Source organism: Anguilla anguilla, chromosome 3, assembly GCF_013347855.1.
Source record: "Anguilla anguilla isolate fAngAng1 chromosome 3, fAngAng1.pri, whole genome shotgun sequence".
NCBI lineage: Eukaryota > Metazoa > Chordata > Actinopteri > Anguilliformes > Anguillidae > Anguilla > Anguilla anguilla.
The window spans coordinates 54,396,448-54,507,658 of NC_049203.1; the positions used below are offsets into that span (position 1 = coordinate 54,396,448).

General features: G+C 42.6%; 3 protein-coding genes and 1 long non-coding RNA gene across 4 annotated transcripts; 2 read left to right on the forward strand and 2 right to left on the reverse strand.

Annotated features, from left to right (window-relative positions):
- Nucleotides 1–1,204: 1,204 nt before the first annotated feature.
- On the reverse strand, nucleotides 1,205–40,597 carry abcb7 (ATP-binding cassette, sub-family B (MDR/TAP), member 7). The gene is made up of 16 exons (XM_035409822.1): nucleotides 40,419–40,597; nucleotides 36,244–36,324; nucleotides 36,051–36,137; nucleotides 33,989–34,108; nucleotides 27,508–27,640; nucleotides 20,657–20,925; nucleotides 18,250–18,338; nucleotides 17,733–17,820; nucleotides 16,044–16,218; nucleotides 14,533–14,690; nucleotides 12,280–12,443; nucleotides 11,049–11,178; nucleotides 9,290–9,461; nucleotides 8,907–9,010; nucleotides 5,483–5,590; nucleotides 1,205–3,023 (listed from the first exon to the last, which is right to left on the reverse strand). The coding sequence occupies exons 1-16, from the start codon at nucleotides 40,569–40,571 to the stop codon at nucleotides 2,808–2,810; spliced, it is 2,247 nt and encodes a 748-aa protein (XP_035265713.1). The 5' UTR covers nucleotides 40,572–40,597; the 3' UTR covers nucleotides 1,205–2,807.
- Nucleotides 40,598–41,978: 1,381 nt separating this feature from the next.
- uprt (uracil phosphoribosyltransferase (FUR1) homolog (S. cerevisiae)) lies at nucleotides 41,979–49,385 on the forward strand. The gene is made up of 7 exons (XM_035409686.1): nucleotides 41,979–42,421; nucleotides 43,791–43,833; nucleotides 44,331–44,400; nucleotides 44,507–44,569; nucleotides 45,787–45,948; nucleotides 48,528–48,626; nucleotides 48,908–49,385. The coding sequence occupies exons 1-7, from the start codon at nucleotides 42,141–42,143 to the stop codon at nucleotides 49,012–49,014; spliced, it is 825 nt and encodes a 274-aa protein (XP_035265577.1). The 5' UTR covers nucleotides 41,979–42,140; the 3' UTR covers nucleotides 49,015–49,385.
- Nucleotides 49,386–49,796: 411 nt separating this feature from the next.
- zdhhc15b (zinc finger DHHC-type palmitoyltransferase 15b) lies at nucleotides 49,797–62,980 on the reverse strand. The gene is made up of 12 exons (XM_035409685.1): nucleotides 62,797–62,980; nucleotides 62,119–62,145; nucleotides 61,682–61,776; nucleotides 61,245–61,365; nucleotides 58,296–58,365; nucleotides 56,900–56,932; nucleotides 56,609–56,729; nucleotides 56,179–56,311; nucleotides 55,031–55,157; nucleotides 54,367–54,479; nucleotides 52,670–52,737; nucleotides 49,797–52,172 (listed from the first exon to the last, which is right to left on the reverse strand). Exons 1-11 carry the CDS (start codon nucleotides 62,912–62,914, stop codon nucleotides 52,694–52,696), a joined length of 1,002 nt encoding a protein of 333 aa, XP_035265576.1. The 5' UTR covers nucleotides 62,915–62,980; the 3' UTR covers nucleotides 49,797–52,172; nucleotides 52,670–52,693.
- Nucleotides 62,981–69,795: 6,815 nt separating this feature from the next.
- On the forward strand, nucleotides 69,796–74,637 carry LOC118224032. The gene is made up of 3 exons (XR_004764553.1): nucleotides 69,796–70,136; nucleotides 72,297–72,560; nucleotides 73,128–74,637. It is a non-coding gene; the product is annotated as an uncharacterized LOC118224032 (long non-coding RNA).
- The last annotated feature ends 36,574 nt before the right edge of the window (nucleotides 74,638–111,211 follow it).

Consider the following 111,211-nt stretch of genomic DNA (forward strand, 5'->3'; position numbering starts at 1 on the left):
ACGTTGTTGCATGTGACAAACCCACGGTTTACCCAGTGCTTCCTTATGGATATTTATGATGTAGGTCTGAGTTCTGTTAGGGAAATAACCTTGCCGGATTGAATAACTTGACCATTTTGATCATTCTGCCGCATTTCCGTACATGACTGAGAAATAGACTGGGTACACAGCTAGCTTGCTTTCAAGCTAGCTTTCAAGATCATTTCACTCAACAACAGTGTTCTGCATGAATATTCACATTGGTTTGTTTGGAGTCACACATGTCTAATAAGAGCCCCTGGCCTATGGACTACAGTGTGACTACAAGATACCCTTCTCCATTGACTTACATTATAGCACATGTATCGCATTAGTTACCTCCACCAATTTGGGCAGACCTCTGTGCAGCAGGTGTGTAGTCACAGATGACATGAAGCAGAATTTTATCCAAGTGCTTGCAAGAAGGGAACACTATTAATTGTGGACTTCCTCCACCAACAAATCTATTAGCCACTCAACACAGCTGTACTGGTGGATATAAAGATCTTTGTGTATCTTTACAGTGATTTTTCAAAACTACTTTGTGAGTACATACTTTGCCTGGCAAGAGCCCATCAGTTTTCACATTTTGTTTTTAAGAACTTGAAAAGCTGACAACAAAACTATTTAAGTTTAAAATACTTTTGCAAGTGACTGTTTGCATTTTACTTTGTTCTTTTCCACTTCCATAAGAATGGGAAGGGAGCCCATCTTTTGCGACAGTATACAAGATGTCATAAAAAATACTGTACACTAGGAAAATTCTCAGCATCCATCTTATCTCAGGAAATACACTTCTCTTTGTGATGGCTCATGACAGATGTCACAGTACGCTCTCCATGAACAGTACATTTTCTGTCCGTTCCACTCTGGAGGGGAAAGTGTGCAATTCAAGCCTTTAACTTTCATCCACGGAAAACGAAAAAAGCTTGACATGTAATGTAAAACCAGTAACTACAAACATGACCATTACTTGGAGTGCAGTTAAATGTGAGGTACTACGGTACAAAAACAAAATGCAATTGTGTTAAGGAGCTGGACACATAACCCTCGAGAAAAACAGATGCATGGCTTGTGTGTGTTGTATGTTGTGTGCGTTTGGGTGTGTGAGGGGGAGGGGTGCACTCCACCAGCTGCCCCGCATCTCAACATGTGTCTCCGACAAAGGTGGATCCAGAACATTAACTCTGACAAAGTCCAACATACTTTAATTCCGTACACGGCAGACACAGCATGACAGGCTGATAGAGGACCGCCATTTCGGCTCTCTCAAAGAAACAGTGTGTCCAAATGCACAATGCCCTATGACAAACAGCATTCACAAACTGCAGTCAGGATGAGTCTGCAAAACCAGCACTGTGGGACTCTGCGTTCATCAGGTCTTTGGCAGAAACACCAACTTTCTTGCTCCAGCGCAGTCATATATACATACATCATAGTCCTGTTGCTCGACAGCCCCACACTACAATCAGCACAGTCGGCTCTGTTGTACCTCAGGTTTCAGGCTACGCAATTTCCACCCAACACAATGGTGTTAAGGAAAACAAACGTGTGCTCAGTGCATGCATAGTGCCTTCCACCACAGTGCTTTGTTTAACCAGGGACCTGAGTACATATGACATATCTCATCCCAAAAATGGATCACATGGTACTTTAGTTCAGAACTACAATACTCTGTACCTTACTGATGTCTTTATGTGCCTAGTTTTTTTCCCCTGAAGTACAATCACTGCCTTCATATTGTTCCTAAATGTCTAAATGCAACGGATGACAGAACAGTCTTGTAGAACTTTTCTGGCTGCATTGTTCTATTACGTTTCATTGCTTAAAAAATTAATTGCTATAGTTATGTTAATTTTCAATCGTTTGGAAGGTCACAAGTAAATCTATACTGCAACCACACTTAGAAAACATATCTTTCCCCTCTTCTTGGCACTTGTTTGTCTTGGAGCTTCTCGATACAGAATGATCCCATGGGTAACCACACTTTATGAAGCATTTTATCATCTTAAAAACTAGACGATACAAGAAACACAGCAAGGTAAAGCGTTTGTTATTTTTTGGAGAAAAATACCATATGACCTTTTTAATAAAAGCCACAGACATAATTAATAGCCTTATCAAATGCAAATTTGCACAAACAATTATAATTGGACACGATGCTTGAGCATTTTCATCAAGAATCAACCAGTCTTATTACATTGCTATGTACACATCCATAATAAAAACAACTACCTACTGTGAAGAGTTCCCAATTACATGGAAAAAAAATAATTTAAAAATAAGTTGAATTAACTTATGCGATATGTCTATATGAAGGCATGTAACTTTACGGTCTTTAGCTTCAGGGGTCTTCCGTCTCCTATGGTAAAAGAAAAAAATGAAACCCTTCATTATTTTTGACCAAAAGAACCACTGTGGAAGAAGGAAATAGTGTATGAGCTTGGTTTCACCTTGATTCCGCCAAACTATGCATAAAACAACCCTCATTTATCCCCGGTCCCCGAATGTGGAGATCATTCAGATACTGAAAAACAATTCAGCCTCCACCGTTGTGACTGGAAATTGCCCGTCCTGAGGGGGGCGCTGCAGAGGGGAGGGGGGGAAAGTGGGTGGGGCTGTCAGTAGGAGTGGTGAGAGTGGGAAACGTGGGACGGCCCAGCTGGAATGAGGCGCTGGGCCATGTTAATATGGGAGGGGCCCCGACTAGTCTGCGGGGCGGGGCAATGACGGCGGGCGTGGCGGGGGGCCCGGCCGGGGACGTTCGGCCCGCGACCCGAGGGCCGGGTTCAGCAGGAGCAGTTCCCGCAGCCCTTCACGCCGTTCAGGATCTCCTCCTGCAGCTTCTTCCGCTCCTCCTCCTTCTGGGAGAGCCGCTCGGGCTCCGTGTCGGCCGAGGGCTTGCGGTTGAGGATCTTGCTGTTCTGCGTGTTCCACAGGTCCGAGTACAGGCTGCCGGGCATGGCCAGGAGGTCGTGGTGGCTCCCCCGCTCCGCTATCTTCCCCTGAAACGCACAGAGCCCCGGGGGGTGGGGGGCGGTCAACCATGGCAACAGCCACAGCCTGAACATTCACATCTCATGTACAGACTAAAGAAATGAAACCAACAAGGCCTTCTTTCGCCACAATCTTTCTAAAGTTTTGGGATCGATCTTTCTAAAGTTTTAATTTTTTTTTATTTTTGTGTAAGCGATTACATGCAGATACATATTCCAAAGTTCCAAAGGTGCTTGGCGAGTATTGCATTAATTAATGTGTCCCTTGAGACCTAAGCTACCAGTCAAAGATGAGTCAGACTATTATTCCTGGCAGGCGAGAGACACCAGCAGCACAGCTACAGTTACAACATGACAACGGACCCCACACCCTTATCTAGCCCATCTGTTCTCAGACAAGAGGCAGACAGATGAAGATCAGGGAGTCCCTCCTGGGCAACATATGGGGTTCTCTGGAGCATCTACTGTGCTGACCCTCTTGGGCAAAACACCGTGGAGGGTAAACATGAAGAGAGACAGAGGGAGGGATAGGTCGTATAGCTTTAAAGAGAAAGTGAGAGAGAGAATAACACGGCTAACGTGAGATTGAAGAAGAAGAAGAAGAATCCTAAATGGCCACACCAGCAGTAAGTGGGCAGCAGTCCCAGTACCAGGACTTACAGACCACTTAACTTTGACTTACTTCTACCCACCCACCCCCACCCACAGCAGAGTCAGCAGGGGACTCACTACTGCATGGACCATGGGGCTTATGCCACAGGGGCAGTGTCTGTGTATGGTTCTCTTTTCACTATCAGGAGTTGTCAACTGGGGGGGAGACGGTCTTCAGAGACCATACACAGCTGACTGGAAGCAGCAAGGGGGAAGGGACGTGACAGGGGACCAGATGCACAAACACTCCTTGCCGTCGTCCCTACACTGTACCTCAACCCCCCCCCATTCCTCACCTTCTCCAAGATGGAGGTTAAAACCTTACCGGGAAAACTACAATCCCCACCCCCCCCTCCTCCTCCTCCCCACACCACACCACACCGCACCGCACCACACCACACCGCTGCCTCTCCCTGCGTGCGGGCCGCCCGGCCTTCCGCCCCGGCTGCCCACGCGGTGGCGGGGAGGCGCGGGAGGTAAACAGAGGGGTCTCCGACGCAGGCATGCGCCCGGCACCTCCACTCATTATTTTAATGAGCACCCTGGAGCGCTCGGCAAACTCCTGACACCAGAGAGTCCCCCGGCGCCGCGCGCAAACATGCCTCCCTTTTCCCGGGGACCTTTTTGATCCCAGCCATCTGACGCGAGGAGCGGCTATTTTTCAGCTGCGAACGAGAAACAATCGCAAACCGGGGGGGTTGGGGGGGGGGCAAACGTTGCTTTCTGCTGTCTCTGCCAACTTACATGCAGCCTGCGTTTCTTTTTTTTCCCTATATTATTTCTCGTATGACTATGATTACCGTGATTGGAAATAATAATGATAGTCATCCTAATGATACAAAGTAAGGATAACCGCAATTACACGGAAAACGCGCGTCAGTGTTCGTTTCTCTGAGCTTCAGATGTCAAACTCCCCCTCCCCCCTCCACCGCCACTTACACTTAGACACCCGCCTGTCCTGACAAACAACAACCACACATACTTGCCCACACACGTACACAAAAGCTCGCACACATACACAAGCATATCCACACAGAAACACACACACACACACTCACGCGCGCGCGCACGCACACACCCGTACAGGAACATCGTTCAAGAGCGAATCGCTTCGCGCAGATTTCCGCCGCCGCGGATGCCACTCTCGCCGCACGCGCATCACGCTCGTCTTCGGAACGGGACCGGAGGACAAACCGTGCATTTCCTCAATGACAGCGCTGGAAACAGATGGCCGACAAGGGCTGGGAGCGCGAGAGCGATTCTGACGGCAATCGCAAGTTGGGAAGCGCAGCGGAAAAGTGTACATATCCCTCCCACGCGCGAGACTCTGACCTCTAAAAATGCATTCATTACCTTCTGCGAACCCAAAAGAATAAAGATTGGCAGCTTTTTTTTTTTGTTTTGTTTCTCTCTTTTTTTTTTCCTTTTTATACGGATAAGAACAGCGGCGTCGCTCTCTCTAAATTCAGCCAATTAATTCAGACTTAACTGGTCAAATAAATCAGCCAAACACTCCTTGAGTCAAATGTTTAATTGCATAAAAATAAACATTTTTATGCAATTACTGACATTATGACATATCTTATTCTTCACAAGTTCTAATCCATTTAATTTTTTTCTGCATGTGACAAGTGTATTAAAATATCAAGTACTAAAAATTTGAAGCATACCACAGTCTGATGCCCAACAATTAACAAAAACAATACTGCAATAATAAGATTTTTGGATGAAATTGAGTATACCAACACAGAATTTGTTAGACTAGTGAACTATGTCAGTGGACATAAAATTACAAATTAAACGGTCATTTCACTTACCTCATTCAACACAATAATCTCATCGGCGTCCACCACAGTGGACAGTCTGTGGGCAATGAAGATTGAAGTCCTGTACTTCACCATCTCTTTCATGGCGGTCAAGATATTCTGGAATGACAAGGAGTAACGGTCAGCTCAATGTAGGAAAACATACAGATGCTGCCATTACATGTGAAATCAAGTCATCAGCTCAACATTTAGCATTGGCACAGTCTTACAGCCTATTTTTACATAATGTGTCAAGCATTTTTGCAAAAGAGAGAAAACATACTTCTCATAAACATCATATAAACTGTAGATCCAATTATTTTATTTACAAACATATGGTGGTTTAGTTACATTGGGTTTTTAAAAACACCTCTGCCCATTGTTATGAGAAATGTACAGGACATGGAAATTTTTAAGTGGGTGTGAGTACGAAGGGGTAAATTTACATACAAGCAAGATTTAGTTATGCGTCAAATGATAACTTTCTGTTCAGTTGAAGCTTCGCCATGTTTCTAGATTCTATCGTTCACTCTAGCATTGTAGACATGGTCATTAGCTTGCCTCAGCAAGCTCACCAAGTAACAGATCAAAAGTGAGCAACTGAGCATGCAAGCCGTTGATGGCATTACATGGGGTTTTACATGACGGCTTGTGGGAAGGCCTGTTTGATAAAGGCCGTTCATTACTACTGTTAGCTGAGCAATATGAAAGCCAAGCTCACTGCACTGACAGTGCCACATTGCCACCGTGTTGCAATAGCGCAGGGCAGCAGCGCTGGGTGCTAGCATGCTCATTTAGTACCGCACACAGGCATATCTGCAAACTTGCTTTCCTCATTGTTATAAATGTCTACAACACAACAGTGCAGCAGTAGACAATACAAGCAAAATTGACTGATGATTGAATTGGAAAACTGAACTGGGTTCATTTTATTGCGCTGGGTCAAACGGTTGAATTTGGAAAATGGCATCTCCTCTCGCTGTGCACAAGGTGCCATCCATTTTGCATTTTATCTGCCTGAACAGATACTCATTCAACAGGAGTCTGATGCAGACTTAAGAGGGGGGTTATCCTGGCCCTACCTGTATACTGAATAATCAGTAAACTTGGCTAGCTCAGCTTAGCTTTGTGCACTATTGATTACTGAAATATTATGGGTTAAAGATCATGAAATATAACAAGATTACAAACATGACCACTATTTTTTAGGCTGCTCTTCTATAAGGCTGCATTGTCCTTCGAAATATATCAGATAATCCACTATGTTGAATGTCGTATTATTTCCATAAAAAAAAAAAACAGCATTTCCAGTATACACACCAGGCACAAATGGTCAAATTGTAGAACGAGTACTGAGGTGCTCCAAGCGCTAGCTTAATGTCTTATTAATATCTTGTGAGAGCCGGTATGGATCTGCGGTATCAGACCCCTGTGTTCACACAAAGCGCCTGGCCACTGAAGGCTGCAGTGAGAGGCTCCATTTCTAAGGAATGCTAATTCTTTTTTTTTCTTTCCCCTCACAGGCAGAAACCTGCAGTCCGACTGCAGAGGAAAAGCAAATATTTCCCTTCCGTTTTTATCTGGACACAGAGTCCGTCGAAGCTGTTAGGGAGATCAATCCCTTTTTGCTGCGCTGACTGCTTTCAAATCATTATCCGAGGTGCGCAGTACATACCCTGTCACCTTGAATCACAAAAAGGCTGTCCTGCAGAAAGACAATTGCACTGAAGTGCTTAGAAATGTGTTTGTGCTTTGAGGTGCAGTCGCCCCGGCCACGAGGAAGCAACCAGCAGATTATTAATAATCTATTAAAATGGCCCCCGGACTGAACTTTTGATCTCTGAAGGCCAAAGCATTGTAAAACATGCAAACAATTTTGTGCCCAGCTTCAGAATTAGGCTAATGTGGGGCAAACTCCAGCAAAAATTCCCTCTCCAGCTCAGAAGGGGTCCAACTCCAGGTTTCCACAGGGAACGCCAGCATAATAATGGTTTTCTCCCAGAGAGGAGCTCTAGGTTCACTGTCGGCATGTTTACCCATAAATTAGTCACAGCAGCAGGTGATGTCACTTTAATCTCAACAGTAAGCCGTGTAATTGGCGATGGTTAAACATCAACCGGCTCTCAAACCCCCCACCATTTTCTCTATATATTCAGCATTTACTGAACAGATCTCTTCCCAACATGAACACCTTGAAGATGAATGGCCAAGATACAGGAATTTCCAAATAAAACTGCCTTGAGGTTAAACATCCATACCGAAAAATAAGCTATTTCTTCAGCTCTCATTTTTCATTAATTCAAATACAGCATACTCTACCAACCTGCAAACTATAAAAGGCAAAATGACAACACACAACCCTCAACCTACAGACACACACACACACACACACACACACACACAAAAACAAACATTACCAGCAGTTTACTGATTTATACTAGACTGACATTAATGTTTGCTGTGACTGAATTCAAATCCAGCCTACACAAGAATAGAAAGTGCAGAAATGCAGCCTATTATCTGAATTATAATTAATCAATATTTTCATCAGATACTGTTTTTTTCCAAGCATGATGTAACCTGATTATCTTTCTTATTAAATGAATTCCAACATAGCAGCATTTAATATGGAATCACACCGACTTCACTGCTCAGAACGCAGCACGCATTTGCTCAAATCTGAACCTTTGACAAAATAAAAATGTGCTTTTTTAATTAAAGAAGGAAAGATTTGAATGAATCACTCGGGAGCACAATGGCCACATGCTGATACTCTCTCCTTTTGCATTATCTGTTTCGCCAGTTTGCTTGCTTAACTTGAACACCAAGTTAATAAGTGACAGCTCGTACTTGCCACGCTGTCGTTGTATGAAATTAAGCTCTCCTCACAATGATAGCTTTGTCACATTGCCTGTTTTTTTTTCTTATTTTTTTATCTTAATACCAAAGTCAACATGCCGCTTCCCCTGAGGTCTGTGCAAATGCGCTGCTGATACCTTATCGTGCCTTTGTACTATTTATTTATTATAAATAGCCTTTTCTTATTATAATAAAGTTTTCTTACGGTTATTCTCATTTTTCTTTCAACAAATGCATTGGGTTGATTAATTGCACCAGATAATGTGTTCATTCTCAAAGCCCAGCCCTTATATGTAGAATAAATATACTTGTGTGTGTTTTTCAACACGTTTGAGCAGTATAATTTTGGGGTGTGTGTGCATGTGTGCGTGCGTGCGTGCGTGCGTGCGTGCGTGTGCATGGGTGCGTGTGTGTGTGCGTGCATATCAACATAAATGCCAGTCAGGTTTTGAATACTAGTGAACACCAATTGGCTGAAGTAGCCTAATGCAGCACATCTTCAGACTGTGGCCCTTAGAGGGGCCCACTGATGTATGGCGGAGTAAGCCTTGCACGCGCCCCCCTTAAATCCACCCACCTCCTCCGTAATGGAGTCCAGGGAGGACGTGGCCTCATCGTACAGCAGGATGGGAGGGTTCTTCAGGACGGCCCGGGCGATGGCCACACGCTGCTTCTCTCCCCCTGTAACCAACACACTTGCAATGTCAATCGGTCTCCTGACATTCATGGCATCACTGCCTTAAGAACTACATCACCCAAACTGCACTGCTTCAAAATCTACAGCACCCAAACCCCACGGCATTAAAAACTACATCACCCAAACCCCAATGCTTTAAAACCACATCACCCAAACCCAACTGCTGTAAAACTACATCACCCAAATCCCACTGTGACACTTGACTGCCGTAAGGCACTTGCTGAGAAGATAAAAAAGCCTCTCTTGACGAAAGCTTGACCAACCTGACAACTTGAGGCCTCTCTCTCCCACCTGGGTCTCGTACCCATGAGGCATTCTGAGAATGGCGTCGTGAATGCCCGCCAGCTGGGCCGTTTTATATACCTCCTCGGGCGTGGCGTGAATGTTCCCGTACTGCAGGTTGTAGTAGATGGTGTTGTGGAACAGCACCGCATCCTGTGAAATACCGTGACATGGAAGCACAACCAAAGTCGCATGCCAGGCCTAATATACCAGGCATTACAGATACTTCAGGGAAGTGTTCTAACAGTTTGGGGCCAAAAATGCATTTGTGTTTACCACTATGTGGAGAAGGCAGGTCTTTAAGCTCTGTAAAAATGACATTACAGCACATTCAATGACAAGCCTAAACACCTTGGAGAGTTAAATTAAATGGCACACTACAGGGCACAGTGTACCCTTCATGGAAGGCACTATACAAGTGGGCAATAAAAAAGGATAAGGGGGGAAGAGTTGGAGACCTACAGTGTATAATTTTATCTACAAATGCCTCACTGACACAACAACTTGGCACAATAGATGCATTTGTCTAGAGATGTAATTATTTTTTTCCACTGCTTTATTTTCTGTCACAGGACGAAACCTCTCAACATTTTTTTCAAAGCATGTTTAAGGATTTGTGCTGTGTTTTTCTGAAACCTTTTATTTTTGGTGCATAGCACTTCAAGGTGAGAAGGCACAAATGTACACTTGCTCAGCCAAGTTAAATTGGCCATTCTGAAGAACTGCAAATATTCCACGTCACAAAGGGCAGAGTGTGGCGTTGTAATAATGTTTGAAGCTTTCATTTGAGCTGTATTTGGGCTTTTGTTTGTCATTGTGTTTTTAGTTAAAATTGGAGTTCACATATAACAAGATAACATGTCAGCTTAAGACTTCTGCAATTGTGTGGAGCATTGCAGGTACTGTGTTAACTGTTTGAGGAAGAATCGCAAATTCGGTGGTTAAGACAAGACAACTACTAGAGATGGGTGAAATTGGATGCTTTTGTTCAGAATTTTTTTTACCTGTAATTTTTGACCCTGTGGGTTTTTGAAAGTGGGACTACTCATTAAAGTATGGCATTGGTGTGAAACATTTTGTTCTTTTTCTTGAAGCTGTTAATGTGGCAGACAGAGTGTACTGTACGAAGGGCTGGAATGAACCAAGGGATCCATGTCCTGTGAGTATGTATGGGCACTATGAAGTATACTGAACATTTCTCAGAGTTTTGCATAAACCAAAGATACAAAGGTTGTGAATGAAACCAAGTGACAGCTTTCATTACAAACAAAATGCTACTCTTAAGATTCTTCAAATAAAAACCTACCTTAAAAGTACATTTAATGACCTTTCGATCAAACTATTCATCCAACCATCGATTTATCTATAGATCTATCGACCTGTCTTTTTTCAATCACTTACTCAATCAGCTAGGTAAATTATAGACTGTTTTAGGATGAAACTAATGACATGATTTACTTTGGGACAAGGAAAAAATGTTAATGATAGTGAAGATACGGGTCCTTTGAGGTCCGGTAACTGTTAAACCTGTTAACCCAACTACTTTACTGGTACAGAAAGTGCTAACCTGTTTAACAACACAAGGATAAAACGAGTTTCCCTGCGCATGGCCATCGGCAGGTAGGTAAGACGCCGTCTGTGATCTCCATACAGGACACAGCACAGGGATGCTAGTAGCCCGGTCGCCAGTCATTTAAAAGCCCCGCTCGAACCTGGGATGTAAATCGCTCTCTCACCCACCTGTGGTACGACACCCACTGCCTTCCTCAGGCTGTCCAGGCTCACGTCCCGAATGTTCTGCCCGCCGATGTAGATATTTCCCTTCTGTGGCTCGTAGAAGCGGAACAGCAATCTCACAATGGTGCTCTTACTGAAACGAGAGGGGCGAAACCCATCACACCTAACTCTGGGGGGGGGGGGATTAATGGATGTAATGAGAGCAGACAGCATGCACCCCGCACAATGGAGGTTATAGAAGAGGGCCGCTGACCCCAGGCAGGGGGTAAGAGAGGCTCGGAACACGGGGCGTATTTTAGAGATAATGGAGGAATAGCTCTGCAGCAACAGGCTTGTTTACCCTATGGCGCTGCACAGAACCTGCACAAGTGGTTACCATGGGGTGGACTGGATGGAAAATATCAAAAGCACCGGGTGACAACTGTGCATCTAGCTGGATGGGAGAAAACCGCTCAACGAACAAGACCCTTCCTGCGACACAGCGTTAACCCTTTACACGTGCCCACACCCAACCCCCCAACCCCCAACACCCCCGCATACATACACACGCAAGCCCCAAAATCATACTGCTGAGCCTGAAATATCGATCGCTAATTTAACAATGCAAAATTAATGGGATAAAAAACAAAACAATAAATAAAACCTCATATGTTGAGGAGGGTGGGGTGGAGGGTTTATAGAGGGACTAAAAAATATATGTATTTTCTCAGTTGTACCTACAAAGTGTTAATAAAACAATTGTTCACAAAAAAAATGTAAGGCAACACATGTGTACGGTTATAAATTTAATTAGTGTGCTGTAGGAATTGGCCATCAATGATCACAGGCTTTTAATCACAAACCATTACATCATCTCGCTCTAGGAGGTGGGTATATGCTGGGGGGGGGGCTGGTGGGTGGGTGCAGTGGATGAGTGCACAGACTCGTTCGTCAGGCTCTGGATTCACGTGTGAGGCTTCAAGGCCTGTTCTCTGTTCCGCCCTCAGACCGCCAGTCATCACAGAGAAGCACAACGCACTTTGCACTTGAATTATTCACACAGAAAAAAAGAGGACCCGATCAAAAATCCCCCTCTAAAGCTTCTTTGTAAGCTTGGTCCCCATGGTGAACAGTTACAATTTGATGACAATGAAACCGTTTTTCGACCTGGTTGCCCTTGGTTGATGACTACCTCATAAAACGCAAAACCCCTCCTGGGGGCCTGGAAGAGGAACAAGTTGTGGAGGACACCTACCCGGACCCACTGCCACCGACAATGGCCACCTTCTTGCCGGCAGGCACTTCGAAGGACAACCCATTGAGCACCTTCTGTCCCTCCAGGTACTCAAAGTACACGTCCTCAAACCTGATGGTGGCTTCCTGGGGTGTGACCAAGAGGGGCGGGGCCAACTCTTTCTCCTATGGGGACAAAAGGCACATGGCTAAAGAACCTGACAGCATGGGCTGCTGGGTAGTGCATTCTGTTAACAAATTTAATTGTGCTAAACAATGCTTTGACCTCAACTTGTATCAGATGATGACCGCTATAGGTCCAAAATGTTTCACACCATTAAATTTGTTACATGTATAATACAGCATATTGGTAACTAACAAAAATAAATAAATAAATGAATACACAAAATACAATGGTAATAATCTGACTGCGCAAGTCACAGACCAGCCTCACAAAATATATCAGTGAACTGCTGAATTTAGTTCTGCAGAATATTAGAATTCCAGCATTGGGGGGGGGGGGGGGGGGGGGGGGGGGGGGGGGCGGGGAGTGAGGAGAGTGGAGAGAAGCAGAGCGTTATTAGAATTTATACTCATTATTCATCCACATTCATTCAAAATCATATTAGCGGGTCAGTAATTGCTTGATGTGCTGTGCCACCACACAGAGAGCCACAATGAGCCGCCATTACCGATCGGCGGAAACAAGCGGACAAATTTTCAGCGCGGTAATTACAGGGCTGCATACAAACAAGCTCGGCGAAAAAATAAGCCCCATCACACGGCACTTTTTACCACCCCCTGACGCCGCCACCATTTTATTTTTAGCTCCTTTCTTTTTTTTTGGCAAAACAATAAAGATTTGCCAGATCACAGCCTTGCTCAAACAGCAGATATTTACAGTGGAGAATTTCATCTCGCCTGCGTGGAGAATATTTATCGTACCCGCATTCCGCAAGAGCAGTGACATCCAGTTTCAGAATACGGCGCCTTATTGACTTTAAACAATTAACTGAAAGAGAAACAGATAATTGGCCCGTGTGGACGTCACTCTTGGAAGGTGCTATATGAAGGGTTCAGCCATATCTGGAATCTGGAAACTTATTACGCCATCTGTGCTCTCGAGGACCTAAAGACTTTTCACGACATCCAAGACAGATTTTCCTCATCTTTTAATGGTGCTAATGTGCTGAAATCGTAATGGAACGGGAGAAAATCACTAATGACGAATCAAGGCACAAGTTCAAATGTCCACATGTCTGAGAATAAATCTGAACAGTACTGTACTTACATTAGGTTTGCAGACTTATATTCATAAAAATATTAACTATGACGGCTATCAATTTTGTTTCTGTCACACATCCCGCGTGATAAACAATAACTGTCAAATATTTTTTGAGTGGAATAATTGCTGCTGTTGGATATATCAGATTTTTTGTCTTTTTTTCTGTCATCATACTAGCTGTAATAGTGAACCTCCAAACTGCACAAGTCACATGAAATGCTTCTGGTGGGGGACATCACTATTGGTACCCATTAGTGGTGGGAATGACAGCTAATTATCAGCAAGGCCATTCGGCTTCCATGTGATCATGTGATGCGTTTTGATCACATGGACCCTGCATGGGCGTACTTCCGACAGGCTGTCACATCAACGCCCAAACGACAGGAGTGATTTTTTTTTTTTCCCCTCCAGAAGCATGTCACATTACCTCTGAAGTTTGGAGGTTCACAAGTGCACAGGGTATAATTACAGGGGGGAAAAAAGGACGAGAAGAAGCCAACATGCCGCATGGCGCCAATGATTATTGCGCTCCAAAATATTTGATAATTGTTGTTACGGTTTATCGTCCAGCCCTGACACCCCGTCATTTCGTTCACGTTGCTACACCAAATACAACGGTTCTTGACAGTATATATTTTTTTTGTATTGTGGAAACAACCTTGATTATAGGTTCAGAAATATTTGACAAATGCAACGGCAATGGAAAAGAGGGTCACGAAGAAGCTTTTTTTTTTAATTTTTTTTTTTTTTAGAAGACTGTCACTCAATCAATCAACCTGTATAACTGACTCTTCTTGACATTTGAGTAAGAAATAAAACACTGTTAAAGATCCAAAGAGTCATTTCCACCCGGTCTGATGAGGAGGCCCTTTCGTCTACGCTGCTCTCGGTGGCTAGTGAAGACAGACCCTACGGCCGGCTCTGCTCAGTAACACACAGGTAGCCTGTCACCAGGCTGGAGAGCCAGGGAAATGGGAGGGCTGGCCGTACCTTGATCTTGGTGTCGACGCTGAGCAGGGTGAAGAGGGTGTTCATGTCGATGAGGGCCTGCCTGGTCTCCCTGTACACTGTGCCCAGGAAATTGAGAGGGAGGGAGAGCTGGAATAGCAGCCCATTCACCATCACCAGGTCCCCCACTGTCATTGTGCCTGCAGACAGCAGCGTCAAAAAACCATTAACGTCCCCCTAGACAAAAGGCCCTCCCCTTTCAGTCTACATTAAGCCAACTGGCTTCTTCTGCTTCCAGCAAACCAGTAATAACAATGTGAATACACAGATTTTTATACATTGTGAACATAATACAGTAGAACCACAGATATGCAACTCACAACCAAACTTGGAATAAACCTGCAATTAGCATAACAAAATTACTCCTTTTAGCCCTTCTCATTATAAAATACATACTAATATTATCCACATTATACAATACGTATATTATTATGATGTAAAAAAGGCACATATTAAATGAAGGTCACACTGTCCAATGATTAAAAGACTGGAAATACACTCTTCCTACTATAATTTTGTGTTTGGTCAAACTGAAATCTGTGAGTTTGGATATTTTGGATTTTTGACTTTGGAAAGTTTCTGAGGGAACAACATAATGGAACAAAAACAAAGATACCCTTCTCACGGACAATGAAACATGTCTTAATGAGCACCCTGACACATAAACACAGGCATTTATCAACAGTGCTAGAAGCGTTTTAACCTGAGCTGGGTGAAGTCATAAGGCCTGCCTGTCCCAAGGCCGCTGCTCCCCTTTAAATACTCCCTCACTAGAATCCTACCACTAGATTGTTGTATCCTCATGCTTTTCTTGGTCAATAGCTTCCAGTTTCTCTTTAATGAACACAAACAGACTAAATTCCTCATAACATTATCTTGCATTTTGTATATTGCTTCTGTTTATGAAAAAGCAGGATTTTGCAAGCATTTTTTCAGCTATTAACAAACAAATCCTATTCCCAAAGAACACGTATCACCGAGGTTCTACTGCACATCCATTCCAGTGTGGAGAACAAAACAGGTCCATCACATTCACAGAGCTGAAAGTGGTTGGAAACCATCTTCATACCCTCTGGTCACTACTAAGACTGATTTGTTTGTATTTAAAATGTTTGTTGGCTGCCTGCATACATTTAGAGCACATTGGTATGTGTTGCCAACCAATGGTTTCTTAAACCTGAAGTGTTTACAATACTGTGAAAATGAAACCCAAAAGTGTACAAGAGCATATGGAATTGAAGCATACACCTAAGCACTCTGTAGTATGTTGCCTACGTATGGCCAGTTTGTTCATACTGCAGGAGCCATATGTACTTAAATCACCCCGGTACCAGTAAGTGCCATTCTCCACCTTGTCACACTGCACCTTCCATTACTGCAGCCAAGCAGGTGCCTTTCCCATCCTATTACCCACAAGGCTTAGCTGCTAAATCGCTTTGGTGACAGAACTAATGCCTCCCTTGCTGGCGCAATCGGATAAAGAAGGGTCTTACCGGCCATGATGCCATTGCTGGCCAGCACCATGATGGAGGTGAGGCCTATGCTGAAGATGGCGCTCTGACCGAAGTTCAACATGGCCAGTGTAGACGTGGTCTTCAGGGACGACGACTCATAGACCTTAAGGTACCCATCGTACTTCTCTGCCTCGTACTTCTCGTTGTTGAAATACTTGAAACAAAACAGAAAGAAAATGTCTGCATTTTTTCCCAGAGAAAGGAGACAAGGCTGTATGAAGAGACACTGTAGCTAAAGCCTTAAATCTGCAGACACAGCTCCAAGCTGGCTGGGGGGTGGGGCTGGGGTTCAGTGACAGAAATACTAAATTTGAACTTGCGGACTAACACGGACATTGCCTGCTTTAGTTATTATAAAGCGCGTACAGCAAAGAGAAGGCCTCTGTATAATACTCCGGCTCATAAATTTATAAGAGTAAAAGATTTTCCTTACAGGGCATCAGTTTCTCCAAAATGCTATAATGGTTTATGCAAACCATGCAGCAGGAGCAGCACAATCTTAATTTTCCATTATCTGAAATCTACAGTGAGCTCCATAATGTTGTAATTAAACAAATCGCATGCAGTTAAAGTGCAGATTCGCAGCTTTTATTAAAGGGTATTTTTATACATTTAGACATTTATGGCACTTTCATTACATAGCCCCCCAAATTTCAGGGTACCATAATGTTGGGACAAATGGCTTCACAGGTGTGTCTGATTAGTCAGGGGTGTTCAACTGCTTCTATAGTGCCTGAAAAGAGGTATCATTTAAAGTGCTGTAATTTCTACATGGTGAAACCAAAGTGTACAAAAACATCCTTAAATAAAAGCTGAGAATGTGCAACACTGAATGTGTTCAAATGAAAAGAAAAGAAAGAAAGGAAAAAAAAAAAAGTCTTTGTCCCAAACATTATGGAGCTCAACTTCATCTGTAGACAGGAGTGAGAGAGGAAAGCAGCCACATCAATATAAAAAAAATCCAAAGGAGAAATGATTATTATTCATCAGAAACATTTTTAGCCGTTATAACCCAGAGTTGCTATGTGGAACAGATGCACAGTGAGCACGTAGGAGCGAGCGTTCAGAGTGTGCTACGCGCGCTGTAGCGCGGCTGAGGTAGGGTTTCAGCCGAGGCTCTGTGCTGGGATGACGGATGCAGCTCACGGGGAGAACAAGGAGAATGCGCAGAGGAGACGAGAGGAAGGTTTTCGTGCTGGCGGAACGGATTTTGAGTGGGCGGGAGATCCAATTAAACATGCACACCGGCTTACAGCGATGCTAAAACCTGCCGCGCCGACAGCAAACAACACCGGTGACACAGAACCAAATGGCGCACGAAATACATCCGGCTGAATGAGGGAGAGACGCTCGCTAATAACCTAGATTGGGTAACAAAAGTGGCCTAAGATGTTGGGGGGGGGGGTAGGGGGAACTGCTCCGTATCCAATGTACAAGCTAAGCGGTGGAAGGAAACACAACCAATCAGCTTTCAGTCTGAGACAAATGACAAATGACGGCTTAAGCCAGGTGCTAAAAACTCCCCATGCAAACGCGCCCCACGGCGCATGCTGTGGCGTAACAGATAGCAGTTACGGGAGAGGTTAATATTTACACGGGCCCACGTGCGGTTCAGGGAGGTGACGCTGCGGAGGAGGAGGGGGGGGGGGGAGGGGGAAACGGCCTCACCTTCACGGTCTCGTAATTGAGCAGCGAGTCGATGGCGGCGTTTCCGGCCTCGTTGTCTGCTTTGTTCATCTCTATCCTGAAGCGGGTCCTGAACACAAGACGCACAGGGGGATGAGGGGGTGGACCCGCGCACGCACACGTACATATGGACAGAGGGTACACAACTGTGCACAAGCACACACACTAACACAGGCACACGTACATATGGACAGAGGGTATACAACTGTGCACAAGCACACACACTAACACAGGCACACGTACATATGGACAGAGGGTACACAACTGTACACAAGCACATGTACATGCACATTCACATACAATAGCACAAGCACACATACAGTGCACAAGGACATGAGCACAAACACACACACTTCTCGCGCATGTGCAATGCACACAGACTCAAGCGCACACGCTCGTACGCACGCACGCACGCACGCACACACACACGCGCACGCACACACACAGATGCGCAAGCACCATAAAAATTTTTAAAAGTCAAAGGACAGGGCCTCCATACCTCCACTGAGTGACTGCTATGGTGAATGCTGTGTACGCAGACAGGGTCCCCACAGCGACTAAAGCATACTGGCCTCCGCACTTATAGTACTGCAAAAGGAAACACAGTCCTTACAAACACTGCACGTGCAGACACACAGGGCAATGCATATTCAACAAAACATAGAAGACCACATCATCAACCTTCAGTAAAACAGAAATGCTCCATTATGTAGGCTAACTCAATATGTAAGATTTAAGTGTCTAATGTGCCTCAACACAGGTGAAATTCAGATCGGATGTTTGGGTTGCTTTTGTTATGTAGTCTAGGAAAACCAGAGGGGGGGAGGGGTGCATGTAAACAGGCCAATCCTCCTCCCAAGCAACAGGAATAGAAGGCTGAAAAATCCGCTATACACCATCTTGTTGATCCTACACGGGCGGCCATGCCTTTTCAGCGGAGATCGCCGCTCCCCCTTCCCCCCACCGCCAAGCGCCCCCGGTGACACCTGGCGTGGGCGGGACGGAGGGTCCACCCGCCGCTCGGACCGCAGGCCCTGCTAAAGGGCTTCTCTTCTCCACGAAGCGATTAGCTCGCTCCCCATTACACTCACCATAGCCTCCGCCTCGCTCTACTTCATTAGCCCGACTGTCACTAATGAAGAGAAAAACAAAAAAAAAAAAAAACCCAGAGACGGAGCAAACTGCGCTAAAGTTGCAGCTGTTTGGGCGATGAGACTGGAGCTCATTAAGGAACGAAACGGCGCGGCTTCCCTCAAAGACACGTCGCTCACGGCGAGGGGGGGCGTGGGGGGGGGGGGTTTGGGGGTTCATCAAAATAAACGTTCAGGGCAACTGTGATGAGGATGCATCACTTTAGCGATGTTTCAACAGTACACCAAATCATGCAATCAGGCTCTGGCTGTATGGGTTTCTAACTCTGTGTGTGTGTGTGTGTGTGTGTGTGTGCGTGCGTGTGTGTGTGCCAGTGTATGTAGGGCTACACAGTACAGCACTGGTCATGACACCACGGTAGGCCGCAGGGGGTGAGTGGTGATCACTGAGAAGATTTCGAGCCTTCGGTTCCTCCAAGAGATTGCCACATTTACGCGGCGTAGCCTCGAGCGAACGGAACAGAACCGCCGCCAGATCGCCTTCCGCGCGCGGCCAGCGGGACCCTCGCGCGAGCGGCGCAACGAGCCCTGCGCCTCCACAAAGGCCAATCGCTTTAAAACCTGCTGGGAGCGCTCGGGCCGCACGGGTCTCTCCTGGAGCCGGGCAGCCCCACACTAAAGCGCCGCGCTCCAGACGGCCGGCTCTTCACTGGCTAGCGTTCCTTTAAACCGCCGGCGGCAGCGAGCGCTAAAAACAGGGCCTCTTTTTTTTTTAGGTACGCGGGAATACGGCGGCAAAGGCCTCGTCCAGGCGGGGTTCTAATCAGCTCACTCAAAGGCAGCCGCCGAAGGAAGGCCCGAGCGATTTGGAGCCCCGTTTCCATTTTACCACAAAGGGGGCTCGCTATTACGGACCCGCCCTCGTGAATCAATGACACGATAATCGCCGCATTTGGTTAAGCAGGGAAAGAAATGTCCTCGTACACCTCTGGAGGGAAGTGATTACGACCAGCTGAGGTTGTAAAAGGACCAGAGCGCGTACGCAAGAGTGGAGTATGCAAGGAATGTTCTAGAAACGATGTGCTTCTTGGAGTTTTTCATGTGTTATGCAACAGAGGTGAGTTAGAGAATGCCTGTTCCTGCAGTAAAAATCTTTTTTAAAAGTCTAATTTGCATTTACCTGAAGAGGTCCTGTAATGTCATATTTTACTCTTTACTGCCCTGTAGGGTAACTGCATGGAGGTGGACCATTCATATAGGATTAAAATCACAGGTGGAAAAGGTAATGAACACAATAACAGGATGTCTTTTCGGTAAAACTAGCCCTGTCCATATAGGGCTTTTGTGAAAAATCCATGGCTTGTGTGTTTTTTTTTTCTTGCACTTTTCTAAATCAGTTTCATAAAAGACCAAGAAAACAGAAGAAAAACAGAGGGTGAGATATGCGGAAAATGTGGCCTCTCCAATCATGAAACCAATTTGATTAAAATACAGTAAGTGCAACTGAACTGAGCCACTTAGCATCAAGAGCAGGTTAAGATATCTATGCAGAATCATATTGTGGATAGCGTGCCTATCTTCTACAATGTTGTCTGCATTAAGTATAGGCCTATTAGTTGGTACTTGATGGAACTGGAATTGTACATTTTTATGAATTGATTTTGCTGTATGAAAAACCGCTTGGATACTATTGACCCACAACGGAGCCAACTGTGGTGCGGTATTGCATTACTCCTGTTGGGCTTAAGTGTTCCGTCAGGACAAACAGAACAGCCCCTTGCCCTCATGAGGTCTTCCTGAACGGCTTCTACTCACCAGGATCGCACTGACGAGGCCCATCTCGAACACGGTGGGCCCCAGGTTGAAGACCAGGGCGCTGAGCACGAAGCTGATGCCCCGGGTCCCCCTGTCGATGGCCTTGGACAGCGCCCCCGTCTGGCGGCTCAGGTGGAAGCCCAGGTCCAGGTTGTGCAGGTGCAGGAAGACGTTCTTGGCGATCCTCCTGATGGAGTTCTGGGCCACCTTCCCAAAGACCGCGTTCCTCAGCTCGTTGAAGAGGGCGGAGCCAGCCCTCGACACGCCGTCTGATGAACAGATCAGGGAAAAGAAGACCGGTTGTCTTTTTGCAATGCTGGACAGAGCACGTGTGACACCCCACCTCACACATACCTAGGCCACAGACCAGTAACAAGCTTGTTTTTAACATCATCCTAACAAATCAACAGTGCGCAAGAGAAAAATGGAAGGTTCTGTTCTGTCCTTTTTTCAACCAATCCCAAGCTGTCTTCAGGTAATTATTCTGGAGAAACTGTTGAAGTCCCATCCTTATTCCAAAATTAGCAGACGGCTGATGCTCACGGGCTGTTCTTATTTCCTTCATTCTGAGAAACTAAATCAGGGAGAATGGCTAGAGAGTACTTTACTCCCTGGATGCTGCTGGGGGAAATTTGTTGCTAATGGTCTGCCACCGAAGCCGGGTCTCGCTCGAAAAAGAAAAAGTCGATTTCGGCGAGACGTCCCGGTAAAACGAAGGTAACAAAAACAGTTACAGAAACACAGGAATTCTCTGAGGACATCTATTTGGAAAACAGATTTAGCAACAAGGCTTCAGTTATGCACTTTGTGCTTTGCTCCCTCAAACGCGGAACAAAAAAAAAAAAAAAAAGATAAAAAACCTCTTTCATTGCGCAACACTTCAACAAGACAACAGAACCCAGAAGTTTCGCAGTATGGGGCCGGAGGTGGGGAATATTCATCTTAGCCAGACTGAGAGGCTGACTTGTGGGTGGTGGGGGTGATCTAAGCACCCAATTTTCACCAACCCTTCCCCCACCCCACCCCCACCTCTAGAAGTCACGAGTAGTAATGAGGGTTAATCAGCTATAGAATGGGAGACAAAAAGAGCCCCACAGAGTGACAGAATGGGCACTGTGAAGGCAGAAGCTTTCAAGAGACTTTGATGTGCAATTACCATTACTGATGCAGGCCCCCTGTCCATGCACAGCTTTATGGGGGTGGAATGAAAGTGATGAAGGGATACAGTAGCCTGAACAGGGCTGGACCGTCAAACCATCAAAAAAAAAAAAGAAGAATCTGGAAAACTGTAGACTTTTTAAACGGGTCAGAAATGTTAAATCGTGGGAAAGAAAGTTCACGGAAAGGCTGCAGAACGATGTGCAATCATCACGTTAAAATAATACGCATTTTAATCAGAGGAAAGTACTCCAAGTGGAAATTACAAATGGCCTTTTAAACACTCTAACACTCTCTTGTCCTCCTAACTGGCAGGTTAATATTTTGAAGATTGGACCGGGGTGGAAAATAGGTATGGACTGAACTGGATTTTTTTGGTGTCGATACTGATACTGTGCCATGTAAACAGTATCAGCTTACAGAGATCTACAGAGCAGTGAGGATTTCGTTTTTTTTTTAAACTGTCTGGGACTGGTTCTATAATGTGGCTGTGAAGATGCAGACTCAATTGCATTTTACATGTCATTTGCTTACCTGGAGGGAATTAGGCTATTGACAACTGACTATAAGCAGGTCTGCTCAACACAATCGTCACAATTAATTCCTGTAAGAAAATAATAAGGATTCTATGATGACTGGAGTTACACAAGTATGCTGCCTGTCACTGTAACAGCTTGCCACTGGCTGGCTATGAACTAGGAGGAAGTTATGCTCTCCATGTCGAGTCTGTCGCATGTGCATGGCAGGTCCCATTGGCTCTACTGAGGGACTGCATGGTCAGTACTGGTCAGAGAACCCTGTAGGTGGGCTCATCTTATCCAGAGTATAAACTGTGATTTGTGCAGTCTGTGTATTTCCAATACTTACAGAAGGTGAAGACCCCTAAAAGCCTGTTTTGCCTCCCCAAATATAACAAAATAAGGAACACATTGTCCATAAAACATTTGCATTGTCAAACAGTACATAGAGATAAAACAGTGAGTTTTAACACTTTCATATGGTATATTGTGTGACCTGATTTATTAAACATTTCCCCATAAAAAAACAGAATGAATGCAAATAAACACAGACTGGCCCAAATACAGGCCTGTGCAATTTAAGGGGTTAAGAGAGTGGTGGCTATTTTCGTTAAGAGTATACTTACTGATTAAAATGGATTTTTCTAAATTGAATTTATTGTTTAATGTCCCTAACACGATGTGAAGAAAGACGCTGAGCATTTACCTGCCAATGGATTATTCAGATCATTGGCACGCTCGTTAGGCCTAATCAAGGAAAATTAATTTAAAAAGATTCAGGCCAATGATCAGGTTAAAGGAATGTTTTCCAACCTGTCTATTTCCAGCTCAATCCAACCACCACTGATTGTAAGCCATTTTAAGACCGTCTATTATCTTTGGTTGGGTCACAACCATTATTTAAATACCTATTTTAGTGTGACTAAAATTGTATGAATTAGTGCTGAGCACCGCTCTACCCACACCTCAAGTGATGGTCATGTTTTTTTTATTTTTTTTTATTGTGTCATTGCATCTGCTGTTCAGATTGGCCAAATTAGAGATCACCAATCCCACACTTTTGCATGAGTATCGGCTGCAGAACCATGGCAGCATACCTAGCGGAAAATGCTGCATATACTAAATCTGTCAATAATTCACAATTAAAATATTTAGAATTCAGTTAAACACAGCCACATGCACACTTTTAAACATGCATACAAATTCAAACAATGGTACATGCATCATATGGAATGGAATGGAACAGGTCTTGCAATAACACTTCAAGTTTTATGCAACTGGCAGCTAAGTATTTCCACAAATCTCATATTTTGCAGTACAATCAGACAGAAAGTGAATGTACACAGCACACCTGTGGAATTTACATTACACCAATCCCTGAATGAAACGGTCCTGGTGAGGATTTCACCACTGATGGGAATCTTCACGAGAACATTGTTTTAATGGAGCAGAGTACACATATCCTTTGCTTCCACTTCAAGCTACGGCTACCTGAGCCACCACTAGAAGAAGCAAAGCAGAGGTCATGTGACCACACCGGTGTGTCTGTCCATCAGTTTGTCTGTAGGCCATGCCACTTCGGCAGATTGTATGTACGCCGTCCAGCCTTGCTCCGTCTTAAAACACAGGCCACAAAATGGTGGACAGCACATTCCCTACAGCCTGCAGCAAGATTAATTTTGCCAGTGAAAGATGTCAACCGACCACTGCAACAAAGGGGGCTGGGGACATGGTGACATAACTCGACATTTCTTTTCATAAATGCTGCTGAGTCATGTGAGCGACACAATACGTTCACAAGACTTTGCAGCACTTCTTTCAAAGCCTAAGAAATAAGCAGCTTATACAAATTGTGCTTGGAGAATTCTACTTGGTTTGATGTCTATAATTTGACAAAAAATAAGAGCGCCCCCCGCTCTGTTTTTTTGCGAGAATTTTCCTTCCACTGCACCAACACCTCCTGCAGCAGGCTAGTGCGCAGCAGACTTAAACGGTCTCATTAAAACACACCGCTGCAGGGAGCTCATACGCAAGTCAGCTTTTTTTTTTTCTTAAAAAGGACGCCTGAATTACAACACATGCCAAAATGAATTGCTCACATTATTCATTTACCGACACTTTTTTTTTTTTTTTTTTAAATCCTGTTTTTCTGAGTCACCGCTGAACCTTTTTGATTTATTTATTTATTTATTTATTTTTGTTAAAATCGAGCCAGGCTTGATTCGTATTCATGCGTAAACCGCGCCTGCTCTTCGCTGACACCTATTCCCCGAACGTGGAAGCGGCCGTGGGCAAAGAGACGAGGCAGGCGGCGCTGCCTGGGAGGCAGGCGCCCCGATGCCTGACACGCTCTTCAGAAGGTGCGGTTTATCAACGGCAGGCACGCCCAACCCAAACGCCTGGGCTCCCCGGCGGCTCGGCCGGGCCCCGCGGCCGCGGGTTTGATCCTCCTCGTCGGCTAGGTTACGGGCCCGCTCCGGCCCCCTGCAGCGCTTGGCCCCACCCACCCAAAGACAGGGCGCGTTTAAGTCAGCTGGGGTACCTTAGGGTACCGATGCTAGCCCCTCCCAACAGCGTGCCAGACACCCACGCGGTACGAGACGCCATCAGTGAGAGATATGCTAATTTCCTACGTTTGATTTTCTTTCTGCTCCGAATGTGTTCCTCCAGCGGTCCTGGAGGGCGGAGACGATCCCTTCTAGAAAAGCAGTCTTTTTCCAGAACGCCGCGGCCAGACGCTGCCTCTTTTCACCACGGGAGCCCGCTGGCTGAGCTATGCGGCGACCGAATAAGAAACTGGACTTCAGCTATGCATGGCGCAGGCAGGCTGCAGGTACCCTAGTGACCAGAGGTTTCTCCCACACAATGAGACAATCGACCAGGGTCCAAAATTTAAATCCACCAAATGCGGGTAATCTGTTGGCTGGGACTGCTAAATCTGTCAAGACACTCACCACAGGTTTTTTGTATTATTTCGACAAATATTTTTAAATAAAACATGTTGAATTCCTATGAGTGGATGTGGTTACAAATTAGAATTTTGCACATACTACCTAAAGTTAGTGCCACTGACCATAGGAGCTCACCCTGGTGTTAGTATTAGCCAATTATCAAGAGTGTTAATCAAAAAAAGCACACAAACATTCCCACCTGCTCTTTTCACTCAGTACTGCTTGCTCTTGTCAGGCTAGCATGGCAACATTTTCATGGAATAATTGAGCCTCTGGAAAAAAAGAGCCAAGAAGCTGGGGATGCAGGGAAGAGCAAGAGGTACTTCAGTGAAAAATTGAGAGTTTTGGAAAAATGGAACAACACGGACTGGTTTGGTTATTAGGGCACAGGCAATGTTTTTCTCCGTGTGCCGATAGCTAGCCTCTGACAACAGCAAGCCCCTGTCCCTGATATAAGGGTCTGTGTTTGTAGTTCTAAAGCTTTCACAAGTGGCAGGTAAAAATTCTGAGTGACAGGTAGAAATTTTCATCAATCTGCCACAGCACCTGGTGGAGAAACAAAAGTTAATTTCCGACCCTGCAATCCACCCAACCAATGCTGTACAGGCAGTGAACAGAAATGGTTGCGGATTCACAAATGAAATTTAACGGTGTTTTTGTTGCCACCTATGACCAGTATGGCTTGTATTCGCCGTGGCAGTGTTTACCAGCATCTGGAATTCTACAAGAGAACTACAAAGCCCCACTTCTGTGAGTAAGTCAATCAACTCACATTGTGTCGACTGTCATCCACTTCTACTTCAAAGGGTAAGAGTACACCTAAACTATTCCAATACCACTACACAACCACCAGAACCCTTCAAGACTAACCACTCCTGTCTTTCCTTTCCTTTGGTGCCTACTAGTTAGGGCTGCCAGACTGAGTTTCTATATGTTCACTTCCGTGCTTTTCAGTTTTATTCTTGCTGAACATGTCCCCTCGCCCTTTCACGCAATCTCATAGCTGCGATTGTTTTCTTCTTGTTTAGAAGCAAAATAATCCAACCTACACTAAAGCTGCAGTATCATGGCCAAAACTTTGTTCCAACTGTCACTAAAAAACATTGTCTCTCCTAAACATCTAAGAAGAACTGTTAGGAAAGGATTTTATTTCCAAGCAGCTCAGGGGAAGATTCAAAGGAAGGACATAATAGTTAGCAGAATATGCACAATGGAGCCAAGACAAAAAGGAATCTGAGGACCCGCTTGCAAAAATAGCTGGAGGCACTCGCACCTTAAGAGCCACACATGGGCGCGATTTCATCTTAAATCTTTAAGGAAAGAACATTCAAAGGGTACATTTGGGTACGACTGACAGATCTGCAACCTGTGCCTCCCTGGGCGAAACTACAGCAAGTTTTATACCATCATGGGGGGCTGCCAGGCATAGCAAGCGAAGGCTGGATTCCATACCAGACAATGGAGTGCCACAGAATGAAACCCCGTTCATTAGCAGGACAAGCCACCCGGCAATCTCCATACAAACCCCATAATTAGCAGACACTCGTATCTTGGACAATGGACAAGAATTTCTATTTCAAATTCACCGCTTTAAACTGCTGAGTAGTTACAGGGGCTACAGATCACAAGAACAAAAAAATCCCCGCAGAGGCACTGAACCCAGGATCTGAGCCCATAACCTTGCGGCGCTAATTACAGGCAAAAATCAATCCGTCACATCCTGCCCTTTCAATCCACCAATCAATCCCATCTCGAACGGGCTTTCGCTATGAAAGCATTTCGAAGTGTTTTCGACGAAGCAACGCTAATTATATGCAGATGCGGCTCCAAAGGAAGAGCTGCCGTGGAATCGTCCGCGGCTCACACAGAGAGGAGAGAGGAGAGTCACAATGGCGGAGTCGCTAATCTGCTCCTGGCTGGCAGGTTTCACATGCCGGCTCGGCGCCCGTCAACATCCCAGTCGGAAATGAACCGAGTTAATGAATAAACAATCGTCGGGAAGGCCAGACCAAATCTGCGGAGGGCAGGCGGGGGGGGGGGGGGGGGGGGGGGGGTAAGGGGGGTTAGAGGGCGAAAAATAACAACAGTGAAAATGAAAAAAAGAGGGTGAAAGGTTGACATTAAAACGAATCCCTTCGGAAAGGTCATCCGCTACATAATACGCGGCAACCTTCCCCAGCCGAGGGCGTCGACACCTGCCGGGAGACAAAGGCACGGGACTCACAGCCAATCAGGACGGCCGTTGCCATGGTCGCCACGGTGTTTGGCGCGTCGCTGAGGTTCAGCATGTTTCCGGACATCTGGTTCAGGCCGTCCACCGCATACTTAAACATGAAAGGCACCATGACATTCGTCGCCTGGGGAAAGGAAAGGGGGAGAAGAAAAAAATAAAAAAACACTGAGGTTGTTTACATTTCGATTTTGACTACATTGTACTTCATTATTAGTTCTAGAGTGCTGTGTACGCCAGAACTGATTATATTGCGTGTAGGCCTATGTTTACTCTGCATATTTATATTGCTGCAAAGTCTGTCCAAGAGTGGGGCGATAAAGACAGATATTTTATCTGCGCGTTACTGCTCGTGGCCATGGTGTTACAGCGGCAGGCGGAGGAGAGCAGCGTGGGGGGGGTGTGTCCTGCTGTCCGCACTTCTCCTGGCGCTCTGGGAGACAGAGTGGACGACAGCGCCATGCGATAGTCAGCGGAGCAGGAACAGCCGTCATCGGCCATTAACGATGCGGGAGGCGCCGCCTGGCCGGGTCCGAGGGGGCCGGGGGGGTTTACAGCGCGACCGCGAAGGACGCGCTGTCAATCACATTCCGGCCCCCAACGCCCTGTAAGCGTTTGGCGGGCGGCATGTGTAATGTCCCCGCCCCTGGGCGTTCGTGGGAACGACGCGGGACTCTCCGCGGGTCCTCGTTTCTGAATCGTTTCTCACACGAGCTGGAATGCCCGTGCGCATAAGCCTGCCTCGCCGCCGCTGCCCGACGCAGTTTCTGAGGAGCGCAGGCAGGGACCACCGTCTCCACAGCAGCACAGGCAGCCAGCCGCTGCTTCTTTTCAGCTGTACTGTGCAGTCAACGCGCTGGATAAGTGCAGCTCATGCACAGGTGAAGCACCCTTCATGCACAGTCAGGTGTAGGCAGGCTACAGGTAATACTACAGCTAACAGCGTGCTGCAGGCACCCCTCGGCACTGGTACCGGCACACAGGGTAGCTCATCCGCTAACACCAGACCCCGGTGTCTTTAACAGAACAAGGTACCTGGCAGCCTGCAACTCAAACCACAATCAACTCAGGAAGAACAAGCTACAGTCCTGTAGAAACTCATAAGGTCTCAAACTTATGACTTGCTCTTCTCATTTCCATCTCTCCCTGGGAAAAGCTCTCGGTGCACAGACGAGCCTTTCCGGGCTGAGACAGGGCGCCTACGCGTGCCTCAGACATGCCTCGCGACCGGAATCGGATCTGTTCGCTACGGGCAGAGATCGGCGCGGCCAGGAAGGTGCGCGTTCCGGCTTTCCTCTCCAGCTGCTCGAGAAGGGAGGGACTTGTTTTGATAGCAAAAAGAAGGAAAAGCTAATTAAAGGAAGACACCTCACACAGTGTCATTTGCTTGTACCCTTCAAAGCCAATCGGCAGAAGCAGGGTGTCGCTGCTTTGTGATGTGACCTTTACGGAATGAACGCGAGACGGCGCCGAGGAAGGAACGATTCTTCCAAGTCCACTTCAGATATCCCTTAATAAGCAATTACCGTGATCAAGCTCGGGTCGACAGACAAGAGTGCGATCGTCCAACACCTCACCTGGGCTTTCATTTTCACAAGCCCCTTTCTCTCGCTGCTGGGAGCCCCAGCGGCTGGGACTCTCCCGAGTTCTCTCAGCCGAAAGCCCAAGGAGACGAACCCAACGCCCACTGAGGCCGCCGCTCTCAGGCTGACTGCTAATTTTAAACTTGGCGGAGAAGAAAGGACCGAACGCCATTCCCCATAGCCACAAAACCCATCAGAGCTTCGGCAGGCACTGTTCATTCAGCTATCTGTTTGTTTATTTCGTCGTTTGTAATGGTGCTATGTTACTGTTCCGAAGTTTCTTCCCCCCCCCCCCCCCCCAACATTTTATTCATTTCCAATCGGTAACGCCAAGTCTTAATTATACGCCTCCCGCACCACTGCGATGCACGACATCAACTCTGGAGGACGCCCGGCTGTGTGCGTCCTCCCGGAGGCGGTTCTGCCGCTGCCTTTCACCCTGTGGACCGGCAGCGGGTGCACCGGGAGAACGCCCGTCTAACACAACTGGTGCAGGCAGACCACAGATGCCCAATCGGACAGAAGAGCGAAACCCCGCCTCCTCGTGCGACGCTATACAGCCAATTTGTCCCGTTTCGCAATGAAGTCCACTAATTAAAATGCTGCACGTTCTGGTCTCGGCATGAAGGCAAACTAACTCTCCAACTTAACATGCTGAAAATGCTGACCAGAATGCCATGCCGGGTGACTTGTCAAGCAGGACAAACTGAGATCAATGCAACAAGATTGTAACAACAATCAGTCAGGCCACTTGTTCAGCAACTAACTTTTAGTTTCTGTTTCTAACTTCTGCACATGACACTGAGCTTCTACACTGCCAGGTTAATGGCAACGTTACTGCAAAAATAATTAGTAATAAAAATCACAAATTATGCACTGTCTAGCTATATATAATTCAGTGGCTACTGCTCTTCTGCAAATAGTTGGGATGTCGTCTGCACATCCAGCACATCTACCAGAGGCCCGGCGTTTGCCGTTTTTGATCAAACTAATTACCGTGGTTAAATGAGCCAAACTGTTGCATGCACCGAACACAGAATAAGATCACGGAAAAATATTTCAGACAATGATACATGCATGCTTGCATAGTGTAGAGCGTTCATTCTTTCTTTAATCAACAACGCTGTCCAAAATGTCAAATCAAGTAAATTACTGAAAAATGAAATGAATAAGAGCATGACTCCGGTCATGACTCCAGAAACAGACTGGCACTTAGCCCATGTCTGCGTCAGGGTGGCAGAGCGGTCAGGTTAAGATAATTCAAAAAGGACCATATCTGCCCGTTTTCATCTTGTAACGAAAGCACAAAAGAATGCTTACTAATAAGAACAGGCCAGTCAGCCCATCTAGGTAATTTCATCTTCAATCTAAAGCGTAACTTGCATACTAACTTGCTTTATTCTGACAATGTTAAGAAAACACTCCTTTTCAGCAATAGCACTGTAATACCGTACGCAGTCTGTAATGTATGCTACAGCTCCACAGAGCCAGTGGCGAGGGGGAAAAAGATCAGTAAATCCAGAATAGCAGTTAGCTGCTAAGCCATATGGGTCATTCCGCGCTCTTGTGCTTTTTTGCACAAATCTTCCATGAAGTAACCCAACTACGGCGCCGTGAGCAACAGAAAAGGAAACATGCCAACTTAAGAGACATCAATGGAGTTTAAGATTACAGTAATTAACCTCACATATGGCTGATGCAGAACGGCTGGTTTGCGTTGCCCGGAGCAACCGCAGACAACGCCACTGTCATAAATTTGACTACCGTCAGCATGTTATTTTGAGCTTAATTATATTTCTGCTGCATAAAATTGAAGTTTCCAAACTAGTTGTCTAGAAGACAAAGTTACCAAACTAGTTGACTAGAAGACAAAGTTACCAAACTAGTTGTCTAGAAGACAAAGTTACCAAACTAGTTGACTAGAAGACAAAGTTACCAAACTAGTTGTCGAGAAGACAAAGTTACCAGACCAGTTGTCTACAGGATTTTTACTCTTTTACTTGTGTCAGTGACATTGGCCTCCAGTATCTTACAGGACATCAAACACAAGAAATCCAGGACCTTCATGTAAAAAATGGTTTCAAGGGCTCACCTACATAAGTCAGGCTTTAGTTTCTGTGACCTGTGTACTTTAAAAAGCGTCTGTGGCAATGATGAATTATCACCTTGTCTGAACTTAATAAAATTGTATTACTTACCACTAAGTCAAGGACTGTAAGGGGCAGTGCAGTATGTGAGATATTTGGCCCCACTTATGTCTACAGCACAGCAACAGTACAGTCTAATTATTCCAGTCACGTCTGACCTGTGACCACACAAGAGGGTGAATTGCTATTTGGACGAGCATACGCATCACCACTGGCTGTTTGTTTCCATAAGAACCGCATCGAGGCTTAGTGTTTTACTTTGAGAACTGACTGCGATTCACTGGGGCAGTACATGCAAGAACAATAATGTACATTGAAGTTCCAGGATCTATATTATTCAGGTGGTAGAAGTTACATCTTATTTGCAACAATTTGGCAAGATTGGCAGAAGAAATAAAAGCTATTAAAATAAGACTATTTCTTGCAACAACAGAACTCATTTTAGGTGGACTTTGATGAGGGTTATAAGCAATTTTGATCATTTAAACATTCACATGCAATTTGACATATATAAAGAGGATGAAAATCTTATATAGGGCAGCATTAAGTAAAATATTATCAAATATGAACAATTTTAGTAATAATGGTTAAAATGAATGATGGTAAAAGATTGTCGTAATGATGACAAAGCATGACAGTAATGATCATTAACAGCTAATGGTAATATTGAATGGTTTTCCAGAACTCATGGCAGGTCTACTTTTAGATCAGTGCATTTAAGCCTTTGACAAGAATCTGGCTCCAGGACATTGCACTTGTCAGAGCTACAAGTCATTTGACTATACACACGTCAGACATAACATAAATTTCAAACAATGGTATTTTAATATTTTTGTTAAAGTCTGGGAGAGCAGACGGGGTCACACAGAAAGATGGGATGTGGCCAGTCAAGACTACAAATGAAGAGAAAACAGGAAGCAGGCCACTGGCAGAAAATCTGGATGATATTTAAAAGGCAGGCACAAGGTGTCCTCTTCCACCAGCATTGTTTTGCTGGTCTGGCCAATTGACACTGACAGGTCGACAAGATGGAGGTGCTTTGATTAAATGATAAAACTGGAGTTTATCTTTTCCCTGTTCACCGCTGCCATGCCAATCTTATCTTAATCCTGCAGATATGGGATTTAATAAAATACATGAAGAAATAAGCCCCCGGACTGCTGCAAATCCCTGCACCCCTGAGATAATCTGAAAATAAAGATGGGAGTCCAGCACTTTGTGAAAACCAAGCCACAAAAACCAATTAATAAGAGGAAAGCCTGCCTTGATCGCCCGCACGATTTTAGAAAACATGCGTTTTTATAAACTTTGGACGTTCCCCTGTTCATTTTCTCCCTTCCCTCAGTGGCTATCAGTGGGTATCAGCTACACCCAATTTTTGTGTTAGTGTGACAGAATACTGTGTGCGCAAGCAAATGGTTTTCAGGTGAAAACACAAACTACCCACAAGGCACCTGCACTCTTAAGAGCTTGGGTGATGACATACAGAATGACATGGTTGCCATGGCGCAGGGACACTCGTGATGGGAATGTTCACACTCTGACACACTTTAGCTCCTCTTGCTGCAGGACAAACTATCACAGCTGGATCTGAAAGCACCAACGCGGGCAGGTGTCTCCCCACGACCCGGTTCACACTCCAGAGCGACGCCTAATTACATCACGTCTCACTTCACCAAACAGATGGCTTGCCTCAGCTATCAGGTCGAAATCAATTGGCTTCCACAAAAGCACGACCTCAAGGTCGTCAATTTCAGGCCGAGGTCAGAGCCTTTTTCAAAAGATGATTTAGAGTGAGGTTGAGTAACAAGCCCAGCACCGCATGTTTAACAAAGAGAAAGAGCACTGTTATCGATCGACCTCGCTGAGAGTTGGAGGGACTTGGTATGTATTAATTGGTGAGATCCTGTTTATTAGACGATGTTAAGGCGAAATTAGCGAGGTGACTGTGGGGCGTCGGCAAGGACAGTTAGGTCATTTAAGAGGCAAGTGCACAATTTGGGGGGGGGGGGAGGGATTCTGCAGAGAATGTGACTTTGTAAATGTTTAACACAGAAGCCTGAATAAAATTGAGGATCAGTTCTGTGCAAGTGATGGTATGATTGTGAGGTGAAGTCAATAGTGGCACAGACATACGCAAAACAGATGAACAAAGATATTAACAATGGCATCACACTCAACCTGCAGTCCATCACTGGCTGTAACAGAATCCTCTAGATAATGAAGGCCAAGTGTGTCTGTTGTCAGTTTTGAATGGGAATTTAATGTAGAGAACAAAAAGTGCTTCACAAATTAGTGATGCAGCTAGTTTCATTTTACCCAAATATACACTCCGTGACGACTTTATTAAGTACATCAGCTCGTTAATGCAAATAGCCTGCTCCTCCAAACAGGGAATCATGAGCCTCAAACTCTGCATGCAATATATAATGCATGCAGATTTGGTGAAGAGGTTTAGTTGCTTTTCGATCATAACTTAGAATGTGCAAGACCCGTGACCTAAGCGACTTTGACAGTGGCGCGATTTTTGGTGCCAGACGCAGTGGTTCCAGCATCTAAGAAACTGGGGGTAAAAGGGGGTCCTACCCGGTACTAGACTGGCGTACCTAATGAAGTGACCTTTGCAGCATTCTTTGCAGCATTCTGTGTAAAAACAGGGAGTGGTTGCAGGGAATGCCCGCTGCAGTGGACTTGGGCGGCACTTCAGCGTTCATTCGTCAGTAGTGTGAGTGCGCCTTGGCCTACCTTTGCTCCAGCCAGCAGCCCCAGGGAGATGGCGACCCGGGCCCGCAGGTCCGGCCGGTCCTTGGGCCACACGTACGACAGCATGGCTGCCAGGATTTTCCCAGAATTCACCTCCTTCAGCTGATCAACACATGGAAAAAAATAGCGGTAGATGAGTTCATAGGACATTTCCAAGGACAGATCTGCAATATTTTAATTCAGGAAAGTAAAACGACATCGATTGCTAAAGTTTAAGGGCATTGCATTCTTTATTGTTCATGTAAATGGAAGCAACTCTGCAGAAATCAATTTCTTTAGAAACCAAGCAAAAGAGAAAAACACATCACATACAAAGTTGATGTTTTGTAAAAGTCAAATGTCAATAAACTCCCCCTTTTTCTGTTGTAATGTTACAGAATTGGCATAGCCATCTCCCAGTCACGACCAAAATGTATTTAAGACTTACAGCTTGAAGATCATGTAAATTTTTTTTCCCCAAATAAATACTGTCATCAGCTCCACAAAAGCGCAGTTTGAAGTCTGTCTCAAAAGCTCCAAAGACACACAACGCAAGGAGCGACAACAGTCCCTGGAAGCGCTATGGCACAGTAGCCAGTACAGGAGGCACCAGTTCCATAGTGTTGCTGACTGGTGCCAGCAACCTCCAATGGGACCACAGTGATCCCTCCTGTCACTCTGCCACAACTGGTTCCCCGTGAGATCTCCCCCAGTGCCATGATGAGTGAGGGCTGACAGGCTGGCACGGTACAATGCCAGTGTGGCTATTTACCTTGAGCGCTGCCTGGTGCCACCTGCCTCAGGGAGATGCTAGTCTCAGAGGCATGTGCAAATTCCTCTAATCCCAACAATATGGTACCCTAAGTCTGCAATATGGTGCACAAATACAAACTTGACTAAATTAAAAACTGAAGAATTTCAGAACTAGCCCAACCCACCCCCAAACACTTGCCAATATCTGCCCTTTACCATCCTCAGACCTGAGCACAAATAATATCTGTTAAGACATTTCTACACCATGACCGTGTCACAAAATTCATTCTTGTACTATCCAAAACATGAAGTCGTTGGATATGGGGAAAAAAAATCATTCAAATAATAAATGACCAAAAAATGACCTTCTTATAATAAAAGACATAATGCCTGGAACTGAAGTGTCGGGAAATAAACAGGAATTGTTCATCAATAAGGTGATTTTTTTTTTCAAGAAGTTTTCTCAAGCAGCCTATTGTACAGATGCCATTTGACAAATAACTCTCATACAATGAACCTGCAATTCTGCAAGTGATATTCAGCTCAAATGGCTTTTTTATGTGTCCATGCACATTTCCCCTTTGCCATGTTTGCCAGCAGTACAAACACATTCTCATTTCATTCAGGCCTCTTAATTAATTAGCATAATTGATCTAATCACTCAATACTGATCTAGGTCCATCTGCCGATATATACTGGGTGTCCTTTGTAAAAGTCAGATGCTGTTTTGCAGGTGAAAACAAGAACTTAAAGGTTGAAAACCAGAACCTGTATTAGGAAACACTGAATCAGACAATCTCACGCAGACTTATTCTATAGCTGTGAGTAATTAGTTAACAACATTTCTGTAATTATGCCAACATTATTGAACAAACCAGAAGAGTTAAAGTCACCTGAAGGAACTGTCCAAACACTGGAAGACTACAGATTAACAATGAAAGGGATAGTCACGTTAGATATACACCACACTAGAGATATAGACACTTTGTGCAAATAGCAAGACTTTCCAACCTTTTTCCGACCTGCAAATAACTAGAATTCCAGCTCAAACTAAAAAAAGATCCGTTTCGATTTTGTGAACTTAGAAATGGGAGGTATTTTCTAAATAATGTGTCTCTTTTCTTCAATCAAATACATAATTGGCGATTCTCACACTGCCCTGTATTTGTGTCTGTTAAATTAAACAGAACATTTCTTTAATACCATTTTTTCAATGTGCTCATTAAAGTCAAGCCACTTTGGTATGACACAGGATGATTCAATGGAATACAATGGCTGAAAAACACACTGCAGAGCAAGGAGGCCATCTTACCACATTCTTGGGATCTGCACTTAGACCCCCACCAGCATGACCGTGCCAACATGTTCGGGTGTCCAACACCTGCCATAACTGTGTACCCTGGAACACACAAATACACATTCGCATAGAACTCTTACTGAATCTGAACTGAGAAGCATTGCGTAGTACACACCCTACAAGTTACCTTGACAGATATTAATCTTACCTTCGCAGATTCCAATATCTGCCTGCAATGATCCCCTCTACTGTTTGTCCATGCTCCTGTCCTCACGCCGGGGTTAAATACCTAGGAGAGAGAATTCAGGTAGACTTTAGGAGCTCTGTTGATGTAAGCAAAGGAACAAGGGGCATCTTGTTTATCCACATAAGCCACAATTTTGCAGATGCTGTACAAAGCAAAAATTCCATAGAAAAGGTAGAATATTCCAGTGGACAGCAGTATAACTTGCTTAGCCTCAGCGGTTGCAAATCATAAACAACATGACCCGCTATGGATCAAATGACCGTGGTACAACACATGGGTACTCAACATTGGCGACTGTGCACATATATGAAGAGCTAAATTATGAATTAGATTATCAATAAATTAATTCTGAATACATTCATTCTTTAGGGGCAGAGATATATTCATTCTTTAGGGCAAAGAAATGTAGATTGACAAAAGCAGTAATTCAGATAACTTTTTTCTGACATGGCCACAGTGAACTCTCACAGCCACCAACAGAGTAATTTGCAGAAATGGTTCCGTCATGGGTTGAAAAGTTTTGGCATACTGTCTCATTTAGTTCAATACACAATAATGCCCCTCCTTTTTGTGGTTGTCACAATAACAGGGTGTCTCTGTGATCTATCATTATTGGTGTAATCTTGGCAAGAATTTTAAGTGTAACTCATTAAATCCCTATATTTACCTGAAGAATTGGCATCAACAACACGTACTTCAGGCCAAACGACACCTAGAAACGCACTGGTACGCTGACAAATACACTGGTGACAAGTGTAACCAATCAAACATATTTTAATAAGAAATAAATACTCATGAAAGGCGGGACATTCAAATGTGACAAAAAGCCAAAATGGTTTTTGCAGACATTTAAATGAAACGTTATCATGACGACGTACTTGTACCCTTCTTTAGTTCAAAACCAAAAATGTCATGTCTAGTCCATTTTAAAAGGGAAGCAGCAGTGTTGCATGATTTAAAATGTTCATCAAATGCCTAGACGCTATAGTAAAGTCATGTACTATCGTGACGACATCACACATATTACTATAACCATATCTGTTGTGGTACCTGGTTCATATGAGGAAATGCAATGTCATTCCTTGCGACTTGCCCGCATTCTTGGGCTATTCACATTCTGGTATACTACATCTGGTAACTGTCACCGGATATTTAATCAGAATTAATTGGCGTTCCAGTAACACTAGCGCAATTATTCAAGTGACGTTAGAGGCCTGGTTATATAAAACCACCTGTATGAAAACGGATGAACAGTATACAGAAATAAAATATCTGGCAGTAACCCAAAGTATCGGTGGTAACATTAGCTCACGTACACACAGAGGCATCACAGCAGTTTGAACAATACGAGGCAACTACGGATGCAACCACTATCGTCTACCGTTGGCTAGTATGGCTACTTAATTGTGCCACAACTGATTCCTGGTTGCGTGCGATGTCGGTGACAGCGATAAAGACAACATTCCTAAATTCTCTTTGAATACAAAAGCATACTCATGACTCGTTTAGGTGGGGCTACATGGCAATGGCAGATCACCCAGTCCAAGAGTGCTCAAGTAGCTTATCTCAAAAGCACAACTTGCAAAATGTGACTTCGCTAAGAATCTATTCTGTTGCAGTTTATCATGTGACTCTGGCCCTGGTCTCTCATTTAAAAGGTAGCATCGTTTGAATCAAACTGATCGTTAAAAACGAGACTTAAAAGTTAATGAAACAGACTACATTCATTCTTACTATCAAAAGAACTGCACGCATATGATGTTTAACGTAGGTTGTAGTTTAATATTTCTAGACTAGCAAAAACTACCGTTTCCTGTTCAGACAACATAACGATAGCCAAGAAAATACAATTTACAAGGCACTCAGGATAACTAAGCTAGTCTACCGAACTCGCAAGCGAAGTAGACTAGTTCGGAAATATTTCACAGATCCATGCTAGCTCTATGGGATGAAGGTTTATTTCCATTATAAGTTAGTGTTAACTTAAAAGGCCTTGATTATATGTTGATTATCTTGTCTAACATTAGCTTGCTAGTAACGTTAGACGAGCTAAGTCACACTTGTAGTCTACTAGTTGTAGGCGACAAGCTGACGTTACAAATGGCAGAAAACCGACAGGGTTCGTTAGCCAACTAGTTTCTCGCCATTTACATGGGAACCCTTTCTGCTTTATAGTTTAAAATCTAGACGGTTTAACTAACGTTAACAATCACCAGTCTGTACCACAGGTTATATAGGTCTAGTTTATGTAAATTGGCGAGGTATAGTTGCTAACTAACTCGAACATTAGTTGCCAGCGTTTTCCAGTTTGATCTCCAAAGCCGCGTTTCCACCAAAATTACCCGGAACTTTCAGTCCCAGGAACTACTTTACCAGGAACTAAAAGGTTCCTTCAGCCAATGGTTGTCTGCGTTTCCACCGGGGTCTAAAGTACCGCGAAGATTAGGCAAATTAGCCCACTGACGTTGTCGTCGGTCCATCTGTCATATGATTTCTTCTGTAACCCCATACTATCACCGAAGTAGCCTACATTATTTTCTAATAACCGGGACAGCCCGGAGGGGTTTATTCCACTTATATACAACGGGTTAGCAACAATGACTATATATGGTTACTTTTGTATTTATTGATTTTCATATATCCTCTCAAACACATTCATTAACAGCAGAAAACATGCACACGTTGTAAACAATTTGCTGTTTTATTACTTTCTCGTTGTCAATTCCATATAGGCTAATCGCAAAATGACAAGAATAGAACGAAAACTCGGACTTGCGTGAAAATGTAAATTAGTAGTGGTACAGCCACCGTTTGCTTTCCTTCGAAGTTACTGCTAGCCGAGCAGCGAAGTGTGCCCTCCAGATGCGAACCATGCACCATAAATGAGTCCATAGTCTTCCTGGTCTTTTCGTGGAATTGAAAAATAGCAGTAAAATTGAGTAAAATTACGGCAGTCTGAAAAAGCTAAAGCGAAGATTACTAGAATTAACCTGTTATTTTACCCGGATAAAAAGTGCGGAAGGTGATTTCCAGTTTGCTTGTACTGTATCACCAATGTTAATTATGCAGAACTACCGCATACCTCACATAACTGTATCAAACGTTTTGAGTCAATTACAACGGGCTAACAAAGAAAACCCGGAAGAAAATATTCAGCAACCGAATTAATCCGTTTGAATGTTTTGGTAGCCTACGTAATATGCTGTCCCAGCACGAATGCTTAGCATTTTATAAAACGAATACTAAAGCAAGAAAAGAACAGAAGAGCACACGTTATAATTCCAAGACGTTGACAGGCTATAACCAAAAGTAGGCTACTGCGCCGCATAACATACAAGTTTGATTTGAAGTTATTATGAAAATAAATTGGTTTGCCGCTGCGTATTTTCAAACATTGCGGGTAATGGCGGAAAATAAATACAACACAAAATGCTACGAGTACTCGACCAATCAGAAATGTTCAGCGCTGCAAGCTCCACCCAAAAGGTTCCTGTACTTTCGGAAAGTACTACCCCTCGAGCAGGAACGTTTTGGGGGGTAAAACAAAGCCCCCAGAACTAAATTTAGACCCTAGTTCCTGCGGTGGAAACGCACTGAGTTCCTCAAAAGGTTCCTAGTTCCGGGGTATAGTTCCTGCGGTGGAAACGCGGCTTTAGCTACCTATACTCATTTCATCATTTTAACCAGTCAGTGGTAGCTAATTTCACAAGAATGTTCTAGCGACACAACTCTCAAGCTCACTGTTAGCGAAGCTACGCTATCTTGGTTAATGTTTAAGAGTACCTCACATTAGTTAATTGGGTAAGTTAGCCATGGTTATACAGCCAGCGAGTTAGACCTAGTCTACTACTGTAGCGTAAACTAGACTACTACAACAGTTAGCTACTGCAGTCACTTAGCCAGCAAGTCAGTTCTAACACTAACAGTAACAACAGTAAACCAGTGGTCGGTGGCATTTTAAGCTGACATTCGCAAGAGCTCTTGCGTCCAAAGGTTAGTCCAGCCGACCCAGCTAAGAACAGCAATATGTCCTTGTGACATATACCTTGCCCTAGCTAGCTATCAACAACATTCCGTAATGTAGTAATCAAATTTGTAACTTAGCTAGCTAGCTAGCCGGCTTGTAACCTTGTTACCTGGAATGTCTTGTTTTGTTTGTGATAGGCTCGGCTTCTCCTGTCATCGCCATGTCTGAATATGTGATATGAGCTTGTCTGTTGAAGTAAAAGTGCAAGTTTTCGTCTTTGAAAGTAAAATCCACATTGCAGGGGAACTATCAGCGGCGCCATGTTGAATCAAAAGGGGGCTGTCCGGAAACAAGGGCAGAAGTATTGTGGGATGTAGGTGTCTCTACACAGACCACGGGGCCCGAGCAGCCACAAACTGTTGGTAGCAGTTGTTAGCGTAAAGATAGTCCGTGTGAGGTTTCATAAAAGCAAAAATGGGCTGAACTACCAAAAGTTATCTGTAATTCAGTGATTCAGGCCAATCGACACAAAGTAACAAATAAAAAACTTGTTCCAAAAAATCACTGGTTGACAGCTTCTCCCATTATGGGGTTTATTATGAGACATGACCCTCCTATCACTAGCAGCTGTATGATGCTGTAGTTAACAAGAGTTAATTTACTTTTAACTTATTCGTTCTGATCAGTCAATGTCAGTCTACCTAGACTCATATGTCAAAACCTATAAAAAAGTTATACTAATAATGAAATTTACAAAGAATTGAATTATAACAAAATGGTTTATTAATGGAAAAGAACAGCACAAACACATGCAGACAAATTAACGGAAAATCCAAGTGTTTCAGTGTTGGGCCACCACGAGCTGCCAGAACAGCTTCAATGCGCCTTAGCGTAGATTCTACAAGTCTCCGGAACTCTACTGGAGGGATGGGACACCATTCTTCCAAAAGATATTCCCTCATTTGGTGTTTTGATGATGATGGTGGAGAGCACTGTCTGACACGTCGGTCCAAAATTTCACATAGGTGTTCAATTGGATTTGCACTTACACCCCCACCAGCATGACCGTGCCAACATGTTTGGGTGTCCGACACCTATCATAACTGTGTACTCTGGAGCAGACAAATACACATTCACATAGAACTCTAATTGAATCTTTGAGGTGAAGCATTGCATAGTGTAAAACCGTGCAAGTTAGCACATTCATATGAATATCGTTTTATGATTTGAAAATAATGTGAATGGATGAAGTGGAAGACAATTTGCTCATTCAAAGAAGATACATTTACTGACACTGCATTTCTCAGAAAATGAAAATACAAGCACTGTCATGCCGCTGAGCTAATGATTTGGAATTTAAAATGCATAGACTAAGTAAAAAATTTCCATGCAAAAATATGTAAGGAACAAATAATACATGCAAAGCATTAAAAAGCATTTTCTCCGGGCGCAACATAGAACTCCAGTTCCAAGACTAAACACAACGGCAGATGAGGGATGATCACCTGAATGATGATACCAGGATGATGGATGATACTGACAAACGTACAAAAATACTAAGCTTTTAAACTACACTTCCCGAAGTGCTCTTTTGGCTCTATACGTCACTAAGCCTTGTACGTCAGCAGCTGTCGTAAAATGCGCGGGCACGATGGGGCCGGTCTTTTGATTGACTATGCTTCTGTCCATTCAGGCGCCAGATATTGGCTGATGATTACATATCCTGTTACTGTTTTTTCTTCCAGGACAGACTGAGGTCTTGATTTCCACCAGGGAAAGTAGCGAGGGCATTTACAGTACATGGCTAGGGGGCAGCTATTTTCATTTTTTATACTTAAAAATAGGAATTAGAAAGTTAAAGATATCAATTCTAAACAGTCGTTTCTGTTATATGGAAACGTATTTCGAGGACAGTATCGTTATAGAGAATAACATGCCTTGCCACAACCAGCAGACAAATAATGTCAACCAAGACCACGCTATCATGAAGCAGGTTAGGTTTGCGAATAGCAACGCCAGCATCTCCGCGGTTTCGGCCAGCGGACTTCAGGAAGTGAAGGAAACAAATGAAAACGGGCTCAACACTGAAGCGCAAGTTCAACTCGACCCGCAGCTGAAACTGTTACCACTGAATGACCAAATACGAGAATTGCAGACTATCATAAGAGACATGTGAGTCGTGCCCCGCGGTATTGTGACGTGAGTGACAGCGATCATCCAGATGTTTGATCGAGAAAGAATTATCAGTAGCGGGTAGCGTGAACTATGCCTGTAAATTTGAATATTGTAGCAACATACTGTGATATTTAATCCAGGTTTTAAAAAGTATGGCTGGCAAAGCCTACCAATTCACACAGCATGCGCAAGATAAGGTAGTATCCAAAATATTGGTATGTCGGTAGCCAAGGCCATTCTCGTAAACTAGCAATTTAGATAGAAGCTAAAGAGTGCCTGCAACTCAAGACATTGGCTGTATATTTTTGCTTTCAACGCAGGAATTGCTGTGGGGTCTGAATAGGATGATGAGGATAAGGTTTCGCACCGTTTGTGGAGTAAGGCAGTAAGGAGAGCCTGTAAGAAACTGACCAATTTAAAGAAAAATCGAATTCATTTTAATTTACAAAAGGCAAAATTTTAAAAGGTATGAGAATATCAGACAATTTATGGCCTATTAAAACTACGATATGATCAGAGTCCTGCCTTTAAATGCAAGACTAATTTCACAAATAATTAATGGCTGACTGAAATACATTGTAATACATGTTGTATAAAACAGAGCATAAGTGCAAATAAACTTTTAGAAGTATGAAGATGAAGGTACTAAATCAAATAACTAGCATTTTCAAGGAATTGAGGAGTATAACATTTTATTTGACAGTAGCCATCATGACATGGAAATGACAGTGCCATTACCATGACATAATACCTGTCATGAAGTGTGCATTCATAACTATGACATAACGTTGTTAAGATACAATCTGCAGTTTGTGTTATGACATAACTGACATAATCTATATAGAAAGCTCACTATGACAGGTGTCATAACACTGATGCACCATGACATTGAAAATAACTGAGTCGATTATTATTTGAAAGCTGCGTCACTTTGCCAAGTAGTGATACTTCATGCAAAAAGACCTTGCCATGAGTTCATGTTCTTTGAAATCTAAGTTGGAATGAGTTCGTATTGATGAATAATGTACTAATGTTCATTTGCTATTAAACATACTTTTATATCAATAACATATTCTTGAATAAGAAGTGTAATGTGAGCATCATATTGCATTATTCCTTGATAAGTGACTTGGTTGTGTCCTCAGATTTTTGGTCCCCACTGTCCGTAAAAAATAAATAAATAAAAAATCGGTAAACAAATTAATGTTACAGTACAATGGTGTAATGCCATCTGTTTGTTCCCCGTCTTTTCCCCTTTGAGATCTATTGACAGGTGCAGTAAGTCACCAGGCTGTCAGGTTCACAGGGGATGACTGGTTTCCTGTCCAATTAGTTATGAGTTTTTTGTTGTTGTTTTTTTTGACAGGAAAACCAGCAGGGGTGATTTTGTGTTTTGCGCGGACCGGCTGGTAAGATTATATGGCTTTGTAGTTGTGTGCGTTTGTAAGAGCATGTTGATGTTTATATATGTTCACACACACAATCCCTAGTTTTGGGATTTGTCACTGTTTACTGATCAGTTGCATTGCAATGAGCGGTTTTCTCGTCAGTTTTGTCACACATCATTTACAAATCAATATTCTATCTTTTTTCATAGACTGTTGGGCCTCTAGGCCATCATGCATTTAAGTGCTGCAATCGTGCAGTTCCCACAAGTTTTTTGTCTCTGCAAATGGTAAAACACAGTGTGCTTAGAGCATAATTATTAACTTTATGTTCACTTACCTGTAAGGCCCAAAAAATACTAACATGTTAAATGTAAGCTTTTCAAGTTGACCTTTGCATAGCCACCAGGTTATTTTGTGAGCTGTCACTGTCCACATTCAGCTAAGATTAACACTGGCTGGTTTGATTAGATTAATACCATTAACACTTTGATTAACACTTTGACTGGTTTGGTCCACAGATCAGACTCGTGGTTGAACAAGGACTCAATCAGCTGCCCTATTCTGAGTGCACCGTAACCACTCCCACAGGTGAGCCAATCATGTTCAAGTTTAAGATATATTTTGTTCCCGAAGACATCAGTCAAACTGGGTGGGGTGCTTAGCTTTTTGACCTCTTTTTTGTTTCTTCCTCCAGGGCACAAGTACGACGGTGTCAAGTTTGAGAAGGGTAACTGTGGGGTCAGCATTATGAGAAGTGGTGAGTCACTGGTGGGGACAGATGGCAGTCATGAGTCCAGTTGTTTTTCACACAAGTTGAAGTGGCTACAGGGCAGTAGACGTGGCTAAGTGCTTTACACATCACTCAGGTTATATATAATTTTTTATTCTGTGCCTACAAGTGTCCTATATGTACAGGACTACTTTGTGTTGCAAATTGAGAGCAGAATAGTGCATTCAGACTGAGAGTTCTCCTCTGAGTGGTCCAGCGTTTCCTGCTACTCTGTGGGAGACCGCTATTTAGAGTGTTCTGCTTTCCCCAGTCTTGCTTACCAGATGCATTTCAGGCCTTTAAGGCTGACTGAACAAGGCAAGCCTGACACATGGCTGGTTGGTGGATATAGCTTCATCCGACATGCAGGTGTGTAGAGCCTCAGGCTTCTTCCTGACCGGTGGTTATGTAGCATCCCAGTTCCCATAAGCAGGCAAACGCATGATTGCAGACAGACAAGGACTGCGTTCTGTTGCGCATACTTGAGTTCTGTGTACTTTCCTACTTGCTATTACATTCTTCCAAGCATAGTACAGCTAGATTGCATTTCACAGTATGTAGGAGCACAAGTTGCTTCATTTTGTTACATTTTGAGCACCCTTGATAACGTCATCACTAGTATCAGAACGCCTCTGGTCAGACAGGAAAAACAAATGTACTGTACTCCTACAAGTACTGAGCGGTTGCTTGCATCAATGTGAATGTGCTTATTAGCCAGGTTCCACCAGCTACCAAGTGAAATAACTCATTATAATTAACTATATAATTACAGCTGATGAACAAGTCAATGTTTCAGTACATCAATGTTGTTAGCTAACTTTTAACTAGCTATGATAGAGAACAGATTATAGCTAATCTGTGGCTGTTTTGTCTTAGTTATTGCCACTGTCACTTAAGGTTCAATCCAATATTTCATGTTGTATATCAGAAATAGAAAATAATTTGCTATCGAAAATTAATTTCATAATGGTACTTTCATTAACAAATTTCTGCATTTCACTGGTGGTTGCTATGTTTAGCGCGGTAATCTCTGGGAAGGAACGGCACGCACAGGTATGCATTATATGCATACTCAGAATTTGTACTCAAGTGTACATCCAGGGATTATAGTATAGGACACAGTGCTTCCTACTTCCCTCTGAGAGGCAGACACACTATATGACATCCTTAACCACCCTGCTTTCCTTCTGCTCTTATGTAAATAGGCGAGGCCATGGAACAGGGCCTGAGAGACTGCTGCAGATCAATCCGCATCGGTAAGATCCTCATTCAGAGCGACGAGGACACCCAGAAGGCCAAAGTCTTCTACGCCAAGTTCCCGCCCGATATATACAGGAGGAAGGTGCTGCTCATGTACCCCATTCTGAGTGAGTATGGGTCACGGTGAAGGACAGTATATGGGGATGGAGGATGCAATGGGACTATGGGGACACTGGAAGTTGCGTTTTGAACACAGGGAAAGTACAATAACAACATTTGGATCTACTTAATGACAGCAACTGTTACCAATTGAAGGGTGCAAAGACCAAAAATATGGGGCGGCACAGTGTTTTTTTTTTCAAAGGGTGTTTTAAAAAAAGACCAGAGTTGTGTCAATAAAAGTCAAGGAAGCCATTATGAGGCTGACAAATAAAACAAACACAGTCAGAGACATAGGCCACACCTTGCGCGTACCAAAATCAACAGTTTGGAACATCATAAAGAAGAAAGAGCACTGGTGGGCTCAGTAATCACATAGGGCCTGGTAGGCCAAGGAAGACCTCTACTGTTGATGACTGAAGAATTCTAACTCCAAACACCTGTCTGACAAATCAGGCAGTCATGGATGTGTCAGTAACTACTGTATGCAGAAGGCTTCACAAACTGAACTACAGAGGCTACACTGCAAGATGCACACTACTAGTCAGCTGCAAAAATAGGAGGGCCAGATTAGAGTTTGCTAAGAACCGAAATCAGTCTGCATAGGTCTGGAAAGGGCTTGTGGACAGATGAGACCAAGGTTCACTTGTATCGGAATGATGGCTTGAGCAAAGTGTGGAGGCCTGAAGGAAATGCCCAAGATACAAGGCCTCATCTGTGAAACATGGTGGTGAGGGTGTTACGGTTTGGGCATGTTGCCACAGGTATTGGCTCACTTGTCTTTGATGTTGTAGCTGCTGATAACAGCAGCAGAATGAATTCTGAAGTGTCCAGATGCATCTTATCTGCTCAGATTCAACCAAATGCCTCCAAACTCATTGGACGGCGCTTCAACCTACAGGAAGACAATGATCCCAAACATACTGTGACAAATGAGATTTTCAAAGCCAGAAACTGAAAAATTATTGAGTCATTCTTCCGATCTGAATCCAACTGAACATGTTTCATTTTCTGGAGAGAAAACCGCAAATAGCCCCCAAATCAAGCAGGAGCTGAAGATTACTGCAGTACATGCCTGGCAGAGCACCAACAGAGAAGATAGCTGGGGATGTCTATGGGTCACAGACTTCAAGCAGCCATTGCATGCAAAGGATATGCTGCAAAGTACAAAACATGACTACTTTCATCTACAGTGTATTAATATGTCCCAAACATTATGGTGCTCAGTTTTTTATGTCAGCAAATTAGACCTGTCCAAAAACTTTGGAGGATGACTGGATGGCTACCTAGCTGCTTGTTTAAGTAGCTTCCTGGTTAGGCTTCATATGTTTCATTAAGACCTACACACTCACTAGCTTCCTAGGGGTATAAAAATCCATAGCTAGTTGTTTCCACTCCCCTCCCACTAAGATCAGGTAGGTTGCAGTGAATGTAACTTTGTAATTTGCGCTCCTCAGAGATGACCCAGTGTATGTTCAATAATAGATACAATAATAAAAATAAAACAACCCCCACAACACGAGATGATTTAAACTAAAGCAGGCTTAGAAGGCTGTGATGAGTATTCAGAATGTAGTGCCAACAGTAGGTTCCCATTATGAATGCAAATTAGGTGATGCTTTATTAACAGGGGGAAAAAAACAGAAAAAATAATGGAACCATATATTTCTCATTCCGGCATGGCTTCCAGCAGCGATCTTTTGTTTTGTTCCCTAGCCATCTAACACGGAAGTTACCGTCTGATTCTTTTCGAACCGACTCCTGCAGCTCACTGCATGCCTTCATAACATTCGGCATCGCTAACCCGCAGCGGATAATTACAGCCTTCTGAGAGAGATTATACGTAGCCGGCAGGATGGCCAGGAGGGTGATGAATGGTATAATGAAGGCCCCCAGGAATAGCGCTGTAATGGCTATCGTTTACTCCTCTGTCTCGAGAACGCCGTTCGATTTACTTTCCCCCCAGTCGTAAAATCTGCCTTGGAAACTGAACGGAACATGTTCTGGTACTGAAGCCGTGGTAGCTCCTTACGAGGAGAAATGAGTCTGCTGTAGAGGAAGCCTTTACCCAGGGTTAATTGTGTACCATATATTTTACATAGCATCCATTTATACAGCTTCATGTTGTATTGTCATATACTGCAGTCATTGGTAAACTGAGGCAGTTCAGCTTAAGTATATTGTTCAACAGAAGTCCCTGATCTGGGATCTGAACCTTACTGTTTCCAAGAATACACTTGCCTCTGCCCTAATCTTTGTTCTTATCATGTCTGCGTGGAAGTTTTGCCTTCATTCTGGTAAGAATTGTATGCTGTCAGCACCTACGTATAAGGAAACGTGACATGTAAAGCAAAGTTACTGAGCATGCGCACTCAGGTTGGGGGATTCACAGGGTAATGGAACATAAATATCAATGAAAAAATTATTAATAAAACTAATTTGAGTAAAGAAGTGTGCTCCTTTCCTTTTTTCACTGAGATAAACAGTAATAAATAGTCATGTTTAAGCCCGAACATTCATAATGTGCTATGAGTGGTTTCATGCAAACTAAACTGTGGGATCTTTTCCTTTGCTGGTGTCCTTGCAGGCACAGGTAACACGGTGATCGAGGCTGTCAGGGTGCTTATCGAACATGGCCTCCAGCCCAAACACATCATCCTCCTCAGCCTCTTCTCCACCCCTCATGGTAAGTGGCCCTGTCCCCTGAGTCCTCCCACTCCCACACCAGAGCCAATAGGAACTTGGGAATTTTACTCTTCACCAGTGGTGAGAGAATGAGGCTCGTGACCTCATAATGGAGGTGTCATATGCGTCAGTCTTGTTCAGTTGGATGGTAGGCTCAGTTCAGTGACTCACACAGAACACATGGTGGCTCCTCTGTCGTGACTCTGTCATGGCAGGATTCCCCCTCTCGCCCTGTCTGAATAATTCTGCATTAATTCGGTTAAATGTTTGTACCGTTTTCAGGCGCTAAGTCAATCATCCAGGAATTTCCAGACATCACCATTTTGACGACCGAGGTGCACCCTGTGGCCCCGACACACTTTGGACAAAAGTACTTTGGGACTGACTAGCCTGCCTTCAGGGAACCCCACAATCGATGCCATACCGTGACAAACCGTAAACAGTGTGATTTGTCTTTTCCGCTTTTTTATGAAGAGCAGCTTTTGAGGACCCCTGCCGTAGACTCCTGCGCTTGTTTCTGCACATCTTACCTAGTGTCCCACTCCGAGGCATTTCTCCCCGAAACGAAAACGCAGAAAAAAAGCACATTCCCTTCAGGTGTATTAGGAAATGGTATGCTCGCTTATATTGAAGACTTGTGCTCCAAGTCTTCAATTTTTAAAAAAGAAGCAATACTTTAACTCTTTTATTTATTTGTTCAACGTAGTCCGTTTGTAGTGGTTTGCATTCAAATTTGAGAAAAATAAAATTTTTCACTCTGCGTCCTCCTTCACGTCTCATGGGTTTCTGCCTTCATCACGAAGGAGAGAAAGCAAGGGTTTTTAAGAATATTTTTTCTAAATATTTCATAACCAACCTTGGAACAGACTTTAAGAGTTGCTGAGTGCCTCAGTTCCTCAAAGGCATGAAAAGAATTATAGGACCTGCAGGCTGCCTTATCCACCCCCATACACTCAATCACTTTGATACATATCCAGTCTCACCCCTCTGCTGAAGTGCAAGTGGTATACTCCACAAGAGGCAGGGCATTTCTCTCCAGTGTCATAGCATCACTACAGTAATTAAGAGAGGTGGAATACTGTCATTCTACCTGTTTTATATGAGATGGTTGTTTTTCATAAAATCTTTACCTGGAAAGTACAACTCAAAGGAAATGACTGAATTCTACAGACATGATTCAGTGGTTTTATTGGTTTTAAAACAAGTTTTACATCAGTAAGGAACAGCTTTTATTGTAACAAAGATCATGAAATTGGCTGTCTATTCACACCCTATGTGTAGAAATGAAAGTGTATTGGAAATAATCTGCTCTGCTAAGAAACAGTTCTTGCATAAAAATGGTTAATTTCACCAGCCAAAATGCACACTTAGCTTTGTATCGGGACACAAGGAGGATTTTCACATAAATATTTATCTGCTCGAGTGATGGTACAGTTTCAGATAAACTGGCCTATTCAAAGATTCCAGACACAAAAATGTTGCACATCAGCAGTTACCTGAAATAAAATCCACTGATGGAATCTCCATAATGAACAACAGGGACATAAAAAAGCTAAAATGCTAAAAACCAACGCCCAATCACCCTTTTCCAAATTTCTCAGATTTCCAAGTCAAATGCAAAAATTGCCTGTAAACAAGTTTTACCATTGTTGATAGGTATGCACTTTAACTGCAGGTACTGCTGACACACTAAACTTTGCCACTCACAAGAGAGCAGGCCTATTTTTATCCAATGGAAGTCACCTGATGACAGCCAATTGAAGATCTCTCACTGTGAATGGGGCCTGAGCCCTACATTTCCTGAAACTCTTGCATTTTTAAATTCAACTTGCAGTTCCTTGAAATACTTTTCACAGTAAACACATAAGGAATAGGGTTTGAGAATTTTAATGCACCTCAAAACACAACAGCAAAACGACTTCAATCAGAATACTTTTTGGAGGAACTACACTGGTTTTGACTGCACTAGAGACAGTGTCTCGGGATCACATAGGTAGACACTAGACATATGCAGTGATTGGTACCATTAAGTTTCCATTGGTAAGCAGGGAAAACATGATTTTGAATAAATATTGGCTGCTCCAGTTGGCTTACGTGCATAGCTTAGATATGCATGTTCGGTGACTGGTTTTCCATAATACCTGTGTACAATTGCGTACATAATACACTTCCATACAATCGTTGGAGATAGTTTTCTGTGTGAATACTGAATTTTGAGTAAATGAAATATGACAAAAGCAAATGAATGAAAACACCACTTTCCCATCTTCTGAAGAAAAAATATGACAGATTAAGCACAATAACCACAGGAAAAACCGAATTTAAAGTTCAACCAAATACAAGTTCTTTTAAGAAAAACTATTTCCAAATAAATAGCTCTGCATTTTCAGTCTTAGCACGGTTAGTTCATACAGTATATGTAAGTCATTTAACATGGGCAGCAGACCACCCATCAGTGCACTGCACCACCAAACATGAGGTTCTCACAACTACAGTACGTATACTTCTAAAAACTAAAATTTGGTCTTTAAAAATAATTGTTAAAATATTCATAAATATTGGTTAAAAACAAATAGAAACCGTTGACACTGAGGACCATTAAAAGTGCTTTTACTCATCAACGGCCAAAAGGGGAGAACAGGAATACTGAGCCACAGACAATAGCCATTTCATTAGAACAATCTTTGGAATAATCAATAATGCTAAGAATTACTCACAAGCCACCCAAATGAAAACTGAACAGACGGTAAGACTCTTAACAAGGTACTGCGCTCTGTCGTAACCGCGCCTCTCTAGGGGAGGCCCCGCCTCCAATCGCACAGTACCCCGTCACGGTGCGCTGGCAGCAGGAATGCGCAGAGGTGGTCATGCATCAGTGGCGCGCTGCCCCTGGGAACAATGGCCGCTGCTGAGGGGCCTGGCTCTGGGCCTCGGGCAGCCTGGCGCCCTGGCGCCCTGGGTCAGTAATGGGCTGGCATTAGGGAAACGGAGCCCCACCATCCCGGATGCTGAAACAACCTGGGGCGCCGCGCCGAGACTCAGACCGGGGACTTGGAACATCACACAGAAGGACCGCAGGCGCTCTGCCCAAAGCGAAAGAGAGATGCTTGGGAGAAGCGAGCCGGAAAAGGTAGGGTTACATCACAGTAGAGTAGATTTATGGTCCAATCATGGCAAATTACCCAACTGATGTCACCTTATTTTCAAGGAGCAGATCTGTACTGAAAGAAAAGAATCTCCTATTTTTATTCCATCAATCGTCGATTATATTTTTCCTCATAAATAAATACACGTATATTTACAGATGTAAAAAAAATAATAATGAAATAAAAAGGAACAAAAACCAAAACAAAAAAAACCCACTACACCAGAACACCTGCAAGGCTCCTCAGGCTGTTTGGATATTTGGTGCCTGCTTGGTTCTTTTTTTGTGTCGGCATGAAATTCTTCAGGGCTTGGAATGCGTCATCGGCTTCAAGCTAAGAGCAGTGCTGTTTCCAGTGAGCCACATCCTTTGTGGTTGATGTCTGGGGTCTTTAGATGTCTTCTGTAGCCAGGAGAAGAAAAACGAGAAACTCAATTCAAAGGATCATTGAATACTTGAGACCTGGCCCAAACTACCTTTTCTTTTTTTTTGGCTTTCACACGTTTAACGTGTTTCACCTCATAAATGCCACAGAGTCCTTCAATGCTAACGGGTTAGTGTGAAGACAAAATAAGACCATTTACTCCAACTCATAAGTTGGCAGTTAAGGTTTGACTCTAGTTAAGCTTGCACCCCTGTAACAAAAGAAGAGTGCAGTTATGGACCCTTCCAGGAAGATGAAAAATAAAACGGAAGTCTAGACGCCTGCAGTAAGGGTATGCCCCTTTCCATCCTGTTCTAAAGCCTTTTATGTTATAAGGAAGGTGTCTGCCATCAGTACAAATGACGTCACACTATCTCCAGGACTTAGCAAGGTCATGGCGACCCCGTAAAGCAAGATTACTTTTCAACACATTGCCTGCATGTGTATTGGCTGGGTGTTACGATTGAACACTCACTGTGTTCTGGAATATTCCTCTGTACTATGACTCAATCTCCACAGTGACTGAAGGGTCTCTTTGCAAACCTGAAACAGACATACAGTGACATTTAATTAGATAAACAAACCAGATTCAAGGACTTATTTCAAGTCAAAATACACCCACTTTTTCAAAGAAGCAAACACAAAGGTCAGCTGATGTAGCTTCAAAGATTCAAAATGATTTGTTTCAAATCATCATGGAATTGCAATTAATGAGACAGGATCGGTTATTAAATATCTGCCCACTAGAGGGCAGAAGAAGTCTACACCACTTAAACCCTCAAAATGAATTGTATTTATTTGATTTGTGAAAGTTTTCTGACAGACATGGACTCCCACAACATAATCATCCCCCTCTCTGCAATACTTCTGTTCTCATCATGCCTTTTGTTACCAGTATTTTTATTTTTCCCTTATTTACATTTATAATACTTTTTTGCTGTGAAACTATTTTCTGACCTGAGAATAATAAAGGTTCTAGATGTTTATAAGCTGACACTGATTAACGTAATGCATTTAAAATAATATTAGCCTAACAATATTAAACACAGGAAACAGCAGAGGTATCCTTCCTGTTCATTTGTCCACAGTCCACACTCACAGGTGACTTAATGTAGTCCCCAAACAAGTAATCAGACCTTAGTGTCCATTCCCAAAAGAGGCGGAAGGCGATACGCTTTCAATTTGTAGCAGATACATTATACAGGACAGCTGAAACCCAGCTGCGCTATCGAATTGAATGTTCGTGCCACGCCAGTGCGACACCCATGCTGTTGCAGGTTCATCTTCAAATTACAGAAGCTCTAGTGAGTGTGAGAAACATCCGGGAGAGAACTTTAGAACTAGAACTTCAGAAAATGACAGAAAAAATTACAATGGGTGCATGACGACAGAGCTATGTCATTTATAGATCATTAAGGATGATTCTGAATCTGTAGGCAAGAAACTTCACACCTCCTCTACACCCTGCTGCCTGAAAAACTATGCAAATGTGAACAAGCATTGCTCGTGCCACTAGAAATCAGAAGTGGGAGTTTCCATATTGCTAATGACACCGAGGCCAATGAGGAGGGACCATTTCCCAAACCACATCACCAATCCAGCGGCTATATGACAACTAACAGGTTCTCATGGAATCCAAGTACAAGTTTCAAACCACAGGCCTGCTGAGACCAACCAGAGCCCTTCACTCTGTTCTCTTCCATAGCAGAAAAAGGATTTGAGAGGAGATGGCAGTTTTCACACGGAAGGTTGGACAGGGCCTTCTCACTTGCAAGGGTGTTATGTACATGGCGTCCACAGATAAAGTCAGCGACGGGGTGATGGGGTGTGGCTGTAGGGCATGTGATCCCTCTGGGCTAGGCCCAGCCTTCCCATGTGAACTTGCAACTGGTTTTCATCCCTCCCTCACCTTACAGGTGGGTGTTATACATCTGTGGTGGCCAAAGTGAGTTCTACTTTTGCTCACCCACAATCTCCAAAAAGACCTTTGAGCATATTATTATTATTATTATTATTATTGTCTGAATAAGTGAGTAGGTATTTGAAAGTATTTTAAATACTTGGCCAATGGGTCCCATTCATAGCATGATGTGTAAGCTCTGTAAAGTAGCTGCTTTATTTCAGTGGCTCTGGCAGGGCCTGGGCTTCCCCTGGCTGGCAGATCCCACTCACCCGCGCTCTCCTCATCCGATCCGCCGTCCTCTTCCCACTGCTCCTCACTGGCCAGGAGGGGGTTCCGGGATTCATTCCGGCTCCGCATGGGGTAGAAGTGCCCGTCTCCCAGGCTAGTTTAAAAAAATTAACTGAGACCGTCAGCATGTGGAAATGTACCAGAGGAAAGGGCCGGGAAAAGGATTCAACTCACATCGACCCCATCTCCGGTATACAGCTAACGGCAGCTCGACTCATTCTATACCATACCTACTGTACAGCCGGAAACCAGACTGGCACACTATACACCTTTCCCCATCGTAGAGCTAGCTAATTACACCCTTCTCCCCTGTAAAGCTGGAACCGGGGTGGCTCATTACACCCAATTTCCACTGCGGATCTAGAAACAGGGCGGCTCATAATGCCCTTCCCCCACACGCATTTACCATTGCAGGGCTGGAACCAGGCTGGCTCATACTATCCCTTTTCTGACATCACACAATTGCATTTACAGTCACAGCAAGCAACACCCCTTCTAGGGCTAGAGGCACCCGTAAAAAGGGAGTTGAGGTGAAATCCTGTCGAGCCTACAGTGGATCCTGCGGAGCCCTGCGGATGTGGCTCTTTTCGAGTGACGGCGCGCGGTGGAGCTGCGGTCGGAATTCGGGACCGGAGACAGACGCACCTCGTGAACACAGGAACGAGCCACAGCTTCCTGTCCTCCCCGAAGACCTGCCGCAGATTCCTGCGGAATCCAACGTTGAAGCCGTTCCTGTCGGGCCCGTTCTGGAACACGGGGGCAGAAAAGGCCTCTGGGAAATACAGAAACATTGGGTGGGCCGTGTTACCATGGATACAGATATTTTTTTTTAAAAACTAAAAATGCTCAGATTCCGTATAAATGACGCACAGGATTCAGTCCCAGCACAGGCAGTAGTTCTAAGACTGTAACTCTTAAGGTTCTACAATTTAGAAATGGAATGGACTTCCTTGGGCTCTACAGTTACAGACTGCAACCCTTCAGGGGCTATGAATTAAATAAAGACTGAAACTTTCAGGGTTTATGCTTTAAATGGGAACTCATTAGGGTCTACAATGTAAATAGAGACAAGAGCTCTTTGGCTTCTACAATTAAAAAAAAAGAACGGGCAGGCCTGAGGAAACAAAATAAAAAAAATGCAACTCTGAAGCTCTGAAGCTCTGAAGCTCTGAAACTGAGGCTAGACCTTGTTAGGTCATACCGGGAAGGAACAGAGACTGCAATGTCCCATTAGAAATCAAACACTTTCTGGTGTAACAGCTAATCACATGTCACATGATACAGGCAGGTAACTAGGTTGTTGGAAGATGAACAAATGAGCCTTCCCTGGGTGCACAGCGCTGATATCAGTGTACTGGATCTTTCCTCTAATCCCCCCGCAGGGGGCTGCGTTTTCAGAACAAGGTGGGAGAGGCAACTGTGAGGCTGATGGAAAATTAAGCCAATTTCAGTACACTGCTAATGGCAATCATCTAAGGCACTTCCCAGGAAGCCACTCAATGCTGAGAGACATCACACCAGGGTATGAGGACTCTGATCAGTCAAAGTGCAGACACATTAGGACTTCAGCGTGTGACATTTACACACAGGACAAAACTGATTTATTGCGTGGAGCACGTCACAATCAGCATCCACACCTGAGCCACATTTAGACACTGAGGGCAACAACACTGATACTGTACGTGACTTACAAAGAATAACACATTAGCTAGCACCAATAAACCCATTGCCTAATCCGAAGCTGCAACAAAAAAAAAACCCCACTATGCAGTGAATGTGTGAAGTGCCCTTACCCAGAGTGGACCTGTTCTTAGAGACCAGCCAGCAGTGATACCCAAAGAGGAACATGAGACTGACGAAGAACATCAGCGCCACAAACATGAGGAACAGGACGTGGAACTTAGCCGGCCCGTTGCGCAGCTCCCCCTGCCAGAGAGAAAGAGAGCGTGGGGAGGGTGGGGGGAGGGCAGGAGCAGCAGAGAAGAGAAACAGAGGAAGGGGGAAATAGAGGAGAAAGACAGGAGAGGGATGAAGGGGGAGAATTTTTTTTTATTTTTTTTTTTATACCAAGCCCCTCACACCCCTTTAAAACAATGAAACTAAAAAGGTCAAGATAAAACCCCCACAGCATCCAGGTAAGGATATGTTCTAGTGTCTGGACCAGGTGCTGGCAAGATGGGCAAGGAATGGACCCAGCCGGCAGAGATGCGGACCCAAACTCACCACCCAGAACTTGATGAAATACTGAAGGACAGTGGTGCCGATGAAGACGCAGTACAGCATGGAGTACACCAGGAAGAGCAAGAAGAACTTGTAGTTGGAGAATCCTACGCAGTTGTTCACCCTGGAGAGGAGGGAACCATTCGCTCAGATTTATGGGAAATCTCAGCCCTGTGCTTGAGATAACCAAAATACACCAACAGCTGTATCTAACATTGCAACATACAGTTGGGCGCGGGAGCCATGATAATGCAAGATTAAAAAGAATTACTAAGATGAAGAAAGAAGACCTACCATGGACAATGATGGTCCATTTTCAGGACACACCTACAATAAAGCAAAAAAAAAAAAAAAAAAAAACAGTACTTTATGCAAGTAAATTTTGTTCGTTCTTTCTTAGAATATCAGCATCTTAATTTATAATTCACAATTTAAATAGTTCAGAATTTAAACTCGCATAATAATTCCCTTCTTCTCAACCTCAGCTCACCTGTGGCGAGCACTATGGTGCAAAATGGTGGCCGTGCATTACAAAACACTCTTCCTTCAAAAATAACTTTTTTGTTCAAGCACACCCGCCGAAAGAGACACACATTGTTTTGGCTCATGTGAAATCACTGCACAGCAAGCACCCCCATCCCAAAAAGGTTGCCAGCAGAGGACGCTACAATGCAGAGGGAGTGTCCCAATGGCTGGATTTACTAGGAGCGCGCCCAAAAGACAGAGCCAACAGGCTCAGGGAACAAGAAGCCCATTATTAATTGAGCTATCATATGACAAATGAGTTTCTGTGCCCTTTTGTTCATGGCTCTACAAGCATCTTTGGGCCTAAATCTCCCCATGCCAGAGGTACAAAGACTGAGTCTAGAATGGGCCAAACTCAGGCATTACTGAGAGGACAGAACTCGATAAAAAAGCGACTGAGACCTCACAGAGGTGAAACGAATAACAAAGAACTGCTGTTCCTCTTAATGACCGTCCTATGGAGCCGGAGAAATAGAGATTCCAACAGCAGGTTCCAGGACTGTCAACAATTATGACCAAATTATGACCAGATAATACTGGTAATGACCGCATTATGACCAAACAATACTGATTATGACTAAATTATGACCTAACAACACTGATGTGGCATAATTTTGGTCAGGTAGTTTATTTTCAATTACTTGATTGACAGTTTCCGGGTGCTTTTTGAAGGGATACTCAGCTTCTCAAATGTTTTCATAAAATGGCTCTCTGTCTTTAAAATGATGAGCTATTAAGGATTTAAAAGGAAGAAATACACAATCAGTAAGGAGGCAAAGGTCATCAGCAGAAGCAAATGGGAGAAATTAGGAGAAAGGCACCCACTCTTATTAACTCAAACACATTCATAAGTGCAAAAATTGGCTAAATTAAACCCTCTAATCAATTTTTCTGTAATTATTTACCTGGCCACACTTCTCCAGACTCAACCTAGCGTAACCGAAAACGGATTTAACAGAAAGTGGCCAACCGTGCGCTGCTGGCCTGAGTGCCTCGCCTTGATTTCTCATGCTTTGTTCCACTAGAAACGTCGTGTTCCTGCCCAACCGCGCAATCTAATTACCAAACGCGAGGAGCTGGGGCAGATATCCGCTTTCCAGACCCCTTTCCGGAGGGAGGGCCAGCTGAGAAGGGGAGCTGGAGAGCGAGGGAGGGGGGGACTCACGTTTCGCAGACGGAGCAGTGGTGGCAGCGGTCCGGCTTTATCACCTGGCAGCGATCGCAGAACCTGATAGCTGGAGACAGAGGGGCGGTCAGCTGCCAAAGGAGGGCCGCGCCATCCTCCACTCATCACTCATCCGCTGCTCTCTTCCCGCTGCTCACAGAGGAGCCTCAGGACTCAGCACTCAACACGCATGAAGTGTACACAATGGTGGTACATATGCATACAACAGACACACACACACCCAGTGATATACAGAGAGCTCCATAATGTTCGGGACAAAGACTTTGTTGTTTTGTTTTTTTTACTTGATGTGGCTGTGTACTCCACAATTTTAGGCTTGTAATCAAACAATTCACATTCACATGGTTAAATTGCAGATTCTCAGCTTTTATTAAACAGTACTTTTCAAAATACATTTTGGTTTCACCATGTAGAAATTACAGCACTTTTATACATAGTCCCCCATTTCAAGGCACCATAATGTTTGGGACAAATGGCTTCACGTGTATCCTTGATTAGTCAGGAGTGTTCAATTCCTTCCTTAGTGCAGGTATAAGACAGATTTCAGTATCTAGTCTTGACTCCTGGCTTTTGGTTGCCTTTGGAGTCCATTATTGGCATTTGTCAACATGAGGCTGAGTTGTGCCAACGAGAGAGAGAGAGACATAGGCTTAGGCTCACCAAAATCAACATCATTAAGAAGAAAGAGAGCATTGGTGAGCTCAGTAATTGCAAAGAGCCTTGTAGGCCTAGGAATACCTTGACAGTTGATGATCGAAAAATTCTCATCATAATGAAGAATAATTCCCAAACCCCTGTGTGAGAGAATCCGAAACAGTTTTTCAGGAGGCAGGAGTGGATGTGTCAGTGACAACTGTCTGCAGAAGACGTCAGGAACAGAACTACAGAAGCTACACGGCAAGATGCAAACCACTAGTCAGCCACAAAAACAGGATGGCCAGGTTACAGTTTACAAATAAGTACCTAAAAGAGTTCTGGAAAAAAGATCTTGTGGACAGATGAGACCAAGATTCACTTATTTAAGAGCACACCCCCCCCCCTTATCTGTGAAGCATGTTGGTGGGGGTGATATGATTTGGGCATGTATGGCTGCCACAGGTACTGCTCACTTGTCTACAGTGATGATACTGATATCTGCAGCAGAATGAATTCTGAAGAATTCCAAAGTAAGAAGCTGAGAATATGCAATAAAATGTGCAAATAAAATCTGAGAATGTGCAGGTTAACCACATGTGAATTATTTGATCACAAATCAAAGATTTGGGTACAAGGGGGGGCTGGCTAAATAGTGATATTTTATCCAGATATTGCCAGAAGCTGATCCAGAGGGAAAACTCGTTTATGACAAGTCAACAATCACCTACATACTGAGTATGTCGATTGTAATAGCAAGACCACAGCTAAATCTGTTATCATTTGTACGACTTGCCAGAACAATATGAAACCAACTGACCCAAATACACTCAGTGGCCACATTATTTGGTACACCTGCTTGTTAATGCAAATAACCTCCTCTTCTAAACAGTGAATCATGTGGCTGCAATTCAATACATAAACATTGCAGACATTGTGAAGAGGCTTCGTTGTTGTTCGACCAAATATTAGAATGGGCAAGATGTTTGATGTAGGCAACTCCGACAATGGTATGATTGTTAGTGCCAGACATGGTGGTTCCAGCATCTCAGAAACTGCTGCCATCCTGGCATTTCTCTACAGCCTCTAGAGTTTACAGTGAACAAACAAAAAAAAACCCACTGAGTGGCAGTTCTGTGAGTGAAAACACCTTGTTATTCAGAGAAGTCAGAGGAGAATGAGAGACTTGTTAAAGCTAACAGAGAAGCCACAAATGTTCAAATAACAGGTTTCATAACAGTGGTGTGCAATAGGGCATCTCTGAATGCACATTGCATTGAATCTTGAAGCGGATGGGTTACTGCAGCAGAAGACCACAACAGGTTCCACTCATGTCAGCTAAGAACAGGAAGATGTGGCTATTCAAATGGATACTTCCGGAAAAATAATGTGCCATGTCACAAAGCACGCATCACTTCAAGCTGGTTCCACAAACATGACAGTGACTTCATTTTACTCAAATGGCCTGCACTGTCCCCATATCTCATTCCAATAGAGCACATTTGGGATGAGGTGGAACAAGAGGTTCATAGCATAAATATGCGGCCAAAAAATCTGCAGGAATAGCGTGATGCTATGAAGTCAGCATGGACCAAAATCCCTAAGGAATGTTTCCAGCAGCTTGTTGAATCTGTGCCACAAAGAATTAAGGCTGTTCTGGGGTAAAAGGGCATCTACCCAATTCTAGATAGGTCTGCCTAAAAATGTGGCCGTTGAGTGTATATCATAACATCAGGTCTAGGTAATGAGTATGCGTAATAATATAGCACGCAGTGTAGTTGGTATTATTGTTCAACTGAAAACACAAACAGCAAATAATGCACAGTACCTCTAAAAATCAAAGAATGGAACATCAAACAGTTTCTCAGTAAAATTTCAGTAATAGGGAAAGTGAGATAAAATACCATCTTTATGGAATCACGTGGTCTCAACAGGCCAAACCACGAGATGCCAGTAAAGTGATTTTGAATTCAGATGGTGCCTGCATTTCCAGTTGACTGGGTCCAAGCTATGCCAGTTATTTGTGAGCAGTAAGTAAGGGCATAAAGCCAGGCAAAGCCACTTACCAAATGCTACCTCGCATTTGTGGGGTTCCTAAAAACAATGCAACTTCCAGCAATTCTGCTTCGCAATTCGGAGCTCCTCAGGAGCAGCTATTTTTGCCCAGAGAAATCTGAAATGACCTGCATTGGGCCCTACCAGCCATCTGTCAGTCGTACAGGCCAACGGAATGAGCCGGTTAGTGAAACAGCGTGGTGTGGGTTTCATTTAAGAGGGTCTTCCTGCGTGGCTTACCTCCAGACGCAGCACGGGTGAAGATGGGAAGCTTCTTGGCTATCTCCACGAGGATCTGTTTCTGCGCGTCCGGCCTCTCCTCCATCTCATACCGCTCTTTGTCCGTGTAGGAAAGCTGAAACTAGGACAACAGGGCGAACAGACCCGGTTAATCAGCAACAGACAGGACACACAGTCTGATAAACAGCAATACGAGAGGTGGAAATACAAGATGGTGCTTTCACTTAAGCTAACAGCAAAATGTCTCATTTTGCCACGTCTGAGCGTCTCGAACACACAGGATGTCCCTTCAAATAAAGATGACAAGGGCCTGGCAGCGTTATGCATTAATCCTGATACTTGTTCACAGACCTTGTTTTGGTTAAATTCTATGTACACTGAAAGTCTCCACATTTGATTTGAACACAAAAAGACATGATGCTCAGCCCCTTTCCTACCTTCTTGCAGGGTGAGGAGGGTGGTGTGAAAATTGATTTCCAGTAGGTCCAGGAGAACATCACAAAGCAAACATGGAACACCAGAAGATAGGCCACTGCAGACACAACCCAACAGATAATAAACTGAGGTGTTACCAACAGAAAGACAAGAATACTTTTTTTATTATTATTGTCATTAAAACAACAATTAGAGATTTCATCACCTTATTTTACAGAATTTACACAGCGTTCCCAGAAGACTAGAGGTATCAATAGCAGGAGTGTAACAACATACAACATACTCTGCTGTCCATTGCATGGATAGCACTTCAATTTTATTTATTATTAAAGTAAAAGTACTCGATAACTCTGACAGTTGATTAAGCTGACAGTAACATCAAACAAGGAGTGGATAAGCTCAGACTTTTTCCATTTAATTCAGATGGCCAGTAGCTCACCTTTTTCCAATGTGTTGCTGAGAGTAACTAAAAAAAATGTTAAAAAAAAATAAACACATACATTAGAAGCGCTTTTTGAAAACTGTCTTCAGTTGGCGTATAACATTATCTACCAACTAGCTAATTTCAGCGTAAATCAAGAAATAACTACTTAACCTACGCTTAACAACCGCCAGATAAATGATAGATAGCTAGATAAAATCAACCATGACGCAAATGTCCAACTTTACACAATAGTTTAAAATCAACCGATAACAAGCCAGTGCTAATATCCAGTAATCGAATATCCAGTTATTCTCGCCATTTATCGATATGAAACTAAGCTCAGCAGTGAAGTTACGCACCGCAGTATTTAGCTACCACAAGTAGCAAGCTAACGATAGCTATGTATTTTTAGGCAGCCAAAGCATTTTCAAACTGCATACAGCTAACAAGTTAAATAAGCTAACAATAATAACAATAATTAAATATAGCTAACAATAACCAGCACAGCCAAACTGGCTTTCTAGCTAACGTTAGCTAGTTAGCAAAATACAATCAAACACTTCCTGTTTTGCTTTTCTTGGATAGCCTAGATGCCTCCAAATGTTAATAGGCTAGCTAGTCTGATACCACCAACATTGTCACTCTAACAAAATACAAAACCAACTATCATTAACACATTATCAGACTACTTACACAAACATAGCTCAAAGACATAAGCGTAATACGACCACAGCACCACAGATGTAATTATAACGACAGGTATCCAGGAGAAAACCCTTTGGCAGCATCTTAGCCCTCCCGACAGAGCCATATTCAACAAACAATCACTATGATCATGTTCTCTACAATAGATTAAAGATCCTGACTCAAACCTGTATCAGTTCTGCAATTGATTTATGAAACTGAAAGGACAAAGACTGCAGTCTGAAACTGTTTTACGAACACATCACCCTCTTGTGGTGATTGAAGGCAACACTTCTCAAATGCTTTAAACCAAGAGAATATTGGGCCTTACTCACGAAACGTCTACGATCACATTTGATCGTAAGCGGCGTGTTAGAATGTTTCCAAGAACATTTCAGCATTTATCTTTTTTTTTCTTATCTGAATTTGTTTATGCTGTTTCCTGATGTAAATACTTGAACAGAATTGCTCATGAAATTTACAGACAGCATTCATCATCTCATAAACCCCGGATATGCCCAAAGACAAAGGTATGTAGGCTACATGTGTCATAAATCTCTTTTTTTTTTGTAGGAACATTTTTAAGAATAAAAGTAAGAATAATTTTGTTTTGTGAATGAGACCCATTGTCTGCTTCAGTTCCCTGAGATGACCGTTCTTTGGTCTTTCTCACTTGGAAGAACACAAAATTCGCTCCAGGCTGCAGACAGATCAATCAGAAAAGATACTGTCATTCAAGCAACCTTTATATAAAATTACAAATGATTTTTTAATTGTTCATGTTTTATTTTTCCAGCTTCCTTTTTTTAGTGTATGCCTCAGTAGCACAAGTTCTACAAGCTTGGCTTGGCCTTAAAATGTATTACCTTGCTTTACACCAGAAACCACCAGTACCCTATAGCCTACAAGCTATTGTAAAGCAGCAGGTCATCAGAAACTTGTGTGCATGTCTGATATACCCTTCATCGCACATACACAAAGTTTGACAGTACATACACTGAAACTAAATAACCTGAATAATTTTTCACAACTGTAAGCAAACTATCCCTTTGAACTATCCCTTTATGACATTTAGGTAGCTGAAAGGATGCAGTTTGGCAATGTGACAGGCAGACCTTATTATAAATGTTTTATGGCTCCCCTATAAATTTTAAAACGTAAGTTACAATACAGAACCATTAAGATCAACAGAGATATATATGGGACTGTACTACAAGAGATATGCTTTTAAAATACCACAAATTGTGTTTAACAAAATAGCCAATAGGTGCCACTACAATACCATGAAAATAATTGAAAAACACCCGGGTCATTTTGAACAAAATCAGCTTGCAGTGACGGTTTTACCTGTTACTGTTCAACACATTGTATGTTTTATCATTTTAGAGGAGGCAGGAGGGTGATAATTATTCTTTCTTTTATGGTAATTCAGCATTAGTCTTTCTCCTGCTCTTCTTTGTTACTGTTGTTTCATTCTGTGTCTTTCTAATCTTGTTCAATTGCACATCATTTTTGTTTTGAGTTTGCTGTTGTTATACTTATAAATAGTACATTTAACCCATCTTTCTAGTCACCTCTCAATTTTTATTTAAAGGGAGGTGCACCACAAGTGAAAAGGTGTGGTTTTGGCTGCATAAATAAATTTTGAGATATTGGGCTCTATTTTGCAGAATCAATGTCACACTGCGAATGGGCATAGTCAATGGCGTGGAATGTGGGCATACTGGGTGTGGATAGTGAATGTTAGTATATGTTTGTGACAAGAGGCAAGGAGTGTACAGCTGGAAAATGGGCTGGTTTATACTGAATACATTATCAGTGGTTGTGGTGCAGCTGGGTTCATTAAAAGCCAATCCAATTATCTAAGAGCCATGCACATTGCACAGGACGTACTGCCAATTTCAATATGTCTATGAATGCAATGGAAAACGAGGATAGGTATGTACTAATCAGATGATTTTCACAAGATGTTCTTTTGCTGGAGGTGCTGAGTTGGTCTATCCCTTTTTCAAAAATTGAGTTTGAATGAAGAAAAATACATTTGAATTTTAGGCACTAAAAAAATAGTAACAGGCCTTCTAATCAAACCATTTGGCCCCCCATTCCCCCAAAATAAAATGAAAAAAGTAATTAAGATCAACAGGTTAGAACTGTTAGGCTTGTCGAGCTGCAAACAGAAATGCTATGCCGAACGATGGTCTGTCCATTTGGATGTTATACATGGTCAGTAAGTGGGTAGGATGGCTAATGATGACGCTTCTGACCAATCTCTTATCTGACGTAAAACCAGAGATCCCATCACACTATGTAGTTTAAATGGAGTGCCACTGGCAGTGAAAGTTCTCATTGGATCATATGAACTGTTCACATTACAACTACTGCACAGTTTGTAGGGAATCATGTAAGACTTCAAACAGTGGATGATGTTTTTAAATTGTTGCTTGTCCTAAACTAAGAGGTTTAGCATTCTGCTGACCAACTGTGTGGCTATAATTAATGTAATTAGCTTGCCTGCAAGCTTCCTTGACGGCTTGACGTCAATTGGCTAGTTTTTTATTTTTTCTTCATCAATCACAATCAATTTACCTCTCATCATCATAAGACTGGTGTTATTCATCTTCACATGAATTGTTACTTTCAATCAAATCCCTAATTAATTCATGTATTTTCAGCTTTCTTCCTCTGGAACTGTAAGTCATCTCCGTGAGATCATGTTCAAAATCACTTCACAAGTAAAAACATCTGATTCATTTCTTAGTTTGACATTTTGTGATTTAGTTCTGTTTTAATGCAGATAGAACCCTGTAATTCGAACACAGTTATGGACATTTAAAATTTTAAATATCTGGGATATTCAATCTGACTACATTTATTAGGTGTTTAATGCCATCCTCGTGTGGAGGGGATGATATAAAGAGCACAAATATGTGTAAAACTCATTTTTTATTTAAAAAAAAAGAATTCACGTAGAAACTGGTTATTCTCAGGTCTCAAAATTTGCTCAAGCTCAGTCATATTGTTTGGGTATTATCAATGGACATCAATTTTTAAGTCTAGACACCAATTTTGATTTAAAATTCTAAAGTTTGACATGCCCATTCTTGACTTGTCCCTCTAATGTAGATTTGAGCTTATGCTTTGGGTTATTGTCATGTTGAAGAGTACATTTTTTTGTGCCAGTCTCAAGACTTTAGTAGACAGAAATAGATGTTTCCTTCTTGGACAGGATCCAAAAAGTCTGTAATTGCAATTTCTGTAATTGCAATAACTCTCCACACAAACCAAATGCCAGGCAACATACAAATTTCTTTGACATTCCAAAGATTCCTCTTGTGGTGCAACCTGGCTGCACCTATAGTAAAACCCAGAGACAATAGCAATATATAAAGGAGAAGATGGAATAATAAACCATATACAAATCAATTTCCTAAAGATTCCAAGGAAAATGCTGAGGTCAAACTCCTATTTATTCCAAAAGGACTTACAGTATTTAATTTATGCACCCAAGCTTTTGGTCTAAGAGATTTAACTCTTGATTTAACTGGGACCTCAGACACTTTATCATGGCCACGCACTGTTGCCTGCTTAACGGGTGAGAGCATTCTGTGAAGCCGGGGTGCACAACTCTGTGTGTTGATATTTGTTCCAACCAATTACCTTAGCTTTCATTTTCTGACAGCTTTATAAACTATGCTGGTTCATTCCTGCACTAGAGCACAGTAAAATCTTTAGGATACACTTGCGGTCTGCAGCGGTTGCAGGTGCTTAATACAGTACAAATATTAGATCAAGATATGATTTAGCGAATTAAATATTCAAGAGCAGAAATTGGCACAAAATTCTGAAACAGATCAGCCCTTGGTGTGTGGCCCTGCTGTAAAGTCTCTTGCAACTGATGAGCTCTTATCATGTCTCCAGATGGCGCTCTTAGGTTCACTGATTCTAGTTTTAATGAGCTAGATCTGTTTTTTTGGATGCTAACCTGTTCTTGGATGCTAACAGCTCTCCTCCTATTGCATTGCACTGCATGCATTGTGTACATCAGAAAAAATATGTTCCTCATTTCACTGATATATTACATATCTCATCACAGTCTTGACAAGCTTCCCAGTCCATGTTGCTGCAAAGCATCCCCTTAATATTGTGCACAGACACATAAAATACTTATTTAACTATTTTGTTTTATAATGTTTTATTGTCTGAAGCACTTCGAAACGGTGGCCTGGAAAGTGCTCTACAAACAAAATGTATTATTGCTATCATTATATCACCACCAGTTGGTCCTACTGTATGCTTGAAAGTAAGGATACTGTTGAGAAGGGAGATGCTCTGTGTTGGGTTTGCACCAGAGGTAAACATTTAAGCATAAAAGTTCCAATTTTGTCTCATCCGACAAATATGAATCTAATACAAATACATCTAATAATATTGAATGGTTCAGGTTCAACCAGGTTTTTGGCAATAACGTCCTTGATGGATTTGCCATTGATCTTAACAACAGGTCCTGGCCCACTGATCGTAGAACACCCAAAAGACCCTGCAAAACATAAAAAGATCAAAAAACATATTAACGCAAATAAGCACAATCAAAAATTTGAAGGTGAGGGAGGTGATCATTTTGACAACGGGATTTTACACGTATAACACAATGATGCATAGCTCAATAAAAATGCTATTAAGATGGAAGTAGGTCATTTTCCCATAAGTTTGAGCATACACTACTGCACTGTGTTGTTTATTTTGTACAAATGAACCTTTTTCAAGGGTGCCAATAATAAATAAGTGAATTCTAATAGTGTCCTTTTAAATGTCTCAGATGTTTTAAATGTTTTTATTTGAAAATAAAATTTTAAATGTAAATACAGAGCTGAATTGACAGTGAGTGAGAGAGAGAGAGAGAGAGAGAGAGAGAGAGAGAGAGAGAGAGAGAGACTGCATTCCCAGACTTTCTATTTCTGTCTGCTTGAACTTGTCTCCTCCTGGTCCCTTGGCAGGCTTTTCAACCTGAGTCTTTTTTAAATCATCTTTGAAAAAGGGCTATGCCTTTTGGTAGCACCACTACTTTGTCCCCTCACATTTTGAAAGCCTGGGCTTTGAATTTGAATGGACAATTTGAGTATTTCAAGGTTGAATCAGAATTGGGACATTTGCGTTCATTTTTGTACATAGTGTATATGGACAGGTGATCAAAGAAAAGCTCTGCTTAATCTTCTGTTCCATTAAAGTTCTGGTCTCATGAAAGGTAGTCCTGTGTGAGTGCATTAAACACAAAACTGAGTGGCACAAGTAAAAGGAGCTATGGCTTATAGCAGGCAGAAACATGCACACCCACACACATTCACACAGACACGCACGTACACACACACACGCTATTTGAAAATTGAACATTCAAAATGACACAGGAAGAAAAGCTTTATTAAACAAACTATGATGAGTGTCTTATCCTGATTAATCACAGGTGTCATCATCAGGGCCACCATTGGGGGGAGGGGGGGGGGAGGGAGGGGCAGTATGTTGTGCAGGGCTCTGGAGGAGGAGGAGGAGGAGGAGGAGGTGGGGGGGAGAGGAGGGGGTAATGCAATGGTCTGTGAACTTGTGGTAAATATTATTGAATGATACACACAGACAAAATTTTGTCCCGGACACAGGAATTTCACCCGCTGGCCCTGGGTGTCGTGGTTGGCAGGTTTAATTCTGTGAAGCATGTTAGCCCATTAGCCCTACACAACAGATGGACAGAAACCAGGCCTCCATTCACTTCTGAGGCATACAAAGAAAGAATGTTGACTGCTTACATTCTTAAGTCAACAAACATGCTCAGAAGAAGCTTGTCACAGTTTTTCCACTCAAAGGGCATGTAATGAGCACCATGACTGACAAACAACAAAAATGCAGCATCAGTTATGCACAATAAAAACAGAATAATCAGATCCAGATTTTGGGCAGTGTAATATTTTAGGGCTGTTTCTTCAGCGGGGCTGAGAGTTGTACTGCTTGTTTCAGTGATTGTTTCAAAGAAGAATGTTAGACTAAACAAAGTTATTAAGAAAATGATATTTTCCATTTCAAAATATTTTCAGACACGCAATTTGCAATGCTTCGTTTCGTTAGTGAGCTTCAAAAGAATGTGACGCTTATTTAGCCCTTGCTAGTGATTGCCGGTTGCTAATGGACACAAAGCCTCATTGTCGGTCTGGAAAATTGCGGCTCTTGTGCTATGATCAAGCCGAACTCATTTAGACCCAGTGAAGGGCTCTGAAACCGGGACCTGTTTTACACGGTCTCTGCTCAGATTCACACGGCGCGGAAGAATAAACAATGGCAGGGTGGGGAGGGATTACAGACACCTCTTCCAGCATGTGTGAAAATAAATCTCCTCCAGGGTGGAGTGTGTCTTCAGCAATCGTGGAAATTTCAAATGGCTCTGACACTTGGAGAGCAATATATATCAGAGTAAAAGCAGCAAATTAGATGTATTGTGCGTGTCAGAGAGGTTACATCTATTGATCGGTATTTGGCAACTAAGGTCCTTATGGTAACCGTTCTCTGTTGCCTTGTCTATGACAGTTCCAAACGATTTATTGGCCAGGTAAAACACATTAGTATTTCAACCAAAGAGGAGTTACTCTCCTGACATTGCCCGGACGTCTCCTCGGGGTGTTATAAATTTACATTCAGGAAAGTGCGCGGTTCAGCTATGTGCTCAAATCGTGTCTGCACCACGCCAGCAATCCTCCGCGTTATTTGCTTCCCCCCAGTTCAACATCGAAGCCCTTGGCAACTGGAACGCGCATGCAGTAGACACAAGCTCTGTATCCACAATAAAAAGCAGACCTAGTATCTGCCTCGTCATTTATTAACGTGTCACACGCAAGCTGCTCCCGTGCAAACATTTATAAAAGGCATTTTGGAAGCAGCAAAAAAGCACACGTTGCGCATGATCAAAGAACATGCTCTCTCTAATCCTGGTGTCTAGCGAGCCTTTTCCTAGATGGAAATTTTAATTGTATTGTTGTGTAAATTTAATCCACCCCTTTGCACCCGAGAATAACAGCCGGAAAATATGAACTATAAATAACCTCTTGCCTGGTAGGGGGACAAAACACAATCCTCTCGCGTTTGTTGCTGTTTCATCAGCGCCGCTCAAGTTTCCATAAATACTACACGGTAGCAGTGATACCTTTTATTGTGACGACTGACAAGGAACTGCTTGTCAAGTAATAATTAAGGCTTGCCTGACTCATGCCTCAGAAATACGAGTGAACATTCAAAGCAACTGAAAGAAGGGGGAAAAATGTAGCAGCAAGAAACTCAATGATTCCAAGGACTGCGAATGCTTGCTTTCTATGGTGAGCGAGTTGCTATTTTGCTCCTGCAGCGTCATTAAATATATTGATTAGAGCTTTGCAGTAGCACACTGATGTTCCCCTGTGCGCCTAAAATAAATCAGGGTATATTTATTTTTAAATAAACACACACATTGATTCAAACTGTATCAAAAAATTGTTTTGTTCTTCAAACAATAATATACTGTCTGCGTACACATGAATCATAAAGGTGTTTAGCCACAGACTATGAGACTTCCTTTGTTGAACATGATACATTTGTCATGCTATAGCGTTAGACAGAAATTGTACTGTAATTAAGTTAAAATGTGATTAACTCATTTGATATGTGTCGTGAGATAGCCAACTAATTGGAGCTGTTGCATGTTCAGATTCAGAGGGAGGTACCTTCATTGTGTCAGTAAATATTCAGCTGTATAAACGGCTACAAATATGAAAACTATGTTGCCTGGACTAATTGCACCAAATAACGTAATTTGTCACCTCAGACCTGGTTACTGTAGGTTTTACAGCTCCACTTCAATGATAATATGACTTTCACCTGCAGTACAATACGAATTCAGTTGACTTCCTGTCCAAACAATGACATTAGTTCCACAATGGCACATTGTGTGGAATGAACTTGGAGCCCTTCCCTCTCTGGAGAACTATAGAGCTTCCCCAACTAGAAATAATTGAAAAAACACTGATAAATTTCAGTTTCAACAAGAGATATATAGTGTATAGATATATAAGTGTTGCAGGATATACTTGGAACATCAGCGGTAGAAGACCATTTGAATCAGAAAATGTTGGGGTACAGGTGGAGGGTGCATTATAAACTCACAATGCCAATGAGGACAGGAGGCTTACAGCAAAGAATTCTACATAAGAAACTGGCAACCAAGCCATGGCTGGCCTAAATTAATACTTGGGTATCTGTTGTACGGTAGTCTTGAAATTTTTTTGTGTGGCTGGGTGTACGTTTTTGTTTTGGAGAGTGCAGGATCTACAGGAGGTACAGTTTTCATCAGTGGTACAGGGTTTCATCAGTCATACAGTGGAACTTTCTTTACAGTTTGGTGTAACTCAGCGCATGAATCACAAAAAAAAAGAATTTTGGATGTAGGTGCAGGTTTTTTGGGGGGCATGGCTCTGTGTGCCTAAGGGTGGAGTTTTTAAGATAATGATGGAGGTTTTAATGTGTTCAATAAAGAAACATCGACCGTCAAAGTCTCTCTCTTTTGCCCTCTTCTCTCTCTTTGTTTTGCTATTCATTGTGAAGTGAACAAAGAAAGCTTTATAGTTTTTTCAGATAACCAATTGTGGTTTCTTTGAAGAAGAGAAATATGCTTTCTCATGAAGGAAGGCAGATTTCAGAGCACCGCCAGCTGAACTCCCAGGCCACTATTTTGCAAGTTACTGACAGCACCTTCTGGACCGAAGAGGTGTAACACTTAATACACCCCTCCCAGCCAGCAGGGGTCAGAATTCCTTCCTATCATGTCTTATTTTGGGAGCAAGAGATGTGGGTGTTCTCAGCTACTGTACATAGACAAGGGGTATCAACGATTTGGCTGGGCGATTAGCCAACCTTGGGGGTAGATGGACGCTATATGTGCGGTATGGGAGAGCTCCTTGGTGTGCCGGCAAGGCGACTTGTTATGTCAATACATTACTCTATGGCCATGGAGTCCATTTCAAATGAAGCGGGAAGGGGTCGTCTTTCAGGGCACAGCTCAATTATAAACCACAGTATTGTTCCCCAGTCTGTCAGAAGAGTGAAGACGGCCCCTGGTGGGAATACAAAGTCGCTCCAGTGGTAGCACACAGGACAAAGTTAACACGAGATCATCCCATCCATCTCACACAATTATGCCGTGCCGCAATTTATGACTATCCCATGTGAATCCCGATCAGAAGGAGGCCTTCTCAGATTATATGCTCATAAATATTCCCAAAATCCTGAAGTGCGACTGACATGCTGTCTTTATTAATAACAATATACATTACAAAAACCACACACCCTTAATGGTTGCTGATGTTCTCCACCAAACTGGGTGGTCAGTGACAGATGACCCAGCTCAGCATGGAGTTATGATTATGAGGAGGCGAGAGAAGGCCATATTCGGAAAGTCTTAAAGTAATCCTGAATATCAGTGTCCATTTGAATCACTTTCTCAGGGAATCATCGGCTGTCAGAGATGAAGCAGATAGGAGCAGATGTGAGGCAAGAGACAAAGGGACAAGAATGCAATGACCTCATCAGCCAAACCACACCTGGCAAGGGCCTGCACGCCATCCAATGGGAACTGCACGCCATCCAATGGGAACAGCAGGCTGCAGAAAGCAGAGGACGGCACACCATTAAGAAACGGGCATGACGGTGAACCCACCGCAATTGAGCAAACAGCAATCACCAAGCTGAGAGGGAGAAGCCAGCCAAAGGTAGTGGAGTCAAAGAGTTGTAAACCACATGTAAAAAACTTTCTTCACATTAAAGCCTTCTTTTAGACGCTAAGTGTATTTTTATGCTCTGGGTTACTAAAATAATGTGGTTTCTGTGTTGTGTTTTCTTGGCTGAAGAATTCAACAGACGCACCGGCATCCACAAGGGGAGGCATCTGGGCAACAGTGTGCACAATGTTTTGACCTTGCAGTCCCCTCCAATTGGCAATCCTTTTGACCATTGCTCCAAAGGTTTTGCAGTCGGTCTGAACATAGATATCCCCTACAAATTCCACATGTCAAAATGAGACAAAAAAAATTGATTAGCAGGTCTGGTCATGGGAATTTCTTTGGGGCAGAATAGACAGCTCTCTGAAGTGCATTCATTTCTTATTCATTGCCACAGACGTCTGTTCTGTTTTTCCATTTCTCACTGTGGCCTGGACCAATTTTGGTATTTGTTCTGTTGTCATGGCACTCAAGTGAAACCCTGTGCCCGCCTTCATTTTATGCATGGCCACGGGTGTGACTCCTCCCTGATTGAATCTGTTCTTTCTCTCTTGGCAGGGGTGGTGACCTTCTGGCCTGATTTACAGCTCCTGTGACAGGGCCAATGCTGCAGCCACATCTTCATTAGTGACTTCCACCTGAGAGCTGAGCTGCCAGGAGCCAACCAACTTCCAGCCTGGGCTTGATGGGCCTCCCCATGGATTGCCCAGCCCTGCCCAGACCAACAGCACAAGATCCAGTCTTTCCAGTGCACAGTGAACTCTCCCTTCACCCTCCCCCAGCCTTGCTTCCCAACCTCCCTCACCAAACCAAACTCCTATCCTTACAACCACCCAGAGGAATCTTGGCTTTGTCCAGAAGGCGCTATAAATCTATTGAGTGATGTCAGTGTCATTTTGGGGAACATACAACCTAAACACAAATATTTTACATTGTGTGTGTGTGTGTGTGTGTGTGTATGTGTGCACGCTCGTGTGTGTGTGCAAATTATTGATAGAAGCCAGTGTTAAAGATGAACTTCATCCTTTTTTTCACTGGTAGAAATGTGTTTCTGTTGGACTGTCTCAGACGCTTAACAGTATAAACAACTGTCACCACTGCTCCTACCTCCCAAGCTGAGATCGATGGCATTTCAAATGGCACTGCTCTCTTCTGCACCCTGTGTGGCATATAGGGTTCCTCTCAGTATATTAGTGTCATGCAGGGGAAAAAAGAAGAATGCTTTGTTGAATTTTCAGAAAGCTACTGCTCTCCTTTTTCCTATGCTGACTCCTATGTTCACTTTATCAACCCTGCCTAGTAAGACTGAAACAAAACAGACAAACATTAATTATTATTTAATAAAATACAAATACCTCATTCTACAATTTTATTTAATGTCTTTTAATACAAAGCCATTTTATTGCAAGGATCGCACATACAAATTTGGTAGGCTGTGAAGTCTACTGTAGGGTAGCAATGCGATGATGGAAGAACAACTAATATAAACATGTTACAGGGCTTGTGTTCCATAGAATGGATTGTTATGAAATAACTACACAAACAAACTGTTTTAGTCAGTAGTTAGAATAGGAGTAGTAGAGCCCATTTTCGAAGGTTTTAAACCAGTAGAATCAATCCGAGAGGCATGTCGCTGAAATAATCTGCATATTTCAAAACATTAAGCAACCCATAGTTCAACTTTGATATGGAGGCCTCAGTACCATAGGGTAAAGCATAAGGAACTGGTCTTGTAACCAAGAAATTACAGGTCTTATTCCCTGGTAGTAAACTGCTTTTGTTCACTTGAGCAAGGTGCTTAACCTGCATTGCTTCAGCAGATGTCTGGCTATATAAAGATATACAATGCAAGTGCGATGTAATAAGTTGTGTAAATTGCTCTGTATAAGAGCATCTGCTAAATGCCTGTAATGTCTTTAGAACTTAATTTAGGTAAATATTTAATGTTCCGTTTTCCACTGTACCGTGCATTTGTATCGTACATATATAGTTGTACATGGAATTTCAGGTTTTATATCTGAATCATGTTTTTGTTTTCACAAAGCAAATTATAAAGTGCAAAAAATTGCATTCTGTGAATTGTTATAATGTCACACATTATTGAACATGTCTGTTAGCTCAATTTGTTATGATTTTTTTTTTTTTAAACTATTAATTAACACCTTCTAGGTGGGTCATAAATAGTGTATGTGTAATGTATTTTTTATGGATGAAAGCCCCTACAAGACGTCAGACAGACAAATTAATTACAACAATATTTATTTTTTGAAGATTGCTTTAAATAAAAAGTGAGAAATAACAACAGATTACCAATACAAGATACATAATAATGTTTAAATACCATAGAAGAGACCACAGACATAAAGGCAAAGCATAATTTTTCCAAGGGACCAAAATGAATTTGGAGGGATGGAGGATATTACGCTTTGATATAACAGCGCTGTGCTGAGTTTTGGATTTGGGGAATTAGAGAGTATGTGTCCTGTTTAAAATCTCCCATCGATCCTTCAGGCAAAGAGAGCATTAAAAAAGAAATAAAATAGAATAAAAACTAAACAGAAACCCGTGTACTTGGGCAGTGATGAGAACTTGGTTACATTGTATTTTCCACTTGGTTGGCAAAGCCAAGAAAAATATCACATCTGCAAGCGCCACTTCAAAGCCGGGCCGCCTGGTCTCTATGCTCCTGTGCACACGTCTGCTGCCAAAGCACACAGCTAGCCTACCCCGGGCCCAACAGCTGCTCTCACTGCGCCTGACACATCTACAACACCCCAGCACACATTCTCCCCACATCCACCCCCCCATACCCTAGCACACATTCCCCCCACATCCACCTCACCCCCACACCCTAGCATACATTCCTATCCACATCCATCCCACCCCCACCCCCTAGCACACATTCCCCCTACATCCACCCCCCCATACCCTAGCACACATTCCCCCCACATCCACCCCCCCATACCCTCGCACACATTCTCCTCCACATCCATCCCACCCCCACACCCTAGCACACATTCCCCTTCACCCCAGCCTCCAATCTATTATTGCATTTGCGTAAGAATTTTCCACTTGAGGTAGTTCTTTAACATTTATCACATTTTATAACCCCTTTTTTTAAAAATTCCCAGACACAATTGTTTGAGTCTCTTGTAAGTTATATGTTAGTTAAAAAGATGTAAAGAAGGCTTGCGTACTCTTTATAAATGCAAGATTTTACATTAAGTAATTATGTTATTTTTATCAAAGTCTTTAAGAGCAGCTCTGCGGCTTGTATGTTATGTGGACCAGTGTGCTCTCATCATTCATAACGAAGCCCAGTTCTGGTTTTAACAATTCTTCTGTTCAACCCAGATTTTCTTTTTATTATGATGAACATAACCGCAATACTGACATGACCTTAACTGTTTTAACCACATAAAATGAGCCAATGTGCTAATGTGCTCAGTGGCTAAGGAATCTCATCTGTAAATTCTTCCCAGAATGGCATTATGGGAAGGTGTCAAATTACTTTTCAAAGTAGCTGTAACGAAGAAAACTACAATTGAGATATTGCAAAAATGAAAAAGAAAGAACAAATGTGTGGGAGCATACCTAGGTTACCTAAAGAATTCTAATGTGCAAGAACGCCTACACCAGACATAAGTCTGATAAACCCTCGCACTCATCAGTCATCCAAAGTCAATGTTATTGTCTCTTTCGCAGAATGGATTTGGAAGTTCCCCGTCCACACGCCACACCCAGGACAGTGGCAGCGCAGGTGTTGCTCACCGGAAACTTGTCAGTGTCTCAACCTGGTAGGCTTATGAAATATTACCAGCAGTCCTGCCAGGTTGCAGCTGCACATACAGGTAGCTGTAGACACATCCACCCCCATGCTGTGGGCCACATTGACGGACTCAGGCTAATTATGGTTTGATTTGTTGAAGCGCAGAGCTGTGAAGCCTGGGATCTGGGGCCAGATCAGGTCAGTGGGTTGCAGTTCCCGACCATGACCTTGCCCTGCACATGTCTGGTCAGCTGTAATGGGAAGCAGACTCAATTAATACAAGCATCCTGTGCTTGATTAATGATATTGATTAAATTTTCCGATCCTGTTTCCCCCTGTGCAGATCCCCCCCCCCAAATCTTCTGTAATGTTTCATCAGTGTTGCCATGGCCAATTAGAGTGATTGCTTTCTGCTGGAATCAAAGGGTGTCTGGAATAATGGAAATGAATCTTGCATTTTTTATTTTTTTTTACCAGTGTTTTTACACTGAAAAGCAGGTCAGCCTGGAGGTTTGTTATTAGCTTCCTTCACACGTAATCTGAAGACATGTAGGGAACATTTCAGCTTTTGAAATAACGTTTTAGCATTTACCCACATGAACCAGACCTGCAGTGAAAAACTACAGCTGTATTTTAGGCTATTCTTTTAGCCGTGCTTTTGAAAGCCATAAATCAAACAAAAAAGGCTTCAAAGAACATTGGAGTCTGTGCTACCGTTCTGACCTCAGGTGACACCTCTCCAATCTCATGGATATTACAATACTAATCCATTGAGTCATTGTCCAGATACTTTTGTACAGTGGCCATGCATAACTTGTATAACTTGTTTAAGACCTACTTAAGATAACGTTATTACAAAAACAGATGTTTTGTGCTTGTGTTGATTTTTCTATGTATTACTATTTTTTAATCCATGATTAAATCTACCATCACTATTTCGTAAAATTATTCAAGGTTCACCTCTGTGCCACTTCATTTATTTTTTCCGGGGACAGTTCCCAGAATTAAAAATGTCTATTTCCACAGCTGTATACATGTATAAACATGTCATATGTGGAGACCGGGAAGTTTCCACATTTAACATGTGGAGGCCAGGAAGTTTCCAAGAGTCAGAGGGACAAGTGGATCACCAGGTAAAGACGTGTGATGTTATCTTATTTTCTAATATAATGCATACGTATAATTTATATGAATATGTATTTAAAATGCAGATTATGCTAAATTTGAACAGCATTTTGTATAAATATTCACATGATGAAATTCCAAAAATCTCACACTGCCATGTAAATTTCAGTGCATCGTACATGCACTCCTCATCTCTTGCAGTACAATAAACTTAGCCACGCAGCATACATTCTGAAGAACAGAAAGGTGCCCCATCAGCTTTATTCTAGACTGTTGCTGGCATATTGCTTCACAGTCCTACCTCAGACCACACATAGCTTAACTAAGAGTTTATATCATTATAATTTTCTTCATAACATGCTGGTGATTGGAGTCGGTTAGTGCTGCAGACACTGGCCCCGTGCGGGGAGCCTGTTTCCCTTGGCTTGCTTCTGCAGAGGCCCTGAGCTCAAACATGGGTGAGATGTACCGTAACTCAACCCCCTGCTACGGTGGGGGTGAGCACTATTGGAGTTGAGGGGAGGGGAGGGGAGGGGATGGGGGGTGCAGGGGTGTCAGCAGTAGCCTGATGTAGTCGCAAAACAAAGGACGCCCATGATTGCTTCATCCCTGCCAAAAACGTTCTGTTCTTTATTGCCCGAGTGGCGCTGGAGAGCACTTTAATGACGCTGAAATGTGTGCAACAAGAGGTTCACTAGTCACATAGCGGCAACAGAAGCAAGAAGGAGGGGCTCCGAAGCCACAAACCGCACGCTCGACGGGGGTGCTGTGCCAGAAGTTGCCATGCAGGACCGCAGCCAAACACAGGTTTGTGTGTAAAACCTCACAGCTTCGTCTGTCATGTGCGTCTGAACATGTTAATAGAGCTTGATCTGCTTTGTAATGACATTCGCCTTCACTTTTCATGCCTCCTCTGGGTGCCCCACCCTAACTAGAACCAGATGAGGTGTATCATGTCATAGTTGGAGGAAAACCAATCACACATGACAGAAGTGGGTGGGTATTTCTATACTTCTGATAAAAAAGAAAGAAAGAGGAAAAAATTAAAAGGAAAAAAATTTCGAAGGCGACATTCTTGTAAAAAAAAAATGCACAAAGCCTTTCCCACAGCTGGTTTTCACATCGACAAAGATGTGATGTTGGTCGTAGAATGGCAGACAGGGTGGATATGGTCTTGTTTTGTATTACTTGTGTGTTCACAAAGGGTGCCACAAAATGAAATGCATACACACACATACATATATCACATATATGTAAATACTGTAAATGAAGACCAAGAGGTGCCTATGCATTTAACCACAGGGAATCTGAAAGGGAGAAACATTAAACCTCCTGTTAAACATAACAAATTAGCAATGTTTCTCTCTTGTATTAGTAACTGTATTACGTCGTGGAGAAATCTGAGTTTTAATTTTATATGCAAGAACAACTCTGCTCAGAAGTTATGCGTTGGTGTGTCACACCAATACCAGTGTATCACTGAGAGTTTGGCACTTTTCAGGGTATCAGCACAAACAGAATATACACAAAGACACAGTATTTAATGTCTTGTAATCATTATTCTCTGATTACAAGATTCTGATTACAAAGGTTCACTGAGCAGTACTGGCCAAGCAGTCCCTCAGTATATCCAATGGGACCTGCTGTGTGCAAGCAACAACTCGACATGAAGAGCATAACTTCTTCCCAGTACACAGCCAGCCAATGGCAAGCTACTATAGTATGACTGAGAAGCATTTTAGCCAATGGAATTATATTTATAATGGTGTATAGGTCGTTAGGCTTGGATAAAAGAACAGGCATTGATCTTCCTGTGCAAACAAACCATAACATTTTCCATACACATGCTAAGAATGTAATGCACGAGGGGATGTGGGGAGGGAGGGGGAGAGGGAGGGTGACAGGCAGGTGGAAAGTGAACTCATTTCAGTTCACTTCTTCCACATGCCTATAGTCTCCAAAATGGCCTTTTTGGAAAGATGTCTAGACCTAGCTCAGAAAAAAAACAATGCATAATGTTCATTTTTGGTAGTATTGTCATCAAATTTGAACCAGGATTTGTCCAGTGTTGTGGCTGTGGTCCCATGTTGTTTTTTAAGCTGAGGGGGGTTGTGAGTAATTGATGGAGCTAATTGCCAGAGGCTGGGGACCAAACCCTAGTCTCTCACTCAGTACCACATTACCACATCTCTAAACAGCTGGGCCTCTTCTCAAAGCTGGAAAGTAACACCTCTTTGTAATAACAAGAATGAGTTTTGAAAATATAATTTCAGACAATCTCAGGACTGACAGACTTCTGTAAATTTAGAACAATGGATATTCTCACTGTCAGGAAGCTGTTTTCCTGCTCTGTAAATGTAACCTATCATTAGGGAAGTGCATTTTTGTACGCACACAAAACACAATTATGACTGCAGTTCTTATACTTAATGGATTCTCTTGAACATAAAATGGTCAAGCATTGAATTCTGGGAGCACACAATGCTGTAATCCATTATGGGAAATGATGAAGTGAGTCTGGATTGGAAAACACCCGCGGCAAGCCAAAAGAAAAGAACCCAATAATTTGTAGAGAATACACAAAGAAAATAAACTGATGACAAAATGGTGCCCGTTAAAACCTGAAAGTAAAAATAGCCAACCATGGCAGGTGTAGAACAGCCGGAATTACAAGCAGATGAAAATGATTTTAGAAGGTGGTGCCAGCCTCTTAATACAAAGTATATGATGTTATGGTTTACAAGCCAGCTGCTAAATTCATTGTTTTGAAACTGCAATTGGAACGTCTTGTGACTTTGGTTACTTTTCCTTGACCCGACCAATATGAATCGAAAAGACCTGTGATTCTGATGACTTGATTGGCCTTGGGGACCTAGTCTTTCACCAGTTCCAACAGTCTAAGAGCCTGGCGTGTGAGAAAACTCATTACAGTCGTGTACACTTCAAAGGTCATTTGGATTCCCATGCTTCCAGCATGCATATTGGCTCATTGGTATATTAGTGTCATGTGCAATACTAAAACAGGCCGTAAAATTCAAATGCGGTTGTAATGTTTTATACATATTCTTTGCTGTTTGCTCCTCGGTGTAAGGCTTAATATTTCCTTCCACACCTGCCAAGCCTTATTCTACCAGCCAGTTATATCTCAGTAAATGCTCTATATTTATGGTGAGCACAACATTGCCTTTCAACACTTACAATAGAATTTAGAGAGTCTAGTCCTTGTATTTTAAATGATTTGCCCTTAGTTTATCAAAGATTTCTTTCTAATTTTGGATTTCATTGGACTATTTCTTACCGTTAAAAATAGTTAATTATACTACTTTGCTTTTGTCTGACATATCCAATTATATACTATACAATCTATATGCTATACAATATGAATGTAAGTTTGTTATACCAATCAAGCAAATTCCATTTAAGATTCAATTGAAATAGAGATATATAGAGAGAGAACAGGCAAAAAGTAAAAGGAGTGTATGTGTGCGCATGTGATGTCTCTGTGTGTATGTGTTTGTGTGGGAATGTGTGTGTGTGTGTGTGGTAAATGGACTGCATTTATATAGCGCTTTTATCCAAAGCGCTTTACAATTGATGCCTCTCATTCGCCAGAGCAGTTGGGGGTTAGGTGTCTTGCTCAAGGACACTTCTACACGCCCAGGGCGGGGTTTTGAACCGGCAACCCTCCGACTGCCAGACAATCGGTCTTACCTCCTGAGCTATGTCGTGTGTGTGTATGTGTGTATGCGCCTGTCAGTCTGTCACAGGGGAAGAGAGAAATAGCCTTCACGCGTTTTCATGTTGCTGATCAAATGGAAGAGGAATTAGGAGACCCTGTCATGAAGCAGCAGGGATGGAAAAGGTAAGGGAGGACCAACAAAATGAGAAGAAACTCTAACAATTCATCCAGTATCCAGAGACAACCCCCAAGGAGCAATCCCTTTCCGACGCTACAACAAATAAAGACAGGGTTCGGAGTATTGCCGTGCATTCGTAAAACCTCCTGTGGCTCACAAAGGCTAAACCTCTACTCCCCAGTACTCAACATTTTCTGCCCTCACTCTCTTCCTCTATCTCTGTCTCTTGTGTGATCTCAGCACAGCAGTAGATGAAACTAAAGAAAATTAAAGGCCAAACCCTTGCTTGAATTTCATAGCCAACCCCCAACTGCTCTATTATAACAAGGACTCCTAATAAATCTGGATTTTAAAAAGGGGTGAAATTTGAGGAGGAGGGGTGGTTGTCTTCAACTTAATTTCTCCCCCAGTGGCCTCTGACTGTGGAAAAAGCTGGGGGGCCTGAAGTCACACTGCTAAGATATAGGGATAACATGGACACAGCCTGCTGCCCAGAAACCCACCTGTTCTCCATACTTGCCAGTCCAGTTATGATTATATTTCTTTGCGTGATAGTCAGTCCCATGGTCATTTCCTGGTGTTATTGCATTCTTTCCATTATTTTCACTCATTGTTACAGGTCTCACAAGTTGACTTACCTCATTGCTTAGCCAGCAGCAAACGCCATTTGAAAAATATATTTAAGTAAACGTAATCAAACTCCAGACAAACTGTCGTTTCACGTGGGAGATGCCATAAAGAGTTATCATTCACCTCTTCATCACGTGCAATTTGGGACCCAGATGTCCATAATATGTCACACGAGACAAATGATCCACGTTATACCATATTTATCACATCAAGGACAAAGAGCCCCTTGCATTTTTGGACTTGACTATGACTACATTTAAATGTTGATCCAGCAGCTAAAGGCAAATATCATTGCATAGATTGGCCCTGCAGTGGGAATGCTTTCTGTCAGAGGCTGTTCCACAACATATACATACATACATACATACATACATACATATACAGTATATGGACACACACACAAGCCCACGCACACGTTCACACCAATATCCACACATGCACTCAAATACAATGTAAACTCCTGTAATTTCTAATTAATGTGTGAGGCCTGGGGCTATTATCTGGTTGCAGGCTAACCTCAACGAAAAGATGTTCTCCTTTCCTCTCTGCCGATGAATCAGTTAGGTTTTACTGTCCCCAGGAGGACTCTGAAATTGATTACACACATCAAACAATAAACAGCTTCACGGACAGTTAGAGAAATTTCAGGCCAACTACCTTCAGGGTCCTGCTCGCAAACTCAACTCTCGAGAAAAGCAGCTGGAGCAACAGGCGGGTAAACCTTCACTATAAAATATCACTTTATAGATAACGACAACAAAAAACAAAGGGAAAAAGAAATAGAAGTATTTAAACAGACATGAAGAAAACAGACTTATTAAGAATGCAGAAGGTTGAATCACAATGAGAGAAGCTTGACTCTTGGTTGTTCACCTGACATCAGGGAATCATGCCTGTACTGTATAGTTTTTCCTGTGCCAGTGATACACATCCATCCTGACCATTAAAGATAGCTTTCAGAGGAAAATAAAGCTGACTGAAGTATTCAAAAGCAAATTTTGACAATGCGAATGGAAGAGATATGCCTTCCACAAGCAACCAAACAAACAAAGGTTGTCCACCACAGGGGAGACATGAATCTATGGAAAACCAGCATGTGCACTGGTTAGATGGGGGTCAAAGAATCTCAACGAGAATGACGTGTGCGAACAGCAAATAATTATGTATCCACTGATTCGCTCATACAATGGGAGTTGCACAACGCAGCCACAGCCATTTTCAGCAAAAAACAAAACAATGGCAGGTCCTTTTTTTCCGGTACGATAAACATGCCAGTCTCTTCCCCTAACACTTCACCCGAACAATTCTACGATTACATCAAGCGCTAATCAGTTTAATTGTTCTTCAGTGCATGCCATACAGATCATAATAATTGAGGGAAGTTGTCTCTGGGCTTTTCACAGCCCTTTTGATGTTCCCAGTTCAAATTTGTTCGCAGCTATTGCTTTGATTTGTTGGTTTCTATGGCCACAATTCATTAGAAACACTTTTCTTGTCAAAGTGCTTTACTAGACTATCAATGGGAGCCGCCCCCCCAACCCACCAGCCCCATTTTCTCTGCATGAATCAGACTGCAGTATGGGGACCTGGCGTGAGCAGATTGTAGCTGCCATTAAATGGTGATCCACACCCCCCAGCTCAGAGATAGGTGACATAACATGGGGGTGTTCTGCAGTGAGATGAGGGTCTGTTGGGTCAACCCCTGCTCAGCTCCGCCAGCCTGTCAGCTGTGGCGGATGATTACGTGGGACCCTCGTAGTTTTTCTCCAAATTGCAGTCAAGCTCCAGTAATAGGGCGCCCGCGAGACCCATTCAGGCAAGCCCCGCTATGCCTGTGCGTCACATGCTCCACACTGACACTTTCATGACTTTTTCCTTTTTTCTTTCCCAGTGTTTTGACATTTGGAGGATTTTCGCAGTTGTTCCCTTCCCTCCTTTTCTGTTCTTCTTTTCCCTCTTCTTCATCTATATATAAACATATAAAGCCAAATCTTTTTTGGGCTTGTTTTGTTTTGGTGTTCTTAATCTTTGTCGCCACGGCAACTATGAACTTCCTGGGAATAATTAAAGCCTCAGGATTAAGACGTGTGAACAGCAGTATTCAGTCTGTATAAAATTCCAGGAATATGTGACAGGCGTTTTACAGAGTCGACAGACCACAAATGACCCAGTATCTCCTTTGCAGTGGGAGAGCTTGTGCTTTGTGTGTGGTGCCACAGTCAGGAATCTGGGCAGGTAACTGGGAGGCTGCGGGATCAAATTTTGGGAGACACGGCTGTTGCCCGAGGCAATCTCTGTAAATTGCTTCTGAAAACATCTAGGTTGAAATACAAACAAGATATATTGCCTCCACTGCAAAGGGGTGTTTTTATTGAAATGAAAAAAACGACACAGTGGAAGCATTGCACCAGGATATGCTACCTTGACACCAGTGTTCCAGACATCGATGGCTTAAAGATTTTAAACTTTGTGACCTTGCGCTATACATAGTTAGCACACCACAAACATACTGAACTGACTGATGAAGGCTAGCTTCTGAGCTGATGAGGCGCTTGCATCACCACATCCTGTTGTGCTGCCCAGCATATTGTCAGGTTTGTCTAAACATGATGCTACCCAGGCATGTTTGCACTCGGTGCTGCTGTTGAGTGAGGGAAATGAGCCTCTTCCAGATAAAAAAAACGTCAATAGCAATGGTAATAATGGTAATAATAATGAAGTACAGTACTGAGCACATGCTCACAGCTATTATTATAATACCTTACAGAGCTATTTTTAAAATTGTATTGAGATATTGGTGTTTGGCTGACTGATGAACAGGCAAGCGTTTGTTTTAAAGAACAGAAGCGCAGGGTAATTTGGGCAAGGTATAAATATTCCCTGTTTTCAAGGTATGCATGCTCAGGTCAGCGTTGTGGAAGAGGAGGACCAGAGGAGGATACAGGAGGTTTTTGCTTGCACACGTGGCATTGACTGCTGGATTGGCTTTGCAGAGCGCAGCCTGAACGAATTTGTTTGTGCGTGTGCATGTGTGCGGGCGTGAACACTTTTCCTTTTTTGCTGCACATTGCTAGACAGTTAACTAAACTTGCGGCAGATTAGAGTGTCTACCCCTCATGTTAAGGCGGCTGTGGGAAATGCACGGAGGTAGAGCCAGGGCTGGAGGGTGGTGGGGGCGTGGGGCTTTGCGACTGCACTGGCTGCCTTGAGTGAGTCTGGGGAGCGGGAGGGATCATTTCCCCCAAAAGCATCCTGGAGTCCAGCTGAACACACACTGGAGTCCCCAGCAGCCTGTCGCTGAAGGCCCCCTGGAGCCCCCAATGGCATCGGGGGGATGTGCAGAGGGGGACATGCAGCCGGTGAATGCTAGCAAGCCCAGAGTTACGGTGGACATGTAGTAAACGCATTGTAAACATCTTTTCATTTCACCTGTTCCTTCGAATGGTTCCATTCCCCGGTTTCCCACCCGGAACAGTGTGCAGTGACCCAGCAGTATGGGGCCTATTGACATACTCCTGTAGTTAGGGCCCTACTCTCTGGACACTCTGTAGTCATCCCCTAGGTCCAAAGCCAATTACGGTCACCCTGTTGTTGCCATGCCCTCATTACATTTAGTTCTTGTTAAATGTTATCTAATGGAAAAAATGGCAAAATTACATTTTTAATTGCTTTTTTGTCCATATGATTCCATCATTAGGTTTTTCTCTAATAATCTAGTTCATGGCTGGTTCTTAAACCTGTTGATTTCATAAATGTTGTGTCCTTTCTCTCATGCCCAACTCAATCCACATTTGCCCTTTAACTTTCACTCACAGTTGAATTCAAGCGTTTAAGTTGTTTTTATTCACAAAGCAGTTTGGCAAGTTAATATTGGCAACTGTTGCACTTGGCAAACACTGTTTTTTGAAGAAAAGCAAGTACAACTCAAATTGAATTGGTAGCCAGAAGTAAGAAAAAATGTTGATTGCTGATTGAGTCTAGGCCACAGCCCCTGCCCAGCCCATACATGCCTCATCCCAAATGAGCGCTACTGATGCCCATCACCTGTCTCCATCTTCCTACACACTATGTGGGATGACTGAAGCACCTGGGATTAGTGGTGATTAGGCCTGGAGGCTTTTGAAAAAGTAGCTATTCTAGAGTACAGCTCCCGTTGCTTAACCCCAGCACCCAGAGAATCTTGGAAAACAAAAAAAGATGTGCCTCGGAATGGAGAGGAATGTTTTTCTTTCTTAAAAGAATAAATGGAGAGGAAAGATATGTATGGGGGCAGGGGGGGTGAGGGTTAGTGAGTTTGGCTGCTCTGAGTACCTTGAAAAGCTGACAATAGCACCTGACTTAGCGAGCTAAGGAGACAGGGTAAACACGGTGTAAGCAAAGCCACAACATGACAACCCAAATCCATGGACAAGATGGAAACTTCCATGGCCATCAGTGAACGTGATAAAAATAATGGTGTTCAGTCCGTTGGCAGTGAAAAAGAATACCAGAACATGCCGAACCAAATCGAGTTAATCCTCTGCATGCCGTCAAATCCTTTAAGCAAGCCACAAACTATTACCATGGTGGGGGTAAATCAAATCATGTTTATAGATAATGGGCTGGAAAAAAACTAAAAAAGAACAGGTTGGCATAAATTAGACATTAAATTAACTTCCAGACATTCCAAAGAATTTATATTCCAATCATGCGTACAGTTTTTTTTTTATACTGACACAGAGAAGATATGGTTTATCATGGTTTTTTTGGGACAGGTTACAGAATGTCTTTGCATGCCTGCCAGCTAGACAAAGAATGTACTGGTCTTGAAGTGACACTAAGGCAATGAGATACTTTGAAATCTCAATGCCTTTCTGATTGCACAACCCTTCACTGATGTTTTTGTGCACAGTATGAATGATTTGGGCTTTCAGAGTAGGTCTGGACCACACATTCTGTATCCCTGGGAAGAGACGAATAACCTGGAATGTTCTTCTGCATTCTGTCCTTTTACAAACCATTCGAAATATACCAGAGACAAACACTAGATAAGAAATTACAGCCAAGTGTACTGTAAGGGCAAAGCTAGTTGAGAAGAGACTTCTATTAAGTGCTTGCCTAAATATAACAGTTCTGGTTCAAATGTACATAACAATACATTGCACTCTTGTTTGTTTATATTTATTTTTATATACCATAGCACATATAGTCTGTATGTGTGCTTTTGTGTGGTGAGTGTATTTGCAGCTATGAACTTAATGCACTCCATGTCAAAGCTCTGATTCTCGATTACCATTCATGTGTTTCCTGTGAATGGTAATCGAGAGTGAGTTTTAGTTCTCACCTGCGTTTCAGTGCATTCCCAGTGTTTTGTATTTCGTGCCATGTTAATTGTCTTTCTAAGTAAATTATTAGTTTTTCCCAGTCTGCACGTCCTCTCGTTTCAATGATTGTCTGCATGTGTTTTCCGTTGTATTTAAGTTCCTGCTTTTCTTCTGTTCACTGCTTCATGTTCTCTTTCATGGTTGTCCCTGCCATTAGTCCCCCATGTCTAGTTCTTTCTGGCATCTTTCCTCTTGGTGCTGTTTAGTTTTTTACTGTTAATTCAATAAAGACTTATTATTTTACCTCCCTCTGTCTTCGTGTTGATCTCTGCACCTGGGTGCTAAACCTTTCTGTTAGCCCTGACACCTTATATGGTTTCATTGTTCGTTTTCTACAATAAGTGAACATCTGCATAACCACCTCTTGCGTAGGCAACCTACCTGGCCATCTATTGGCCTCATTAATGTTAATGTCTAATCAAGACTCACAGAGGGCCAACTTTTGGCCTTATGGACATACACTGATGATATATATGCCCATACATGCATTCTTGGGGAAAGCTTGGACCTCCTCCACTGAATGTGATTGATCTTTAGATACTGTAGATACTTTTTAAATGTTAAAGTTTTTCTAATTAAAGAAGTGCAATGCTGTTACTACATTTATTCTTGTTGACATGTATTGCCTCTTGTGACCCCTAGGGGCAGTAACGCAGAAAATACACAATCATATTGTCTGTGCACGCACATAAAAAAACAATCAAAAGGAATTAAAATAGATATCAACATGTGTGGGCGGGGAAAAAAATAACTCTGCGGAAATATGTTAGGGCAAAGCTGAATTCCATTTTATAATGCAGATGGTTTGGAAAATGATCTCTTCGAGATGTTGTGCTCTGATGTCCAAAAGGAGATCGTATCTGTGCTTGAATCCACACGTTTTTTGAGCATGAGATAAAGTGATTAACTTTGAAATTATCCCAAACATCAGGATTTTCCCAAATAAAATAAAGTTAGTAAGGAAAATAAAATAATAACCAGAGCCCAGATGCAACAATTTAGTGAAGAAGGCAATCTCGCAGCAGGGGCACTACATTTATCTGAAGTACACTGGCAGTAGAATACAGAGTGATACATCATGGCTGGCACTGGTAATCTCAGGCCATACCATGAAGTTGCATTTACTACCATGTTTGTTGATTCTTCCTGGGGATCTGGCTGAAAAAAAAGCAGAATTTACATGTATGCTTCAAAACAGCTGGTAATATATGAGAACAAAACATAAGCATCACTATAATAAATACAAAATGATCATGTGAAAAACAAGTCCATCAAGATGAAAAAATCTGAGCCTTCCTTTGTTAACATGCCATGGATACAATGTTTAAAGTTGTTATAATGCTCTATTATCAGTTCTTCTCACCCATCCAATTGCTCTTGCCCTCCTACAGAACACTTCTATGGCAGTTTAGTGTGCCAAAAAAGTAATTTGGAGTGAGTCGCGTGGGCATTTTCTGATAGGGCTAGCCAATGATATGAAGAGGAGCCCCGATATTGTCACACGTCAAGGTAGACAAATGAAAAACACTCGAGCTCTTAAGTAAATCAGTTTTCCTGCTACAGTTTGTTTTTCCTCCCTGGTTTCTCTGAACACTTGGCCTTTCGTGTATAACACTATCTGGCCGTTTTGATCACTGCGCTCTGTACTGGCCTGTGTGTGGGGATTTCTGCCCTGCCCATGGTGTTCGCTCAACCAGGGAGGCGTTAGCCCTGACCTGCTCACTGCTGGAGCCTCATCCACGCATCCAAGTGGATTCGCTGTTACTCCGCTGCGACCCCTGAGACGGTCCGCCTTTATCCCATCAGACCGTGGAGACGGGGAGTTATCGGATGATATTCCATCGGACACCGGGGATTTATAAATCACGGCCGGCTGGCCCCGGAACTGTCCCAACGCCTTTCCTGGCCCCCGTGTGTCATGTCTGCCTCCCGGTTCCCACTCCGCCCCGCCCGCCATCACCGCACCAGTTTTCGTGACTCTTCAGCTGGAGCGCGAATGTTTTCCTCCCTTCTGGAAGCTGTGGGAATTCCACCATTACTCATCGCCACGGAAACAAGGAAACCCACCACCATTAGGGCCTTCAGTTGCGTCCCCTGGAACCTGTAATTTGAGGTCGCTGCAGTCTGGTCTGAAAACCTCCAGTGAGAAAAGTGAAATAATGAGTCTCGCCCTCAACAGTAGCACATTCCAAAAGTCATTTTATGTTTTATTTAAAGGTTTACCTGCCCCTTGAAAATGCTAAGAATGAAATCGAGAACAAGTGAAATGCTCATGTTTTTGTGTGTGCACATGTGAATTACAGTAGTAACAACCAAATCAAATCAAATGCCCATCTCAATTATGGCAGCAACTATGTATACAGCCAATTTATAAAAATGCTGTAGTTTCAACTAAACACCTGCTTGTTTTTCTTTTTCTTTTATTTTAAATTACTGACATATTTTAGAGTTAAAGAAAAGGGAAACCAGGTATTAAAGAACATGGAATAATTATTTTTTTCTATAAAATTTTTAGTTAAGGATTACAAACTACTTGTATATAAGTTTTTGGTGGGCTTTACTGAGCAGTGCATACATACAATGGAATTGTTTTGTCATGAGAATACTACAAAGCCTAAGTGTGAAAAGTCCAGGGGATTCATGTCTAATTTGTTCTGCCTGTTCAACATCCCCCCCTCCCCGTTTCTGCCCCACATGATTTAAAGGCCTTGAATATGTACTGAATTTCAAACACACAGTACCGTTCTCTTCTGAAAACCAGTAAGAAAACTCAACTTTCAAGTCAGACACATTTCACATAAGGGCTAATCCCCATGGCAACCTAACAATAACAGTTCATTTTTTCCCCCAATTATCAAACGATACTGTGCATTAGTTCGGGTGTGGAGGGTGAGGAGGGACTGGGGGGTTAATTTATTACTCAGGAGTTCAGACCCTCACTTATCACAACCCACTTTGATGTAAAAAAAAAAAAAAAGAAAAACAATGAGACAAGAGCTTTTCGTGATTTCATGAGAACAAACAGAAAGACTCTCCAACTCAAGTCTATACCCTGCGCTGATATTTATACTGTCTTGTTGGCTTTTTGTTCAAATTAAAATGTGTTCCTGGTGGAATTGTTAATTGTCCATTTAGTAATAAGAAGCATGTCCTAGCTGCATATTTACAAACATGAGCTTTGGTGATGACCTTCATCTATAATTTAATCTGAGAGCACATCTAAAATTCTTCACATACCATTACAATTTGGAAATGTCATTATATATTTAGACCTGTCCTGTCACTCAAACGTCCTCCATTAATTTGCAATGAGCACAAACATGTCCACTGAAATATCTTCTGCAAGCCACAACTTTTTTGACTCCAATAACTCAGCAATGAATCAGAGGACTACATTTCATGCACGGCCAGTACAGGCAGGATACAGGTGAAATTTACTTGCAGAGAATCGTATAGGTTCACACAACCAGAAATTCACTGCAGCAGATTCAGGTTATGCAACTTGCCTGTGGGAAAAACAGCAACCTTTGGTCGTGACATTCTGGATGCAGGTTCAGTTGCCTAACAACTGAAACACAACACCAGCTATGTTCAACATCTAATGCATGTTGAACATGATGATAACATGTTTGGAAACCAAACCCATAACCACAGTCATGCTGACTTAACGTCTGAGAAACAACAAGAAAAACACCAAACCTACTGTGTGTTGCAGCAAGGCTGGGAAATAACTATTTTAACAGCCAGTCAGTATTGTGGCACCTCTTAGGAATTTTGAACAGTAAGACACAATGATCAGACCCCCCTGCAAACAGAGGGGCTGTCAGTATCACATCACCCCAAATGAGTGATCCAGCAAATGTGACTCAGCGGGAACCGTGATGGCTCTGCACCCCGTGCAGGGAGGCCTGACAGCCCACAGTAGACCCAAGGAGTTAGGGCGGTCAGCAGCGACCCAATCTGGCTTAGGTTCCCTTTCTGCCCATAAATCTTACCACTCCCTTCCCCCATTTTACTCCTCTCAGTATCCCAACTTGGACCACAGGAATAGAAGAGCAGGGTCCAGATAGCTTTAACTCACGCTTTTTCCTCCTTAAAGTACAGCTGAAGCACAGCTTACTTTCAGTATGTTTCTGTATCTGGTATTGCTCGGACCAGCTGTCTTTTGGATCGTGAGAGGAGGGAGATCTGTGTTATTCGGAGAAATGTCATGTTATATCACAGAAAATGTTCACATGTAGTATAAATAAAGCTTTTATGAAGCCATCAGGGTTCAGTTGCCAGCTTAGTAATCCGAGTGAACACTGAACATTCTGCTGTGGTATGTTCCACAGCTTTTGGGACTTAACCGTGCACCTGGTTGAAAATTTCTGGATAAGAACCAAGTTGAACTATGCAGTTTAACAAAGAGAATGTGCGGAAAGTTTGCACTCGGCGAAGAGCTAATCAGAACTGAACAGTAAACATGGAGTGATTGCATCAACGGAACACATACATTTCATAAACATTTAACATACATTTCATAAACAGTTCATGAAAATATAGCCCCTTAGGTAAGAAAAAGCAAAAAGGATCATTCTTAATGGATTCAGGGGAGAGGACAGCTTTAACACCAACTCATCGGATCTGTCAGCTCAAGGACCCACCTGCTTACAATTCCATGGCCTCAGCCAACCTACCGCTAAGCAGTCTGCTAAATAATATAACACAGGCCACTTTCGTCAGAAGAGAAGTGTAGAACTTAATTAGATATAGGTCTGTTATTTTTATTTTTGGAGGTATTTTAAGGTGGATCACATCACAATTCTGGTTTTGGAGCAGAACCAGCGTGACCCTTGAGAAATTTGACATACCATAAAAAGCATGGATTCAGATGATGAGCAGTGCCGTTTGTTCTTAACTTCAGGGCCTTCACCCTGAGCAGAAGGGAATTTCAGACTGGCCCCTCGGTACTCATACAGATGTTCATCTGTGACTTCAAGAATACCAGGCAAACTTCACTTCCCATAGGATCAAGTTAGAGGCTGCCGTGGGCTAACTGAGCTGGATGTCATATAGGTGTCACATAAATGTCATATAACTGTCAAATATGTCATATAGCTTTCAGTTATTTGTGAAATATGTCATATAGCTCTCATACACATCATATATATGTCACATTCATGTCATAAAGCGGTAAAATATATGTCATAAAGCTGTCATGTAACAGCTATCCTGTACATCCTCTGTTGCTACATCTCATTGGCTCTTCATGGGTGATGACACTGGTGGCCCAGCTCTGGCAGTTGTTACTTGGAGATTGCATTGGATTTGCATTTCCTACAATAACTTAAACTGTATAATAAAGTAAAACAGATCAATTCATGTAAAAAATTATTTTGACTTTAGATATTGACTGATGGATGGTCAAGAGAAAACCACACTGTGTGCCCGCAGTATGTTAAGAGTACATTGTGTGCAGTAAGCAGATAGCACTCCACCGAGAAATTAGGCCCAATTTCACGACTTTTTTCATAAATAAATAAATAAATAAATAAATCACAATTCAAAATGAGCTTATGTCATGACATGTATTATGCAATATCATCAAAAGGTATCACATGCCGTGTGACTTCATGACGCAACTTACAAATCGGTCTGGTGTTGCTTTGGACTTGAAAAAATGCTCACCGTTTTTTAAATATCCGGCTGAATTTGAGGCTGTTTCTCCACATGCTTTTGATTCAAAACCATTTCTCTCACTCTGTCGCTCCCTCCTGTCTTCCATGTGTCTGTGGACCTTCCAAACTGGACAATTTGGTGACCGTTGAAGGGGAGTGATTAGCAGTGTGTATCAGATCCACATTCACCACTTGGATTTTACAAAGTTTATCATAGTCACTTCTTGTATAGTTGTCTGTTTGTGATATTACTTGGAAAAAATCTGTTTCAAACATCTGTTCTTAAATTAATTTAACCTGGGTGTCTCTATCTTTCTGTGCTCATTTCCATCTCTCTTAACTAGTATCGCAGGACAGACAGTACGTCATTTTTAAATTTCACTTCAGTTTTAGTACTATATTCCCATAGTCTCTTTGTCTTGAATGAGGTATTCATTTTGGGTTCCATACCAAGCAAAAGGACTATTGCTGTGTACAATAGTGTACCCCACTTTCTCAGATTGAACCCTAGATGCATTAGCACCAACTGTGGTCCGGAGTTTCTTGTGACTAAGCACAATTAGCCATGGCATCCTCCAGGCAGGGAGGGGATACGTCTGCAGGATTTTCCCTGCCAAATCTCGCAAGGCTAAGCCCTCTGCCTGGTGGAGTGTCCGTGGCCTGCCTGCACCAGCTGCAGTCCTCTGGAACAATAACTGTAAAGCTCAGCAGGTGGATGGCAGGGTGAAAATCAACAGTGGCTGGCCAGCACTTTGGAAGCATAGGCTACACCTGCTAGTCTGCACAGCCAAACTGATGGAGGACATTGCAGTGAGGGCAAAAGGTTTGGAAATGGAAAAAAATGTGCCTTTTCAAGATGAGGGAATTGTTTTTCAAATATTGATTTAGCAATAGATTATATAAAAAAGTCCAGCAGCAGTGGCCCATCCACTGACTTTGACTGCCACAATATATTTTGATATATTTTTTCACTTAACCTAAAAGAAAGGGATATTCTTTCAGCATTGTGTTTGAACGGTAAAAAACCCTTAGCTTTCAATCATTCCCTTTGTCATTCCCTCTTTAACGGCTCTGTTCTTTTGTTTACCTTTTCCTTACTAACAAGTCCACTGCTAACTGCACACCGTCAAAAAGGATGTGTTAATATCACACTTCTTGTTTTACTACCATTGTATTACTTTCAATGCATTTTGTGTCAAAGTTACTTCTTATGTGTTACAAATATACAATTTATGTGTTAGCAAGGGATACTTTTTTTAACACAGACTGTATTGAAAAGTATTCTAACACAAAATGCATTGTCCTTACAGTACCTTGATATGGAGGTATGTGAAAAATGCCATGTTATGGGTTGTTTTTAACACATCTGTTTTGAGAGTAGAGTAGATGTTGACTGCTTGAAAAATGACAATATTGATTTTTTGCCCCTTTCATGTTCTCATAGTCCAGAGCTAGCTAGGTTGACGTTGTTCTCTTGATGTTATAAATAGCATAGAATATGTTTGTTGGAAAAAGCCTCATAGGCTAGATAGCTAGTTAGAAGGTTAAATAAATAGGACAGCATAAAACATATTTTTAAATGATTTTTTCAAAGTATTCTTAAAGTATTCTTTTATATATTTACTTATTTATTTATTGACATTGCACGAACTTCAAAATACATTTAGATTTAATATGTAACATTCTGGTGTATTCCCCTACCAATTTTCCAGTCATGTAGAACTAGCCAGTCCCTCTAAAGCTCTGATAAATGGCTTTTGAAACGACATAAAATGTGGTGTGAGCAATTTGTTGAGATGTAATGCACAGTCAAATCACAGCATATTCGGCTTAATAAAAAATTAACCGTAAATGCTACTGCACAACCACAGTGGGTTAATATGTGAGCCTGTTCACCACTCTCTTTAATGCTGGGTAACACTAACCTGAAGCTAAGGCCATCTCTAATATGAACTCTTTGACAAGAACTCCCATCTGGCATTGATATACTGCCTGAATTTGATCGAGTGTGCTTGCAAGAGGGTTTCTTTAGATCACCATGAAAAGACTCCCCCTCCCCAGGGGTTGAAGGAGAGTGAACTAGCCCACCGACTTAGACACACTGAAGTGAAAAATGAAAAAAAGAAGACACCAGTTTAGCAGGCATTCAGCTGAATGAGTGATTCCAAGGACAGCGACAGCTGGGCGAAAGCAATTACCATCAGCGCATACGTACATAAAGTATGTTAATCAAATACAAATGTTGTGCTTGGTATTCAACTTTTTTTTTTTTTTTTTTGAAAATGGTGATTACCCTTTTTTTATAGAACGTTTTAAATATAATTATCATGCATGCTTTAACCAACATACCTTCAGTGGTTTCTCTGGGATGAATTACTCAAAGAACTGACCTTTCAACGGGAGTTCATGCCCAGATTTGGCATAGACAGTACAGCAGGTGGTTGTTTTTTTAACGTAAATAAACAGTTAATAAATTCCAGAACAAAAATGTTGACAGGTGAACTAAATGTCCTTAACCTACCATTGACTGAAAGACATGGCAAAAAAACGGAATCCTCAAAGAATCTGGAAGACATCTGTTTCCAGTGACTCGGCCAGACAAAAATAATGAAATCACCAGAATGAAAGAAAAAACCAGCAGGGTGGTTTTAATTACAGAGCTATAGATAACCTTCAATTCCAACTCGGACACAAAAGACAAACATTAAATTCACACCCTTGGCTAATAGGCACTTTTTTAATGGAAACTGATACCTCTATCGGTCCTGGACATCATCAACCGTGGGCCACTTTTAGCTAATATCTCCATGACTTGCCATGAGTAACCATAAACAGTGCAGAAACATGCAGGCAGGGTGCACGCAAGGCTCTGGACCTCTGTGCAGTGTGTGCTGTGAACTGAACTTCTGCCATGGCTCAGCTCTCCCTGGGAACTCTGCACATCTGCTGAGCTTAGGAGGCTGACACAGTCTCTGCCCCCCTGCTCCCACACCCACTCCCTGTCCCAGTCTCACTCCCCCTGACACCCACTCCCTGTCCTACTCCAACTCTCACTCCCCCCCAACACCCACTCCCTGTCCTACTCCAACTCTCATTCCCCCAACACCCACTCCCTGTCCAACTCCAACTCTCACTCCCCCCAACACCCACTCCCTGTCCTAGTCTCATTCCCCCAACACCCACTCCCTGTCCTAGTCTCACTCCCCCCCAACACCCACTCCCTGTCCTACTCCAACTCTCACTCCCCCCCAACACCCACTCCCTGTCCTACTCCAACTCTCACTCCCCCCCAACACCCACTCACTGTCCTACTCAAACTCTCACTCCCCCCCAACCCCCACTCTCTGTCCTACTCAAACTCTCACTCCCCACAACACCCACACCCTATCCTACTCCCAGACCCGCTAACTTCAACTTCCTTCCCGTCAACTCTCACTGGCATACCCACTCTATGTCTGCCTCTCACTCCATCTTTACCCCTTTATCACTTTACCCACTCTCACTTCCTCACCCGTCCTCTTCAGTCATAACTTCTTGCACAGTAGTGCCCACACAGTATGATTCAGCCTATAAGGATTTCACAGGCACCGGTGAATGATATCTCACATATTCTCAAGAATGTTTTCCCAGGATACCCACAGCAGTGTGTTGACCTAAAAGCATTGCAGCTTTTATGTTTGAAAAGGATGTTCGCCGGCCTTCTTGGATTGCTATCTTCCTCGGACGCTGCGGAAATGGTGGTGGATGACCTTCACAGATAAGTCTGATGGATGCTTTCTTTTTAAAGAAGCATTAAATTGAGGGCTTTTGGGATTACCTGAGTGCTGCTTTATATTGAGTCATGAATCAGGGAATTAGACAATGTTCACCATGGGCATATTACACCACACAGGGCGTTCAACGCATGAACATTTGGGGGGGGGGGGTGTGAGCAGATGGGAGGTTTGAGAGAATTGTAAAGCTCAAACATGGAAGGAACTGACTATCTAAAGAATAAAAATTAAGGGTGAATGCTGACACGATGGATGAACTAGAATGGTTTCAAAAGTAAGTCAAAACCATCCCTTCTGAGCCCTTAAATATGTGAATTTTTCAAATAGTCAACATCTGGAATGTGGTTTGACATTCACCATATGGACTTTTCCCCAGGAGGTTTCAAAACTGACAGATTGAGAGTCTGTTACTCTACCACTGGTGAGATGCTGTGGTATCCTCAGAAAGGGGAACCTGAAGTTCCAGTTGCTACACTGTGCAGTATAAAAAGTATGTTCTGTTTGCCAGATATGTCCCACTTCAGGGGTTAAGCTAATATGTTCTGGCAAAAGTGAACTGGGTGTTCTCTACACGTAATTCAGAGTTGTACCTTACATAATGTACTTGGGAAAAAAACACTTGTCTCATATTATACTTTAACTGGCTTGTATTATCATAATCTTTGAATAATTAAAAATGGTCCCTTGGGGGAAACAACTTGCACTAAGTGATTTGCGCAAATGCATTTACTTATCCAGCTTTATTATTTATTTTCTCCAGCCGTGGGCAAAACATGTGCAAAGGGAGTGTTTTGAAACAGCAGTTGTAAAGCAGAGCTTATTAGTGAGCTCTCAAATACTTGACATTGGAATACCTTTCAAGAAACAAGATGATAAAAAAACAAAGAATTCTTAAATTCTTAATTCCTTCTACATATTGACCAGAAAAGGAAAAAGGGCAATGGGAGTCAACCAATAGCGCAGAAGGAGGGGGGCTAATGACTGTTATTAACCTCTCAGATTTGTTTTTGCTCAGAGCAGTCTAATGAAAGTGACATCATGCTGCTTCAGCTTTTCTACTTCTTTCATGTACTTCAAAGTACCGACTGACAGCCATGCAAAGGGCTTCACCTGTAGAGATGCTGGGGGTTACAGTGTCCAAATCCTGCCTGCTGTGGCCCCTACCGGCATCTCTGGGCCCCGGTTAGAGAGCACTCTATGCAACAGACATAAAGGATTTGCTCACATAAATGGCGCCCCACTCTTAGGTTTTCTTACATTCCACTTGTGCCATGTCCGAATTTAATTACAGGGAATTTTATGTCACATCAGAGATATGAACCTATGTCCCTGTGGAGTTGTGGTTGTGCTCTAGCCCTGTACTCAATGCTGTAGCATCTCCCCTGTCAGCCAGAGGAAAGCAGAACACTCTAGCCCACAGTGGCTTTGCAGTCAACTAATCTGACTGCACCTCACTGAAGACATTTCTTTTCTAATCACATCGACAGAAACGAACAAACAAAACTTCATGTAATTACGAGCTGCACGTGTGCTAACTGTGCTCTTATTTCTCATTCATACCAGAGAACTCAGAATCTGGGAGAGGGGCTAGGTCAGGAATTTGGACAGAGGATTAGCGAAGCTAAATATTTTTTATTGTGATTTCATTTCTTAAATCAGATTAAATTATCTTGTCATTTGTATGTATGTCTTGGGGACCTCACGCCGTCAAGTGAAACCCAATGCTCCAGTTTTTGAAAATTAAAATTTGCACAAACAATCAGACGGTATGTTGTGACCGCACTGAAATGGAGCAAATAACACACCCCCATTTCTCACCACGAGTCCCAAAGAGAAACCATCAGACCTTTCACCCCCAGGCCATTTGTTTGAACGCTGTCTGCAGGTTGCTGTGCCCGTTAACACCCCCCGGCCTTTTGACAGGTCTCCCAAGCAATTACTTTCACATTTCACACGGAGTCCTGGTCCAGTGGGTGCACGCTCACTGTCAAAATACACACAAAGTCAACACAAACACCCCAGTGCTCCATATATTAAGCCACCAGTCTTCCAGTAGAGAGAAAGTTGTACTGTCCATGCCATCCTCGGTGCTGTTGGCTTCAATCCCAAGTTTTGCCATTGCGTGCCTATTAATTTATTATACCTTCTTCGTGGGGGGGGGGGGGGGTAGCGGAGCACTAAAGCCTGTCAGCAGGCTGAGAGTGTAATTTAGAGGGACGCTGAAAGGGCAAGGGAACACGAGCAGGGTGGGGTCCATCTGGACCATCCTGAGTTTGTTATTTCAGTTACACTTCACTCTTTAGGCTTGATGTCATCAGCGGGAGAATCTGAAACAGAGACTCTCAGGACAGAGCTGTCAGTGAATCTATGATCCAGCACATAAAAGAAAGGAGCCCACCATTGAATTTCTGGACAACAGGTGGGTTGGTACAGACTCAGGATAGGGTTTGAGGCAGGATCGCCCTCCTGTGGCCCCCTGATGGCCAAGCAGTGACACCTGGGCCCAGAAGATTAATTTGATGAGTCTCCAAAGTCCAATCAACAGTTCAATCATGTTTCCAAACAGAACCAGTGAAATTACTGCTCGGAGTGGACATCTTCAGCTTGAGTGTACATATGCTCTTTCAACATTCAACATGTTGATTGTCTGTAATTGACCCCCCCCCCCACCCCCCCTTCAGCAAGCAAAACCTTCTTGCTGACAACAACAGCAGAAAATGCAATTAGTCCTCCAGGGATATGGAGATATGGTATGTCCAGTGTGCCTGGTTGCGCGGCAATGTTGAGGCGGCCAGACACAATGGCTTCTCGCTGGTAGAAGGCGGAAAATGACGCCGGGCCCCAAAAACACTTCACTTTACGAAACAGTGACTCACATCCATGGCCTTGCACCATCCCTAGACTCTGGGCAGGCCCACATGAAAGCCTCTGCTTTGTAGACGACAACGCACAAACAATCATGAGCAGCCCTTCGCTCACACATGGAAAATCTCTTCAGCCAGCTGGAAAACACTCACAGTCAAATATTGACCAGACCAGTCCATATGGGAGACAAATTGTATTGTCTTAGGGTTTGGTCATAATTGTGCATGGGTAATTAACCATTCTGGCCATGGAAAAGTCACAGCTCTCATGCTGTCTCTCTCCTGGACTGCAGATATTATACTTGAATTATTATGCTTAACATAGAAAGCTCTGCTTCTGTCAGGTCTGAAGCCAGAACCACTCTGTTCAGTTCCTGGCTTTGACATAATGCTGCCATTTCTGCTGCCACACCCGTAGAAACAGCTCCCAAAAGAAAACAGGTAGTATTCCCCCTGTGTTTATTAATAATAATAATAATAATAATAATAATAATAATAATAATAATAATAATAATTAATAATAATAATGCGGTTTGTACTGTATACAGTGAGCTCCATGATATTTGGGACTCAAACATATTTTTTCTTGATTTGCCTCTGTATTCCACAATTTTTGATTTGTTATCTAATCTCACATGTGGTAAAAGTGCACATACTTTGCTTTTATTTTGAAAGTAGTCAAGTACTTTGTCACACATCCTTTGCATGCAATGGCTGCTTGAAGTCTGTGACCCATAGACATCAGTAGTTGCTGAGTATTTTCTTTGTTGCTGCTCTGCCAGGCCTGTACTGCAGTTATCTTGGATACCTGCTTGTTTAGGGAGCTAGTTGCATTACGTTTTCTCTTCAGCATATGAAACAAATGTTCGGTTAGATTCAGATTGAGTGAGCAACTTCTAGTCAAGAATTTTCCATTTTTGGCTTTGAAATACTCCTGTTGCTTTAGCAGTATGTTAGGGATCATTGTCTCACTGTAGGATGAAGCACCATCCAATTAGTTTGGAGGCACTTGCTTGATCTTGAGCAGATCTCTACACTTCAGAATTAATTTTGCTGCTATCAGCATTTACTTCATCAGTGAAGACGAGGAAGCCAGTACCTGTGGCAGCCATACAAGCCTAAACTAAAACTCCCCCACCAGCATGTTTCACAGATGAGGGGAGTGCTTTGGATCTTGGGCATTTCCTTTTGGCCACCACATATTGTATGTATGAAAAGTGTAGTAATTTCTACATAGTGAAGCAAAAAAGTATATAAATACCCTTTAATAAAGGCAGAGAATCTGCACGTTAACCACATGTGAATTGTTCAGCATAGGTCACTAAGCATTAAGCCTACTGTACACTGTTCAAACATGCCACACAGAGTATTGTCAGAAGCTTTTGTACATTAAATCTTTTACAGTCTAACTACAGGTCCTAGTATGAAACGTGACAGAGCTAAATACATTTTTCAAGATCATTCACACAGTTTGAAAGTCTGATCAGAAATTGTGGCAACAGCTACAGTATAGCAACTATCTCACAAAAATAATAATCAGACTATACTATTTAAAATGTATACATACACCTGAGAAACTGCAATCATTAAACAGTGACAAGAAAATAGCAGTTTTAACAGAAAAGGACAGAGTCATTGTCAGTAGTATGGTTATGCTGGTTACCAGTTCTTCTACAGCCTTCCCTTAATCCACTGTACATTTGTCTGGACAAAAAAATTGAAGGTTCTCCCAGATTCTATAAATCCTGTTAGCACATAAACAAAGCCCCCCGTCTGGGTGCAAGGGTGCAAAAGCTAGGTATCACACTCTAATCTTATCAGCCTGCGGCTGTGCACATGGCTTTAACAACTGCAGAATGCAAACGTTCTAGCTTCACTTGTGTATGGAAATGAGCGGTTTTACATGCATTTATTGCATTGAAACTCTGGTTTGAGCTCAGGAGGTGGATGCATGGGGCTAATGTGAGGCCCATGAGGTGCCTCGGGTTAGCAAAATGATAGAATTGAACAAATATAAAAACACTATGATAAAAAAAAAGTTTCCCAGGCTTGTTTTAGAAATATTGATGCATTAGACATATGACACAGAACTTGGTGATAGGGCATAATTGCCAGATCTGAAAGTGATTAAATATAACCCTCAAATTGGGGGCTCTGTGTGCCCAGTCACAATATCTCCAATTAATCTGCTGGATGTTGAACAATGAATATTCCCTTGGAGCATTTACATTAAAAAAAAACATTTCAACAGACCTCCTCCATGATGGAGAGTTTTGATAACTAGTAACAGCCAAAAATGCTTTTAAAGTAACTGCTAAAGCATCATAAAGTTAGTGCCTGAACTTGTAAAAAATGCATTTGCAAGTGCACAAGATAGGCAGTCATGTTTGGGTCTATGTGATGCATGATATGTACCTGCCGGAAGGGGGGGGGGGGGTCAGAGTTCAGGGGGTTTTTTTTGCATAGAAAGCAAACCAGTCCACTGCTAACGTCACAGATGCTAATTGGGAACATGTTCAGAGTTTCCACTCATTTGTCTTTGCAGCATAAATCAGGAGAAGTCAAAACAACAGAGCAGAAAAAGGTATGATCGAAGCCCCTGCCAAAATATCTGTTGGTGCCTGCCCTGAGGCGGCTTGCACTTGGGCCTGTCATTTCACCTTCTCACACCCCACTCCCACCACCCGAATCCTATAGCTGTTTTGCCTCGGTAAATTCTCTCTGAAACCCTCGCACACTTGTACATCCTAGGAGAGTGAGAAGCATGAGAGAGACGCCCCTGTGAAAACAGAGCTGGGCCCCCAGCCTTTAATTGCAGATTACCACTCGCTACGCATCCAGGGGCCCTCTTGAGCTGCGGTTTCACCGTAAGTGGATGACAAAGCGTGTCAGCTCTTCCCTGCTGCGGTGAACGCTATGAAGAGAGAAGATTTGGCAAAGCGTCTCTTCCCTGAGCAGAGTTGGCAATAACTATGACCTGCTTCTGTGGCTACAACCTCTGAGTGAACCCACGCTGACCTCAGTCCAAGGGTTTTGACATTCATGCTTCAAATGAGGTAATATCTCCTCGTTCAACCACAGGCCTGGGATCGGCTCCCAGTTACTCGACATGCCACATCCATCCTAAAAGGCTATGTAGACAGAGCTGACGTTAGGAGACCAGACCGCGGGGCAATAAAATTCACCCAATCGGCACATGTAGTTTTTTTTTGCAAATACAGAGGCATCCAGTCATGCTCAAGTTTAAATGACAGCAGTTAAAAGAAGCAATTCTTTCTTACTTTTTTACAATATGTCTTGTGGACAACTTTACTTTACCTCCTGTTGCAAGTACATCTGTTCTTTACAGACTGTGAATGGACAAGATTTGACCTGAACTGGTTTATTTTCCTTGGACTGTGGACATTTGAGCAAAAAGAGCTGATCCACTGCCTTCTAGAGTGCCGATTTTAGTCTCCACACCCTGACGCTGAGAGGATCCAGGAAAGGGCACCTGCCCTGGCATATGCTACACAGTAACAGAATTTTAATCCACAAGAATCTTTTAGACCGATATATCAACAAGAAGTTAGTTAATGTGTACAGGCCTTCAAAACATTTCTGACAAAGTGGTGGTTCAGTTAAAAAAACCCTACAAGTTTAGCCTCATTTCTACCTAGAACTCTCTTGAGAGTGGCTTTGTTAACAGTTCTGGCTGTGCTTGCCCAACTACAAGAAAAAAATTGTACATACTAATTAATAAGACATTTATTGAACAATGTATAATTTTCTCAATTAATTGGAATATACACAATCATCTTAATTGAAATTGGGTTACTAGTATGACAAGCATTAAGCCTCATTACATAGAAGCTGCCTGCAAAAGAATCATTTGCCATTTATCGTAGCCCAATTTTACACCAGCACAAAATATGGGCTCCATATCCACATGCAGGTGCTGTCATACATGGAATTGTTTGGTATCTTCATAAGGCATATATTAATGGGACGTTATGTTAATTTAACCAACCAGGCTGTAAAATCATTCGGATCCTTCAGAGAACCTTATGTCATACAGTGAAACCATGTTCCCGCACACACAGGGGGGATATCATTGATAAGTAAGCAAAAATTCTGAAAATACTGACCGAGGATCCTCTTGCAGTCTTGAGCATCAATCTTTTGTATGTGAATCCTGTGAACACTTTGGCTGCTCCTGTCTCTGTGGTTCAGGCTGTTAACACCATCAGGGACAGACACAGTGGGGTTCACAGGGTCATTATGGGAGCAAGCTAGCATGGAGATCATTGACCATACCCAGGGAACAGCCCAGAGGAAAAATCTTTTGCTCAGGGTAGTCTTTTCTTTAACTCTTGAGAAAGTAGTAAGATCTCAATTGTACATCTTTTTGAGATCACTTCAATCTGAATTGTTGCTCCTAAAACCCCCTTAGGAGAAAAGATGAGATAATGAGAGAATGAATTTGAGACTTCAGACGAATGGATATTGAATTGAGATGTGGTTGTTTCTCATGAGGTCACTGTGAGAAAACTGAGAAATATTTGAGAAGAATCATGAGATCCTAGGAGTCATAGCTGAGTTTTCTTTGAGCTCTTTCTCTGATCTTATGGTCCTATGTTCAGGAGACCTAAATTAGACTTATCTAAGATCATTTAGAGATGTACAAAATAAGTAATTGTACCTTACTGAACCCGTGTTCAGCAGTTGTCTACGATCATGAAAATGCACTTCTTGTACGTCGCTTTGGATAAAAGCGTCTGCCAAATGAATGTAATGTAATGTAATGTAATGTAATGTCTTGTTTTGATCAGAGTAAGACATAAATGAGATTATGTGTGGTTGTTTCTCTTGAGTTGAATTTGAGAAGTAGGAGAAAAAGCCTTTGGTCCTACCTTAGTATTAAAAGTAGCTCATTTGTGTCTAGGAGAAATGAAAGAAACAACTATGAGATCTCTTCTTGGATTTTGCTTTCCTACGGGAGGGGGGTCATTGAGATGGCCAGTACTTGACGTGGGGTGGGGGTGGGGGGGGGGGGGGGGGGGGGGGGGGGGGTTGAAGGGGAATATGGGGATGGGAAGAGGACTCCCTCAACAGCAGCAATAATTCACACCTTCTGAATTTAGATGCAAGATAACAGCCAAAAGGTATACAACTTCATGTTGGAAAGGATTATTTAAAACTCAAACTATCATACACCCCCTCATTATTACAAATCTGTTTTTTTTGTTTTAAATGTGCAATACAACGTGTGAGTGTCCATCAAACTTGTTTTTGTTTATTTTGTGGAAACAATCCAATCCTTTCAAAATTCTTCCTCTTCTTTTTTTTCCAAAATGAAACAACAGGTGTCTTTGTGGAGGTTGGACATTGGGAGACAGGGTGGGGGATGGGGTGGGGGGCATGGGGGCTTTGAATTTCGGTCTTTGAAAGTGATATGGGTGAGCAGCTTTTCTCTTGCCTCTACCCAAATTCTGCTGCTGATGGACAGACCACCCAACTCTCTACACTCACAGTGCGCAGTAGCCAAGGCCCCCATAATTCCATAATCAAACTGGGTATCACATGGGAGGTAAGGCATCTACCTTTACTAATGCATTTCAAATGCCAGATTCTATATTCAAGATACTCAGCGTGTAAGAACAGAACAGCTTTCTTACACAAGTGCTCTTCCACAGTGCTGGGTTTGCCTTCAACAGGGGGGTCCCTGCCCCTTTCCCATACACTGTTAAAACTTCAGGGTGCTCTGGCCTGAGTTTTAAATGCCGTAGTCATTTTGTCACTGCCTGAAGTGAATATCTCAGGGCAGGTCAGCAGGGAGCATTTCTTGGCTGTACTTGGTGTCAGGCTGAGACAATGGATTCACACCCAGTGTCCCATTCCAGGTTTCAGGCTCTGTCACATTCCTCCCCCATTGTGAAGGTGCAGTTTCCAACAGCAGCACACATTCATTTTCAACCTCGTATAAAAATGCTAGTCTATATAGCCATGTGCATATGATATAACGATGCATTTACACCTACCCACCGATGCACTAACCAGTAGATGATCATTCAAGTAATGCTCTTGCAACCAAAACTATGTATCCTACAAGAGTCCAGCAGCCATGATAGAGGCATGAATGCAGGATGTTTAAGAAATCAATAATTTTTTTCTGGGAAAAAAAAAAAGCCTTACAAAAAATAGTAAGTTAACAGCATGGATCACTAATGGGTAAAGGGAAATAAAATACAGAAAAACCATTAATGCATACAGGACCTCAGCAATAGGGAAAATTTCACATTGCCAAGACAGGATTTGCGGGCGAAATATCCTGGCTTCCCTAAATCTTAAAATCTCTTGTTTTCAACCTCATGAGATCTGTCTTATATGCAAAGATCTTATCATGTTCAAAAATGGCAGGGATATTGTAGGCTCCATGATATAATTGTGCCTTGGCTGGCGAGACAACCATGGTTCCAAAATCCTAACCACATGTTACATGCCCAATGGGATTTGTAATACTGTCGATCACTTTCATAGGCTTCAAGGATAGGGCTTGCTCTGTAATTAAATGGAGGGAGAAAAAAAAAACTTTGACTTCACTTAAATCGAAGTACCACGTGCCTTGTCAAACCAATCAAAAGGTTATCTCAGCTTTTGGTGTTTCGTCAGTGGACAACATAATTTCATATGGTTTCTTGTTTTTGAAACATTACGTTTAAAAACAATTCTTTCCCAACCAGAATTGGTCGCCAAATGAAACAGAATTTTTTATATAATTGAACCTCACTTCCAACTCACATAAGAATAGTAAATAAGCTCAAACCAATACAATTTTGAAAAGTTAATCATAGGCAAATGAAACGATCGATTTTGTCATGGAAAGTGAAGTTTAGAATTAAATTCTCTCCAAGCATTTTTTTGTCAAACGCTTACTTCACTCTGTGCTTTCTTCATTACTCAAAAACATCTGGCTCGCAGGTTTTGCTGTCTTTTACAAGTTGAGTAATTTCATTCCACTAAACAGAAAGAGGAAGGTCTTGCATCTGCCAGCGCAGACTGTAATTACATCACAACCCTGGGCCCTTGTTCGACAACAAGTCAGAAAAAACGGTCTTGAAGACAGTAATCCAGTACTCTCAACCCTTTTTCAAGGTTTTTGATGCTGATTACTAATTATTTCCAAGAATATGATGTTCTGTAAACAATCTCTGGTTTCATTATCTCTTAACCCGATTCACCTTGCAAATCTGATTTTCAAGTGCTGAACAAAGAATACATTCCCGAAGAAGGGTGATTGATTCCAGCTGTAGAAGTGTGGCTTTAATGGGAACACATATCCACTGCTGCTCAAACAACGATTGAGATTCAGCTGTGACATACCATATTCCAGTATGAATGCTGACACAGCCATTAACCTTTATTTTAAAAAAACAATTGGGATATCATTCTCGCTATTTGAGAGCAGAAGAGTTGGCACATTCATTTTTAAAACATAGTTGCGGGTTCAAACTTCGGCTGTGTTGTTATTTGGCCATGACTGGGATGCAATAGCAGAATGCGACCAGCTTCGTCTGTCAGGCCACTGTTGTGGTCAGAGAGTCATGCCACTGCTCCAATCAGTACGAGCTCTATCCTGTAGCTCTGCGTGGCCTGTATTGTGTGAAATAGGAAGGTCTACCAGAGGGATGCATATGCCTCTGCTGCAGTGTTCATTGCATATGGTCTGGATGGCACTGACGTGAGAGGCAAAATGGCTGATTGTAAATAAGGGTGATAAGAAGAACATTAAATAAAAAGTAATAAAGACTTCAGAAGAGAGAAATACAGAGCTATAGATTTCTTGCAACTACAGTAAGTGTTCATACCAAGCCAGCATATCTTTTCAGCAGTCCATCTCATCCATGTACAGTCTGAAAATTGAATTACCATTTTGAGGCTAGGAAAAGAAGCACTATTTTAAAGAAAAAGGAAAAAAAAACTTTTTAAAACCCATTAAATGTTGCACCAAACTGTTGGTGCAAGAGCAAAATAAGCCCTCAACAGCCACCAGCCAGCCAGTATTACTGCAGTCCAACACCTCCAACTGTGCAAGTACAGATCAACTACAGTGCATGCAGGCAGGCTTTTGCAGACATGGAAAGATGAAAAGCAATGTTTAAAATATTTGTAATTACAAGGTACTAGTTCATCGGTGTGGGAACTAACATCTTATTCCATCATCCTAGAGCATTTGTGTTTTATTTGTGGGTTTATTTTGTCCCAAGAGGCTTTCATTACAACTAAGAACACGTGCAGTCTCAGCTGTTTTGGTCAGCTAAATAGTTATGGTAGGTGGAGCTATAATTCTGTCTGGTTTTAGTTTTTATAAACTGTTAGACAAAAAACCAGGTGGCAATGTGGTGTAGCTCTTTAAGGGGGTTGCTGTTTTTTATTCACAGAAGATCCCCTGCTGTACACCTGAGGAAGGCATTTTACCTGATTTAGCATTACTGTTAATATTCAGGGATAAAATGGGTGATATGATAAAACAGTGAACTACCTAAGTTGATTTGGATAACAGTGTAATATACAAAAATACACGTTATGATTCTACACAACATCCATGCAACACACCTGTGGCCTTTTTTTCCATCTGTATTTTATTATTTTTATTCTTTTGTCTCACTTAGCTGGTTGCCAGAACACTGTTTTCATTCTCTCTCTTTCCATGTCATGGTCACTGATTTTGTAACATCTGCTACCAACAGCTTGCAATATGCTCAGAACAACACATTCAGCTCATTTTAACTGGGGGAAAATTCTTAAGAGGGCGTTACACCTGTCTCTGTTTCTGTGCACTTGTGCACTTTGGCATCTACTCTTGCCATTTGCTGTGCACCTGAGCTGCGGAACAACTCATCTGCTGAAAGTCCATATGGGACGGTGATTCACGTTTGATCTTTAAAGTCTAAACTGGAAAACTATCTTACATGTCTTGTTTTTACAGCTTGGTGTTTTCATGACTTGCAGCTGTCAATCGGAATTACGTTCAATAGTCTGTTTAGTCTCGTCTCAATTTTGCCTCGTTCAGACTTTTTCGATGATAGCAAGAAGGTATGGTGAGACATCTCAAACAAAGCACCTGCCTCTCCAGCTCTCACCTTAAATGAGGTCAACAAACACTGGCAATTTCATGACACATAAATTAAAAGACAAAGATATGTACCCTTATTATATTTAGTAAACACCCTTTACCATTATTATGTATATCTGCAAAGAAAAATAATGCACAATAAATCACGCTTCCATTGAGGACTTTGAAGTAAGTGCCACGCTAAGTCCAGGTATACTTAGAACAACAATGGGAAAGCACAACCTGTGTCAATGACTGAAAAAAGTTATTAAAATGCTGAAAGGACTCTCATCCAACCAAGGCAGAAGGCAACAAGTTGGAGTTTGTTCACGTTCTGCATTGTGGTACAATGGAATGTCTAAAAATAAAGGGAACATGAAAAGAATACTTACATCACCCCCATCTGAACTTTCCACAGTAATTATCTAATGCCTCTCCATTTGTCTTGCCCTGACAGTTCATGATTTTAAGGCAACTCGAGATGTTGGCTTTGCTTTGAAGAAAATAAAAGGTGGGGCTAGGGGGGATTTTAGCACCCCCTGCTGGTACCTATGTATGTTTCTGAGCTAAAATTCTCCAATCCCCATTCTCAATCAAGACGTGTAGCCTAGAGGAGAACTGAAAATTCATGAATTGTTGCTAGTTCAAAACATTAGGGACCACTGAAAACCTCACAGTAAGCCTGAAAGAGAGGGTAACAGTTAACTGAAGCAAAACCCATCATAGTTATAACCTGAGGTGAATATTTCTTCACTCACTCACAACCTGCCAAGGCCAAGATCATAAACAAAGTTCTCCTTATTGCTCACTCACGGATGTTTTAAAAACATCACTGTTAGCTGGATTTCTAAAATGCAAAGTGTCATTATCTGGAGTGTCTGTTATTTTTTGTGCCTTGGGGAGGGTTTTCCAGAGCCACTACAAATCAAAGCACACATCTAACTTTCGGTCCTAAAGAGTTGTTTGGGAGTTTGGTGGACACCGGAGGGCAAGGGGGGCTTACATTTCACAACTGACTTTCGTACAACCCTTTACTCCATACCTGGCACCCACACATCCACTTACCTCATAGACTGACCCCAAACCCAATGGCTTGCTAAGCTAAAACTAAGACCTCACAAGACAGCACAGTGAACTAAACTTTTGTGAAAGAGGCAAAACTACAGACACTGTGCAAAAAGGTTTACTTTAGGAATACACCCCCATGCCTACCCTACTCCCAGCCTCCAAAGGAACAGGTTGGTATGTTAGGAATCTTTGTACTACATGGAGAACTTATCTTATAAGAGAGAAATTTGATCATCAAAATGTCATAAATGTCTGAAATTACTGACCATATCATAAAAGTGATGAAGCCCGAGGGAGATTCTGAAATTTGGGAATGTGTAGAGAGAGCTGGAACCAGTCTTTGATGATTTGTATTCATCCTGAGTTACATGACTGGTATATGTAAGTGTGATTTTGACATGTAAGCCACTGGGCATACTGTACAGTGCTAATGGCCACCAAAAATTTGCACCTTTGTAAGTTTTCTTAAAATTACAATTAGTGTGCCTTAACCTTGATCAATACGGCTACAGTCTAACGCTCCAGAAAGTTGAGAGAGAGAGCAGAATCAGAAAAAATAGCCAGCTGGATTGCCATGTAAATAGTTGTAAAGATAGGTAGAGTTGGGCTGCTTGCCAAGGGCTCTACAAAAGGCTTCTAACATCTGTTTGAGGGTAGATTTCTGGTCTGCCTTGCAGAAAGAATAACAGTCATTCTTGGGGTGAGCCTTTTCTCCCCCATCGCTTTAACTCATGGTGATGCATACAGTCGGTTTTACAGTGACTGGCAAATGACAAAACCCCAGGGGAATGTGCCTGAGAAGTGTCCTTGTGGAGACTAATTCATTAAACAGGGATGGTAAAGAAAGTTTTTATCCACACAAAAATGATGTTTGACGCTAATAAATGAATCAGAATGGAAAAAAACAATAAATCACATAAAGTTACCCTTTTTGTGTGCAGTTTCAGCTGTATTAGACTTTATACGAATCAAGACTACCAAATCAAACAGGTGACATTGCCATTGGACAAATGATACACAAGTTACTATAGATATATCACTATTTTATCTACAAAGATCAGTAAAAGTGCTTTCTTGAAGACCGAACAATAAGAGTAGGCCTGCCAGCCTGGCACATCTGACATTGAAAATGAGGTGCAAATACTATAACTCTACCTCCATAGTCTCCAGGGGTGGGTAATAGCACAAGTACAAGTGGTAATTACAAGTTCTCTGTTCCATATACTTAAATATATTCTGGAGAGATTTGTAGGCTTGGAAAAACTACATGATCCAAAGCAATGCACAATAAGTGCATACCGAAGATCAGTGGAACAACTACAAAACACAGGTCCGATAAGCTACAATATGTATGGATTTAAATTGCTCATAGGCATGAGTGTGTGAGCAAATAGTGAGTGAATGGTGTGTGTGTGTGCCCTGCAATAGATTGGTGGCCT

Excerpts from the sequence above, each read along its gene's own strand:
- abcb7 (XM_035409822.1), bottom strand. The coding sequence starts at position 40,571 with ATGGCGCCGCTGATAGTTCCCCTGCAATGTGGATTTTACTTTCAAAGA. Across the intron at positions 20,926-27,507 it reads AACGGCCGTCCTGATTGGCT|ACGGCGTGTCGAGGGCTGGC; the intron begins GTGAGTCCCGTG and ends TCTGTTCATCAG. Across the intron at positions 18,339-20,656 it reads GCCTCGTCAGTGCGATCCTG|TACTATAAGTGCGGAGGCCA; the intron begins GTGAGTAGAAGC and ends TTCCTTTTGCAG.
- uprt (XM_035409686.1), top strand. The coding sequence starts at position 42,141 with ATGGAAACGTATTTCGAGGACAGTATCGTTATAGAGAATAACATGCCT. Across the intron at positions 44,401-44,506 it reads CACCGTAACCACTCCCACAG|GGCACAAGTACGACGGTGTC; the intron begins GTGAGCCAATCA and ends TTCTTCCTCCAG. Across the intron at positions 45,949-48,527 it reads GCTCATGTACCCCATTCTGA|GCACAGGTAACACGGTGATC; the intron begins GTGAGTATGGGT and ends GTGTCCTTGCAG.
- zdhhc15b (XM_035409685.1), bottom strand. The coding sequence starts at position 62,914 with ATGGCTCTGTCGGGAGGGCTAAGATGCTGCCAAAGGGTTTTCTCCTGG. Across the intron at positions 56,312-56,608 it reads ATTTCATCAAGTTCTGGGTG|GGGGAGCTGCGCAACGGGCC; the intron begins GTGAGTTTGGGT and ends TCTCTCTGGCAG. Across the intron at positions 55,158-56,178 it reads TAAGAACAGGTCCACTCTGG|AGGCCTTTTCTGCCCCCGTG; the intron begins GTAAGGGCACTT and ends TGTATTTCCCAG.